The sequence below is a fragment of the Arvicanthis niloticus genome, chromosome 2 (genome assembly GCF_011762505.2).
Source record: "Arvicanthis niloticus isolate mArvNil1 chromosome 2, mArvNil1.pat.X, whole genome shotgun sequence".
Taxonomy (NCBI): domain Eukaryota; kingdom Metazoa; phylum Chordata; class Mammalia; order Rodentia; family Muridae; genus Arvicanthis; species Arvicanthis niloticus.
Genome location: NC_047659.1, coordinates 45,183,870 through 45,327,050, shown reverse-complemented (window position 1 = coordinate 45,327,050; position 143,181 = coordinate 45,183,870). Strand labels below are relative to the sequence as shown.

Sequence of the window (143,181 nt, the reverse complement as noted above, 5' to 3'; positions counted from 1 at the left end):
CCAAATCACATGGCTGCTGGCATCAATGGTCATTGAAGTTACAGATATAACCATTAGGCAGCACAGTTTAAAATGGGCCACACATAGAGAGACAGCTCCCTGCCACATGTCTGCATTTCCTTAGAAATGCCTCCTTACCATCAGTTCTCTGAGGTAATTAGGCAGGGATCTTACCATCTTGTTCAGCTTCAGCTTGTCCAGACATTTTCAGGAAGTCATACATATGGTCTAAACTACTTGGTCAGTTTATTGCAAATTAAACTATTATATTTTAATTTTAGTTGTAGTTTGTTATTGGCCTTGATATAGACAAATAATTTATAAGTAATGTGTTTCAGTATAATCTGATCTATTAAAGATTTACTTTGAATCTGAAAAACACCTAGAGTATAATTTTTTTCCTCATTACATTATACTGAATATTTGTATTTAGGAGATTAAGAAAACTGTACTTTATCAGTGTGGTGATGTATGCCAATAATCCCAGCAGCTGGAGGCAGAAGTAGGCAGACTGTTGTGGGCTCCAGGCCAGCCAGGGCTACACAGATCATTCGTCAAAAAAAAAACAGATCAAAAAAACAACAAAAAAGCCAGAAAAAAAAAAAAAAAAAAAAAAAAAAAAAAAAAAAAAAAAAAAAAAAAAAAACCCAAACAACCAAACCAAGCCCAAACCGAAATACAGAAAGAAAACTCTATTTTATGTATTAAATATTTATGACCAATTACAAAGCTATGGATTAGCATGAATTTATAAAAATGCCTAGATCAGCTGATAATTTGCTAATATTCCTAACATCAGTCTCTTAACTGTTGAGCATTCATACAAGTTCATATTTCTCACAACTGATTTGCCAAATATAAGTAACAGTTTAAACTGGCATGCTGAAGCCAGGCATGGTGGTACATAACTGTAATCCCAACACTCTGGAGGCAAACAGGCAGGATTGAGAAACTGAGATCTGTCTGGGTTATAGAGTTAGCCCATCTTGAAACAAAACAGCATATGATTTATAGTAATTATTTATGGTGCTATGATATAAACATGAAACATGTGAGGAAGAATAATATATATTTTATTTCAAAAGGAAATCCCTACTGATGAAAACTTCCAACAAGAAATACTGCCTCATGGGCTGACTAGATGGCTTAGCAGTTAAGGGCACTTGTCACTAAGGCTGATGACCTGAGTTTGATCCCTGGGACCCACACAGTGGAATGAGAATCAACTTCCAATCAGCTGTCTTCTGACCTTCACCACAGCATGCCTCAACCCCACACACCCACACAAACTGTAAAATACTGCACTCTTGGGTTTTTTTGTTTGTTTGTTTTTTGAGACAGGGTTTCTCTGTGTAGCCTGGGCTGTCCTGGAACTCACTCTGTAGACCAGGCTGGCCTGGAACTCAGAAATCTGCCTGCCTCTGCCTCCCAAAGGCTGGGATTAAAGGCGTGCACCACCACTGCCCAGCCTGCACTCTTGTTTTAAAAACAGATTTCAGAAGACATATACATTTGAGAGCTTTTATTCTTATGTGAATCAAGTATCGGGCTTTTGTTGTTGTGGAGAAAATAAAGCCAGTTTTATTTCTTGCACTTGAAGTAGTCTTCAATTAGCACCCTTAACACACCACAACCACTTTTATAGGGTTCCCGCTCATGTTTTCCCAGAAGCCTAATTAGGTTGATCCTCACGCTCAGCACAAAGCTCCTCCACCAACCTGACACACACAGGCTCATCACAATTGGGTTCAGTCACGCCCATGCCTAAGGCTTTGGCAGCTTTGCATGATGCTCATGCTGGGCCCTCTGGGATGAAGGCAGTCCTCAGTGCTCCTGTTAGGCAGTATTAGCATCCATCACACCTCCAGCAATAATGCCTTCCTTGGCCATAGTAGCAGGCTGTGGGAGAAGCTGAGTCTTGAACACACTTGACTGTCTGTATGACTTGCTGACAGCAGGGGAAGAGAGCCCATCAGCTACTTTCAACATTTGTAACTATTGCATATATTTTAAAAATAAGAGTAAAATAAAGCTACTTTCTTCAGAAATTAAAAAAAAAAAAACCAGAATCTATTAACCATCCTTAGTATAGACTATGAGTTCCACATACCTCAATTATGTATTGTTTTTCCACTTTTTCCCAGACACGTGACCACCTAGAATGAAAGCTATATTTCCCATCTTTGCAGTTGGGGAAGGCTCTGACCAGGTTTTGGATAGTGGTATTCAAAAAGAACTGTTTGATACAATTGGAAAATATTCTTGAACAAAGGGTAAACTCCTACTGCCCTGGTTCTTGCTGGTCACACTGTTTGTTGTGAGGACTGAAGCTTCGATATCAATCTCAAACCATGGGTTAGAACCAAAAGCTGAGGTTGGCTGAGCAATGAGGTGGCCTTGACATCCCACCAGAATTCTTTTAAAGGAAAACCTCTCACATCCTTAAAGGTACTAATATTGGGAACTGAGTTTTATGTTGCTGAGCCCGACCTTAACATACACATTTCGATGGTTGGCACATCACATCTTCATTAGACATTGTAAATGAGAAATTATTTCAACACCTGAAGACCAAACTACAAGAGATGACTCCACAGGCTCAAGGTTTTGAGACATTTTGGCAAGAGTTCTATGTAAAGTATATCCTTCCCGTGGCATGGCAACATCATTTTTCTTTAAAAAAGTTACTGGACAGACATCATTTCCACCATCGCCTATATAAACAATCCGTGTATATCTTGCTCCCCTTTTTAACTGTTTATCTATAAATTCTCCCAAAACTGTATTTTTGCAAAGATTCTTTGGGCACCTAGTGCAAGAATGACTATGGCAATTTTTCACTGTGAGACGACCATTGCTATCAAAAGATGCTGGATTGGTAAACACGTTATCAAAGACATCACGAAAAGCAGCAGCTTCTAAAACCCAATCTATGAAGATGGAATTTGAATCAGAAATGATGATACAGTCAAATCTGTCCTTATTCATCCTCAGAAAGCTGAGAAGTTCTATCATCCCTGAGGTGAAGGGCAGTGACGTCACTGCCCTCTTCAGTTCATCTTCTTTTACCCCCTCATCTCTCAAATACTTAAAGACTCTGCCCATAAATTCTGTCCAAAGCCCCTTTTGATAAGAATCTTGTAGCTCAATGGGAAGCTTTTTGTCTGGAGCGCACTGTACAATCCAGGTGTCACTGTTGTCATCTATGATTGTATTGTCAAAGTCAAACACCAACAGAACTTTCATGGTTCCACTAACAGACTTGGGTTACCCTGAAAGAGAAGAAATATTATTCCCTAAACACACTGTGTTTACATATCTGTTATACTGATTTAAGAGAAGCTAATGTTAACCCAATAAGAGCTGGGTGTGGTAGCACCTGTCTGTCATCTTGGCACTTAAGAGGTTAGGACAGAAGGAACAAGAGGTTCATGCTGACCTGGCTCTATAATGAGAACTTACCATATATATATATATATGTTAACATGCTAAAACAAGGAGTAGAAATTAGTAACTTAACATGTTTTCTGTTTTTTTTCCTGAAATGGGAGTCTCACTATATAGCCCTGGCTAGTCTGAAACATTCTATGTAGAACAGGCTGGCCTGGGAACTGAAGAGTAATCCATTTGCTTGTGCTTCCCAAATGCCTGAATTAAAAGTACATGTCACCACACTCAGCTTTTATTATGCATTAAAAAAATTAATTTTTTTCTGCTTACATATGCTGTATGTACCAAATTTGTGTTTGGTCCCCAAGGAGGCCAGAAGAGGTCTTCAGATCCCTCTGAGCTGGGGTTACTGATTGTGAATTGCCACGTGGGTGCTAGCAATGAACCTAGGTCCTCTGAAAAAGCAGTTAAGTATTCCTTACCCAGTGAGCCATCTCTCCAACTTCCAATTAAGTATTTTTTTTTTAGAATCATCACTTATTTTTCCTAAGAGAGCTACTACAGTTATTTAATTAGCTTATAACATCTGTAATCATCATCATTATTAAAGTAAGAGGCCATAATATATATATACTATGGCTATTCTATATATTAACAAAAGTTCTGAATGAATTTAAGTTATGTAACTCTATAAAATGTAAAATAATTTTTAATTGGCTTTCAGATTAAACTCAATGTCTAAATGTCAATGTTATGACCAAATGATTATTATTTCTTGTTTTTTGTTTGTTGTTTGTTTGTTTTTTGAAATAGGGTTTCTCTCTGTAGACCAGGCTGGCCTTGAACTTAGAAACCCACCTGACTCTGCCTCCTGAGTGCTGGGATTAAAGGTGTGTGCCACCAAGCCCAGCTTCAAGTAGGTTAATTTTAACAAAAAGATGTTAAGTAAAAATACCTAGGGCTGGAGAGATGGCTCAGTGGTTAAGAGCACTAGCTGCTCTTCCAGAGGTCCTGAGTTCAATTCCCAGCAAGCACAATCCTAGCTCACAACCATCTGTAATGGGATCTGATGCCCTCTTCTGGCATGCAGGTGGCATGCAGACCGAACACTCATATACATAAATAAATAAATCTTTAAAAAAAAAAAACAAAACCCTCATTAACCTTAAAGTACATACTAAAAAACTATAATTATGTTATAATTGTAGAAATTCTAAAAAGTAAAACATCCAAAATAGGAAAAAGATACAGAAATCAATTAAAAATAGAAAACATGGTATGTAGCTAAAGTATTTTCTGGCTTATAAAAAAGTAAAGATAGAGCCAGGCAGTAGTAGTGCACGCCTTGGATCCCAGCACTTGGGAGGCAGAGGCAGGTGGATTTCTGAGTTCAAGGCCAGCCTGGTCTACAGAGTGAGTTCCAGGACAGCCAGGGCTACAGAGAGAAACCCTGTCTCAAAGAAACAAATAAACGTAGTAAAGCTAGCGCGCGCGCGCACGCACGCACACGCACACACACACACACACACAGGTACTTTATCTATCACTTTATGGTATGGAGGGAATGTATAACCTAGAGAGGAATCTCCTCTTATGTGAACTTACTGATTTTGATGTTATTGGTGAGGGAAGATTTTTGAGACAGAGCTCAGTCTGGAGCCCAGGCTGTCCTTGAACTTGTGATCCTCCTGTTTAGCCTCCACTGTGCTGGGATTACAGGCATGAGCCAACATACCCCAGCTGTTGTATGAATTTAGAGGCAAAATTGATGATTACTGATCACCTAAAAACACTTCAGTTAGCTGAGCAGTGGTGGCACACCCTTTTAATTCAGCAGAGGCAGAGGCAGGTAGATCTCTGAGTTCAAGACCAGCCTGGTCTACAGGGTGAGTTCCAGAACAGGCAGGATTACTTGAAAAATCCATGTCTTAAAAAAAAATCCCACCCCTCCAAAAAAAGAACATTTAAATTAAATATACTGCCATAGGGTTTCCATTGCTATGAGGAGACACCATGACCAAGGCAACTCTTATAAAGCACAACAATTAACTGGGGCTAGCTTACAGGTTCTGAGGTTCAGTCCATTATCACCATTGTGTGAATGGCAGTGTCCAGGCTGGCATGATGCTGGAAGAGCTGAGTACTGTATCTCATTCCAAAAGCAAACAGAAGACTGTCTCCTAGGCAGTTAGGAGGACGTCACTTCACTAGGCAGAGCTTCAAAGCCCACCCCAACAGTGATGAACTTCTTCCAAAAAGGCCACACCTCCTAATAGCGTCACTTCCCAAGGGCCAAGCATATTTAAACCACCACATATACCTCATGGAGATTGACAGTGGATGATTTTTAAAAAATCTTCTAGGGATGTATATATGCTTCAGAAGGAGAGACCTGCCTAGCATGTGTGACACCTCAGTTTGATCTCCAACACCATATTAAAAGAAAATTTTCTCTAATGTAACTCATTGTTAGTTGAATAATGCCTCAAGCATAGGTTTAATTCACTACAAATTACTGAATTATTTTTGTTAGTTTTTTTGAGACAGGGTTTCTCTGTGTAGTCCTGGCTGTCCTGGAACTCACTCTGTAGACCAGGCTGAGAAGAACACAATTGAAGTACAATCACATTTAAGGTTGATCTAAGAGTATTTTTTTTTCTTAATTTTAGATTTTTTCCTGTCTTGTAAAAATATTTTTTATTAAAACCACTTACCCAAAATGGTACTTGCAGTCCAATTAATGTTACTTCAACACAGAGCTTAGACCACTGCAATCTTCAATTTGCCAGTTGTTTGTAAGCATTACTCCAGTTCTCTATGCAGGGAAACTGCTCTGATATGCAGGAAAGGAATGAAGACTTCTTAACTCCTAGAATTAATACAAGTATTTTAAAGACTTAAAATTTATTTTTTTCTAATTAGATCCCTTTTCCTCATATCAAAAAACAAACAAACAAAAACTGTGTACTGGCAATGAAGAAACAATTTGATTATACATACATACTTGAAATAAATGCAAAAAGTATGTCATATAAAAATATTTATCTGATTAATAAAATCACAAGTGTGAAGCCAACTGAATATCATTTCAGTTTTTCTCATTAAAAGGGAAACACTATATTTTATTTATATTCAACTATGAGTGATGTACTTAAAAAAAATCTACAAAAAATTAAGGAAGTACACAGACTGACTTTTAACAATGTGAATTTACCAAGGAATTGTTTTACTAAAATTTGGAAATTTGAAAAACAGACCAGTAATCCCAGCACTCAGGAGGCTGAGGCAGACATAAGATGCAATCTTGGACCCAGCTTAGGTTACACATGCAATGTGAAGAGGGTGAGCAGAGAGGATGGGGAAAACACTTGCTGAACAAGTCTAACAAGCCAAGTGTGAGCCCTGCAAGACTCTCTTGGGGAGAAACCCACAGTGGAGACCATTCCTAAAAGTTGTCTTCTGACTAGTATACCATTACACTCATTCAATACACACACAATAACACATTTTATTAACAAAACAAAACTCATATTCTCAGGGCTGGAGAGATGGCTCACTGGTTAAGAGTGCATGCTGCTCGAGCAGAGCACCCAAGTATTTAGTTCTCAGAGCCCATGTCTGCTGGTACAATTCTAGCTCCAGGGGGCTTAATGTCTCTAGACTCCATGGCTCCTACATGCACGTACACACGTACGCACACGTACGCGCGCGCACACACACACACATCCTAAGTAAGTAAATAAACAAGGGGCCGTAGAGGTGGCTCAGCAGTTACGAGCACATACTGCTTTTGTAGAAGACCCCAGCTTGAGTGGCTTATCACCACCTGTAACTCAAGCTCCACGGGAATCTGACAGCTCTAGCCTCTTCTGGCACCTTCAATCATGGGCACTTACCCTCATACAAACACATATACAAACATACACATAACTAAGTATAATACACATAAAATGGTTTATGGACAGTGGCCAGGTCTTGAGTGGTTTAATTGTCATTTGTAGTTTTTCTTCTGATTTTTGTTTTAAAAATAGCTCGATAATAATTTAAATTGTTTCAAATTAGGTTGCAAACACTTCATTTTACAACAGAAATAAGGGCTTCAAGGCGAAACAAAACAAAACAAAACAAAAAAACAACTAGTTCTAGACCAACTTGTATGGAAAGGCTGTAGGTTGCAGTTGTAATCAGAAGTTTCAAGTCAAATGAGACCCAATTTGAAATATAAGAATGTATATTAGAAAGTTGCTGACATATTTTATGAGGTTCAATACTTGTAACTAATTTGGTAAAACTCCTGAGGATTTTCACTGAGAGACATGCTCTACACAGCTTCTGTCTCATAAGCTATATACTCAATGCCCCAGTTGCTTCACGGATGTCTCTCCAGTGAACAGGTTAAAAGGCACCCATGTTGTCCTTTGTGATTTGAATTCACTCAGCTCAGAGTTTCTGTCCTATGATGGGGACACACATCAATCCACATAATTTCTTGCTCACTCCGAAACATCTTGGGGGAAGAGGGGCTTAGGAAAAGAGGCAAAATTTGCTGGTGATGCAGCTAGCACTGTGTAATTCACTGATCCCTCACTAGGCGGCGTGTTCTCTCACAAACTATGAAAGTGGCTGTTTGCCTGGAAATACAGTACAATCCCTGACCTTTTCAGTCCCTGTGAGCTTCCAACTTACTAGGACATGTCCACAAAGTTCTGTCTCCAGAAATTTTTATTAATCCTTCCATACTTACCAGCATTATTACAGTGGAACATCTCTGATAGAAAACCTGAAGAGAGATAGCACACCTATGTGTTAGAATGTTCATTATTGAAAATCGCACTTACTTTCATGTTGAGGAACGACAAATGTTGCTTAATTAGTCGACAGTACCAACAATTTAGTGATGAAACCAGTTGTACATCGATATTACAGGAGAGCCTCTTTTGAGATCAAGTGCCAGTCCACTTTTTGTGTCATTAGAGACTCACTGGTCCCCAACCACACTAATTACAATTTATTTACCAAGCAGTTTAATTATGTCAAAGATATTAACCTGAATGTTCTGGGGACAACATTCAAGTTTTAATAGTCCTATGTAACAACTGACGGGGTCTCATCTGGTCCTGACTATGCCTCACAAATCAAATCATTTAAAAACACCTTTTATATCCCTTAATCCTTGGGGTTCTGTGGTCAAAGCGGGCTGTCCTTCACCTCAGCCAGCGAGGCGCAGTGTAGGAGCTCACACCCAGCCTGGGCCTCGACTCGCACACCGGCCGGTTCCAAACTAGCGCAGCGTCTGAGAAAAGCGGAACCGGCCGAGTGGGACGGAGCGCTCCTCACTGACCCAGGCCTGGGTCGCAGCCGACGGCCTGCATCCGTCCCAGCGTCGGCCAGTTGGTTCTCGTGCCTTACGTCGACGCTGAACTGCTAGCGCCGCGGCTCGCCCACCACTCTGCACCGCGCACGCGCACACCCGTGCTTCGTTCCTCGGTTCAGCCGCAGACAGGGCTCCTTCCTGGTTCCTGGCTGGCGATCAACGTCACTTCCGGCGCGGTTGCTAAACAACCAAATGGTTTAGCGACCATTCGGTGGCAACCTCAGTTTGGAAATAGTCTCACCGGCTCAGGACTCGCGGGGCTCAGCTTGTTAAAGATGCAGGTGCGCTTTGGACGGCGCTCCGGACAGGCGAAGGAAAACCCAGGTGAGCTGCCTTGGCCCGCGCCGGAGTTGGGATTGTGTCTAGAATCCCGACATTGGGTGACAAAGTGAGGGCTTCCTTTTGAAATTCGGCTGCCTTTTGAAATGGGCTTTATCAAGTCGAAAGCATTCCCAGAAAAGCATCCTTGAAGTGTAGCAGGCTTGCCTTCAGGTGAAGGAGTGGAAAAAGGAAGGAAGACTTAGGGGCGTATAGTAGAAAGTTTACAGGAATCGGGGTAGAAAAAGCAGAAAGTTAGACATCTCACCACAGCTCTAGCTGGTCAGATACTCAGGGGACTCTTAAGCTTTGTTATTCGTTGAATACATTTTGGAATGCTGTATGGAAATGTCATTGACCTATCAAAGTCTTCATTCTGTTGCAGACCTGCTGAGTAGTCTTTTCTAAAGCTCAAGAAAATACCTAAGTTCTTTCCACGCTAAAATTAAAACTCTATTAGTCAAATGCTTTGATACTGTAAAAAAAAATACGGTAATTAAGGTGACCTAAGATTTGATTTTTTTTCAAAGATGTGAGCAAGTAGAAGAACTTCTAAAAACAAAATCTTTATTTAAGTTCAACCACAACAAGTTTAATTGTTGTCATGGTAACTCATAGATTCTTGGAAATTTGAACTATCTTCATGTTTTGCTTGAGTTCCGTAGCAGTAGCACCCCCACCCCCACCCCACACCCCAGGATAGACACAGTTTGGTCAGTGGGAACATTAGGAAATTTTACTCATACACAAGGACACTGTAAAAGTAATTTTTATTCACCCAATGTAATTGTTGTCTTGGAGGCTTACTGCTAAATAAGCTCACCCTTTCTAGTTCTTGAAGAACTGTGGCCTCGCTGGTTCTAGCAGGTGTTCTGGCCCAAACTCCTCTTCAAGCTGACTGATTCAAACTGGCTTCTCTCAGCCTCTTACTGAATTGCTCTTCTTGGGAAAACTGCCTCTGAATTCTGTGAATTGAACTGCGCTGACTGCACGAATTGAACAAACCTGAATAGAACTGCATGAACTCAACTGAGCTCCATTGCATTGCCTGAACTCAACCGAACTGTCCTCACTGAACTGCCCTCCACTCTTACCCACGCTGCAATGCGGCTGTATCCTGTCCCTGTGAGAGTTAGGCATATCTTATTCTGTCAAATCTTTCTCTGACTCCTCACTTTATCTGTCTCTCAATTAGACATCACTTTCAAACACGGCTGCTTTCTTCTTCAAACTAACTTTACCTTAGCTGTTAGGGATTAAAGTTGTGTACTAAGGACATGTCTGTATTCCAGTCAGAGGTGTGTGTTATTCCAGCTGGATCACACAGACCTAGAAGGTTTTTGTATGTGATCCCTTGCTAGAGCAGCCACATATCTGGATTAGAATTCCTCTACATCTTTCCCCTTTCTGTTTTGTTTTTAAATATTTATTTTATGCATATGAATACACTGTAGCTGTCTTCAGACACACCAGAAGAGGGCATCAGTTCCCATTTCCGATGGTTGTGAGCTACCACATGGTTGCTGGGAACTGAACTCAGGACCTCTGGCAGAGCAGTCAGTGCTCTTAATCTCTGAGCCATCTCTCCAGTCCTCCTTTCTGTTTAAGTCAAAAACCATACATCATTTTAACTATTACAACAGATGTTTCAGAAATAATTGTTATGATTCATCATGTCTAGTAGTTATTTGGTGTTGTGATTTAAATACCATGGTATCCCCCATAAGTTCATGTTGCCAGGCTGGGAGCATTGAGAGGTGTTGAGATCTAAGCTAGGTACAGTAGTAAACATATAGAATCCTAACTCCTTAGGAAGCTGAGGCAGGAGGATCCTGAGTTGAGCATGTTTCTGAAGAGGGTTGTTAATGAACTCCACTGTATTACTTAGGATATTTTGAGTTTATGTAACAGAATACTCAACTTAATCATATTAAAAAATAAGGAAATGTACTTACTTATTTAGTTATGGAGCCTTCAGAGTGGGTTAATTAGCACCACAATATGATGACCATTGCTCTAGCTTCTTCCTTTGCTTCTTGTTTGCATTTCATACTAACAGTTTCATCCCAAGCTGGTTCCTCTCAAGATCATGGAATGGCCCCCTTATACATCTCTCTTACTTTCTTGCTTGTGCACAGCTTTAAAGTCTCTTGAGTGTCTGTCCCAAAACAAAGAAGAGCTTTTTCTTCTGTTTCTTTGATTAACATTAGAGAAATAATTGTTGGTAAGGGAGGTATCTGTATAGTCAAACTATCTAGACCTGGCCCAAGACTGTAGTTGATTCTTCACATTGCCTTCTCAATGGGGAAGATGTTGTATAGTGTCCATCACTGTGTCTGCAAGTGCAACAGATGGATGTTTCTAAAACTATCCACCTTTGAAATGACACACTTAACTCTGAAAATGCTTTTATTACAACTTATTGGTATAATCATTGTTAATCACAGTCTGAAAGAAGAAAATACCAATGATACAGGGTAAATCAAGGTCCCTTTTGGGGATTCTCAGTCCTAATAAAAGAATTTAAGAATGGACTCAAATAGAAGAAGCTTAAGAACAATTTTATTAAAAAGGAAACCTGCAGGACAGGTAAGCTGCAAAAGCTCAATTGCTGCCCAAAGGAGGAAAGAAAGAGCTGTGTTAGTTAAACTGGCATGAAAGTTGGACATGGCAGGCAGGCGGCTGTGTATTGAGGAGAGACTTTAGAACAATGGTTCCCAACCTTCCTAATGCTGGGACCCTTTCTTACAGTTCCTCATGTTGTGGTGACCTGCATCATGCAATTATTTTCTGTGCTATTTCATGATTATAACTTTATGAATTATATTGTAAATATCTGTGTTTTCCAATGGTCTTAGACCCTCATTCAACCCCCAAAGGGGTGGTGAAGCAAAGGTTGAGAACCACTGCTTTAGAGAAAGCATGCAGTCTGAAATGCTGGGGGAAAGCTCAAAGCATTAAGGAAAGCATGCTAAAGGGAGATAGAAGAAAAGGAGAATACACCTCTCTGATCAGTTCAGAAGAGTGAAGAAACTTAACAAATTACATGGCTATACCCCTTAAGGTTCTGAATTGGGGCAGGGATTCTAAGAAAGAACATAAAGCAATAAAATCATGTATGTAACAACATGAATGAATCTCAAAGTAATTCTTTTGAATAAAATATATAATAAAAATAGTAGATGAATGATGAGCCTAAGGAGGGATGATAAGCAGTAAATCAAGGCATGGGAACTGTTGGTGCCCTGTGGCCATTATCTGAACTATGGCTTTGGAGGCATATTTGTCAAATTTAATAAAATGGATCTTATGAGAGAGCTAATTCTACCTATCTCATTAGCATGGCCGAAGTGGAGTTCAAGGACAGACCCCTTAGCAAATGTGATTGAATCCCAATTCCAACTAGCATGTTTGGTCTCCACCCAGGCTATAGACCTCACTCTCTTGATCAGGAGTTTTTCCACCAGATTCTACAAAGTTAAATGTCTTGCCCAAGTTTACACACAAAGGAAATCGCCAAAGATTTGATCACTTTATTCTGACTTCATAAAGCCTAGTATTATTTCCCTCAGCCAATCGTAAGTTACACATTTGAGGCAATTTTCAGATAACCACTCCACTCTAGACATTTATGAAAAAAATCATGTGAACTCTTCCTGGAAAAGTATTAATAATTATGTTTTTGAATGCATTAGGAATGGATTCAAACTATGAAAAAGACGAGATTCCCTATCCACCTCTCCTACCTAGCAAGGTAGATCTCCAGCAGATCACCATAATCCCACATGCTGAGTGGGAAAGGATCCGGGATAGCCTCAACAGGTTGACAAGAGAAGCAGCAGTCCTTCGTGCAGAAAGAACAGCAAAGAAAAATATGCATATGCGATCTCAAGAGATGGTAAAACACTGGACTAACACATACGCAGTAAGTCTCAGCCTTCCAGAACTCACATGCTTTGGACAGTAACTGTTGCTTCTGAATAGTGCCTCATACCTTGTATAGATAACTTTATGTTCAAACTGTCATAAGTACAATAACACACATTTTAAAGATCTTTAAGTAACATGCCATAAATGACTCAATTAAGGTAAACATCTTGTTAAACTTTTGGCATGTACATGCCTTCAAAACTGTCATTATAGTTAAGCTAACGAACATACTCATCACCTAAAAGTTTAGCTCCTTGTCACTCTTCCTTAGAAATGAGTGAGACACCACTGCCACTTATCATTATAGGTTTTATTCTCCCCTCTGAGAGTTACATACACTCTTTGTATTGCTGGGTAATAGTCCAGTGTTTGATACACTACAGTTTATTTAACTGCTCACTTGATGATAAGACATCAACCAAATGTTGACATCTGGGTTGTTTCCATCTTTTGACTACTATAAATATAGTTGCTGTGAACATTCATACAAGTCTTTCTCTGGACATATATCCCCATTTATCTTGAGCAGATATTTTGATATGAATATATATAGTAAAATCATAATCACTGTATATATGACTTTGTAAGTGGGTTAAAAAGTGGCTGGAGAGATGGCTCAACAGTGATCATAGCTCTTTCAGAGGGTTTGCATTCAGTTTTCAGGACTCACATTGAGCAGCTCACAATTCCTGTAACACCAGCTCCAGAAGATCTGACACTCTTCTGGCAGCTTGAGATAGCTGTACACATGTACACACACACACACACACACACACACACACACACACACACACACTATATCTATCTATCTATCTATCTATCTATCTATCTATCTATCTATCTATCTTTAAAAAATTAACTTTGTAAGAAGTTCCCAAACTGTTTTCACAAAGCAATTATGATTTTATATCCCCCCCTCCCACCAGCAAGATGAGAGCTCTGTTGCTTCTATATTCTCATCAATAGTTAGGATGGTTAGTCTTTCTCATTACAGACATTCTAATGGGTGTAAATTTTTCGATATGGCTTGAATTTGAGTTTTCCTAATCACAAATGTTAAATATTTTTAAAATAATGTTTACTGTATACCCATGGATCATGCACATATGGAGGTCAGAGGACAGCTTGTGGGAGTCCTTTCTCTTCACCATGTGGGTTCTTGGAATCTAACTCCTGATGGCTGCCTTGGTGGCAGTGCTTTCTTACCAGCTGTTTTAGTTAATGTTAACTCTCAATTCCAATTAGCTTGGGATCACCTGAAAAAAGTGTCAACTGAGTAATTGTTTCCATCAGGTTGATCTGTGAGCATGTCTGTGAGGGATCGCATTGCCTGAAAGTTGATGTAGGAGGGCCCAGCCTACTGTATGTGGCGCCATCCCTAGGCAGGTGGTCCTGGACTATAGAAGGAAGCATGATCCCTGAACTTGAGCCTGAATAAGCCAGGGGGTGATCCAGCAAATGGGGTTCCTCTATAACATCTGCATCAGGTTCCTACTTTGAGTTTCTGTCATAACTTCCCTCAGTGATAGATTGTGACCTTAAAGTATAAACCTAATAAATCCTTTCCTCACCCACATTGCTTTTGGCCAACGTGGTTTTTTGTTTTATTTTTTATTTTGGGGGGTTTTGTTTGTTTGTTTGTTTTTTTCGAGACAGGGTTTTTCTGTGTAGCCCTGGCTGTCCTGGAACTCACTCTGTAGACCAGGCTGGCCTTGAACTCAGAAATCCAACTGCCTCTGCCTCCCAAGTGCTGGGATTAAAGGCGTGTGCCACCACTGCCTGTCTGGCCAACGTGTTTTTATCACAGCAATGGAAAGGAGACTAGACTGTTGGCTAAACATCTTTTGATGAACTTGCTTTCCACCTCTTCAAATTTTCATGATTAGACTTTTTTGTATTGATTTTAGAGAACTTTAAAAACATATTCTTTTTTTTTAATTTATTTTTTATTGGATATTTTATTTACATTTCAGATGCCACCTCCTTTCCCCATTTCCCCTCCCTAGAAAACCCCTATCCCATGCCCCCTTCTCCTTTTTGCTTTTATACAATTTTTTTTAATGTTAACCAAAGGCTTTATAAGTTTGGTAATGCTCAATATCAATCAGAAGTGTAACCTAATACCCAACCTAGATATATCAACTATCTTTGACTGGTGGAGACATGTGAACATCTGCCTCCATGTCTGGTCCCCCTCTCTCTTTCTCTCTCATCACCTAGCTCCTATCCTTCTCTTTCTCCTCTCCTTCTCCTCCCCTTCTCCTCCTCCTTTCCTTGCTCCTCCTCTTCCTCTCTGTACTCCTCCCACCTTAGCTCCTCCTACATATCACCCTTCCTGTTAAAATAAAACTTTTCTCTCAAAATACAGTTAGAGAATAACTATACCAATTTATGTCAGTAAGGTGTAAGATAGACCTAATACTCAATCCATCATTTTGTTGACTAAGCAGAACCTCTGTCACCTCTCCTAAATAAAAGACTTAGTTCTGAACCTGGCTTTTTTTTCTTGGCTTTAGAATGAATGTCAGCTGAAAACCATCCTCTCAAATCTTTTCTCTCAAAGTAAATAGCAAGGATTGGCTATGAGACTATAAGTTTTCAGCCCCGACAGAAATCCAGAATGATTGAGTTAACTGAAATTATGGGAAGCACAAAGCATAGCTTCTAAAATTTAGCCAATTTATAGAGACCACTGAACACCTGGACAGTCCCTATACTACAGAACGTTGGAGCATCCAATCTTCAGCCTTCTGGCCCAGGATCATCTGACAGACCTAGTGATGCAGAATTATTAAGGGCTGATTACTCTGTCTTGGCAGATATAATCAGTCAACTATTCTGCAAGTGTGTCCTTTTCTGGACAGTATTTTGTCTGTAGATGGAAAGAGGCAATTCTTATCTAGTGGGTGTCTCACCACAGTTGGAATAACTCCAAAGATGCTCAATTTCTTCTTAGAATCCAAGACAGCAAGCTGTCAGGAGCAGACAGGTCTCTAATCAAAATGAACATTAATACAGAAATTTTTTTAATGTCAATTCTTTGGATTTCTGATGTTTTGAAAACCGACTATCCATGTAAGGCAATCTGGACTGTTGTCTGTTAACTCCTCTCAGCTATTTCTAAAGAAAATGTAGAAAATACCCTAACAATAAACTCTAAGCCATGAATTTGCTATAGGCTCTTAACTCACAGTCTAACCATCTCAAATAAGTTTAAAAAATTAAAGAAGGACTGGGTCTAAGCCTTGTATTCCTAAATGTGTTATACAGGCACAATGCCCATGAGAGTAAAAATATCCATCTCACTTTTATATTAATAAGAAGCTCGTACCAATGAAAACCTTAAATTTGAAATCAAAGTAAATTTTGTACCATTTAAGAAATTTTAACTTCATCTTAATAACAATTATACATATTTCTACCAGTAGGTTACGGCTATGCAATAAATCCTAGCTAATCCTCCCTGTTCCACCAAAACCACTACTTTTCCCTCGAAAGACAGCCCAATATTAACCACCTCAGTCCCCAAGCCCAGGGAATAGGGGCACCAATTCTTCAGTAACTTCTTCAAGCTGATTATGGGTGTTGAGATATTAGAAGAGGGGTTGGGGGAAGAGTAAATTGATGAGCCTCTGACACTGTCTTCACTGCATCCAGCTGGAACTCCAGGACATCAGATGTTCGAGCAGGTCTGCTCAGCTTGCTTGATGAGTAGATACACCAAGGCTATGTATTCTGCAATATACAATTCTCAAAACAAATTTTAGTATCAAGATAATTGTTTGAATTCTGGAATCTAGTCTTCTGGCAGCCTGCCTCTATCATGTCTAATCCATATAATTCTGGGAGTTTCTATGAGGGTGTGCTCCCACCATCCTCCCATTTTCACCTTCCTGCTCTCAAATTTCCCAGCATTAGGGAATCCAAACTTTCAGGTACCAAGGCCCTCCACTTCCACTGATGCCTAACCCCTTACCCCATCCCCCCTCCTCCAATTACTATGAGGGTATGCTCCCACCATCCTCTCATTCCCACCTCCCTGCTCTTGCAATTCCCCAACACTAGGGAATCTAAACTTTCATGTACCAAGGCTGTCCACTTCCACTGATGCCTGGCAAGGCCACTCTCAACTACCTATACAGGTGGACCCATGAGTCCCTCCCTTTGTGTTCTCAGGCTGGAGATTTTAGAATGGCTACTCCAGCTTGTTTCTTAGGACCATTTGCTTGAAAAATTGTTTTCCAGCTTTTTACTCTAAGGTAGAGTCTGTCTTTGCACTGAGGTGGATTTCCTGTATGCAGCAAAAATGCTGGGTCCTGTTTATGTATCCAGTCCATTAGCCTATGTCTTTTAATTGGGAAATTGAGTCCATTGATGTTAAGAGATATTAAGGAACAGTGATTGTTGCTTCCTGTTATTTTTGTTATTAGAGGTGAAGTTATCTTTGTGTGGCTATCTTCTTTTGGATTTGTTGGAAGAGGGTTACTTTCTTGCTTTTTCTAGGGTATAATTTCCCTCCTTGTATTGGAGCTTTCCCGCTATTATCCTTTGTAATGCTGGGTTTGTGGAAAGATATTGTGTAAATTTGGTTTCGTCGTGGAATATCTTGGTTTCTCCATCTATGGTAATTGAGAGATTTGCTGGGTATAGTAGTCTGGGCTGGCATTTGTGTTCTCTTAGGGTCTGTATGACATCTGTCCAGTATCTTCTAGCTTTTATAGTATCTGGTAAGAAGTCTGGTGTAATTCTGATAGGTCTGCCTTTATATGTTACTTGGCCTTTCTCCCTTACTGCATTTAATATTCTTTCTTTGTTTGTGCACTTGGTGTTTTGATTATTATGTGACGGGAGGTATTTCTTTTCTGGTCTAGTCTATTTGGCGTTCTATAGGCTTCTTGTATGTTTATGGGCATCTCTTTCTTTAGATTAGGGAAGTTTTCTTCTATAATTTTGTTGAAGATATTTATTGGCCCTTTAAGTTGGGAATCTTCACTCTCATCTATACCTATTATCCTTAGGTTTGGTCTCCTCATTGTGTCCTGGATTTCCTGGATATTTTGTGTTAAGAACTTCTTGCATTTTGCATTTTCTTTGACAGTTGTGTTGATATTTTCTATGGTATCTTCTGCACCTGAGATTCTCTCTTTTACCTCTTGTATTCTGTTGGTGATGCTTGTGTCTATGACTCCTGATTTCTTTCCTAGGTTTTCTATCTCCAGCATAGTCTCCCTTTGTGATTTCTTGATTGTTTCTACTTCCATTTTTATGTCCTGGATGGTTTTGTTCAATTCCTTCACCTGTTTGGTTGTGTTCTCTTGTAATTCTTTAAGGGATTTTTGTGTTTCCTCTTTAAGGGCTTCTACCTTTTTACCTGTGTTCTCAAATTCTTTGAGAGTGTTATTTATGTCCTTCTTAAAGTCCTCTATCATCATCATTAGAAGGGATTTTAAATCTGAATCTTGCTTTCCTGGTGATATGAGGAATTGAGGACTTTCTAGTGTGGGAAAACTAGGTTCTAATGATGCCAAGTACCCTGGGTTGCTGATGCTTATGTTCTTGCGCTTGCCTTTTGCCATCTGTATCTTCTTATTGCTACCTGCCCTGTCTCTGACTAGAGCCTGTCTTTCCTATTATCTTGGTTGTATCAGAATTGTGTGGGGTGGGTGTAACTACTGGGGTAAGAGCTGGGGCCCAAAATCTGCTCAGTGCTCAGGCGCAGACAGGATACTGCCCAGGTTAGAGCTCTGGAAGCCCCACTTCCTCTGGGTTCTTAGAGATTGGGGGCAGAGCCGCCACCCAAGATGTGCTCAGTGCTCTGGCCCAGACCAGAAGGAACCAGTGCTCCGGGCTGGGAGTGACTTCCTGGGTCCTTGTGGGTCCCAGTTACTCCCTGTTTGGGGCAGACATTGTTGTCTGCTTACCTAAGATACTGCCTAGGTTAGAGTTCCTGGGAGCCCCACTTCTTCTGGGTTCTGTATGATTGGGGGCAGAGCTGCCATCCAGGATCTGCTCAGTTCCTGGGCCCAGACTGGAAGCTAAAAACATATTCTAAAGATAAGTGTGGTGGCACATTCTTGTAGTCCAAATACTCAGGAAGCCCAGAGAGACCTTGCGTTCAAGGCCAACCTGGACTACATAGTAAGTTCAAGGCCAACCTGGTCAAGGTATCAAGACCTTGCCTCAATAAACAAAACAACAAAAGAACTGTAACAAAAGCAGGGCTAGGAATGTTAGAGCACCTGGTAGAGTGTCTGTTTAGCATGCATGGAACCCTGAACTCAGAATGTAATGCCACTTAAAGCCCAGCATGGTGGTCCATGCCTATAATCCCAACATTTGGAGATGGCAAAAGGAGAATGAAAAGTTCAAGGTCATCTTTGACTATGCAGTGATTTCAGGCTAGCCCAAAGTCTATGATACCCTGTCTCAAGAAGACATTATTTGAAAATATTTCTTCTCAGTATATATCTTGAATTATTATTTACTTACCTTGTCTTTTAAAAAAAAACAAGGGTTTTGGTTTTTTGTTTTGTTTTGGTTTTTTGCTTTTTGAGATTTCTTTATACTATCCATGGTGACCTCTGTCTTAGCATTTCTATTGCGTGAAGAGACTCCATGACCCTAGGAACCCTTATAAAGGTAAATATTTAATTGGGCCTGGCTTACAGTTTCAGAGGTTTAGTCCATTATCAAACATGGCACCTTGCAGGCGGATGTTGTGCTGGAGAAGGACCTAAGAGTTCTGTGTCTGGATCCACAGCCAGCAGGAGACTGTGTGTCACATTAGGTGTAACTTGAGCATATGAGACCTCAAAACTTGCCCCCACAGTGACACACTTCCTCCAACAAGGCCACACCTCCTAATAGTGTCACTCCCTATGGACCAAGCATTTAAGCACATGGCCCTTTGGGGGCCATTCCTGTTCAAACCACCTCAACCTCAAACTCAGTCTCAAGTGATCCTCTTGCCTCTGCTTCTGTTTTCAGAGTAGCTGGACGTATATACCTCAATGATGGATCAACAGAAAAGTTTTTAATCTTAGTGAAGTCTTAATATTGGAGAGAAAAATGTATTACATACCCTATAAATAGTTTTGAATTTCAAATCATGTAAATGCACTACCCATCTAAAAAATTAAATTAAAAAATAGTTCAGTGTTGGAGAGATGGCTAAGTGATTAAGAGCACTGACTGCTCTTCCTAAAGATCTGGGTTTGATTTCCAGCACACACATGGCAGTTAACAATGTTCTGTAACTACAGTCCCAGGGCCTCCAACAACCTCTTCTGGCCTCCTCAGGCACCAGGCAAGCACGTGATGCACAGACATGCATACAGGCAAAACAGTCATACACATAAACTAACTAAACACCATTTAAAAATTGAAAGTGTATGTTCATGTTTACTAATGAATTATGCAAACAATAAAAATTCATAATGAAATTTAAGTGACTATGCACTGATATTAACTTATGGGTCAATTAAATTGAAAAATAAAAACAAAAGATTGCTTTTGTGCTGTGGTTTGTCCATAGGATCCTGGGTTTGATCCCCAACACTGAAAAAGAGAAAGATTATTTTGTCTTTTCACAGGGAATGAAAGAACAGAAACTTAAAGCCAAGCAAAAACGTGATGAAGAGATTGAGGCTGAAAGACAAATTCTTGATCTGGAGGAAGAAATATACAAACAAGGAGAAAGAAAGAAGGCCATTGAAAATGCAAAGCAGTATCAGTTTTACCAGACAGAGAGAGTGAAACACTTTCATGTACTATCTGGCTTCTCTTCTATTTATATATATGTATATTTATTTAACATGCATAGTTAACAGTTCTCTATGTAATTATACATAGTTTTCTTAAAATAGTATGATTTTTTTGTAGTCAGGACTTCTTCTCAGTAGAGTTATGAAAGAGCGTGATGTCCAGATTCAGTACAAAAAGAATGCAGTTAAATCAGATAAAAAATGGGAGGAACAAGAGAAACTCGACAATGAAAAAGCTTTTAAAGAAGAACAAGAGAAAATGGAAAAACGGCGCAGGGAAAGAGTAGCTCTTGCCAACGACCATCTGAAACAGTATGTATACATCAGTGAGCTTTCATGTGTCTTTCTCATGGATATAGCTTTTCCTCTGATTTTCAAATTAATATTTGTTAAAAACATGGTAGAAAAATTTTAAAAAGATCAAAACTCACTATTAGAAACAGCTGTGGTGATGCATTTGTAGCCACTGATATGCATTCATAGCACTGGGGAGGCTACAGCAGGGAAATCAAGAATTGAAGGTTAGTCTGGTCTACATAATAAGACCCTATCTCAAAAAAAAACCAAAACAAAGGCCATTGAAACGGCTCAGTGGGTAAAGGCATCTGTCACACAAGCCTGACATGAGTTCAGTCCCTCGTAGGAAAGAGCTAACGCCGCAAAATTACCCTCTGACCTTCACAAGTATACAAGTCCACATTCATCACACAGGTACATACACATATATACACATATCCACTAAGGGGTTAAGATCTAGCTGGGTTTGATTCCCAGTGCCCACATGGTTGCTCAAAATCATCTGAAGCTTCAGTTCCAGAGAAGTCAACACCTTCTGCCTTCCATGGGCATGTGGTACACATATATACATGTAGGCAGAACATTAGAACATACATAACAAAATAAGTACACATTTTAAAAATATATTACCAGGTACTACCCGGGAAGTGCGTTGTGATGGTGTAAAATATGTCTACATGTTCTTTAGCTTTTCTTCAAAGGATAGAGCCTAATTTGTTTCTACTGTCTGGAGGACAGGCTACACATATTATCTCATGGCCATTGACCAGAATGTGACAGAGTGATTGTGACATATCAGATTAGGATATTAAAGATATCTGGCTTCTTTCTTGCTTACCCCTCAGAGAGTTTACTGGGGAACATGATTTCCATCTTGCAAGATACTAAATCAGGTCTATGCGAAGGAACAGGTAGCAGAAAACTTCAAGTGGTGACAGTGGGTCTTCTAGCCTTAGTGATGCCAAGACCCCACTACAGCCCCAGCCGACAGCTTGATTGCAGTCTCTTCAGAGCCACCCGTCTAAGCCCCTCCTCATCTTGCTGGTCAGGAATGCACAAGACAGAGTGTTTATTGTTTAAAATCACTGTATTTTGAGGTACTTAACAACAGTTATTAAAACTTCTGGCCCCACGCCTGGAAAAGTATGACATATATCAGATACATTGTAAACAGTGCCCCGGCACCAGACTCAGGCAGGCTAATCTCTTTTGGAGCTGTGTCTGGTACAAGAGTCTGCCTCAAACTCACATCCTGAAGATAAGGCAAATAAAGAACAATTGGACACAATTCCCCAAGTAGAGTGATTTTAACCAAGAAATTAAAAATACTTATTCAAAGACAGCCAAGTATCTATCGACAATACGTGTTTCTCATTCCTTCTGCAGGTAGTTAATTCCTGTAGGAAGAGCCTCATAGACCCCGTTTAAGGAAATTTTATTGCTGGGCTTGGTGGCACACACCTTTGATTCCCAGTACTTGGGAGGTAGAAGCAGTAAGATCTCTGAGCTTGAGTCCAGCCTGGTCTACATAGAGTTTCAGAGCAGCCAAGGCTACATAGTAAGACCCTGTCTTAATTTTTTTGACTGATTACTTTTGCATTCCTATTGGGTCTGCAACACTCTCCCCTGGTTACGTTCCTTTATGAGAAGGGTAGAAAGAAAGAGGAGGGCCAAAGTGGCTTTATCCATCTTAGAGAGCTCAACCACTCCTTTGAGCTCTAGCTTTATACATCCTGCTGCCTCCAAGAGACCTCCCTTACAGTCTCACAGGTACCTCAAAGGTGATTATGGATTCCCTACCGCTGTGGTGAACTGCACAGTGGCACTCATATCTGCCCACTTCAAACCAGAAATCCCACTGTTGACCTTGACCTCTCATTTTCTTTATGTCCCACAACAAATCTATAAGCAATTCGTGATAATTTATTTTACTCCAAAAGAAGTCTTGAATTGATAGCCATCGTCTGAGGCCCAGACCTTCCCATCTATTGCAGGGATTGTTGCACCGGCTCTTGATCGCCCTATCCTCTCGCACTCCCTATTCCCTTTGCTCTCATCATCTCTGATACCCCATTAAAATGAAAACCAGTTCAATTCTAGTTTTGGTGCTGCAGTAGCTTTCCATTCATTTAAAGTAAAATGAGGACCTGGGCCTGTGGAGTCTAACCTCATCTTATCTCAAGCTTCTCTCCTACCACTTGCCCATCTCCTCATCACCCTGACCCATGCCCTTACCTTCCAGGGCCTTGAGTGCCTGCTAAGAACTTTCTGGCTTCAATACTTCTCACATGCTGTTTTTTTCACTCTGGAATTTACTTCCCTGTTCTTTATCTGTGGTCTTCTTACCATCTCAGAGAGGCCTTGCGTCTCTTGGTGTATAACTCAGTCTAGAGAGGTCTGTATGACTCCATTGTTACTCTTTTTCTTGGTCTCTTTTCTTTCTCTTGTTTTCTTTCTTTTTTTCTCTCTCTCTTTCCTCCTTTTTTTGTTTTGCTTTTGTTTTTTTCCAAGACAGGTTTTGTGTGTGTGTGTGTGTGTGTGTGTGTGTGTGTGTGTGTGTGTGTGTGTGTATGTGTGTGTGTAACCTGAGCTCACTTTGTAGACCAGGCTGGCCTCAAACTCAGAGATCCACCTGCTTCTACCTCTCCGAGTGCTGGGATTAAAGGTATGTGCACCACTACCACCACTGCCTGGCTCTCTTGCTTTCTTTAACATATCACAGTGTTTAGATGCAGTCCCTGACTCTAATGTAAGTTCCATGATGACTGTTTTATCATTGAGGTAGGACTTCAATAAACAGCTATTAGAAAATTGAATAAGGAGCTGAGGATTACAGAGGGACTCAGGCCTCCAGCATAGACAGCTGCAAAGATGGTGCTATTCACCAGGATGAGACCACAAGGATCCACCTAGAAGAGGAAGGTGATGGGTTTGGATTTGCACATACTGAGTGTAAGATGGCTGTGTGATTAGTCTAGCACTGATGCTTCCTGGATTGACTATAAGGACCAAACTTCCCTGCTGTGATAAAAACCTATCTATCTTCTCTCTACTATCTATCTATCTATCTATCTATCTATCTATCTATCTATCTATCTATCTATCTATCTTTGAGACAAGGTAACCCTGGCTGACCTGGAATGAACTCCATAGACCGGGCTGACCTTGAGTCTCGGAGATCCTCCGGCCTCTGCCTTTCTACCTCTGTCTTTTCCTCTGTCTCTGCGTGCTGAATTAAAGGCATGTATTACCACACCCAGCATCTCCATTGCTTTTATGGAACTATTGAGAGTACGGGTGAACTTGAGAGAGGTTAGATCTGGATCTGCACAGCGTGGGACAGTGAGAGTGTGAATCTTCTTTAACACGGTTGGGCTGTCTGCCGTCATGGTGCTGTGCACAGAGCACAGCACAGCCGCTTTAGAATGAGATGCACAGAGCACAGCACAGCCGCTTTACAATGAGCCGGCCAATCTGGAAGACAAACATGTCTGTGCATCCACTGCCTGGTTCAGTTTTTGGGCAGAAAGCAGTTATACAGTCTGAGCATGAGCGTTGAGGGAAGAAGCATCCGCTGTACCAGTGGAGAGGAACGATGTTGTCGTTGACAGGTGGGTTTTACAACAATTACATTTTTAATTACCTGTCAATAAAGATTTTTACCTTATTTGGATAATTTGACTTAAAGCAAATTTAGGATGTTCATGGAAAGTTCAGGTCCTCTGGTTCAACAAATAGAAACAATTGTATCTTATTTTCAACTCCCAGGTTTCAAGCAGACATCAGTCATCCATACACACACACCCCCTCCCCCCAGTCTTGGTCCTTTTCAACCCAATACACTGGGCAGCTTTTAACTAATCAACTAGATCTGACTACATCAGGAGAATGTTTTGGTATTGGTAATGGTAAATCTTGACTGTCAAGAAAGAAAACAAAACAAAACCCTGTATTTGTTTGTGTGTATGTGTTAGTGTCTGTGTGAATAAGACACTCGGTATATTCTCATAAAGGTCAGAAGAGGGCATCAGAAGCTATAGTTACCTGAAGTTACCGGGAGTTCTGACACAGAAGTGCTCGTAACTACTGAGCTCATCTCCAGCCCTAAAGCTGCAACATTTTGTATTTTGTTGTTCTGTCCTAAACTTAAAAGGACCAGCACAATCCATGGTTTCTTTAGTACCTCCTAAAGAACTTCTAAGCTTCTTTACTTTGTGTCTGTGCCAAATGTCTTGGCCTACTTCCCTGTGTGGTCCTCTGTGGCCTAGCAAAAGGGAGTTTTTCCTCTCCCTGATGCAAAAAGGCATGCGTATGAGAAGGCAGCTCATTCTTTAGCTGTCTCTTTAGATTGTTGACTTCTGAGTCACCTGTTCAGAAGGAAAAACAATTAGAGTAGGTCATAGACCCGTGGGACACAAGGAATCTTGCTGTGTGCTCAGGGGTGCCTGCCAGGTGAGGGGCCCCAGAGATCCAGAGTCTGCTAGGAACTGCTACTGCTGGGAGTTCCTAGGGTGTGGGAAGTGAGTAGAAGAGGTGATGCTGGAGAGAAAGCTTCCTGGTCAGGGCTGTGCTGTGAGGCCAGCCTCCAGAGACTCTTAGGAACCCATCCAGGAGCCTTGAGAGTTGACAAGCCTTTGGAGCTTACGACTCAGAAGGCATTAGTCAACTAGCAGGGAGCTACAGGAGGAATAACAAGCAGAGTGGCCCATTGGGTATGGAGCCCTCCTCCAGGGCTCTTTCTATCAAAACCAGCCTCTCAGGACCTCAGCTGTGCCTTCTGCACCATCAGCCTCTGTGCTGGGGCCCATGAACGTCTCCATTCCTCTTATTCAGCTCACTGTCCTTTCTAAGGAAAGGGAGCCCTTGAGCCTGCTGTCAGGTTCTTTTTTGTCAAGGAACAAAGTGGGCTTGAAGCCCAGCAAATGAGGGCAGCCTGCGTCATTGAGATTGTTTCCGCCACTGTCATTTTCTTTCCCTACGTCCTTCCATAAGCTTCCCAGCACCTGGTTCTTCTCCCGAAGATATAACATTTTTTCTTTTTTGCCTTTCTCTCAGTTACACTTACCTTTTTACTTTAGAATAAAGGAGCATGAGGAGGAAGAAGAAACAAGGAAGAAAAGTGAAGAGAAAGATGCCGAGGAGATAAAGCGGCAGAACTTGCTGTATGAAATAGAGATGAAGAAAAACGTGAGCAAGAAACAGGAAGAGATAGATGCAAGCAGGAAGCGGTTCTTTGTAAGTCGCAGATGCCACAGTCAGGCAGTTACACAGTCAGATGCCTGCCTTGACACGCTGGGGTAGAAACAGGCATCCAGAAAGCTGTGTCCCGAGAGAATCCTCTCTCTGGCTGATTCTAGTCAGTATGGCTTTGTGTGGGTGTGATCTCACATAGGAAAGAAAATAATAAGTTTTCTATGTGAAATGAATTTCTTTAAAACAAAAGTTGTTAGGAATGAATGGAGTTATTTATATATAATTTCTGCTATGATAGCTTAGGGATGACATAATTTATTTGATTTCATGATTTTATTTGTCTCTAACACTTAAAATTGTATTTTTATTTTATGTGTTTTGCCTGCATGTATATTTGTGCACCACATGTGTGCTGTGCTTGCAGAGGCCAGAAAGAGGGTGCTGAGTCCATTGGAACTGGAGTTACAGAAGGTTATGAACCTCCATGTGGGTGCTGAGAACTGAACCTGGATCCTCTGCTTTTAACCTCTGAGTCATCTCTCTAGCCCCAGCATTTTTAAAAACTAATATTTGTGCTGCAAAGTTAAAACATCAAGCACTGAAAGCTTGGAAAAGGAGAGGTGCTTCATTGCTTGGCCCCTTTGCTTCCCAGAGTCTCCTTCTACCACAAGAGGTCTGAGGCCTCAGGACCGGAAGGCTCAGCTACCCTGCCTCATTGAGCCATCTTCCCAGTCCCTGTATGTAGTTTTCATAATTAGACTCCAATCAGTGTGATTGTTAATTAGTTTCAGGCATTATCTGCCCCATTGTCCAGGCTGTGGAGGGCTGGCCCTCTCCCTTTGTAGTACACTTCTCAGCTCCTTACTCTTTCCACACATCACACTGACGGCGGCACCAGGACTGTGTAACTATTTGCCTCTGCAGATCCAAGCTCTGTACCACCACTCTTGCATTACACGAGCGTTCAGTTTTCATTTTGTTTTAAGACAGGGACTCCTTATACAACCCTGAATGACCTCAAATTTGTGATTCTCCTGCTGTAGTCCTTCCCTGCCCCAGCCACACAGATCACAGCTATGCATCACTATGTCCACTATTGGTTATTTTTCTACCTTGATTTTCATTTGTTTAGTGACTTTATTTTGACCTTTTAAATTTTTTATTTTGATCACTTGATTTTTCCATATATTCAATAAATTCTGCCAAATGTATATTGACGCTAATTTTCAATATTTGACTGAATAATAAGCAATTACCTATGTTGGTTTTCTTAGAACTTATCTATGGAGCCCCCTCCATGCCCTCCCCTTTGGGACTGCTTGTTTGCTAGGCCTGCCGGCTGCCCAGCTGTCAGCCTGAGGCTTGCCTGGTCACTCTCTAGGACCACACCTCTTACTCCTGACTCTGATGTCTTCTGTTCCTTATTTACTCTCCCTCTTGCTGAAGTATATCCTTGAGCGTCTTTGCAGTGAATGATGTTTAAGAAGTCAGTAATTTCTATTTTTTAAAAAAAGATACGTTCTAAAATCTCACATCACTGAGATTATAGTTTACTTAACCATTTCTGTATTATTGAATACTTGTAGATTATTTTCAGTATTTTTGTTAATGTAAATAAATCTTAACATGAACATTTATTAAAACTTCTGATTATTACTTTGTGATAAATTTTTAGAAGAGAAATAAGTGGGTGAGCCATGACCATTTGACAGACTCTTGGTAGACTATTGAAAGGCATTTCAGTGACAATGCATAATTATCTCCTTAAGGACAATATTCATGATAAAAACATCATCCGAGCTGTAGAACAGCAGCAGCAAGAGGAGGAAGATGAAAAGATTAGAAAGTTTATCAAAGCCAAAAAACGTCTTATACAAATGAGAAATGACAAAGAAGCGGAAACAAACAGGTAGGATTTTAAAATACTTCCAGATGAATTGACTTTATGAGTATGAATATTTTGCCTGCATGCATATAAGTGTACCACATCCGTGTGTGCCTGCTGCATTCCTTGGGTTGTTGTCAGCCATAATAAGGGTACTGAAATATAACCTGGGTCCTCTGCAAGAGCAATGAGTGTTTTTATCTAGCCCCATAGGTAGGACTTTAACATAGTATAATCACCCAAGTGCTATCTGAGATTGCTTTTCAGTGACTCAGAAATTACATTATGATATTTGTCTTTGAGAATTGAAGTCTCATAGATGACATTTAGTGATCTGATAGTTTCCATTTGGGGCATGAGAGTTGAGGTGTACCATGGAACATTCCAGAACTCTCTGGTAGATGGTCAGTAGGTGCTCACTGGTATGCTGTAGAAGAGAGAGCACTGATCTGGAGGCGGCTCTGTGAATCATGGTCTATACATTTCCTTTTCTCTTTGCTGTAGCTGAGTACCTGACAAGAAACAGCTTGATAGAGGCAGAGTTTAGCTAGGCTCATAGTTTAAGGCTGTACACAGCCCTATGTGGTGGAAAGGCATGGTGCTCATGCTGTGGAGGCAGAAGCATGAGACTGTTCAGATCAACATGGACCAGAAAGCAGAGCGAGATGAATGCTGGTGCACGGGCTCACTTCGTTTTCTCGTTTCCTCTCCTTATTCAGTCCAAGACCCCAGCCCGTATTCAGGATGGGCCTTTCCCTCTCAAATAACCCTCTCTGGAAATGCCATGCAGATGGTCCCCAATGTGTGCCCCACCACTGTCTTAGGCTTTTATTTTTTGAGGCAAGGTCTTTCTCTATAACCCTGGCTATTCTGGAGCTCAGTATGTAGACCAGGTTGTCCTCAAACACACAGAGATCCACCTGCCTCTGCCTACCAAGTACTGGGACTAAAGACCTGGACACCTAGATCTTTAGTAAATATCCCCTTCCCATGGAAGATTTTCAAGATTATCTCAATTAAAAGTTGCATCTTCTAGAGTAAAATCCAAAAATGAAAACTAAAAAAATAAAGAAAAATCACACTTTAGTAGTCAGCTTTCCAATATTGCAGGAAACACTTCATTCTTCAGCCTAAAATGAGAGAAGTTTTATTTTTGGCTCACAAATTTGGAGGCTTCATAGTCAGTTGTTATTGTTGCTTTTGGAACTACAGCAAAGCAATACAGCGGGGTGGGAGTGCACACTGGAGAGAGCCGATCACCTCATCTGGCAGGAAACAATGGTTCTTGAGAGGGGTGAACAGGTGGAATCTAATTGGAAGGACTGTGTTAGTGGACTACATCCCTGGGGCCACAGCCTTCACCGGCCCTTTCTTTTCTTTTTTTTTAAATTTTTTAAAATTAGATTTATTAATTTTATATATGAGTGTTTTGCTTCCATGTAAGTCTGTGCACCATGTATGTACTTGGTGCCAGCAGAGGTCAGAAGAGGGGATGGGCTAGCCCCCTGGGACTAGAGTTAGGGATGGTCTCATGGGGGTTGGGAATCCAGCTTGGATCCTCTGAAGGAGCAACAAGTGCTCTCAACTGGTGAGCCGTGTCTCTCCACACACCCCTGCACTTTCTTTATCCAGGACACCTGAAAACGTGAGCTGAGATAAATAATACCTCCAAGTTTCTTAAATGAGGCATTTGTTAAAGCACAGAGAAGACTTGCACGAGGGTGGAAGTCTTTAACACATTTTTACTGTTAAGCTCTCTGTACCGAAAATAATATATTCAAATAGTTAAGTGGGTCCTACCTGTAAATGGGTTTAGAACAGTGTTTTGAAATGTTAAGTGACACATCACCTTTTCTACAAAGTGTTCTGTATGGCTCTGTAGCATTTTCATGGCCTGTGCCGCCATCTATACATATGCATATATACATGTACACATATATACACATACATACCATCTCTTTTCCACTTCAGAGTCTACTTTCTTTTCACCCATGAATGGTATCTTTTCATGATTTCTCATGCAGGACTTCACAAACTCAATAAATTAGTGAACCTGTCATAACTAATTAAACTACTTCTGTTTAGTTTTCTTCTCTCGTTGCTTCAATAAAACGTGCTCACTGCGTATGATGTTCCAGACACATGCTTGGCCCTGGACTAGAGAGATAATTCATACAGTCCTGACCTCACAAACTTCATGATGTGAGGGACAGGGACATATAAACAGATGAAATCAACACATCTATGATTTGGTTCCAGAGGGGATGTAGTGAGAAGATGAATTATTTAGTATTTTGTAACTTAGTTATTTCCAAGGTTTTATTTAAAGAAAGGATTTTTATAGTGTAAGTCTCAGTGCTAGAGCAAGCAGAACAGCCCAACAACATATTCCAAAATATACTCTGGACTGCACAAGCAGACCCTTGATTTACACAATGCTGTGTGTGGTGGTGTAACTAATCCCAGTCTGGGCAGGGGCTGGGTGTAAGGGGATCCTGACGGATCACCAGCAGCCACTGGTGAGATTCAAAAAAAAGAAAAGAAAAACTAGCCTGGTGGTACATGCCCTTAATCCCAGCACTTGGGAAACAGAGATGAGAGAATCTCTGTAACTTTGAGGATAGCCTGGCCTATACAGCAGTTCCAGGGTAGCCAAGGCTACATAGTGAAATCCTGTCTCAAAAAGTAAAAACGCTGAGAGCTATAGAGGAAGAATTGCAACATCTGCTTCTGGTCTTCACTTGCACCCACCATACACTCATGAGCACATGCCAGCGTACGCTGCACACGTGAACAGTATCTTCCGGTGTTACTCATGAGCACATGCCAGCGTACACCGCACACATGAACGGTATCTTCCGGTGTTACTCATGAGCACATGCCAGCGTACACCGCACACGTGAACAGTATCTTCCGGTGTTGTGCAGTTTGAACGCCTTTTCTTCCATAAGTGTACATGTGATTACACTGCACATGTTGCTCCCTTGGAGATTTTTAGTATACATGCTACTTTGTATGTATGTATGAAATTAATTTCCTTATTTATCTCAAGAATTATTTTTTCAAGTGTATGGCAAATTAATTTCTATTTGATATAACCGTATATATAAAGGAAACCACAGATCTCTTTTTAGATGATTTTAAATTATTTCAGATTCCCTAATGAAAGTATTATAACTCTATTACAGAGCTGTTCAGGGTGATTTGGCAAATGTGGTTGTTCTGTTACAGGCTAATGGAAGAACGGAGAGAAAGAATAAATAATTTTCTAAGTGAACTAATAAAAGAGAAACTTGATACTGAAGATTTGATTATTGCTAGAGACATTGCTGAAGCTGACACTGAACTGGAGAAAAGAGAAAAAGAAAAACATGAAAAAAATCAAGCGGACTTGAAAGCAATTGCAGATTATAGAACCTCTGTGGTAAACAATTCCGTTACAGTGCATACATTTGAGGCTTTGCTGCCATGGCTATTACTTCTCCTCTCTCATAAAACTAACAGAGATTTGAAAAATAGTATGTAAATTATCTTCTTATATTTTTGAAGCAAATACTTACTTTTAAATTTTTTTGTTTATAAACTTTATGATTAAAAAGAAAATCCTTGCCAAAAAAAATAATAATCATCTAACACCAGCTAGGTGTGGAAGTGCACGCCTTTAATCCCAGCACTGGGGAGGCAGAGGCAGGCCGAACTCTGTGTTCAAGGCCAGCCTGGTCTACAGAGTGAGTTCCAGGACAGCCAAGACTACATAGAGAAATCCTGTGTCAAAAACCAAATCAATAAATCAATTAGTCAGTCAGTCAGTCAGTCAGTCAGTCAGTCAGTCAGTCAGTCAATCGGTCCTCCACTGAAAAGGACTAGACCCCAAATCTATACACCTGGATGAACTTCTATACAATTGGAAAGGTCATTAGAAGAGAAGCTGTGGAGCTTCACACTGGGCTCTACACTTTGACGATTGAGTGTATTGCATGCTCTGGTCCTCCACCAAAACGACGACTCCACCAGAGTTAGACCTAGACACACACTTGGCTCTCTGTCATTTCACACTCAGCTTCATTACCTGCATGCAGCCCATCCTCCTTCCTAATGTTTACTTCCCCTGTCTTCTCTCCTGCGTGATACAGTGTATCCACAAGTACACTTGTTACTGTAGCCACACACACATGTATTATTGGCTAGGTTCTGCATGAGGAGAACCATCTTTTTTCCTTTCTGAGATTGTGTGACCTCACTTAAAGTTATACATTTTACGTCTATCCAATTTTTTGCACATATTTTACAGTTTTCTTTAGAATATATAACATATTTTCATTATCCATTCATCTGTTGAAATATGAAAAACTAGGGTTGATTTCAATTTTTTGTTATAGTGAATAAAGCATCCATAAGCATGGAGATGTAAATATTTCTATGGAGTTTTCTGAATATTTGCTCTGGGATGAAATAGCTGGGTCATACAGTTATTTTTTTAACTTCTTGAGAACTCTCCAAGCAGGTTCCCACAGTGACTGTTCCCCCACCACCAGTGAATAAGGCTTCCTTTCTCTCCAACATTTGTTGTCAGATTTATTGATGATGGCCGTTCTGACTGGGGTGAGGTGGTATTTCAAAGTCATTTTAATTTGTATTTCCCTGATAGCTAGGGATATTATACACTTTTAAAAACAGTAATGTACACTTATATTTCTTTTTCTTTTTAAAAAAAGTATTCATTTGCTTTTGTTGATTGGCAATTTGGTTTCCTTGTTTAATCTGCGATTTGTAAATTCTGTATAATAGTCCTTCATCTGAAGTATGCTAATGAACAGTTTCTCCCATTTGGAGGTCTGTCTGTTCATTCTGCTGATTGTCTACATTTTCAGGAAGTCCCACCTATTGATTCTGGGGTTAGTTCCTGTGTTCTTGGTATTCTATTAAAAAAAAATCTCTTGCCTACCCAGTAGGGAGTATTGAAGAGTATTCCCTATGTTTCCTTCAGTGGCTTGGGTTTTCAATTAAGGTCTTTGATTAAGGTAATCAATTTTTGTGCAAGGTGAAAAATATGAATGTAATTTCTTTTTCTGTAGGTAGAGACATGTGCTGGCACCATCTGTTGAAAAGACTGTTTTTCCAACTGTATGTTTTTGCCTCTTTTGTCAAAAACTAGGTTGACACAGCTTTGTCATTTATCTCTAGGTCCTCTATTCCGTCAATCTATCTGTCCAGTTTTATGCCTGCACCAGGCTCTGCCAACATAACTCTGAGTGTAATTAGAGGCTGGGTGTTGTACTGTCCTCAGTGTTCTTGTTCCTTAGGATTGTACTATCAATTCTTGGTCATTTGTGGTCCATAGAAAAAAAATACTTGGTTTTTTAAAAAAGATTTATTTATTTATTTAATGTATATAAGTACACTATAGCTGTCTTCAGACAGACCAGAAGAGAGCATCAGATCCCGTTACAGATGGTTGTGAGCCACCATGTGGTTGTTGGGAATTGAACTCAGGACCTCTGGAAAAGTAGTCAATGCTCTTAACTGCTGAGCCAACTCTCCAGCCCTGTTTTGTTTTTCTTAAACCTATGAAATATGACATTGGAATTTTGATAGATATTAGATGAAACCTGCTAGTTTATTTTTGCAGTATAGCCATTTTCACAGTATTAATTCTACCAATCCCAGAGCACAGAATGTCTTCCCGTTGTCTAGTATCTTCTGTGATTTCCTTTTTCAATGTCACAAAGCTTTGTTGTAGATGTCTATCACTTCTTTAGTTAGATATATTCCTAAATACTTGTTTTTGGAGTTATTTTGAATGGGACATTTTTCCCAGTTTCTTTCTCTGAGAGCTGTGTAGTATAAGTGAAGGCTATTGTTTTCTTTGTGTTGACTTTGTATTCTGCAACTTTTGCTGTGTTTACTAGGTCCAAACATTTTCTAGTAGATTCAACAGGATCTTTTAAATAATCATGTCACTTACTAATAGGGATAGTTTCATGTCTTCTTTTCCTACTTTTATTCCTTTTGTACCTTTGTCTTGTCTAATCGCTGCAGCTAAGATCCCATGCACTCTATCAGATAAGAGGAGGAAGAATGGGCGTCCTTGTATCATTCCAGACGTTAAGAGGAAGTGCTCTCAGTTTGTCTCTGCTTAATACGTTGGCTATAGGTTTGTTTTGTATACCCTTCAGTATATTGAGGTATGTTCCTGCTATTCCTAAAGTCTCCAGACTTTTATCATGAAGGCATGATGGAATTTGTTAAATGCCCTTTCAGCATCAATTAAAATTACTATTTAGCTTCTATTCTTAAATTTATTTTTATGGTATATTACATTTATTGATTTATATATGTTAAACCAACTTGCTTTTTCTGGGATGAAGCCCATTTGATCATAATGTATAATTTTCTTAATGTGTGGCTGGGTTTGGTTTGAATTTTACTGAGAAGTTTTTCATCTCTGCTCATCAAAGAAATCAGTCTTCAGTTTTGTTCCTTCTTCCTTCCCTCCCTCCCTCCCTCCCTCCCTCCCTCCTTCCCTCTCTCTCTCTCTCCCTCCCTATCTTCCTTCCTTCCTTTCTTTTCTTTTCTTTTCTTTTCTTTTCTTTCTTTCTTTCTTTCTTTCTTTCTTTCTTTCTTTCTTTCTTTCTTTCTTTCTTCCTTTTATAGTGTCTTTACTTTGTTTTGGTAATAGGGTAATATTGGCTTCACAGAATGTATTTGGTAATATTCCTTCACTTTGTATTTTATGAAATAATTAAGACGAATTGGTGTGGGGTCATCATTGAAGGGTTGATAGAATGCAGCAGTGAATCCAGCTAGTTGTAAATTTTGTTTGAGGGAAGGCTTTTAATAACAGCTTTAATCTCATTGCTTGTAATCCGTCTATTTAAGGCATATCTTCAGGGTTTTATTTTGGTATATGATATTCATTAGAATTTCCTCTGGCTTATCCAGCTTTCTAGAATATAAGTTTTTATACTAATTTCTAATGCTGTTATGTGGTTCTTTGAAATCAGGTGTAATGACACCTTTCTCTCTAGTTTTATTGAAATCAGGTGTAATGACACCTTTATGTCTAGTTTTATTAATTTGATTTCTCCCTTCTAAGGTCTGTCAGTTTGCTTAAGATTTTCAAGGAACCAACTGTTTGATTGACCTTGTGTATTAATTAGTTTTTAATCTGTATTTCATTAATTTATTTGCTAATCTTTATTAATTCTTGCTATCTACTGTGTTTGGGACTGGACACTTGTTTTTTAAGAACTTGAGGTGCATCATTAGGGTATTTATTTGATAGCTCTCAGATGTTTTTAGCACATGAGCGAGCACTTGTTGCTATAAACTTTCTCCTTGTGACTCTCTTTGATGCCTCCTCCCAAAGGTTCTGATAAGGGTGTGTTATCACTTATCTCTAGAAATTTTTAAATTTCCTCTCAGATTTCTTGGATGACCTACTATTCATTCAAAAATGTGTTTAGTTTCCAAGTACTTTTGTAGTTTCTATAGTTTATTGTTTATTTCTATTTTTAACATCTTAGGATCTGATAAGATACAACGAATTGTCTCGATTTTTTTTTTTATTTGTTGAAACTTAGTTTGTGTTCTCTGATAGATTTTGGAGAAGATCAAGTGTGCACTCCTTCCTGTTGGGTGGAATAGTCTGCATATATCTATTAATCTGGTTTACTCATAATATGTTTTAGCTCTGAAGCTTCTTTACTTGAAAGTTTATAAGAACTATCTAAGTATGAGAGTGAAGTATTGAAGTCCCCATTATTATTGTGTCAAGACCTATGTGGTTTTTTTTTTTTTTTTAATGTTCTAATGCTTGTTTTATGAAGTTAGGGGTTCTAATATTTGGTGCACAAAAATTTATAATTGTTATATCTTCTTTTTAAAAAAGATAGTATCTTTTTAAAAAATGTATTTACCTTTATTTTATGTGCATTGGTGTTTTGCCTCCATGTATATCTATGTAAGAGTGTCAGATCTTAGAGTTACAGACAGTTGTTATCTGCCACATGGGTGCTGAGATCTGTCCTCTGGAAGTACAGTCAGTGCCTTACCTGCTGAGCCATCTCTCCAACCCCTGTTATATCTTCTTGATGAATTATTTCTTTTATTAATATTAGTGTCCCCTGTTATCTCTTCCAATTATTTTTTAAACAATATTTTAAAAGATTAATTTATTATGTATAAAATGTTCTGTCTGCATGTATGCCTGCATAGCCAGAAGAGGGTCCCAGATCTCATTGTAGATGGCTGTGAGCAACCATGTGGTTGCTGGGAATTGAACTCAGGACCTCTGGAAAGGCAGCCAGTGCTCTTAACCTCTGAGCCACCTCTCCAGCCCCTTCTAATTAGTTTTGGTGTAAAGCTTTCCCAGTCTGATAGAATGATGAATATGCCTGTTTGTTAACATTTTACTTGTTTAGTAATTTGTTTTCCATCCTTTAGTATTAAGTTTTGTGATTTTTTTTATTCTAGCTAAGTGTGTTTCTTGGAGACCATATATAGTTCTCGCTTTTGGTTTTTGGGTATTTTGTTTTGTTTTTTGAGACAGGGTTTTGTTTTTGTTTTTATTTTTTATTTATTTATTTTTGAGTTGCCTTGGCTGTCCTAGAACTGGCTCTATAGACCAGACTGGCTTCAAACTCACAGAGATCCAACTGCCTCTCCCTCCTGAGTGGATTAAAGGCATGCACCACCACCACCCAGTGATTCTTGTTTGTTTGCTTGTTTGTTTGTAATCCAGTTCACTAGTCTGGATATTTTTAGTGATGAATTGAGGCTGTTTGCACTTAAGTATATATTTTGCATGAACTTGTTAAGTGATGTTCTGCTTTGCTGGATTATTGGTGTTTTCCTTTCTCCCACACTAGTTATAAGGGTTTGCTGAGCTGCTGTGTTGGGTGTGGGTATTTCTTCCCCATGCCTAGTTTATCTGTAGTCAGGCTGCCTTTCATCTTTCTCCTGTGAAGTATTCCACTGAAAGCTTTCTGTGGTGCCGGCTTGTCATCATGGATCACCTCAATTTGTCTTTGTCTAAAGCCTTTGTCTGGCTCTTGTCGCTGCTGACAAAGAGTCTGAGTAATCACGGTGTTTGTGCCTCTGTGTGTGAGTTGGTGTCTCCTCATGCTGGCTTTAGGTGTATTTCTTTACTCTGTATTTTTGACATACTGACTATAGTATGTCATGGAGACTTTCTTCTCTGTTCATGTCTTTGTGGAGTTATATATGCCTTCTGTTTGGATGCTTACTTCTTTCTGTAAGTTTGATTTTATGTTTTCTGCTATGATTTTACAAAACAGTCTGTCTATTCCATTTTTAACTCTGTTCCTTCTTTTATACCATGAATTCTCAAGTGTGGCCTCTTGAATATATACCAGACATCTGGGAAATATTGTCTGTGCTCATTAATTCTTTTTCTGAATATATTTTTGTTGGATTATTGTCTCACCTTTGTCCTCCAACCCTGAAATTAGTTTCTCTGCATATGTATGTACTTGTCTGTTAGTGATGGTGCCTGTTGTGGTTTTCATTTAATTGACCATTCTTCATCTTAAGTATTTCTGTTTGATTGCTTTTTTCAATGTTTCAATCTCCTTGCCAAATTTTTCTTCTAAATTTTAAATTTTTGCCACTAATTTACTGTTATATTGACTTTGGGGACTGTCTTGTCAAGGTCTTAGATAGATTTCCAAAATTCTTACATCTTTTTGACTCTTCTCTAGGATCATTAATTTTTTTTAATATAAGACTAAATTATTTCTCAGACATTTCACCTCTCATTAAGTTTTGACTCCCTTGTAGGTAGTTTGTAGGGGGTGGTTCTGATGCTAAGAACCAATTCCCCAATTGATTCTTGATTCATCAATAAAGATGCTAGTGGTCAATGAGCTGTGAGGAATAGGTGGGACTTCTGGGTCCCTGAGGCAAGCTAGCTGATGCAGGGGAGGAGTTTCACTTTGCTTTGGAGGGAGAAAAGGTGACCAGCCATGTGAGATCTCAGGTAGAGTGGCATAGGCTGTTCCCCTAGGTGGGAGATTAGAAGCACAACTAAAGCTGAGGGCAGTTTGGGGTTGCTAACAAGGAGAAGGTAACTGAGCAACTGAAGTTGAAGGCAGATTTAGGGTACTGAGCTGAGAGTATTAGGAAGGACATGCTAGCCACTGGAGGCTAAAAGCACCCAGCAATTGAGCCATAAGTCAGGTTGAAAATTAAGTGTGTGTGTGTGTGTGTGTGTGTGTGTGTGTGTGTGTGTGTGTGTGTTATCCGAAGATCTAAGGGAACCTGGGTGGGGCTGGAATTGCAGTCTGCCTGGGCCTTAAAGCAAGGTAGCAAAAACTACATGCTCTAGGCAGTTAAGTTGGTTAGTTGGTAGATGGTGGGGCATGCATAATACCTGTGTCAAATTTGTGTGTGTGTTGCTTTGTAATGTTTTATACATCTGTTGAAGTGGATTTTTTTTTAACTTCCTTCTATTCTGAGCCTATTAGGATATTCTGCTTTTTGTGACTCATATCTCAAAGTTCAGCTAGTGGAACAGGTGAAAGCTGATGTTGAATATTGAATGAGTTGCTGAAGTGAGCCTGTCTTGGCTATGTGACCACAGGAGCAAGGATAGTGCTGCACACTCAGCACCAAGGTGACCAGTTGGCATCAAATCTTGATCATACCATGGATTCTATGCACTTGCTGGAGGCAGGATACCAAACTTCAAACCCAATGAAGCTTGTCTACTACGTTGGCATGTAGTTATGGTTACAGGACCAAATAACCTCTGGGACCATGGCAACAGGGACATCAGGTCCTGCAGTGACTGCTGGAACCTCAGAAATCAGATTTCTGCAATCTTTTTTTTTTTTTTAGATATTTTATTTACACTTCAGATACTATCCCCATTCCCCCCCCCCCAGAAAACCCCTATCCTATGCCCCCTTTTCCTTTTTGCATTTATACATTTTTTAAAAAAAATGTTAATCATAGGCTTTATAAGTTTGGTATTGTTCAATCAGAGGTGTAACCCACTACCCAACCTAGATATAACAACTATCTTTGACTGGTGGAGATACATGAACATCTGCCTCCCTGTCTCCCCCCTCTTTCTCTCTTTCATCATCTAGCTTCTCTCCTTCTCCTCCTCTTCTTACTCCTTCTCTTCCTCTCCTTACTCCTCCCACCTTAGCTCCTCCTACACATCACCCTTCCTGTTAAAATGAAACTTTTCTCTCAAGATACAGTTAGAGCATAATTATGTCAATTTATACCAGTGAGGTACAAGATAGTCCTAATACCCAGTCCATCCTTTTGTTGACTAACCAGCACCTCTGTCATGTATCCTAACTAAAACATTTAGTTCTGAACCTGGCTTTAGGATGAATGTCAGCTGCCGACCATCCACTCAAATCTTTTCTCTCAAGGTAAATAGCTATAAGTTTTCAACCCTGTCAGAAATCCAGAATGAGGCAGAGGCAGGCGGATTTCTGAGTTAGAGGCCAACCTGCTCTACAGAGTGAGTTCCAGGTCAGCCAAGGCTATACAAAGAAACCCTGTCTCGAAAAACCAAAAAAAAAAAAAAAAAAAAAAAGATTTCTGCAATCTTAATTACCTCAGAGACCATAAAACCAAGGGTCTAATCCCTCAGGGGACTCTGGCCATATTGGAGCTGAAGCTTGGCCCCTGTGCTGACCACTGAGACCATTGTTGACAGGGTGCTCTTTGTAGAAGCTACGGGCCTAGTTGCCCAGTATTCGCTGGTTGCCAAAAACCCATGTTTACTTTTATACTGAAGATAGTATGGCCATTAGTTAGTTACACACAAGATATTTTTTAACGTATTTGTTTACATTTATTTATTTTATTAGTTTATATGTATATTTTGCCTTCATGTATATCTGTACATCATGTGTGTGCCTGATGCCCATGAAATCCAGAAGAGGGTAGTATCATCCAGAACTGGAGTTACAGATGGTTATGAGCTGTTATGTGGGTGCTGGGAACCAAACCTGGAACCTTTGGAAGAGCAGCAACTGCTCTTAACTGCTGAGTCATTTTTCCAGCACATTCTTCCTCACTTGTCTTAGTGAGGGTTTTACTGCTGGGAACAGACACCATGACTCTTATAAGGACATTTCATTGGGGCTGGCTTACAGGTTCAGAGGTTCAGTCCATTGTCATCAAGGTGCGAGCATGGCAGCATCTAGGCAGCCATGGAGCCAGAAGAACTGAGAGTTCCACCTCTTGTTCCAAAGGGAGCTGGGAGAAGACTGGCTTCTAGGAAACTAGGAGGAGGGTCTTAAAGCCCACGCCCACAGTGACACACCTACTCTAACAAGGCCACACCTCCTAATAGCTCCACTTCCTGGGCCAAGCATAAACAAATCATCACATCTCCCTTCTGCCAAGCTATTTTTTTTTTTTAAAGAAGGTTTTTTTTATTTATTTCATGTATGTGAGTACACTGTCTTCAGACCAGAATAGGGCATCGGATTACAGATGGTTGTGAGCCACCCACCATGTAGTTGCTGGGAATTGAACTCAGAATCTCTGGAAGAATAGTCAGTGCTCTTAACCACTGAGCCATCTCTCCAGCCCTCTGCCAAGCTATTTATGAATGCAAAGCAAGAAGTTCTTCTTCAGAACCATCTTAAGTGACAGGATTGTTTCTTTAAATGTCTTAAGAAAAGCCACATAAGTTACCTGATTACCTTTCTGTATTTCTTAATCTTAGAAAACGGATCCCCTACTCTATTCCTTTCATGTTTGTCTGAACATTCAAATTGCATGGCTCCTAAATATTCTAGTAATTAATTGTTAACATGCCAGTAGTTCTGTACCTTTGCACCTGGCTTTCTGCTTCCTATGTTTTCTTCTTCCTGCTCCTGTGCTTCCTGTCCTTCTTCCACAGTCTCACGGTGAAGCCCAGGCTCCATGTGTCGAACTCATGGTCTTCCTGCCTCGGTTTCCTTATCTCCACTGCTGAGATTACAGGCACACATTACCCCCCACAACTGTGTGTGCTGTTGGTTTTAATCACAGTTTCATTAAGTATGTCTCTGCTATTCAAGAGAATAAAACAAACTAACCCAGCCACGTGTAATGTTTTTAACACTGCTCCTGTCTCTGTGCTTGAAACATTCTGACTCCTTTTTAATGAGAACTGGTTGCTGAAACTTATTTTAGTTTTTTTTTTTTTTCGGCTATTAAACATCTAGATGAAAAATAAAGAGGAAGAAGAAAGACAGAGGAAACTAGAGGCTAAGGAACAATTGCAGGCTGTCTTGAAGGCAGATAAGCTCTTCCAGGAGCTCGAAAAGGAGAAAAACCTCAAAGCTGCCAAAGAGAGACTGGAAATTCAAGATGCTCACATTCAGCGAATAGTAAGTGTTCTCACTTTCCTGGGATTTTTTTGGTTTTCTTTCTCTTAAGTGGTTTCCTTCATCAGACAGGGATAAATGATTGTTACAGTGTCACAATGAAAACATAGTAAACTGTGAAATTAGCTTTAGGATTTCTGCTCTGGGATTCTCTGCTGTGATGGCTTAAGGACTGATCTAACTGGAGCATCAGGAAAGAAGAAGCGTGAGACATATATACAGAATAGCAAGGATCCCGCGGGCCGTGTGCTCTGATGAAGACACACCAACAACCGCCTGGAAACTCAGCCCCTTTATTTCATCCATCTGAAGTGAAGAGGCAGGTTTATTATATACAGCTCAAACAGGAGGGGTATTACATACAGCTGGATAAGGAGTCAGGCTTAGTTCATCTCGGTAGGGAGTCTCTGTAGGGAAGCATTCTCAGGCTGTAAGCATCCAGGAGGAGGAAGCTGCTATGGGCATTTTCTGCACACACTGTCAACATCCACACTTGGATTTGGGAAGGCTTTGCCATTCCATGAGGCATTGAGTCTGTGCTCATGGCAACAGTATGCATTCACTCAGGACTGCATCTGCTCCCAACAGTTCTCATTCTAGGGTTTTGCTCACAACTTTTTATCTTTTTTTAGAGCCTGTTATGCTTAGTAAATACTAAGGATGATACATACACATGGCATGGGCTCTGATGTGCATCCTTTGATTCATAGGATCCATAGGCTCTGATGCAAAACTTTTGTGTCATTTTTCTCCCCCTTTACTTTTTTATGGCACATCCTAATGCAGTCTATCTCTAGCTAGAGTTCCAAACATTATTTTCCCCAACTTTACAACAATATCCCAACAACCATGTTGATTGGAATCTTGTGGGATTTGATTGTGAGACAAAGGAATATCAGAGATTTAAATGATGGACAGAGAATCTGGTGTCCAGCAGAATCTTTTCCAAATACATGCTCCTCTTCCATTCCTGTCAGCAACACGAATGAACACAAGTCAGACCTTCTACATCCTTCCCAAGCCTTGTATTGGCATCTTGGAATGTTAACTGTTCTGATGGAGTGGCTTAACCTGTCTTCAGTGAACTGCTTTGCATATCCTTGTTGGACGTTTACTGACTTCTTTTGCAAAGTATCTATTCAAACCTGTTGACAGTTATTTTGATTTGTTCTCTTTTTTTCATCTTATTTTTATTTTATGTGCATTGGTGTTTTGCTTGCATACATATCTGTGTGAGGGTGTCTGATCCCCTGAAACTCTGTGTGTGTGTGTGTGTGTGTGTGTGTGTGTGTGTGTGTGTGTGTGTGTGTGTTTAGGCCCAGAGTTGATGTTGGCTATCTCAATTGTTCTCCCATTTTTGGAGGCAGGTTCTTTATCTGAACCTACTGTTTACAGATTCCAGCTACCTTAGCTAGACAATTTGCCCCAGAGAATCCTATCTCTGCTTCCTGAGTGTGGATATTACAGGTAGCCTCCCTACCTTGCCCTGCTTTTCTTTGGGTTCTGGGGATCCAGACTCTGGTCATTATGCTTGCAGGGCAAGTATTTAATCCATTAAAACACCACCTCCCAGCACTTGAACAAGTTTAAACATGGAAACAGAGTATTCCTGTGATTAGCCCTATTTGATTATGATGCATTTTTAAAAATGTGTGTGTGTGTGTATTTGTACTATATTCAGTTGCTTATATGTGTGAGGGCCTGCACACACACACACACACACACACACACATGCCCGCATGCACTGGTGCCTATGGAGGCCAGAAGAGGGAGTTGAAAACCCTGTAACTGGAGTTACAGACAGTTGTGAACTACCATGTGGGTGCTGGGAGCTGAACCTTGGTCCTCTGGAAGAGCAGCCAGTGCACTTAACTCCTGAGCCACATCTTTAGCCCCCACAATGTATTTATAACTCAGTGTCTACTATGTGCCATGCACTATTTTTTAAAATTACTTTTTTCTTCTTCTTCTGATATGCAAACAAGGACATCTCATTTTACCTTATTATCCCTTGGTGAGATTGTTTAAATTCTTCTGTCTTCTGTTCTTATTGTATACTAATTTTTTTTTTTAAGACTCTGGATATTTTATTGCCAATTCAGCAAAGAGAACATAAGCCTTACTTTTTGAACTTGGTGATAAAAAGTTTGGTATTTCAAACTGATATACTTGTGCCTTTCCCTTAGAAATTTCAATTAGTAGGAATGATCAGATCTTATGTTAAAGCTTTAGATTATTAAAATTTTTTCATAGATGGTAAATATATCCATATACAGGAAAAACAATGTATATTTAGAAATTATGTACTTCTTAAAATGTTACAAATATAAAATTGAAATCTGCCAATCAAAATTTCACAAAAAAAGCCATTAAAACATCTTTTCCAAAATAAATTAATGTAACATTATACGACAAAGTCTTTCTAAAATAATGTATTTGGGAGATTGCCTATAGTACTTATTCCTCTGTTCTGAATACATTTTCATAGATTAATGTCACTCATTGTTCTAGTTTTACATTCCTGGGAAACAGAATGTTACTGGTTGCATATAACTTAGGTATTCCCTGTTGTCTTAGTTTTATGTTGATGGACAGGAACAATAGTTATGTATATGCCTTTTAACTTACCAAAGATCAGATATGTAAATGATTGAAAGAGAATTGTATTTATAGCTGCCCGATTTTTAACCTAAATTTTATTTATAGTTTTAATTTTGTTACATTGTTTAACTATGTATCACATGAAGCTATGAATTTAAATATTTAATCTATATTTTGAGTATATTCTTAGACGCATAAAAGAATTGATGAGTTATAACATATTTATAAAATACCGAGTTTATAAAATTTCATCTACATCTTAAAATTACATAGATATTTGGAAAACATGTTTTGACCAATATTAAAATTTATTTTTCTTCCAAATAGGCCGTAAATAAATTTAATGCCAAACAACTGAAGGAAGAAGAATTAGATTATTGGAGACTTACTGAAGCCCTTACAGTTGAGAAGGAGAAAGAATTTGAGAAGTATGCCAGAGAAGTAATTAACTCTGAATCTGAATCAACAAAGAAATACACCTACCCTATGGTAAAAGCTGTGCAGGAAGGAGTGGGAGGTGGACGTGGACCACCCTTTGTAGGCAGAGGTGGGATAAGACCAAGCTATCAGGCAAATGATGCCACTGGGGTTCAGCTCCCTTTTTATAAAAGTCAAGGATCAAAGTATAATGATTTTCAGAAGTCGAAGAGAAGGCTAGGTTTTACTTGGTAAAAAGGGTCATATTTTGATTGATAAAATTTATTATAATGAGCTACAAATATAATGGAATTTCTGATAATAAAGCCACTACTTATCTATCTCTCTAAAATATGTTGCCTGGTTTGATTCTTTGCAATATTTACAGTAAGTACACATAAAACCTTGGGTACCTGTGCATGTGTGTGTAGATTCCAGAGAACAGCCTTGTTTCTTACACTTGCATCCATCTTTTTTTTTTTTTTGAAAACTGGATGTCTCAGTGGCCTGGAACTCAACAAGCAGGCTGGCCAGTGAGTCTTAGGGATCTGCCTATGTCTACCTCCTTAGCACTGGGGTTACAAGGCTGTACCACCACATGTGGCTCTGAGGGTCAAAGTCAGCTCCTCACTTTATTGACTGGGCTATATACTCAGTCACACAATGTCCATTTCATTTAAAGTGGTTTCAGTAGGATAAAGTGCTCCCACAGGATTGTGTAGTGATGACTTTGAACCTATTGAGCAGTACCTCCCCATTTTCCCTCCACACAGCCTCTGCTTTGTCCCAGTCCTGTCCTAATTATTCTGTAAGAGTGTAGCCATGCTGTGGACTTCAGTGTGTTTCTGTGTTGTGTACCATGTTGCCAGTATTTTGTTGTTCTTTTGGCTGAATCAGAGATAGTACTTTCCTCATCAGAAATCCATGTGTATATTCAATTTCTCATTCAGTTGTTTCAATTGTTCAAAACTTCATTATTACTAATATGCTTTATATAATTTCAACTTCTCTGTGGGCTATTGTGTAGTGTGTAAAGTGTATCTCCTAGATATGAAATTACTTAAAATATTTCTATATATGTAGTTATGTCTACTTGATATACAAGTTCATTGAGTTTTTATGAACTGCACCTCCCTTAGTTTTTTAAATTGTGGTTTAAAAAAAACCAAAGAACATGTGCTACATGAGCTAAACATACACTTCCAAGTATGACTTAATAGTGCTAAGTATATTTATATTTGTTTTAGTTAGGGTTTTATTGCTGTGAAGAGACAGGATGACCAAAGTAACTTTTATTTAAAAAAAAAAAAAAACATTTATTTGAGCCTGGCTTACAGGTTCAGAGGTTTAGTCCATTATCATCATGGCAAGGAGCATGGCAGTGTGCAGACAGTCGTGGTGCTGGAGGAGCCAAGAGTTCTACATCTTGATTGGAAGGCAGCCAGGAGACTATCTTCCTCAGTCAGCTAGGAGGGTCTCTCCCCCACTGGGCGGAGCTTGAGCATATAGGACTTCAAAGCCCACTTTCACAGTGATGCACTTCCTCCAATAAGGCCACACATTGTTGGCTATAGTAGCACCTCCCATGGGCCAAGTTTATTCCAAGCACCACAATATTTTTCTGTAATTTCTGGACTTTTGTCATTCTGCAACTGAAACTCTATACTCAAATTATCCTGTTCCCTTATTCCCTCCTTCCCTCCACTTTTGTAAACACTGTCTGCACCATCTAATCTGGCTAAATAACTCATATAGGTAGAATCCTACAGCACATCCTAAAAAAATGATTTTCATGTGTATGTTTTGCCTGCAAGTATGTATATGCACCATATGCATGACTTGTGTCCACAAAGGTCAGAAAGTGTGCTGGATTCCCTGGTACTGGAATTACCAATAGTTATAAACTACCATGTGGGTACTGGGAACAAAACCTTGATCCTTTGCAAGAGCAGCAAGTCACTGAACCATCTCCACAGTCCCAGTATGTCTTTAAATTTTTCTTTCTTACTCTTAAGACATGTCTTGTAGCCCAGACGGTTCTCATGCTCTTGACTTTCTACCACCCATCTGTCTTCATGGCTTACAAGGGTGGGCTAGCACTCCTGCTGCTTTACTTTCTAAAGCTTAGCACTATTTTGCATCCCCATTAAAGATCCATACTCTTACTAACAATAAAAACAAACCCGCATTCTAAGTGACTGTGAGGTTGTGTGTCTGATTAGTTTGTGCTGGAATTTGACCTTGGTGATTGTTTTTGCATGTGTGTGTGGGGGGGGGGGTTGGTTTTTTTTTTTTTTGAGTCAAGACCTTATGTAGCTCAGGCTGGTCTCAAACCTAATCTCATTTCCTCAACCACTCAGATTATATTCAGGCATCACCACACTGTGGACCCTTTCTGTGTGTGTGCTGAAGATGAACCTTGGGTGTTCCTCAAAAGCCTTTTTTTTTTTTAAAGCAGGGGCTCATCCTTCTGTCTTTATTCTCCCTCCCCCTGGTGCTTGAATCAATACATATCACCATGGCCAGCTTTTAAATGGGTGGTGGGAATCCAATACAGGTCCTCATGCTTGCATGACAAAGCACTTTACAGATTGAGCTCTCTCCAGTGCCTACTGTTTATTTTTAAAATCAAAAGTGTATTGCTTTTCCTTTCCTCCCTGGCAGATTTAGCTGCATGAGTGTGCTAGTTCATTCAACAGCTGGCAAAGGCATATTTGGGTAGTTTCTTGTCCTTTACTATTACAAATCTGTAATAGCTTTGTGAATGTTTCATACTTTTGACAGTGTACTGGAGACTGATTCCTACAAAGGAGAATATCAAAGGTATAAGTCATATGTCAGAGATAAAAATTTATAGCAAAAAATTTTCAATTTATTTATATGGCAGTTTTGTCTGTATATGTCTGTGTACCACCTGTGTGCCCAATGCCCTTGGATGCCAGAAGAGAGTTGTTGTAACCCCTGGGATTGGAAGTTACAGATGGCTATGAGCTGCCATCCAGGTGCTGGGAACTATGCTCAAGTCCTCTAGAATAGCAGTCAGATATTGCTCTTAACTGCTTAGCTATCTTTCCAAACCCTACAGCAAAACTTGGTGTCACAATCCACTGAGGAAAAAAATTTACATGTCTCTTTCACCAGTAAAATACAAAGAGGAAAATTTGTATATATCAGGACCTCATAACACCCAGACTGCACAGTGCAGTGACTCCCACACTCAAGACTATATAGTTCTGTTACTTAATAGCCATCTATACTTTGAAAGATGTGATTTACCCCAAATCACTGTGAAGTTTAATGTATCCCAAAACTCAGCTGGGTGTGCTGGCATACAGCATTAATCCTAGCACTTGGGAGGCAGAGGGAATTTCTGTGAGTCTAAAGTCTGTCTGGTCTACATAGTGAGTTCCAGGACAGCCAGAGCTGCATAGGAGACACCAAATAAAATAAAAATTAAGCTCTTCCTTAAAAAAACAAAGCATCAGCCATTTAAAAAGAACACGGTAACAGATCCCTAAATTGTGTGCAAAGATGTCCTGAGACCATAATAAACTCAAAGGGACAGATCTTTTAAAGCTTGAAGGAAATAAACAGTATGTCACTTGTTAGATTAATACTAGCTTAGGGCAATTTATGTTGAGTGAAGCACTCCTTTGATGAGATTCTCTCTGTAAGGCCACATTTACTAGAATAAAATTCAAATCGCGCTTGCACGCCCGAGCACACACACACAAATGTAATAACGGCAAAGAGTTGGGTGTTCAATCTGATTCCGAGGCTTGAGAAATTGTTCTATAACCAACACTCGCACAAAACATATCTCAGCAGTGACTTGTAGTGAATAATGAAATAAAAGGCCAGCTGTGACAGCTTATACCTGATGCTCAGCTGGTAAAAGTGCTTTTCAACCTGAGTTTGACCCTGAGATCCACATGGCGGAGGAAGAGAACCAATTCCTATTCTCTGACTTCAGGTGTACCACCACTCCCCACTCCCCTCCAGAAGAGGCCAGCCTGGGCTACAGAACAAAAAACCAATTATCAAAACCTCAAAACATTCTTAGGATACTTTAGCTCTATGAATTACTGTATGAGCACAGCTGCTAGGTCTTTTTTTTTTTTTTTTTTTTTTTTTTTGCTAGGTATTCTTAAGGATAATGATACAATTATTGAAATGCAAAGGCAAGGTAATATATACTCATTAACATAATACAAACCATAGAACACTCAAGATGTTTTTACCTATACAATAGAAAATAAACACATTTTCAATGATTTAACTCTCAACTGTGGGCATTTTCCCTAAACATTATCTAAATTATACTAAACCCAAAATACTATGTCTTATACATCTTAAAAATATAGCTTTATGCTAAGTAAGCACTTGAAAGGCAGAGGCAGGTGGATTTCTTGTGGGTTCAAGGCCAGCCTGGTCGATGAAGTAGGATACTGTCTCAAAAAAAAAAAAAAAAAAAAAGTGACAATAGCTTTACAACTAGTATTAAAACTCATAGGTAGGTAGAGACATAGCTGTTGAAATATTTGCCTAACATGTATGAAATCCTGGGTTCAATTGTCTGCATCATATAAGTTGGGTGTGATAGCTCATCTTTGACTATATTTAATTTGACCTATTGACTCTGAAGCCAGCCTGAAACAAAGCCAAAACCCAAAAACAATTGCAGCGAAAAACAAAAAAGCCCCAAAATCCCACAAAACCAAAACACCCCCCCCCCAAAAAAAAAAAACAAATCAGAAAAATTGCAGTTTCTAGTACTAGGAAATTCAGAGTAATTAAAAAGCAGAGAATTTTAATGTGGTAACATAAATCCCAAATTTGGTCTAAAATTTTCTGAGATTAAAAAAAACCCTACCAAGCTTTAAGTATCATGCTAAAACATTTGAACAAGAATTTACTTCTAAACTTAGAAATCATCACTGCTGGTTAAATTCATTTTTTTTTTTTTTTTTTTTTTTTTTGTCTACCTTTTGTCAAAGCACACATGCTCAAGGGACAACTTGCTGGAGTCAGTTCTCTCTGCATCATGTGGGTCCCACCCAGGGATTCAGCTGCAGTCAGCAGGCTTGGCAGCAATCTCCTTTACTCACTGCTGTATTTTTACCAACCCTGTAATTCTTAGGGTCTCACTACTGAGTTCTGGCTGGTTTTCAATTCAGAAATCCACTTGCTTTTGCCCCAAAGTACTGGATTTAAAGGTGTAAGCCACCACAGCCATTTTTGTCAACTACCTGTTTTTTCTCAAAATACAAATGAATTTACATTTCTATTATATAACAAAATATTTTATTGGTTACCTAATTTTTAATCAGACAAATAAAAAGTACAATCCCACATTGTTTATTATAGTATACTTTATTTAATACAATGTTTAACTATAAAAGTTAATACAGTTTTGAAGTTTAAATTTTGTAAAATGCAATCTGCATAAAACAGTTCAACATTTACTAGACTAATGATAAGAGAAGCAGCATTTTTAAACTAATTTTACAATTGAGAAAACAAGTTTTCTAAATTCCATTAAAAAAATATACATCACAGTGACTTTACTTTGGAGCTAGGAAAAGAAGTGCATTAACTTAATTATGCTTTCCCCTCTACAGAGAGCAGCCACGCCTTAAGATCCCATAGAAATACCCAATTTATGTATCAATCTTTCAAAAATGCTATAAACACACAAAGAGGGTGGGGCAGAAAATACAGAGCATGTGCTTTTAGTAACATGGAACTGTCTATAAAAGAAAACTAAAACCAGAAACACAAATCAATGAATGCCCTTACATCCTCCGGCACGAGGGGTGAGACAGCGAGAGCAATGAGCCAAACCATTAACACTGCCTTCTCTGGCCTGGGTGGCCTGTTGTTTATTTATTTTTTTAAAAAAAATAAGAAGAAAATAAAAGAAAAGAAAGAAAAAAATGTAATTTGTTGATTATTTGTCACACAGCAAGTGAATCCCTTCAAGACCAAAGAGAAGCCCACGGCAAGCAGTAATGGCAATCAGCACTGCATTTCCTTGGGATATACTTTATTTTTTTAAAACAATTAGTTTAAAAAAATATTCTTATAATTAAAGTTTATCAAACTACACAGCTTGTCAACTGTAAATGCATAAACCCTACAAGGAATAATTACAGTAAACAGAAACAAAAGAATGAAAAACGCTCATTTAGTTTCTTTATACCAATCAGTTAAGTCCAAGTTCCTTCTGGGAAATTTCAGAAATTTTCTGTAAAAGGTTCCATGATAAAAGCTATTACCATGTGGAACAAAGTATCAACTATACTAACTGCTCTAAATAGTCTCTTGAAACTAAAATAGGAGGAGCAGTTAATACTATTACCCAAAATACCAGAAACCCAGCATGTACATATCCAGAACATGATGGTCCTTAGTTTAACACCTACCACTAAATACAAGCAAAGCCTGTGAACAGCTGGATCACACTGGGGCAAAGAAAGAGCTAGCAGATTAATTCTTGACAAATTCTAAGGGATCCAATAAAGTAATTTAATAAAACTAGTTATATGATAGCATAACTGTAAGTCAAAGAGTGCTTTAAACAAGCAGTGGCTTCCTTATTGCCAAAATTCACTGTGGATATCTGATCCAAGACATGTCTTGTCTTTACTGTATCGGCTACAATGCCAACAGTAGCTTTACTTTCTCTAAGGATCTCTTTGTGGTGTCAAATTTCTGTGGTAGACAACTTACCCAGAAAAATAATTCATACAATAATCATTAAAGTCTTACATATTGAAAGAACTTCCTCAGCTTTGGAATCAAGCAATAAAAACAAGTGAAAATACTTTCAAAGGGTATTAAGACAAATTATAAATTAACTGTAAATTTCGATATTCCTATAAAGCCAATGTGATGGTTAAGTGAAATGAGAAATAGTTTTGGGAATATGACATGCAAATAACTAAAAATCTACTAGTATAATTACTAAAACAAGAACTTGAGCTTTGCTTAACAATTAACTGTGAATCTTGGGGTACAATTAATGCTGTTAGTTTTTTTGAGATACACTTTTTATTCTGAAAAAAAAAAAAAAACTAAATGATTGTCTCAACTCTTTACCCCATTATCTGTTATATTGAAGAAAACAAAACAATAACAACAAAAAACCTAACAAAGCAGGAGTTGGGGGAGCCTATAAATGCTCAGCACTGAGCTGCTCTCTTGGAGGATATTACAGACATTACCAATTTTCTCCCATGTTTACTTTCCTAAAGAACTGTAAAGTCCTTGTTTATAATGTATGTAATAACAGGTAAAAGTTCTAGATCAGAAAAAAAAGTAATTTTACTTAGTGTGGATTTTAAAATGTTCGTTGAAATTCCTTTCTTAAAGATCAGGTAGTTTTGGAATATGTTTTAAAACACAACTGAATTTAAGACATAATCAACTTTTTAAAACATGTAAAGATCATGTATATATTAATTTTTCCCATCAAGAAAAACAATTTGTAAAGAATTCATTGTAGGTATTTGCTTTAGGATGTTCCAAATAGTTTTATAATCACTGCACTCTTCATTCTGTATCAGCTACAATGCCCAATATACCTTACCATAATAATAAATAATGGAAGTATATTAAGCATCACTTTATTCAGTACAAATATCATTGAAAAGGTACTGGGTTTACCGAGAAGCTACCTTGGTAAGATTAGACACTATACTGACAAATATTAGAGTACAAAACTTTCTAAAGGCTACTATTAATTGGATTTTTGAAATATTTCTCAAATGAGGCAGGTTTTGTGTTTGCTGGATGTTCAATGTTTTATTTAGAAGGATATTACAGAATAAAAGGCCACACATCACAAAAATAGCAAAATACAACACACAAAATTCTGAATGGACTTTGGATATGTTTAGTGTTTAACTCTGTACGGCATCATATTTTGCAACTTTCTATCCTACTCTATATGGCAATGTTATACATGCCAAGTTAAAATAATGTTAACAGCATTAATGTTAACTGGTCTAAAGCCATCTGAACAGAAAGAAACCAGAGTCACAAACATGCTACAGCCTATTATGGTGTATATATATAGAAAGATGCATCTTCTTGACATTTCATATTCACAGCTATGAGAATTAGAGAAGTTAGTCCAAGTTTAAAAAAAAAAAAAAATCATGCAGAATTTACACTCAATGTGATATAGGCTAATAGCCAAAATAGGAAAATCTTATTTCCAATACTAACGCTTTTTAGAATCTGTCTAGCTTAAGAACCTACACAAGTAGTATGTTTTAATGAGAAATGCATTTTTCAAATTGTAGAAAAAGGTAATAACATGTTTTTAAAAAGCAACAACTTCAGCTCTTCACACCAAAAGCAACAAAGGATTGAAAATTACAGGCTGGTCTTCCAAGGTCTAATTCCTGTCAAATGCTGTATGACAGCAACTCAAGCTCAATCAGCACATGAACTGAAAACAGCACTCATCTCATTTTTACAGCTCAAAGAGCAACGTGGACAGTAGAAACAAGCTACAGCTGGAATTGTAAAGTATAAGGTATAAAGCACAAAAAAAGTAAAGTACAAACAACTGTAAAATCAAGTGAAGGTTTAAGATCACACAAGGATCCTGCTTCTGCTAATTAAGGAAACTGCTATAAGCCCATGAATTATAAATGAAAAACCAAAATCCAAAAAGCTATACAAAACTTCATGTGGTTTCTAAAGGGATTTGTATCAAAAGAAACACAAGCTTGTAAAACAATGTACTGCAACCAACGGTTAAGCTTGTTTCCGAGTGCCGACTAAGTAAAGTAGGCTGCTATCGACTGCTGCAACACCAAAATGAATACATAAGAGTTTAACATAGCACACAGTATTACACCAAAGTGTTGTTTTTCTTTTCATTTCAAGTTTATTAAAACTTTAGCAGTACAAATTATCCAGGTAGCAGATTATCAAAAGATCAACTCAATGAAGTCCACATTTAAAAAAAAAAAAGGGGGGGGGGAAGGACACAAACAAAACAACTCCAAAACAATGAAAACAACAAAAAAAACAAAGGAAGGTTCAACAATAAGTCTTGAAAACTTAAAATTTGAGACAGGGAGGAAATAAGTGTACACAACTCACTCATCCACTTTTGTCTTCATCTGTTCCAGGGCTTGATTCATGATCACATTTTTTATTTTTGTCATGTACATGGTCATTTTCTTGACCCTTTGATTTTTGGTTTTCTTTTTCCACTGGGGATCTGGTCTTCTCATCCTCTTGATTTTTTAACGTGGAGGACTTCACTTCATTGTCCTGACCGCTTTGCTTTGTTTTTGACACTGGACTTTGATCTCTATCAGCTTTCTTTTCCCTGTTATTATTCGAGCTATTTTGATCACGACTTTTAGAGTACAATCTTTTCTCACCCTCAGAATTCTCTTTTCTGTGTGAACTCTTACTTTCTTGGCTTCTATATTTTTCTTTGTTTCTACTTTGACTTTCTTCTCTCTCTGAGCTCCGGGAATCCCTCCTTCTTCTCCTCCTATCTTTACTTCTCGATCGTCCTGGTGTTCTTCTATCCCGGCTTCGTGACCTTCCTCTTCTCCTATACTCCTGCTCTCTGTATCTGTGGTACTCTTTGCTTCTGCTGCGATCTCTGTCATGGCTTCTGGACCGCGCTCTTCTGCTCCTGTCCCTACTTCTGCTCCGCTCCCTTGTTCTACTGTTGTAACTGTGTTTACTTTTAGTCAGATCCCGCTCTCTACTCCTGGACTGTGCACGTCTATCCTTTTCTTTACTTTTGCTGTGATCATGTTCGTTACTTTTTGATTCTACCTGTTTGGAGTTCTCTTTGCTTCTACTCCTTTCCTGATCTTTCCCTTTAGAATCCAACTGTTTTTCTTTTTCCTTAGTAGTCTCATGATCCCTTTCTTTACTTCTTGACCTCACCCTCTTGTCTTCGTGTCTACTGTGCCTCGAGTCTCGCTCCTTACTCTTGGATCTCTCCTTGCTCTTGCTCCTACTCTTGGATTTGCCCCTTTTCTTCACTTTGTTTTTGTTGTATTTATCATCTTTTTCTGAATTTCTTCTGATGTCTCTCTCTTTGCTTTCAGATTTATGGTCTTTAACTTTCTTTTCTTTTTCTAATTTTCTATTTGGACTCTCAGACATGTGTCTGTGATCTGTAATTTTTTTCTCTTTTACTCTAACTGGGCTCCTTTGATTTTCTTTTATTTCATTTAACTCACTCCTAAAAAGTAAAGGAAGAAAAGATATTTGGAAATATTATTAGGAAAAGAACAGCATGTAAATTATAGTGCTACTGTGTTTTCTATAAGGTATACAGAAATAAACTGGCTCCTAATAAAATCATTGTGCTCAACAGTAAAAAATATCACTAATTTTAAATAACAATTAAATCTTACTTATCCCCTTTGATCCATCTTTCACCGCTTGACACCCTCATTCTCTGAGCTCTCTGCATCTCTTGTCTCCAATGTGGAGGAGTCTCACTTCGTCTGAATCGATCCCTTGATCTAGATCTGGAAGGAGTTCGATAACGCTTAAGAAAATAAAAAGGGGAAAAAAGACCATATAAAAATTTAAAAGCAACACCATACCTAAGATACATACTTAATATTCTGTATATTACAAATTCCCAAGTTCTTATTTGAATGTTACATATCATCACTTTTCAAGGCAAACATCATGAGAAACAGAATAAAATCACAGAAATCTTTTGTTCAACCAAAATTTACTCAGTTTTCAGATGGATGGCTAACCACTTTACTAAAGAAATACCAGTAAGTCAAGATTTAGAACTTTACATTCTACAAAGTTAAAAGAAAAAAATTAGTAGATATATAATCACATAATTAAACCACAATAGAATGATTACAGAAGGAGAAATGGTGGTAAAACAATCAAAGCACGATCTCAGTATAGGAGAGTGATCACGTAAAATAATAAAAGCTAAAAATAAAAGAATGTCTATAAGTTACCTAAGCAAAGATGAAGCAAAACATGGAAGATATAAGAAAGCTCTGTATTGAAAATTCTGGGACAGAAACAGCATTATTTTAGAAATGATCACAAGACAGGTCAAGTATGGCTAAAGCTAAAAATCCCAACAGAAAGCAAAACTTGACCATACTGATGAAATAAACAGAACCGATTTTTTTTGTGAGGGCTCAGTCTATGCTATTTTTTAGTTTATCCTAAAATCAATACTATAGGACTAACATAATCAGATTTGCCCAATGCCCAAAAGTGCTAAGATATTCAATGTAAGGATGTCTGCATGCTAGGCAAATACTCCATCAGTGGAGCTTCATCTCCAGCCCAGATTTGCATTTTTTATTGACTATGACAATTGTTAAATACAGCATATGCCCTTTCCACCTGTCAATCATGATCACTCAGATTACAAAACATGTAACTACTTTTATAGCTACTTCTACTTGTGATGAACATTTCTTTGCTCTAATTTCTAAAAGAATCAATATTGATAAATATAACTCACATGAACAAAAGCTCTTTGGGGTCTGTAATCATTTAAAGTTTAAGTTTAAATCTGTACTGACAGATTAAACAACAACAAAAACAAAAGCCTTCTACCAAATACAAGTTTGGAAGCCATTCTAACTTGAGTCAGCATTGAGTAAAGATTTATAGATGCAGATACAGGTCAAAGTAGTGGGGAGACAAAAATGACAAAAGTTGACATAAATAAGTTGCGTAGAATTGAAAAGAAAGAGAATAAAAATGATTCTTGGCTCTAGAGAAAGAAGTACACAGGTGGTCACATGAAACACTGTAAGCAGCAGCCTAAACAGCTATGAGCTCGCAGAGTAAGTGGTTATGCTGCACTCTCTTGATGGTAAGTTTGAGGTGCTCATTAGTCAAACTTTTAGTGCCAAGAGCAGATGGAGCTGTGAATTATCAGCCATCCATAGGAATAAAAGAGCCTGTCTATGTGCAATTTTAAATGAACTAGAGTCCTGACATAGAGGTCATATACAGGATGCAAAATAGTAGTCTACGTTTAAGATAGACTGGCTTAAGAGACAGGAAAAGATAAGATGAAACAATAAGGAGATTTTTTTTTTTTTTTTTTTTTTTTTTTTGGTTTTTCGAGACAGGGTTTCTCTGTGTAGCCTTGGCTGTCCTGGAACTCACTCTGTAGACCAGGCTGGCCTCGAACTCAGAAATCTGCCTGCCTCTGCCTCCCAAGTGCTGGGATTAAAGGAATGCGCCACCACTGCCCGGCTAAAGAGAATACTTTAAGGAGAGATACTAAGTAATGACTGAGAGGATTCAATAGACTTTGTAATTTAGAATCAACCAGACTGGAAATGCTGTTTTCAACAGACTGTAGAAAGTAGAACAACTGGGTAAGAAGCCAAAATCTAAGATATAAAGTATAGCTAAGTTTCTTAAAAAAAAAAAAAAAAAAAAAAAAAAAAAAAAAAAAAAAAAAAAAAGCTTTGTAAAAAGTTATTTAAATTCTGATGGGAAAACTTTGGGGAGGAAGGAAGGAGGGAGGGAGAAAGGAAAGGAGAGAGAGAGAAAGAGAGAATATATCATTAATTTTTATTTAGTTCTATTAAGAATAGAGCTATAATGAGTAGAAAACTACCAAAAGTCAAAAGGCTTCAATACCCTTTATATTCTGATTTTATTTTAATGCTACTTATTTTTGAGACAGGATCTCAAGCTAAGTCCAAGTTGGCCTGAAACTCATTATGTAGATTAGGCTGGCTTCAAACTCACAGCAATCTTCCTGCCTTAGTCTCCTAAGGTATGAACCACCACACCCATCTCAATCCCATTTTAAACCATGTACATATATAATCTAAGGGATGCATAATTTAAAACATGAATATCCCCTGAGTTTTTAGTAACTTTAATACTAAAATGACATGTAAAAATATTGTTTAAAGCATTAAATTTCTTTTTCCTTGTAGTGCTGGGGAATCATAAATTCAGAGCCAGCACTCTGAACTCTTAAGAAAGACAAATGAAGTATTATTAACATTTCTGACAAAGAATCACCTACCCTTGGTCCTCTTCCTTTAATTTTCCTGCCAGACCTAGTAACTAAGAATCGTCGCTGGTATGAAGCAGGCTGGGAGTTAGGTGGATTACTAGAAGCAAGCAAAGGGAAAGTTTAAACATATTACTTCTATAAAAAGAAATCTTGAAACTATAGCTTTACTGATCTATAAATTAATACATTTAAATTCCTTTACATGATTAGGAGTTTTTAGCACAAAATGCTATTATCAGATCCCAGCTGGCATTACTACTACCACCTTGAATGTGACTGATCTTGGAAAGAAATACTTATTGGTAAGGTAAAGCTGATTTGATAATGCTCAGGAAACCAAAATATTATATAGTCCAGAGGGCTTCCAAACGAGAAAGAAAAATTACAAAATGCTTTATTTACCATGAATAGTTGTGCATTAGAAGAAAATTATGGACAAATTAAGCAATATATATTAGGCAGAGACAAGTTGGTATGAATTAGCCAAATACTACTCATATTATGATATATCTCAAACACGAAACTTTAAATTATACATAAAATCAGCTCATTAGTAACATTAATATAAGTGATATTTGAAAAGTTTAACTTTAGTAGTCAAATCAATTCTTTTACTTTTTGTTTTACACTCAATAAATCAAAATCATTCCAATTTTAAAGATCTTTTGTTTTTATGTATTATGCAAAGCATGGCATATTTTGTTGTACTATGATTATAAATTTTTCCATTTTATAACTATATTTCTCATCACGACTACAAAAGATTTGAAAAATTTAAAACTTTTCCCATACCATTTTTTAAAAGATTTATTATGTATAGTGTTCTGCCTGCATGTATGCCTGCAGGCCAGAAGAGGGCACCAGATCTTATTATAGATGGTTATGAGTCACCATGTGGTTGCTGGGAATTGAACTCAGGACTTCTGAGACATCTCTCCAGCCTGCCATCTCATTATTAAAATGACTCATAAAAAATAAAATTGGTGGGCTAGAGAGATGGCTCAGCGGTTAAGAGCACTGACTGCTCTTAAAGAGGTCCTGAGTTCAAATCCCAGCAACCACATGGTGGCTCACAGACATCCATAATGAGATTGGATGCCTTCTTCTGGTGTGTCTGAAGACAGCTACAGTGTACTCATAAATAAACTAAATAAATAAATCCTTTAAAACAAAATAAAGTTGGTAACATTAATAAATTTATTCATTTATTTAAAGTAACTGAGCATCTCAAATTTCATTACAGTATAAAGTCAGGTTTGAAGGGCAAGACTTTTATACAAATTTATAAAACAAACTTCATTTTTCCTTTTGGGGTGTCTGTTTGTGAATGCATGTGTATGTAAATTCAGGTGCACCTATTTGTGAGGGCAGATCTGAGGTCAACCTTGGATATCATTCTTTAGGAGCCATTCAACTTGTTTTTTGAAACAGGTTCTCTAACTGGCCTGGAGTTTACTGGGTAGGCTAAACTCATTGATCAGAAAACCCCAAGGGTTCACCCATCTTAACCTCCCCAGAACTGGGATCACAAGCATGCCACTGCGCCCAACTTTTTATTTTTTTAACAGAGATTCCAGCAATGAAACTACGGCTCTCATGCTCGGACAACTTGTAGGATCTGAGCATCTCCTTAAGCCACAGGGTCCAGGGGGAAATCCACACATTTTCCTATCCCTCTGTTGTTCTTGTTTGGTTACGAGCTTCAGAGGACCTGTAATCATTAGGAATCTGTTTCTAGTTCAGGAGGGATCTTGCAATATATATATATATTTTCATATGAACACATGTATATACTGATGTGTGCACACATACACAGAATTAACCAAACAGCAAAATGAGTCTTTTTAAAAATTGTATGAGCAACATAGCAAAATACCATCTTGTTTTATTGGCCCAACATTACCTTGTTACTAATCCCATGTGGAATGGCACCTGACACATACTACACTTACACTGCAGAATTATTTCCTCAAAATCTGCTGATAAGTGAAGTTATTTTTAGTAATTTATGTTATGTATTTAGCAAAACAGGAGCTTTGCTAGCACCTTTGTTTTCCTTCCTAAAAGAGGGTTTGATAAGATCAGCAGTTTAATACTGTCAAAAACAAATACAGTTCAAAAAGAAAAAAAGAAAACGTGTATGCTAATTCATAACAGAACTATAAAATACACACATTCACATACCACTCTCTTTCTCTCTCTCTCTCTCTGTTTTTCCTCTCCTTGTCATCAGCTTTAGGCGGACTTTTTCTCATTAGAAATCTATTTTCTGGTATAGGAGGGATCTCTTCTGGACGGACAGTAGACTGGGGCTGTGCATCAACATTTCCCGCTTCACTTTCACTGGATGGGCTTAACAGGTAAAATCAAAGTAAGTTACATTTGGCTTTTATGTACCTACCTAAAATTTCCAATTGTTAGCATTTTTCTTTTTAAAATTACATTTAAAAAGAATGTGTGCATAAGCATCCATGCCATGGTACACATGAGAGGTCAGAGAACCGCCTGCAGGAATCACCTTTCCCCTTTCACTATCTTAGTCCAGTGTAAATTCAGGTTAGTAGGTCTGATGGCTAGTGCCTTTACGTGCTGACTCATCTCATCAACCCAGCATTTCTTTAGTATCAAAATAATATATATCAACCTGTCCCTTTCAAAGATGTGATCATGTAAAAATCTCCCTCCATTCCCCAGAACTAACCAACCAACTCAACCAAATAAAAAAACCATTTGCTACCAAACTCAAAAATACTTTTCTATAATATAGATCTTAAATATGAAACTCTGGCCGGGCGGTGGTAGTGGCACATGCCTTTAATTCCAGCCCTTGGGAGGCAGAGGCAGGCGGATTTCTGAGTTCAAGGCCAGCCTGGTCTACAGAGTGAGTTCCAGGACAGCCAGGGCTACACAGAGAAACCCTGTCTCGAAAAAACAAAAACAAAAACAAAAAAAAAGAAACTCTGTAGGTAATATATTCTGACAAATTTAAAATACAGGCTAGGGCTGGAGAGATGGCACAGTAGTGAAAAGCCCTGGCTACTCTTCCAGAGGACACAGGTTCAATAGCAGCATACACATGGCAGCTCACAGTCATCTCTAATTCTAGTTCCAGGGGATCTGATGCTCTCTTCTGACCTCTGTGGGCAGAGTATGCTAGCACCTATGCACATACAAACAAAATTTTATACAAATATAAACTAAAGAAATTAGTTGCTTTTGAGGTAATAGTAATACTTAGTAATACTTAAGTTTAAGGTAATACTTAAGTTTTAATATAAACACATTTCAAACAAAAGCAGAAAATAGTGACAGAATCATGTGCTCTCAATTCATATAATTCTATCAAAGCAAAAGAGAAAAAGGGATCTACATGTACTGCTATAAAGCAAGGGACATAACTGTTGGTTTGCTGTAATTCAAATCTATCTTACACATCTCTAAAATAAAAGATCCAAACCTAGAATGATGTTATGCACCTGCAATCATTGCTACTTGGATGTGGTGTAACAGTTTCCTCTGAGATAAAAACATTCTGCCGGGCAGTGGTGGCGCATGCCTTTAATCCCAGCACTTGGGAGGCAGAGGCAGGCAGATTTCTGAGTTCAAGGCCAGCCTGGTCTACAGAGTGAGTTCCAGGATGGCCAGGGCTATACAGAGAAACCCTGTCTCGGAAAACAAAAACAAAAACAAAAAAAACAAAAAAAACAAAAAAAAAAAAAACAAAAACCCAAAAAAGAAAGAGAGATAAAAACATTCTTTTCTGCAGGAAGCTAATGAAGTCCCTGAAACTGACAAGACTAAGTCTCTAGCTGCAAAAGCAGAGTCAAACTACAAAGACTCTCGGACAAGACAAACTGCAAATGACTCTTAGACCAGACCAGCTGCCTAGAAGCAGAAACTGACCAAGCTGCCTGGAAGAGGTTTAGATCAATTCTGGCACCTGGAAAGGACGTGAGTCAACCTGTTGGGAGTCCCTGTAGGATGTGCAATATGCTTCAGGTTTCTGGCTTTATAAGTTGTCACCTATGCTGGGGTGGGCTTTTGGTTATACGACTGTCTGAGTAATTTCTGCTCTTACGAGTAACCCCAATAAAACTCACTGGTTTACCAAGTTGGACTTTGAGTATCTATACTTTATTCTGTCATGGATTCCTATCTGGGGCAAGTAGACATGTTTGTTGAAAAGTTCTATCACACAACAGAGAATGAGGCAGAAAAAATATGAATTTGAGGCAGCCTGAAGAACTGGGAATGCCTCTATGAAACCAAACTAAAAGTCCTGTAACATAAAATCAAAAGCATCACTTCACTGGGAGAACATAAACTTAACTAAGAGCAACTTCTGTTGCATGATCTCATTCATGCCATTGCCATAAAACCTTTCTATTTTAATGCTCTTACATAACTGATTAAAAAAAACTTAATAGACAACACTAGTATTAAATACCTTTTCTTGCTTTTCTTTCGCTTCTTCTTCTCCTTCTTATGCTTTCGGGAATTTTTCCTATGTTTCTTTTTCCTTTTTCTGGATTTTTCTTCAGAAGCACTTTCAGAATCAGAAGAATCAGAGGAGGACTGAGAATCACTTGAGCTGTCTGAGTCACTGGATGATGATGATGATGATGACTTATGCCTTTTCTTTTCTTCTTTCTTAACTTTAAAAACAAAAGGTTCTACTCAGTAATTTCAGGCAAACTTATGAGGTTAAAACTTAACTTTTTCTATAAATTTTTGTTAAGTCCAGTATTAGATATTTTGTTCATTTAGTCATCTCAACTAAAGAGAGGGCAAAACATTTAGGACTTGGGGTTAGAACCCATATTTCCAGACTCATGAACCAGAATTCTATTAAGCCAAAGTATTTCTAAAAATAAGCAAGCTCTGCTGGGCAGTGGTGGCGCACGCCTTTAATCCCAGCACTTGGGAGGCAGAGGCAGGTGGATTTCTGAGTTCAAGGCCAGCCTGGTCTACAGAGTGAGTTCCAGGACAGCCAGGACTACACAGAGAAACCCTGTCTCAAAAAAAAAAAAAAAAGAAAGAAAGAAAAAAAAATCAAAATAAATAAATAAATAAATAAGCAAGTTCCAAATTCTTAACAACATTAATGTTAAGAAACATTTGAACTGAAAATTTTTTTAAAGATTTATTTATTTTATATGAGTACACTGTAGCTGTCTTCAGACACACCAGAAGAGGGCATCAGATCCCATTATAGATGGTTGTGAGCCACCCTGTGGTTGCTGAGAATTGAACTCAGGACCTCTGGAAGAGGAGCCAATGCTCTTAACCACTGAGCCATCTCTCCAGCCCTGAACAGAAAAATTTTAAGCAAAGAGTAACATCTTAGATTCCCCAGCTTCTAGTATTATAGTTTTCCATTTCTTCTCCTATATCAAAGCTGAAGGTAAAAACAAACAAAAAAAAACACAAAAAAAACTAAAGAAACAAACAACAAAACACATTACTCTGTTAACACAGGAAGGAATATTTCATTGGCACCAAGCTCCAACTTCCATGACTGAGTACACATTCCTCTAATGATCAGAAACACAGCTTAAAGCACAATCTCATAATCAGAATTAATTTGTCAATAATAACTATGTTTAAAAGTCTCTACAAAAGACTGAAGAGTTGGCTTGGTGGTTAAAAGCACTGGCTGCTCTTCCAGAGGCCATGAGTCAATTCCCAGCAAACCACACAGTGGCTCGCAAACCATCCATAACAGGATCTGATGTCCTCTTCTGGCATGCAGGCATACATGCAGATAAAGTACTCATACATAAATAAATAAATCTTTTTTAACAAATGTTTCTACAAAAAAGTCTCAAGTTGAAATCTTATTTTGAGTTAAGGAATCAATTTTTTTCTTTTGGTTTCACTCTGTAGACCAGGCAGGCCTTAAATTTGGATATCCGCCTGCCTCTGCTTCCTGAGTACTCGGATTAAAGGTGTGAGCCACTAAACCTAGCTTGGCAATCAATTTCTTAAATATTATTTCGTTATTACTATCATGTGCTATGATGTGTGTGCCATGGTTAGAGGATAATTTTGTAGAGTACCACTTTTAGGTAGGTTCAGAGACTAAACTAAGGTCATCAAACTTACATGGCAAGCGTATTTACCCACTCAGCCATCTTCTCAGCTTAGGAAATAATTTTTTAAAGTGTCTTGAAACTTGGATGCTTTTAGGAACATATTAACATAAGTAAAATTATCACACATAGGACATATGAATTTTTCAAAAGATAGAACCTGACCCACTTAAAGCTGTTCTAACTCAAACCAGAATGGATTTGAGAATACTTATTCGGGCCAAAAATGGGTCAACATGGATATACAGAAAGAATAATTTCAATAAATTAGCAAACAATAAATAAATAAGACTTAAATCCATCAGGTCATTATGGTATTAATAAATTAAAATATAAATAAACCATTCCGATTTTCCTACATATTATTTTTATCAATAAACAAAGGGATGCTGCTTCTTTTTTTTTTGTTGTTGTTTTTGTTTTTCGAGACAGGGTTTCTCTGTGTAGTCCTGGCTGTCCTGGAACTCACTCTGTAGACCAGGCTGGCCTTGAACTCAGAAATCCTTACTCTGCCTCCCAAGTGCTGGGATCAAAGGCGTGCGCCACCACCGCCTGGCGGGATGCTGCTTCTTATCAGAAGAGTTCCAGCAATAAGGAACAAAGGCACTACTATTGGAGTGTCTTTTGGAAACTCCTGAGGCACTGAATGAACACCAATTGCAGAGCAGAGAAAAACCAGACAGCCCTGTGTGATTCCTAGTCTCAAAAGGGGATGGGAGGAGGGCAGGAACTGGGGGAATAAAACAAAACAAAGCTGATTCTCTTCAGTTTTCTAAATGGATCTACTAAGTTATTTGAAACAGAAGCATAATACTATGAAAAGTAGAATTATGGAAAATGCTACATCACAAATAACCTAGCTATATGGCAAGCTCCAACCTCAAATGATTCTACATCTCAACTTCCCAAGTAGCTGGGACTATAGTTACACCTGGCACAAACTAACAAAAACAACTTCAGTACCAATTTCAATGTTCAACCCTTAAGTCCAGACTAGCAACAAAATGACTAACGTTAATAAAAACAATTAGAAATCAGAACACTGCTAAGTTTTTGATCAATCAACAGGAGTATGTAAGATTATGGCACCAGCTATCTTTTAAAAGTCATATCTTAAGGGAAAAAGTAAAATATCTATAGATAAAATGTGTATCTGGAGTGCTTGAGAGATGGCTCAGTGGTTAAGAGCATTGGCTGCTCTTCCACGGGTCCCAGGTTCAATCCCTGGCATCGACATGGCTGCTCACAACTTTCTGAATCTCCAGTTCCAGGGGATCTGACACCATCACACCAATACATATGAAATAAAAATTAAAAAACTGTATGGAGATAGGTAAAACAAAACTGTCCATGTGTGAACTGTTGAAGCTGGATGATGAATAATATGCCTATTATACTTATATGTATTAAGATTCTCTATAATATTCAACAAGGGTTAAGTAAAAAAAAAACATCTGCATCTTTGGACACCACTGGCTTCCTTGTTACAAGCCTGGTATTTTTAAAATCAGTATCTATTGGAGCATATTAAATCCAAAATAAAAAAAGCATCTCTCTGAAGTTACTATGTCCTTGACTAAGAACCTTGACCACTGACCATGATTCATGGTCTTTATGCAGCAGCACTACACCAGCTTGTGGAAACAAGTGTAAAAGCTGAACAGACCGCTACAGCAAAGGTTTCAACAAACTAAGGCAGCCCGTGCCTACACAGTCACGTTCCTCTAGATCACTAACATATCAAATATAAAGGTCTTGGGGCATAATCAAGCTGTGTACAGAAATCATGAAATCTCCAAAAGGCTGTTACACTAGCCATGCTATTTCCTGTCCTGTATCTTCTTTCTTAGTCAACTTTGAGTGGAATGAAACCTGTATTGTCTCATGAATCCAATTATTAATCTGAATCTAAGAACATCACAGCTGTTAAAACATTAAAACAGAGTGGGTATGCAGACACAAAAACTGAAAAATCTACTTATATATACTTTTAATAACCAAAGGGTAGGAGATAGTAAACTTTTAAAGATGTTTTTAAAAGAAAATTAATTCACAATGAGTAAGTCAAAGAAATACCAGATCTATATTTTCTAAGCAAAATGAAAATAATATATCCATCAAAGTAATTTGACTTTATCAAATAACTTATTCCATAATTAAGAAATTTTGATTCACCAACTCCTACTTTTATTCTGCACTGGAATTCTTTCTCAAAAAAAAAAAAAAAAAGGGCACACAGCAGTTGATTTTATTACAGTGTGTGTATGAACACTTATCACAGTGCACATGTTAATTAAAAGCTCATTTTTCCTACCAAGTGTATGAAATATATCTTAAATGACCTTATACATTACTTTTGAAAAAAACCAGAAAGAGATTGAGATTTGTTTTTTATAGTAATGGAATTTGTTCAATTTTCAGACATTAACTATAAAAAGTATAATTTTCTTTTTTTTAAAGATTTATTTATTTTATGCATATGCATACACCCCCATTGCTCTCTTCAGACACACCAGAAGAGGGAATCAGATCCCATTACAGATGGTTGTGAGCCACCATATGATTGCTGGGAATTGAACTCAGGACCTCTGGAAGAGCAGTCAGTGCTCTTAACTGCTGAGTCACCTCTCCAGCCCTAATTTTCTTATTGTATATTGTACTTATGATACATTGTCTATGACTTCTGAAGAACCATCAATGAGGCTGTGCTGTGACACAGACACATACATGCAGGAGCACACACAATGTAGAAAAAAACTGACAGCAGAGAATATATCTAAACCCACAAAACCTCATGCTTACAATCTTGCCATCTGAGCAAGAGTTCCCTTAACTGTGCACCCGTTCTTACCCTTAGACTTCGGAATCAGCTCTCCACAACTGAGTATCCGAACCTCAGCAAACGGTTTGCTAGCAGCATCTGTCTTCTGGTTTTCAATCTCTCTCACAACTTCCTGACCAGAGATCACTTGCCCAAAAACAACATGATGCCTAAAATGTCAAGTAAAGATCACTATATAAAAGATTCTTACTTTAATACAACAAAGTAAAGTATGCTGTAAGATAGTAAAATAATCTTTACCCGTCTAAATGAGGAGTTGGTTTCGTTGTTCTTTTGGAAGTCATCAGATAAAAGAATAAAAACAGAAAAACAAAGTTAGGTTCTCTAAAATAAAAAAAAATCACATGCTATCCTTACATAGCAGAACCTCATGAGTGCAAAGGGTTTCCCATACAAGTTTTTAAAAAGTTTGTTCCAAATATAAAAGCCATACCTATTTACTGTACAGTAACTGCATGTAGTTGACATTTAGAGTTATTTCTATCCACTTGTACCTAGGTTTTTATTAAATATTACTGGTTATATGATGTTGTTGTATTGACACTGCCAAATTTACCAAATCATTCTACTAACTTATGGGTTTAACAATGGTGCTTTTCACCCTAACTTTTTAAACAGTTGAAGTGGAGGGTTTTTCAAAAATTGAGAGAGGTGGGAACAGTCAGTCTGATGGCTCTTGAGATATATTTGTTGAACCTGAATAGCAACAGTCCATTTAGTTTCATATATTTTAAAAATTAACTGCCAACATTTAATTGTAGGTACTTCTGCATGAAAATCCAAGTTCTAGACCTCTCTGGAATATCTGAAAATATGTGGAATATGTGACCAGTACTTAGTGCTCCTGTTTCCTTCAACACAGGTTTTAATAGCTGAGATTCCATGTTCTAACAGGCTTATTTATGTTATTCAACTTCTCTAGGCTTTTGAGCTTGGTATCTGTGATATTGAATAAAATTTTATGTTGAAGAAAAGTTGAATTAAATTGGGTCAACTCCAAAGAAGAGCATAATGGTACATGTACTGGGGAAGCTAAGATGGGGTTCAAGGAGCCTGGTCAAGAGACTCTTTCAAAACAAACTCAACTGAATCTAAAGAAAGCACTTATTGTTCAATGCATTTTTTTTGCAAGCACCCCTTGCCCCTTTTATTCAAGGTCAACCTTGAGAAGTAGTTAGAAACCTGGTATTTGGTTACGTAGAGACATACTGGTACATAAAATCTCTCACAGCTAGATGGAGTACTTGGTGTACAAGTTTGAGTTTGATCCTTAGAATTCATATAGAAAGCTGGGTACAGTAAAGGATAGTACCCAATGTGGTGGATGGATTCCCGAGTTTGTTCTTTGACAGTGGAAATGCCTTAGGCTACCTATTACTTTTTCAGCAAGCTCTATCACCTGAGACTTTTAGTAACCATTCTACTAAACCCTCAGTAATTGTTTCACTTCTCCTATAATTTTACAATCTCTCTCTTATAAAGGCAATGGGGAAGGTTAGCAGGGATATTTGAGACCTTAAATACATACATAAAGAACTGAGAGCCATTTGTATCCTTCCCTCTGTTGGCCATTGATAAAAGAAACTCTTTGTTGTGTTTAACAGCAAAACTTTCATCTGTATATAAAGAGAAGACATTTTTCAGTTATATTAGAAGTGTAAGTTCCAAGACACTTATTTTCCAAGGCTGGAGAGCTGGCTCAGTGGTTAAGAGGCTTGCTGTACAAACATGAAGACCCATGTAGAAAACCATGTTGATCACTGCACACGTGTAACCTCAGTGCTGTGGGAGGTAGTAATAGAAAAACTGCTAGGACTTGGTGGCTGATAGCTTGGTTTGGGGTTCAGTGTCTGTCTCAAAAAAATAAGGCAGAATGGTAGCGCACCTGATATCTTCCTCTAGTCTGTACACATGAAGAAATGTTCACATTTGCTTACACATGTGCGTATACATCACACTCACAAAAATTCATTTTCCATTCTTGTTCACAATGGATATTTTCCTGTCTGTTTTGAGACAGGGTCTTGCCATTAAACTAAGTTGGCCTCCAAATTCCTCCTGAACCTCCCCAGTGCTGGCATTACAGAACATTGCTACCATGCCTGGCTGCATGTATTCTTTACTGTCAAACACAGCATAAACAACAAAGCCAGGTTATGAAGGAAGGAAGAATCTATGATGAGCCAACTTTTACTGCTGTAATTTTAGATTTATCTCTAGTTTTTCCTCCCTGGTGTGAGAGACTGAACTCAGAGCCCCATGCATGCTATCAAGCACTCTATCTTTGAGTCTAAAATACTTAAAAATTCTTGCCTACCATGAACAATGCCCTGGATTTGATCCCAGCACTGTACTGAAAATAAATAGCAATACTGTAAAAGTCCAGAAGTATTTCCTTGCATTTTATCCCTGTCATTCATGAGCATGGAGAGATAAACATCATTGTCTAGACTCATTAACTTAACCTCCATCAGAACATTATTTACTTCAGCAATAAGGTTTTCTTCTAATCTTTGATTAGAGTGAGAAAAAAGTATGAGAAATTTGAAACAATATTCTCTTGAATACCAAAAGTAAAATATAAAAACCATTAAGTTATTTCTATATTCATATGCGTATAGTTGTATGAAAACTCAAATTCCAGACTTAATGTAATTTATAACGAAATGAGTAAAAAATACTAAAAAACAATTAAATGTAAAAACTTTACCTTCAAAGAATCCTCCATAAATAGATTCTCCTCCTCTTCCATTCCCTAGTTATGAAAAATACTCTTAGAATTCAAGATAGTAAACTCAGTCAAATACTCCTCATCAAGTATGTATACAAATGATTCTGCATCAATAACACTCAAAGGAACATAACAAATTATAAAAAGGTAATTGGTTTAAATTTCTTCAATAACAAGAGGATTGACTCTTGTAAATTGTCCTCTGATCTTTACTTCCATGTTCAACACACACTACCCAAAACCTTTATGTTTAACAAAAAATACAAATGTTTTGTCTTTTATGGGACTCAGTCTCACCTTCACTGAAGTCACCACCCTGAACCATGAAATCCTTAACAACTCTATGAAAGAGACAGCTCTTATAATGTAATGGCTTCTGAGTTGATTTTCCTGTCCCTTTTTCACCTGGAGAAAGAAACAGTCATAGATCAATGAAAAGAAAAGACTGAAGCATTAGTAAAGCCCATATTTTTCTAGAGAATACAGAAATCAATTTCATATAAAATTGTATTACAATAGTATTTATTTTTAATTGACTAATTAACTTGGATTTTTTTTGAACCCAAGTCTATCTATGTAACTCAAGCTGCCATTACACTCATAATCCTCATCTCGGCTTCCTAAGGGTTGGGATTACAGGCAAGTCACACTTTGCATGTGGCTCAGAATGGTCTTGAATGCATGTTCTTGCCTCAGCCTAAGTTTTGACATTATATGTCTTCACCCCAATGCAGGGCTCACAGCTAGTATTTCTAGGAATTACAATTGAAAACGCAAACAAACCTGTACAAAGGCAACGAAAGTTCTCACACGTTTTGGGACATACATCGGAAAATAATTCAAAGACAACTCTTCCAGCTGAAAAAGAAGGTAATTGCTTTAAATTTCTTGACTACAATTTTATATTCTAGTATAAAAATGTTAATTAGAAACAATAATATTCTTACCAGGTTGATTATTAATGGCAATGTCAAAAAAACATCGAGGACGCTGGACCTTTATTCCCATGGTTCCAACACTTCAATCTGTGAGTGTAATATGGTAGTTTTAGGCTAGCCAACTAAAATGGCAAAGATTTTCTATTAATGTCTAAAAGCAAAATCTATTGCACATAAACTACAACGGTTAAATTTCTTTTAAATTTGTTTCTTTGGGGATCAGACTATTCTTTGAGGAAAACAAAAAAGACTTTAAAGATTACGGCATAGTAATTACTTGACAGGAGTTATGCTAATCTTCTTTACTGTTCCAATTTTAGTAAATGCGCCCCTAAAAAGAGCAGTCATTATCATATAATAAATTTCTATTTTATCAACCAAAACCAGATTGCTACCCCATACAGAATACTGTATTAAGTCTATAAAACTAGAGAACAAAACATGTACATTACCTTTAAGTTGGAGGAAACAATAAAAAACAAAAAACCCACCAAGGATAACTGAGCCAATCGTTTTGCTCCTAAGAAAGAAAAATGAGAGCTCTGATTAAAATGTAAGATATTAAAGAAAAATACTCAAGTTTCCAAACAAAACCAAAAATAAATCATCTATGAAGAAAAGGAAGAGGTTTTGTTTCTGAGGCAAAATCTCACTATGTATCTCTGGCTAACTTTGTACTCACTACGTAGCCTAGGATGGCCTACAATTTGTGGCAATCCTCCTGCCTCAGACTCCTGAATGCTGGGATGACATGTGTATATTACTACACCTGACATGTAAGGTGAGTATTTTAATGATACTACTATAAGGTAGATAGAATTCTGATCAAAAGCATATTCAATTTTACATGAGGTTACTTCTGGTCATGAGCAACTAGCAGTTTATGACTATGACAGGCACACAGTAATGTGTGAAATACATGTAGGTAGCTTTATTTACATAGCAGGTACCTTTTATTTGACATTCTTTTTGTAAATCACTTATTTTAAGGATTTATAATGTCTAATTATCACACTTGATAGAATACTGATACAGTAAGGTAAAGAGCTGATAAAGCAAAACCGGCCAGTATTAAATAACAGCCAACCGGACTACAACAATAACCATTTCATCTGCTCAGAAGAGACTGAAATACACGTGCTTTTACTTAAACTATCACACCTAAATTACAAAGGTGCCTTAGCAAACAGCCTGTAATATATTACACAGGTAAGAAACACCCTGAAAGGTCTATATTCTTCACTCCGAGTCTTCCTTTTGTTTTGTCTTTTTTTTCTCTCTGTTTTTTTTTTTTTTTGGGGGGGGGGGGTGCTGGCCTCACATATGGTACTTGTGTTCTACCCTTGCATAGCTTAGCTGAAAATCTGAGACAATTATAGATTTACATCGTTAACAGAAAATAACTGAAGGATAGACATGGTGGTGCACATCTTTAGCCCAAACACTGGGGAACTAAAGTCAGGGTAACAGTGATATTCTATCTTAAAACAAAACAAAAACTACCATGCCCATACCTTTAATTCCCACACTTAAGAAACAAAACCATGTGGATTTAGAGGCTACCCTAGTCTATCTACAGAGAGTTGCAGGAGGCAGAGCTACATTAACAGAGACCCTGTCTCAAAACAAACAAACAAACAAAAACTAATGAACAATGGTGACACAAAAGATGACTTATATACTACATCTCTAAAGTTACTAAATGGGACCAGCAAGGTGGTACAGCAGTTAAGAACAATTAGCTGCTCTTCAAGAAAACCAAAGTCTGAGTCCCAGGACCCAATGATCTCTCACAGCTACCTGTAACTCCAGTTCCAGGGTATCTAATGTCCTTTTGTAACCTTTATAGACACTGCATACACATGAACACACATACATGCAGGCAAAACACCCCCACACGAAAAATAATTTTTTAAATAAGTAAAATTGCTAAGATACTATTACAAATTATTACTAGAGACTTAATAATTGCTAGTTATAAACAGAACACATTTTCTCTTCATTTATGACTCTTAAATATTACTGAATAATATCTAAAATCCGAAACCATAAGATAAACATCTAATCAATTTCTCATCTTTTCCAAGAAAAACAGGATTACCAAGACTACATTACTAAGATATAGAAAATTTAATTCAAAGAAAAATTAAGTCCATAAATTTTTCAAGAAAAAGGCCATACAAACCTGTATTCCCAGAATTCCAGAGAGTCATCTTCTAAAACAAACCTGGGCTATGTAGCAAGACTCATTTCAGGAGGGAAAAAAGTTAGTCACCAGTTGTCTCAGAATATAATCAAATCTTTTGGGATTAATTATCTGTGGATATTTGTTTGCCACAAATTCATTTAGCCTGAATGAGTTAATAGCTAATATCATAAAACCCAGATTTGAATTTTTTGAGAAATAATTATATCTGGCGCAGTGCCCCATTTTGTACAGTGACCAGCATATGCTGCTCCCATTATCATGATGGAATGCACACTCTAGTTTGACCTTGTTTCCATTATTGCTTATAAACTGTAACCATTATCATCTACTTGATGTTATAAACTCAATTTACCCATTTGACTTCCTCAGAAATGAGTGATACTGAATTGTTTTCTTCACATTAGAACTACTTTTTTTGAGACAGGGTCCCTCAATGTAGCTTGGGCTAAACTTCAACTTTCCATCCTCCTGCTTCCAGCTCCTAAGTACTATGATTACAAGAGTACATCATGATGTTTGGCATGAAAATACTTTTAAAATAAGAAATAAAGCTAATAAGCCCCCCCAACACACAAAAAGCCCTAACAACTAAATCTTAACTATAACTTTTACTATTTGTATTTCATTCTACTTTCTATGAATGATTAGAATCTTGTTTAAAATGTTTACTAATCACTTTACATGTTAACAATAAACAGCAATAATATTTATAAACATAAAATGCTAAACTTCTTCAAATGTTTCAGAAACATCAGTGAGAGATCACAAATTTATTTTGCAGTTTCATATGTAAAATGATTTCCATATTCACCCTAATGGATCTTTAAGATGACAGGAGGAAAGGGTAAATATACAGGCAGCTAATTAGTATATGGAATATTTGTAATTAGGTAGTAATATAGTGTCTTTATCACACTAAAGAGTAGAGTCAGCAATACACTGAGTCTCAACACTTAAAGGAATAGAAAGTAGATCTTTAAAATGACTAGGATGGGGGCTGGAGAGATTGCTCAGTGCTTAAGAGCACTGATTGCTCTTCCAGAGGTCCTGAGTTCAATTCCCAGCAATCACATGGTGGCTCACAATGTGATTACACATTACAACAATCTGTAATGGGGATCTGATGCCCTCTTCTGGTGTGTCTGAAAACAGCAAGAGTGTGCTCACATAACATGAAAAAAAAAAAAAAAGTGCCTCCTTAGCGAAGTAGGTAGCTCGTCAGTCTCATAAAATGATTTAGGATGACAGCCAACACTTTCCTTCTTTGCTCTTTCCAATTCCTGTGGCTATGTGTCCAGTAAGAGTCAGTTCAGCCATAGTACTCTAGAAACTTGTCTCTCCAGGCTGAATTTATATTCTCCAGGTGAATTTATTCACCTCTGTGGGTGAAAATTATAAACTCCCAATCCTCTCGCATCCACCTCCTAACTGCTGGGGTGACAAGTGTGTACCAAAATACCCAGATAGAACTTGTGTTTCCTATTACAACCTGTGCTGTTTTCTCCCTTCTACTGTATTTTTCACGTGAGGTACTGTTAATATTGACTCTCCTGAAAGTAAGTTAACATGTTCTTATCAGATAGGCTTATTTTTAAAAATTTAGTATTTGTTGTTGCTGTTTTGAGACAGGGCTTTTTATGTAGTCCTGGCTATCCTGGAAATTGGGCTGGCCTAGAACAAAGAGATTCACAAACCTCTGCTAGATTAAAGGAGTATAATAGCATATCCAGCATCTGATCTGATAGGTTTATTGACAAATAACAGTTTTTGTATAGGACTCAAGTAAGTTAAATTAACTAAAGCTATATTGGATCTTTAAATCACCTTTTTTATATGTACTTTGCCTTTTTGAATTATGGCACTTCATAAACAAAAAATATATTTCTTTTTTTAAAAAGGATTTATTTTATGTATATGAGTGCTCTATCTGTATATACACTTACATACCAAAAGAGGGCATCAAATCCCATTACAGATGGTTGTGAAACAACATGTGGTTGCTGGGAATTGTACTCAGGACCTCTGGAAGAGTCAGTGCTCTTAACCTCTAAGCCATCTCTCCAGCCCCTATTATCTCTTTTTAGTTATTTTACTTTCAAAAATAATATAATTGATTGAGGAAGTACAAATATTCCTTATTACCAATAAAGGAATTCCAACATGTTCTATAAGCCCTTAATTGCATAAAACATTACATTTTAAATGGTATACTCAAACGACTATCTTCATTCTTTGACAATCTAAAAAGAGAAATGTTAAATATGGTATGATACATAAAAACAAAATGTCATTCCTGGAAAAAAAAAAAAAAACTCTGGATATCAACATATCCATGTTTCATGTTTTTAAAGTCAAATTTAAAATTTGTTTACTAAATGTTTCACTAAAAACTTGAACAATTTTTTAACTGTAGTATCTTTAGAAAAGATTGTTTTACTCATCTACAGTATATATAGATTAAGGTATTTGTGAAAATATATACACGGACTGGTGAGTTGACTCAGCCATTAAGGTCACTTGTACCTCTTGCTGAGGTTCAATTCCCAGAACCCACACAGTGGTTCACAATCATCCGTAACTCCAGTCCCAGGGAATCTGACATACTTACTCTTCTGACCTCCCAGGACACCAGGTACACATGAGCTATACATATATACATGTAGGTAAAACACTCAATGCACACATAAAATTCTAAAAAAGAAAAATATGTGCATATAAGCATAAAACCAATATTCTGTTGATTAATGCTACACTGTTAAGCAGATTTCAGAAACATTAATATCTAATAATACAAGTATCATTATTTTGTATTTTCCACATTACCTTGAAATTTTTTTACATTTATTTTTTTTAGTGGAGGGGCATATGTAATGCACATGTGTGTAGGTCAGAGAACAACTTAGAAGAATTGATTTTCTCATTCTACTATGTGGCTTCCAGGGAGAGAATTCAGATTCTCAGACTTAATGGTAAGTGTTTTTACCTGCTGAGTCACTTTTCAACCTTCTATATTACTTCTACTATTACTCCCAAAGGAGACTAAGTTTTAAATACAAAGAGAAGGGAACCTCTGCTACATTTGGATCTTTAAAAAATTAATTTAAAAAATTTGAGAATTCCATATGAGTATTATTATATTTAAATTGCTTCTAACACCCCCTCTCCTGTATCCTCCCAAAAGTCCTCTTAAATTCATGACCTCTGTTTTACACACACACACACACACACACACACACACACACACACACACCCTACTGGGCCCATTTAATGTTATACATATGTGCATGTGTTTTAGGATTACTTAGGATTGGATAACCTACCAGGGTCTCATCTCTAAAGAGAACTTAAAAATCTTCCCATTCTCAGCAGTCATCAACTGACAATAACTCTTCATCTAGGGTTAGGGTCTTCTGAAATTTTTCCAGTCCATACTGGCATGTCAATTGATGTTTGTCATTTTAAGCAAGTCTTGAGATTTGTTTTGTATTCATCTTCCCTGTCAGGTCTAGAAGATACTTTCTTGAAGTTTAGATATTAATTGTCCCCCAAAGGCAGTATGGTAAAGGTTTGGTTGCCAATCTTTGGCACTACTGGGAGATGGTGGATCTTTTAGGAGATGGGGACTAATGGAATGAAGTTGACTCACTGGAGTCCTTGAAGGTAGTATTGGGACAGCCCCCTCCCTCCGTCCTCTGCTTCCTGGACTCCACAAGAAGATATTTTGCTCTATTGTGTGCTCCCCACCATGTAATGCCTTGTCACAGGATCCAAAGGAACAGTCCAACCACGGAGTGAGACCTCCAAAACTGGGCAAAAATGTATCCCTCCTTAAAAAAAATTACCTGCTAGGGAAGCATTTTAACATTCAAACTCGAGCCGGGCGGTGGTGGTGTATGCCTTTAATCCCAGCACTTAGGAGGCTGAGGCAGGCAGATTTCTGAGTTTGAGGCCAGCCTGGTCTACAGAGTGAGTTCCAGGACAGCCAGGGCTATACAGAGAAACCCTGTCTCGAAAACGAAAAAAATTCAAACTCTGCTTCATCAGCTCACTCTTTAAGTATGCACATGGATCAAGTAAGAAATAAAAATTAACTAATTAGAAACATTTGCATACATTTACAAATGTATACACTGCTGATGAATTAAGTAAAATAAGCCAACATTTTGAGTTGTCAGGAAGACACCTATGCTCTTCCAAATAGAACCTCTTTCTTTAATGTTTTTGATATACACAAACTACTGGTGGTATACACAAACTGAGCTGGTGGAAACACAACACTTAACAGGTATTCTGAGAATTTAGGGATTAGTTTGTGGTCCAGTGATCTAGCCTTGCCTCACATTGTGAGGTCTTGAATCCACACACAAACACAAGTGGAGAACAAGGGGTAGGAATACAGCTCAGTGGTAGAGTACTTGCCCTGACAACACCAACTACTAAAACAAAGCAGAAAATTTTCCCTATCAGTAAAACACAAAGGTCCAATTATAGCAGTCTTCTCTGAATATTTTAAGTACTGCCTGCAAATCTCAAGGTCCAAATTCTGGCCTATAGAAATTCAAATATAATTTTTGTGAAAAATACACACATACCCCAACCTACTTAGGGAGCAAGTAGGACAATCCAATCAATTCAATGAAGCTTAAAGAAACTGTTAAGCAATTAGCTTCTTTTAAACAGAGAATGTAAACTCTTACATGACTAATTACACTCCACATTATTAAAATTAAAGAGTGGGGTTCCTAAGAAGGTGTTTTTGTTTGTCTCATCACGTTGTTCAGGCTGGCCTTGATTGGTGACCCTTTCTCTTCAGCCTGGGAGTATAGACATTCTAACACCAGATCAGGAGTTTCACTTTTAGGTTTGTTAAAAATAATAAAAATAAAGAAGCAGCCATTCTAAGTATCTGTGCAGTTCCTGGACTTTATGACAATCTTTAAAAACTTATAGAAAACGTTTACTCGAACTGCCCAGTATCTGTTACAAAATAGCAATTACTAGTCATCATATTCTTTATACAACAGGAGTGACGCGAACATAAATATGTACCTTATCCTTTCTGGATTTAGCTTCTGAAAGTTAATACGGAACCTCCAAATTTTCAAAACATTCTATTACTTCTTAAGTGTACTGGTGACCAAAAACAAACAAACAAACAAACAAACAAAAAAGAGTCTTGTGGTGCAAGGAATGTACCCATGCTAAGAAATCAAACTGAGTGCACAAGGTGGTGCTTTCATAAGGCTTCCCAAAACAATTAGACATCGTTGCCGGCTAAGGCTGACTTTGTTCGACATCAGAGTAAATACGGAACAAATCAGTACTGTTCTGCTAAAAGCGAACGGGGTTCAGAAACCATCTTCTCCTAAACAGAGCCCTCCTCCTCAAAGGCCAGGCCGCTTCGAGTTGCTCAGGAACATGGGAAAACTTCTAGAGACCTAAGGCTAACACTTCGCGCTTGAGTTTTAGGAGTAGCCTTATTACCAAGGGCCTGTGTCACTTAGGCATGCACGACAGCCGCTGTCCTACCACAGGGAAAGGTCGGAGGAGAGCTCCGTGTCGATTTTATTCCCGGTGGTTCTGGCTCTGCGCCCGTCCCTCCCTAACCCTAACCTGACAGGCCCTCACGCTGCGCCTCCCCCTTCCCCAACCAAACGTCCCACCTACCACGCAGCAGCGCTCCGTCCCACGGTTTGGAAGCATCCAAAACGAACCTAGCTCCCTGGAGCCGAGGCCGCCGTCGCTGCCGCCATATTACAGCTTGTGCGGCAAAATGCGTCAGGGAGGAGGTGTGCGCCGAGCGGGGAGGGCGGGGGCTGGAGAGGAAGAGCGGCTTCCTGCGCCCCGGGGCTCGGCTGCAAGCCGCCCGACCACCACGGTGCCACAGGCCGCGCCGCGGGCCCCGGGCCCACCCCTCCGAGCCCGAGCAGCCTAGAGACCTCGACGAAAAGACGGTTACCTCGGCCCCGCCGGTCGCCGCGGCTCCGCCCCTCGCCCTGGGCCCTTCCCGCTCTTGTACCCAAGGTCCGCAGAAAATGACACCACGCCGACAGACGCCTTCGCGTCCCTCACCTGCACCGCCACGGGCTTCTCTTCTCCGGGCCCGGTCCTGTAAAGCGCTTCAAATCTACCGCCGGCAGGAAAGGCGCTAAAGCCCACTAACCGCCTCCCTCCCCCACAGCCCAGTCCAGGCGTGGAGGGAAACGTGTCGCGCCGGAAGTACGTCAGGATGGGTGACGGCGTCTCCCGGCGTTCCCCGACTGACGTCAACACCTTCTCCTTGAGCCTGTAGGGTCTTTCTGCCTTTTAAATACATCCCTGACAGGTCGCTTAATGTTTTCTGAGAGTTGATTGGATCGGTGTGTATCCGTCAGACTAGCCCAGCGCTCTCGAAATGAAGCGCATCACTGTATAAACATTGACATGCTCTGTCAAGGTATTTAGAGAGAGAGTCTGCCTCCAAGGGATTTCCAATATTCACCTTCACCAAACGCTCAAAGATTTGTAACAAAGATGAGCTACTTTCGGGGCGTGGTAGCGCATGCCTTTAATCCCAGTACTCGAGGATTTATATTTTATTGAGTCAGAGTCTTTACTGTGTACCGTGACTGGCTTGGAGCTCTTTGCGTAGATCAGGCTGATTTCAAACTCTTAGAGGTTGCCCTGCCTCAGCCTTTTATCCCAAATGCTGGGATTAAAGTTGTGCACCACCACGCCTGGTCCTATTTTTATATGGCTGTGTTTTTGCCTGTGTATATATGCACTATATGTGTATAGCTGCTTGCAGAGGTCAAGACAGGATGTCAGATCCCCCCAGCCCCCAGAACTGGAATTAAAGCAGTTATAAGACACCCAATATGGGTCATCCTTCAGGAGCCACAAGTGCTCTTAATAGCTAAGCCATCTTGCCAGCCCTTGGCCATGTGATTTAACTTTCGAGGAAATTTGAGACAAAGTGGCATGCTGCTTTAGGCTTTAAGACATTGCCTCTTATTTTCTTTTCTGCCATCTATTACCCAATGAAATATATTCTAATCATCCACCAACAAGGAACTGGCAGACATTAGAATAACGTGATGGAAGGCATTCAGAACCCAGAATAACTACATGGAAGAGAGATGCCTCTTATCTGGCTCATTCAAGTGTTAAGATCTTATTTTGTGAGAGATCTTTTAAAGCCATAATACCACAAACAAACAAACAAACAAACAAACAAGGAATTCTGGTGTAAAAAATTAAACCTAGGATGCTGCACAGTAGCGGCACACACCTTTGATCCCAGCACTTGGGAGGCAGAGGCAGTCGGATCTCTAAGACTGAGGCTACAGAGATCTATATAGAATTTAGAAGACTGAAGTAAGGGAGAGTGTTGTATAGTTATTTCATCTGGACAGAAACATTTCCTCCGGGAGGGAAACCAGGATGAGACTCCCAAAACTCAGAAGCAAGTTTCAAGAACTCAGGGGCTAGAGAGATAGCATATTAGAGCTCTTGTCTTGCAATGTTGAGGTCCGGAGTTCGGATTCCTGCACCCACATAACAAGAGAGGATTTTTGTACAAGCCTGTAATCCCAGCTCCGAGAAGTGGGTAGGGATAGGAAAGTCCTGGGTCTCATTGGCTTCCAGCCTAGCTGAGAAAATCCCAGACTCAGGGAGAAAACTTGACTCAAAATGATTAGATAGAGAGCAATAAACAAGGGCACTCAGTGTCCTCTTCTCGCTGCAGTGCGCACACATGTGAAAACAGATGTTCAAACTCACACGCATGGACATAGATGTACACAAATAAAGGAACAGATATGTCTTTTAAAATTCCAAAATTTGCCAGATATATGATTGTGTACACCTTTAATCCCAACAGAGACAAGCAGATCTCTGTGAAACTGAGGCCAGTCTGGTCCACCCAGTTGAGTTCCAGGACAGCCAAGGCTACACAGAGACCACCACAGGGAGTGGGGGGGGGGGTCATGGATTGGTAAGAAAGTTATGGAACTCTCAGGACCCCTCTCTGATGTTAGATGAGCTCACAGTTGGTGGAGAGAGGACACTGTTTGCTGGGTGCCTGGAAGCAGCTTTTGTACTTTGTCACCTAGGCTGAGGGAGTCGTTTGTTGATGTAAGCTGCTTTGCAGCCACTTGTTATCCTTTAAGTAAACCATCACCTGTGTTTATAGAAGAAACCCCAGTACATTTATGGATTCACTAAGATAGACTTGAGTGAAATTGTTCCTTTGGTCTGTCATCAGTGTCCTCACTAAACATGAATTGACTTTTGCTCATGTCTTCCCAGGAAAGGAACACAACACTCCAGGAGCCCAAACAGGGTTTGAAAGAACCAAAGATGCATTTGAGAGGAGCAGCTGCATGGTCCCTGCTCTGGATGATTAGACAAGCAACTGAGGCCAAGACATCTGAGGGCGGTGCGTCCATGCAGGGACTTCCATAATGGCTCTTGTGTGGTATAGGGTGACATGCCTCCCTGATAAACAGTGTTTACCATAGACTATGTGATTTTTGCTGGTTGGGGTTTTTGTTGTTGTTGTTACTGTTAATTTGACACAAAACTAGAGTTGTCAGATTTCCTATAGGTCAGAGATTTCTTATACTTTTTGTTTTTGTTTGACACTCTCGGAAAGGTGGTCCTGGGTTGTATGAGAGCTATATGATACTCAGCATATATCCATGGCCTCTGCTTCAGCTCCTGCCCCCAGGTTCCTGCCCTGCCTCACCTTCCTGACAGAGTATGACTTGAGAGTTGTAAGATAAAACAAATCCCTTCCCTCTGCGTTGCTTTTGGTAATGGTGTCTGTCACATCAGTAGAAACCGTGACTAGCACAGGGATGCCTCCAAACAGCTGATAGATTTAAAACTACATTGCAGTCTTAGATATTAACATATACAGAGCCTGATAATAAAGCTATGGAGCCATGGGATAGCTTCTGCTGTGGGTGATATGACAGGCAGCTGAGGGTGAGGGGGTTGCCCAGAAAGAAGTGGCACATTTAAAGGAGGAATGACCACAGGAAAAGACCTGATTTGGCAAGAAAAGGGAAAAATGAGACAGAGAAGCAGCTTGCAGAACAGGGGAAAAGACATTATAACCATATCTCTTCTCAAGAGCCCTCTCTAGGACCCAACTTGGAATCCATGGGTGAATCAGACAGAAAGGAGGTAGACAAGATAATAAATACTTGAAGTCTGACCTTCAATACAGAGGGAGGGGAAATACATGATTCAACATGTAGCCTGAAGCCTTAATAATAGCCGAGTAGAGGAAACTATGAGAATCAGAGCACACTGCCTCTGAACTTCCTGAATTGAGAAAGACCTTCAAAGAAGAAGCGAAAGAGCCTTTTACAACCTGGCTGAGCAGGGGAATGAGACATCAGGATGGGTCGAATCGGTCTGAGTCCTGAGAAAGAGGAAAGACTGAGAAACATAACTACTCATTCCTCCTTGAGGCAAAAGCTGTATATCCTGAAGCCACGTGAGGGAAATCAGTTTTTGATCGGCTGGCTCATATGAATCAGTGGAGACAGTTGTCCTTGGCAGTGGTTACCATGAATACCAGGGACTGAGAGGCAATAGAGGAAGGACAGGCATTGCTAAGGAAATTGAGCTAGAGAGAGAGAGAGAGAGAGAGAGAGAGAGAGAGAGAGAGAGAGAGAGAGAGAGAAAGTATGTGTGTGTTTGCTATGCAGTTCACCAGGCCAGATTGGTCTACATTCACAATTGGGTATTCTATAGTCATGGCTGAAAAATAATTCAACAAGAACCTTGGAGCTAATGAGATTTGTTTGTTTGTTTGTTTGTTTTTGCCAAGCCCATAGTGGGACATGGTCTGTTGGGGTAGAAGAACCTGTGTCAGATCGGAATGGTTTAGACCAGTGATTATTTTGAGCTCCTGAAGTGCTAAAGAATCCAGGAGAGAATGAGGGAAGGGAGGGGGTGGAAAACAGTTAATAGAGCCTGTCTGAGTCACTCAAAAGCAAATGTGGCAAGATTTGGTGTTAACTGTAGTTCCTAGGGAAAAGCGTGACAAGAAGCCAAATTCAGTGATTAAAGTAATGGAGGGTTCAAAATACAAACACAGTCTACCAAAAGGATGTAAGACGGAGTGGGAGACAGGGGTAAGGTGATTAGAGTCAAGCTTTTAGAGGTGACTAAGAATCCCCCACCCACCAGAATATGCTGTTTGTATTGATCTCCTGAAAGAGTGCACACAGGGAATGGATATTGTTTGCCTGGATGAGAGCCTTTACAGCAACCAAATATAACCGATGGAGAGACAGCAGACACCTATAGAGCCAACATGGAGCCTATCAGAAGTGGCGGTATAGGGTTAGAGAGATAGCTCAGGTGTTAAGAGCACATGCTGCTTTTCTAGAGGACCTGGGTTTTATTTCTAACACCCACACGGCAGTTCACAACCAGCTCTAACTCCAGTCCCAGGAGATCTACCACACTCTTCTGGCTCCTGCAAGTACTAGGCATGCACATGGTGCACAGATGGACATTCAGGCAAAGCATCCATACTCATTGTAGGAGTTTGAATGAAAAGGGGCCCCACCGGTTTATATATTTGCACACTTAAGTCCCTAGTTGAGGTGTAGCTTTGTTGGAGGAAGTGTGTCACTGCAGATGGACTTTGAGGTTTCAGAAGCACAAACCAGGCCCAGGCTCTGTCTCTGTCTGTCTGTCTGTCTGTCTGTCTCTGTCTTCGTCTCCCTGTTCCTTCTCCCCCTTCTCTCCTCCCCCCTACCTCGTTCCCTCCCTCCCTACCTCCCCACCCCAACTCCTTGGGGATTAGGATGTAAAGCTTTCAGCTACTGTTCCAGCACCATGCTTTCCTGCCAGCTGTCATACTCTCTACCACGATGATAATGGACTAACCCTCTGAATCTGTAAGCGAACCACCAATTAAATGCTTTCTTTTATAAGAGTTGCCTTAGTCATGGTGTGACTTCAGATCAGTAGAACAGTAACTAAAACACACGTAAAATAAAGATTTTTAATTTTTTTTTAAAGTGGTGGTGTGGCTACAGTGGCAGCTGATGTACAGACGCACTCCTGATGATGTCAGAAGAGGGCATCAGATCACCTGGAGCCAGAGTTATGCGTAGTTATGAGCTGCCTGACTTGGGTGCTGGGAACTGAACTTGGGTCCTCTGCAAGAGTGGTATGTGCTCTTAACTGCTGAGCCATCTCTCCAGCCCCATAAGCACTTGCACTTATTCCTACAGCTTCTTGTTCTCATTTACTTTGGTTAAGGGGGTGATTTTTTGCAGTGGGTGGTGATTACTGGTCAAGTGCTGAGAATAAGTGACTGTCACTGAGGCATAGTAGCTGAATCCTCAGTCATTAATGGAAGAAAATAACTACCTTACACAAAGCTCAGAAAATATTTCAAAAGACAGATGGAAAGGATGTAGGTAAGGGTGGAAAGGGTGATAATATGTCAGTTCCTCTGGACTGACATATTATCTTGAGCAGGGTAGAGAGTTCACAAAATTACAACAAAGGCACAAGAGCTCCCAAGAATGTTGCAAAACTTACAAAGCCTCTCCCTGGAGTAGTTACATAAACAACAGATAGCTGTTGGCCGGTGTTTGGGGATTAGGGTGGGTGGGATTCTTGGTGGAGCTGCCTACAGGTTGTGAAGAACTCCTGTGATGTGTCATCCACACTGGGGTGAACAGTTTGGTGATGAAGCTACCTTTGAATCATTCCTGCTCCTGTAAGAGCACAAACAGACTCCATTGGTTCACCAGGGTAGACTTGGATGGAGCAGGATGACCTGTTGGTAGCCTGTCTGCTGTTGGTGACCTGTCTGGATAGAACATGTCTTTCTTCACATCTGGCCAGGAAACGTGACATAATAGACACTTCTATGGCTGAGAATTTAGCCCAGCAATAGAACAAATGATTAGTGTGTGAGAATGATTAATTTCCAATAGAGTTTTACAATGTTTTTATTGATTCCTTGGGAATTTTACATCAAGTGCCCCAATCCCACTCATTTCCCAGTCCTTCCATGTCTACTGTCACCCATGTGACCTAACCTCCAAAAAATTTTAAAAATTAAAAGAAGAAAATGTTTTTGAAAGGTCCAATTTGTGTTATTTATATACACACTGGAGGATGATCAAACTCTCAGTAGCCTGCTCCTTCAATAGAACTGAACTGTTCCCCTCAGACTCTCCCTGACAGAAGCCAACACACACACACACACACACACACACACACACACACACACACACACACCACTTTCTTTCCTATTTCCTACATACCAAAGGCCATTCTCCTACAAATATCTTTCCTACTATACATTTTTGTTTCATCTTTATTTCCTGACCTCCAGAGTTTATGTAAAGGTTGGATGTTATCTGCTCTAAACTCTCCATGTGCATCTAACCATCTGCCAAAATGTTCTGGATTCATGAATAAAAGAAACACACGTGCATCCTTATATTTAAAATACCTTAAACAGCTCAATGGTTGGGCACTTCCAAACCTCCCCTTGGCTAACACACATTCCCCTCTAATATTCCTGAGTTAATACTTATTAAATCTATATTTTATCTTTGTGGCCCTGGACCTTGCTGTGCAGCCCTCCTGGGGGCATTTTTTCCCTGCACCTACTTGTCAGCTGTCTCTCCTGCATCTTTCCAGTGGTCCATCTCCTACACCCTCATCATAGCAGAATCCCCTCTTCTTCCTCCCTAAATCCCTTGGGGGGCGGAAATACTAAAAGTCCCATCTCTGTTTCCCTGCCCAGAGTTACCTACAGGGAACCCGTGTGGGGTGTGGAGTTACCCAGAGCTATTTACCTAAAAATACCTTTAATACACACAGTCAGTGTATAAATATACATACATAATTTAAAGAAAACTTTCTTATCTGGACCAACAATGATCCCTCCAAAAGCCAAAAAACATCTAACAAAATCCCCAACACTAGACATAAGAAGACCTATTTTGAGATGTAGACCAGGGTGGTAATTAGAATAAGAATAGCCCCCAGAGGCAAGTATATTTGAATACCTGCTCCCCTTTTGGTAGAACTATGTAGAAGGAGGTGTGGCCTTGTTGGAAGAGGAATAGCACTGGGGTTGGGCTTTGAGGTTTCAAAAGCTCCTGTAATTCCCACTCATGTAATTCTCTCTCTGCTTCATGTCTGTATATCAAGATGTAAGCTTCAGGTACTGTTCCAGCGACATGACTGTCTGTCTGCTGCCAATGATGGTCATGGTCTCTAACCCTCTGGAACTGTAAGATCCCAATAAACTCTTTCTTCTATAAGTTGCCTTGGTCATGGTGTCTCTTCACAGAGGTAGGAAAACAACTAAGACAGTAAGCGTTGTCCAAGAGATCCAAAACATTACAGGCTGTTCCAAACATTATTGCTATTTTACTTGGTTGCCCCCTGAGGTGAAAGGTAAGTCCCTATTATTGAGGATATCATGTACTTCTGACAAAGGCCTCAGAGGCCCCTGAGCTGGAAGTGACCTGAAAACCTGCTCTGTGAGGACTAGCTTTCATGGTACCAGAAGGCCCCATGCCAGATTCCAAAGGCAAAGGAAGGTAACAACCAAGTCCTACACGACAAGGATAGCTCTGAGTCACAACGACAACCAGCATGGCATGCCAACAGCTCTCTCATTGCACTTAAACCTTGCCTGGTGCCTGTACAGGCCAGAAGAGGGCATCAGACCCCCTGGAACCATATTGACAAGTGGTTGTAAGGGGCCATGTAAATGTTGGGAATTGAGTTCTGATTCTTTGGAAGAACAACAGTGCTCTTAATTGCTGAGACACCTCTAAAGTCCTTGCAATAGATTTTTTTTGTTGTTGTTTAAACATAGATTTACACAGTGTTACATGGTATGTAATTCTGTTTTATTCTTTCAAAAATATGTACACCTATTGGACAAAGAATACTTTTTGTGAAATCACCAATATTACATGCGCTTAATCACCAGGTACATATAATAAAATAATTATTAATTCTAAGTATTTAAAGAGATAAAACATACACTTTGCACATAAAGAAATCTTTGATAGAAACCCTGGGTTCGGTCCTCAGCTCTGAAAAAAATTTAAAAATTTAAAATTATGTTTGTACATCTATACGTATATGCGTGTGCGTGTGGTCAGAGAACAGGAAAAAGTTGGCTATCTTCTTCCTCTTTGTGGGGTCCTGGGATAGAACTCACATTCTCAGGCTTGGCGGCAAGCGCCTTTGCTACCTCTTAGGCCTTCTAGAATCATCAAAAAGAAAATTTTGTAGGTCAATGCTTCAGGAACTGTGAAACATCTTCATAGTAAGAGATGCACTTAAAAGGACCTGAGTCTCTCTTCCAATCACTAAGAACGCGCCAGTCTACGAGGAAAAAGCTACCAAGCCCAGAATTCCCTGCGCGCGTATAACCCATCAAGCCTCTTGCGGTGCCTTCTGGGACCTGTAGTGCGAGCTTCCGTGATGCACGCCGCCTTGGGACCGCTTTTCTTCCGCTCTGGGACACGTTCTATTTACCGGGAGAAGTTTCTCCAGGAAAGGCTAAATACCCTTGGACGCTACTGGTGAGCGAGAGACGCCAGCTTCCCTTCCAAGACGGCCTTGGATGATCCCTGCCTTCTGAGCCGTCCAGAGCAGCCCTGTAGGGCCGTAGCGGGTGTGGGAAGGACTCGCCGCTTGGTCCGTGGCTCTGCCTTCCGTACTTTGCAGGGTTCCGCCCGGAACGCCCGGTTTAGTTTAGCAGCAGCGGTCTACTTACCTGTTTGGGTACTCTGCGGTGCAGAGCACCGTTGCCATCTGGGCAAGTGGAGGCTAGTTCTCCCGCGGGCCAGGTGCTCGGGGTACCTGTCATGTGTGAACTGTGGGGCTCTGCGACACTCGAAGCCAGCTCACTGCACTTCCAATTGTGTCACACTTTCCCAAGGCGTCTCCTTTAGTTAAATGGTTTCCCCAAGGTCACCTTTTTGCAATCGTCGTAGATTGGACTACAGGATGAGACACTATCTCCACAAACATGCAAGCAAATACTCTTACAAACAAACTAACTAACCAGTTTTAATTTTGTTTTCTAATGCTGCTTTGTGGTCAGAATTGAAAAGAAACGTTTTAAAATTAGGTGCAGGGAGAGACCTCACCCCTCTCTCCCCCCGTTTCATTTGGATGAAATCTAGCTGGTTCAGACCAAGAATAAAGTCTGTAGTTCAAACAAAAAGAAAAATCCTCGTTACTTGAAATTTGAATTTGGGGGATCAATTTGATAATAATGAGATAAGAGTAACCAAGGTTAACCAGTTGTTTTACAGATTCTATTGGAATGGATTTAGAACTGCCAGGATGAAAATAAAACACATGAATGAAAGCCAGTTTTTATACTGTCGCATTATACCTGACTTCTAGCGCGGATTCTTTGTTTTAAACAAACAAACAAACAAACAAACAAAATTGTGCTACGAAAGGAAAAGAAACCTCTATTTTGGAGACCCGTCCGTTATAAATATGTTCCGTCTACGAGGCACCTCTCTACTCTCTTGGAGAGCGTTTCCATTCCGCCCCTTCAGTTGTGAGTCATTAACTACTCAGATGCAGAACTGTACAGATGAAGAACAAGTGTTTGGTCTTATTGAGAAAAATACGGCAACGCTCTCAGAACAGCAAGTGGGCTGTGCATTTAATGTACTTTGGCAGTTTCAGAAGCAGAAGACCATGTTGGAAAAAAATATTGAACATGTTAGAAACCATCCTCAGTTTCTTACTCTTTGCAGTGTTACGACAAATCACATTTCAGCAATGAGTGATGACACCCTGGTGGATGTGTTATACAGCATAAAGCAGTAAGTTGCTTCTCAATTTTATGGAAAGAATTATAGTTTATATTTTAATTTTCTAAGAATCCTTTAAAAACGGAAAAGCCTTTTTTTCCAGGAGATAGTTTTTCTGATAATGTTATATTTTAAGAATTTTTTGAAAGATATTCTTTGATACTAGTTAGTGGTACAGTTTTGAAAATTAGGAAGGTAGAAATGGCTAGCTTTTGGTATATTAGGCTGGTTGATTACAGAATGTTGGAGATATGTTGGTTGGCTAAAGGCAATGAGAATATAATAGGTAAGTAGTTAGTCTTCAGATGAATGCTTGGTAGCACGCCAAAGTTCTCTCTTTGTTGATCTATTTGTAGTTTCTTGGCTTTGATGATTAAGAGGTTCTTTCCCTTGTTTTTATTGAGGTTTGCAGTTGAATCCCATCATCCACTAATTGAAGCACTGGTTACAGAAGCATGGAGAAGACTGGAAAGGCAAGTGCTCAGAGCTTGTCATAGAAGATCAGGAGATTGTCAAAATGGAATATAGGAAAAGAATGAAATTTTACAAGAAAAAAAAATGTACTGGGCCTGGGGATGTAGCTTCATTGTTAGAATGTGTGCTTGCATGCATGAGGCCCAGGATTCCATCCCTGGCACTACATTAAGCCAGCTGTGATAATACGCACGCAGGGAATTCTGGGCTTGGTAGTTTCTTTTTCGTAGACTGGAGCGTTCCTAGTGATTGGTGGAGACTCAGGTCCCTTAAGTTCATCATGAAGATGTTTCCCAGTTCCTGAAGCTCTGATCTATTTGTAACACACACTACAAAATGTTCTTTTTGATAATTCTAGAAGGCCTAAGAGGTGGCAAAGGCGCTTGTTTGTTTTGTTTACCTTAAGGCAGGCCTACCTGGAACTCTCCTGTAGACCAGGCTGGCTTCAAAACCAGAGATCTGCCTGCCTCCAATGCTGGGTTCAAATGCCACGCCTGGCCTGTTTGAGGAGGGTTTTTAATTGTGTCAAGAGTTGTGTTTACTTAGTAAAGAAAGGCAAGTATTTCAGGTGTCCCCCTGTCACTCAGCAGGCTTCAGTATACTTTTCCACATGCATATTAATAAAATGTAACCGTGGTGGTGTCACAGGCATTCATGAACTAGTTGCTTTGATTCTTGAAGAGTTCTGCTTCAGAAACAGAAGATTCTGATTGACTGTACATAAAACAAACAAGCAAACAAACAAACAAACAAACTTAAATATCAGGTTAAAAAGGTGGCCTGGCAGATGATTCCTAGCACCCATATGGTAGGTCACAGATTGTTATCTGTTACTTAAGTTCCTGAGAGGCTTCCTCCGGGCTTCCTCCGGGCTTCCATGGCTACACAGCTACCACAGTCAGTACACAGACATACTGCAGACAAAACACCCAAACACAGGGAATAAATGTCATCAACAACAGAATATCCTTAGATTGCAGGGCTATGGAAGAAGCAAAAAGAAAGGCAGTAGTTTGGTGGAATGGGAGAGCATGTGACAATGTTAAACATGCCTGGTTTTCTGCCACCCCATTTCTGTGAGTGGGTAGTGACCACAGACTATAGTCCGCTTCAAGGCTTCCTAAAGAAAGTAAGCATCTACACCAATATCTATTCCTGCTAAATGGTACCTTCTGTCTTAGCTTGTTTTATATTGCTGTCAATAAGCTTTGACTTCACTCAAAAAGGGAAAGAAAAGAAAGTAAGCTTCAGGTCCAACACTGTTAGAGCATTTCCATTGTATTGGTAATAAAGACAGGGATTCTCTGCACTTTGGTTATCATGTGTTGTGCTGCTATGAACTTCCTCATGCTTAAAAGTAGAGGGATTATGTGCACATGTGTGCAGGTGCTGCAGAGGCCAGAGGAGGGTGTTAGATCCCCTGGAGTTGGAGTTAACAGCTAGTTGTGAGCCACCTGATATGAGCGCTAGACAGCCAAATTGGATTCCCTGGAAGAGAAGTATATACCACTGAGCCATCTCTCTAGCCCCGACACGGGTGCTCTTAATAAACAAAACAAAGTAGCAACACATTAAAACCTAGTCACTGAGAATGTAGCTTAATGTTAGCACACGCTTGCCAAAGTGTGTATAAGCCCTGGGGTTTGCTCTCCAGAACTCGCAGAACAGAAAAGAAAGGGAAAGGAAACCATTGAAATGTATAACACTTCACTTTTTTGTCTTGCCATTCACTGGAAGAGATTGGATCCTTTTCCCATGCTTAAATTCTAAAAATTTTCATAGAGCTTTTATTTGCTAATATGTAAATGAGTCAGCATTCTGTGTCTCCTAAAAAAAGTTTATAAGTAAAACTAAAATAGTTTTGGGTGATTCTCTTTTAACTCTTTCTAAAAGTATCATCATTTGGTACTTTTATAATAATAAATAAATCAACTCCTCTTGGAAAATTTGATTTTTTTAATACAATGTTTATATTCTTCAAGAATTTCGTACAATGTGTTTTAAGCATATTCAAAATATACCCCTTGAAACATACCTCTCACTCTTCCCAGATGTACACCACATCTCTTTTTTTTGTTATGTTGAGGCTCAAACCCAAACCTAGGGCCTTGCTTACACATGCTGGACACACATGTTCATCTCGTACGAGCAGCATTAAGATGACCAGCGTTAGCATTTTTGTTGCTTTTTATTTCACAACTGCATCATGTGTTCTTACTGATACTAATGATCTCACTTGCATTTCTTTTAATAGGTTTGATACTAATGTGCTGTCAATATTTTCTACTTGCCTGGCTGATCAGCATCTGTATCTTAGTCCATTAATGGGAGAAATAGCTGACATTGTAAATAGGAAACTGGAAACCATCCAGGACTTAAGGTACCTCTATCTGGGAGCATCGTGTGAGTGTGCAGGTGCAGACTTTGGGTGCAGATAGAGATCTGTCAGTCATCATAACTTCATCTCTTGTGTTCTCATCATCTTCATCTATAAAACATCGATGGCAAAAGCTACTTGCTATTGTTGAACTCTCTGGAGCATCTAAGATTTTTAAGTCACCAAGTTTGCCTGTCATGTCCCCGCTACCTGTCACATCTTCTCATGTAGCAGCAGAAAACATGATATTCCCGGGTCAGAGCCAGACATCTGTTTCTCATGGTGCTAGAAAAAAAAATGAATAAAATGAATGAGACAGTTCATGGCATAAAACAATATGCTTGCCAGTTTCTTGCTACATCTAGTCATTTAATTTAGAATTGGTCATTTTTGTTACTGATATCAAAATGTGTATCTTTTTTCTCCTTCAGGGCCTTGTCTGTCTTGATGGTCAGCATTTCTTCTTTAATATCACCGTGTTTGCAGGAGCGACTGGTGACCAGAACAGAACTTCTTTTTGACACTGTAGATTCTTCCAAGGTCAACATTTCAAGAAGGATACTACTGTTTCTTCGAAATGTCAAATACAGTTATTACCCACTGTTAGAGAGGTGTAATCAAGTGTTCATAACAAATGAGAGCCATCTTGACTTGGAGTCCATCAGTAAAATCCTTAGTCTGTATCAGTCTCTACAGTTCCACAGCTTTGAATTTGTTGAAGTGGCTCGAAGGAGGCTGTCTGAGATGACCCTCCCTTCTGACCATCTGGAAAGCTTCATTAGATTGTTTGCGGCGCTGGGGCCGGTGGCCACACCTGAGATAAAGACACAGTAAGCTCACTTTAAAATGCTTTACTTCTCATGCTGGATTCTTCAGCTCACCCTGTTCTGCTATGGAAGGGGAAACAACCTGTGACTCTCTGTTCTCTGATTCTTCTGACTTTCATTTGCATTTCCAACTTTTAGACTACTGGTGTATTCTAAACCGTGGGCCAAGATAAAAGATGGAGGCTCCACCTCAGTATTTTGATTAGCCCTTCCTGGGTTTGCACAGAAGCATAAGACTCGTGACCTAGCAGAAGAGAGTGGGCTATTTAGGCCATAGTAGTCTAAACAGTGCATCATGGTACAGCATTACTTCATCATATGCACCATCAAAGTCCCCAAGTTTCTTTTGGTCATGGTGTTTTATCACCAAAATAGAAACCCTAACTAAGGCAATGTTAATGTAACATATGTTACAAATATTTATTCCAATTCCAGAACAAATAGTTCTGTTATTAGAAATGATTTTACAAAAAAATATATCTAACCTAGGTATATTGAAACAAAACTATTAGCAGTAATTAAAAAAAAATAAGGAAGCACATCTTCTTTGGATAAAGTGGTGCCTGGCTGTGATCCCAGTCTTTGGGAGGAGGCTACCCTGGGTTACAGAGGAAGATCCAGGCCAGCCAAGGGCTGCAAAGCAGGATCCCATTTCTCTCTCTCTCTCTCTCTCTCTCTCTCTCTCTCTCTCTCTCCCATTTCTCTCTCTCTCTCTCTCTCTCTCTCTCTCTCTCTCTCTCACACACACACACACACACACACACACCGGCAAACAAAACAAAAGCACTTAGGTGCACAGTAACAGGTACCCTACAGCACCATGCTTGAGAATTTCTGTTTTCATAGGACATTGGTATAGATAGAAATGTTTGGAATATTTAGTTGAATGTTTTTGTTGTTCTATGAGTTGAACCCAGGATCTTCCACATACTAGACCAGCACTCTTACCTATTTACTTTTTATTTGGAGACAGTTTCACTAAGTTGGCCAGGCAAGTGTTGAACACTTGTGGTTCTGTTTCAGCCTCCCAAATATCTGGCGTATAGATCTATGCATGACATTTGGTTGGATGTGATATACCTAGGAGTATTTCTGGTACTTTGGTCAGATCTTATTCCATTTAAAATATTGAGCTATTGGTAGAAGATGAGTAGATGTTAAATTAAAACGCAAATATCATTAGATTCTCCCTTCCTAGACTATGAGGCCAGAGTTATGCGGTGCATAAGATTCCCCTACGCAGCATAAGTGTATGGAATGTTTAGAATTATAGCAGTCTTTGAAAGTATTTTTAATTATGTATACGTGTGTGTCTTTGGGTATCAACAAGTGTGAATGCAGAAGCCCTCAGTGTCCTGTAGTATTGTAATTCCCTGGAGCTGGAGTTACAGGTGAATGGATGCTGGGAACCAAACGTGAGTCTTCTGCAAGAGTAGCACGCACACTCACCTGCTAAGCCATTTCCCCAGCCCAGGAATGGTAGCAATCTGTAGGTAAGTGTGATGAGCTCTTTCCCTTAAGCAGGGCTTCCAAGACTTCCACAGGAGAGAGATTTGTAGTTTTCTATTTGCTACACTAAAGCTATTCATTAACACAAACTGAAAGCTAGCTTTCTAACATTAAAAAATCTTTATTTTTGCTTCTAGGCTCAAATCAACTCTCCTACTGCTATCAGAGGAGCTGAGCAGCCAGCAAGCGCTGATCGTGTTGGGAGCGATGGAAAATATGGAAAGCAGAAATTCACACTTGATTAAAAAGTAGTCTTTCCTGAAGTTCATAGTGCCAAGTTTAGTTGTCACTCATAAGTATCTTTTTTTTTTCCTGACAGAAATACTTGTGTTTGATTGTTTTGAAATAATAAGGAGTGACTGCTTAAGGCATTGCTTATGTTCCCGTTTGGGATTTCAGAACAGAGACAGAGTTGTTTACAGCGGTTTTTATTTCCTTGGCTACTGCTGTTAGACTGGAGCAGAGTGTCACAGTGCATAGTGCAAGGGCTCTGTGCCTCCCGAAGCTTCCATGTGGACTTGTCTCACTGTTGCCTGTAATGCCGAACAGTAGCTTATTAGTAATGTGAGAGATTTAAGAAGGAAAAAAAAATTCAAATTGCATATGCTTAATTTTCCCTTATCATATGTCTCTTTAGTGACGGCTCCTCTGTCTCATTTCTCATCACTTTTTCCTCCTCCCCCTCTTCCTTCTCCTCTTCTTCTTCCTCCTCTCCCTTCTCTATCAATCAAGGTTAGCATGTCCACGTGAGGGCCAGAAGATTATAGGAGAAAATGAGATTAGTGTTGCTAAATGTTAGCAACTTATGATAAAACTGTTCTTGGCAGCAGGGGATGGAATTTGATGTCTGCTCTGTGGGATTCCCCAACCCCTCTCTTTTAAAGCTATGCTCTTCTTTAAAAACTACTATGTAAAAAAATTATGTGTATGACTGGCTTACACATATGTATTTGTATTATGTGCACGCCTGGTGCTGGCAGAGACCAGAAACTGGAGTTACAGATCATTGTAAAGCACCATGTGGGTGCTGGGAACTAAACCCAGGTCTTATCGAACAGCCAGTGCTTTTAGCTATTAAGTGATCTTTCTACTCCCACTGCTGTGCTTTTCTACTCCTTTTCAAATTTACATTTCATGATTGTTCTGTATTTTAGTTATTTTTGTTTCTATCAATGTCTTGAGAGAGTTCTGTACAAACAGAAAATGAGATAATTTTACTGATCCTCAACATAGAGTGTGTACCATGAAGTCTGTCTAGCAAGTGTTTAATAAATATGTGTGTAGCTTGTTTATAATATGTGTTCTTTTTAGGATTGCTTCTGTTCTGCACAAACACTTGGATAGCTATAAGTCTATAGAGCTATTGAAGATAATACAAGCACTGACTTTTCTACAATTTCAAAGTAAGGAGCTTTTTATGAAACTCAGAGAATTACTTCTTAGGTAAGATTTAAGTATTTAAAAAAATAAAGTATTAAGTTAGTATTTCATTTCAAAATCTCTCCATGTAGCTGAAGTTTTCTGGATAAGACTGAATGGCTTATTACTGAATTTCTAAGGTCTGGGTTATACCTAGCATGCTGTACTAGCATATATGAACCCTGAGTGTGATCCCCACTGAACAACTAAACAAACATATAATGGTAATGCTAATAAAACAGCATTGTTTCATACAGTTTTCCACTTACATTAATAACTGAAAATTACCTTATTTTCTCTGGATATGTAACACTGTACTCTAATTTGGAAGTCACACAGTTATTCATTAATTTGATTGGGCTAAAATGAAGTATTACTAACTTTAATCTCTAAGCTTACTAATAATGAATGGCACTGCCTTTGCCAATGCACTGTGACTAGCATGGAATATCATGATTATTTTATATGCCAGGCAATCAGTGGTGTGTGCATGTTTCCAAAACCAACACATAATAAAATCATAGCAACTCAGTTTTTAAATTATTATGATTGAATTATTTCTTCTACCCTTCTAAACATACAGTTACCTTAAAGTGGCCAGTTCTTAATTTGCTGTTTAACAGTTACTGTTCTCAAAATGGGAGCACACACCTTTAATCCCAGCACTCAGGAGGAAGAGGCAGGTGGAGCTCTGTAAATTCGAGGCCAGCCTGGTCTACAGAGCAAGTTCTAGAACAGCCAGGACTACACAAAGAAACCCTGTCTCAAAAATAACAAAAAACAAAAAAGAACCACTGTTCTCATGGTGAGATAGTTACTGTGTAGATTTAGAGAAGGAAAATTAGAGAATGAGGTCGGATGTGTGTGTGTCTGTCTGTCTGTCTGCCAGTGACTTAAGGCTGTATGTCCTGTACATATAAACAAGAAGGGAATTGAATTGGCATTGAGGATCCTCCATACCAGGGACTACTCAAGGTCACAGCAGCTCCTGATGGTTACACAGACACAGAGCTCAGACCTCTCCCCAGCATCAGCACTGGGCGCTGTTCTGATGCCGACCCCTTCTTCCCAGTGATGGTGGGTTTGTTTGTTTGTTTGTTTGTTTTTGTTTTTTTGCATAAAAAAGTTTGGAGCATAGTTATGTCACCTTAGCCTTTCCTTAGTGACCTCGTGAGACCTGTCCCCAGTGAATAAATCTTAAATGAAGTGGCTTTCTAAACTTACCTCACCAGTTAAGAACAGTTGTGTAACACTATTTTAATTCATGTATTTTGGGTGTTTTTTGTTGTTGTTGCTGGTGTGTTGATTATGTTCTTTTGTTTGTTTGTTTGTTTTTTCCCCTCCCTTTTCCTTTACATGGTAGTCGTTTGGAAGTTAGTGTCATACCCAGTGAGATTTCTGTCCTGGTCTCTGCTCTTTCCATGCTGCCATATCCTCACCTCAACGAAACGGTGGTCTCCCGCATTGAAGCAGTTTTACCACAGTGTGACTTCAGAGAACTGAGTGATTTGGCAGTCTGTCTCATGCGCTGGATTCAGAATGATCACGTATGCTTGGCTAGTACTACTGGAAAGCAACTGGACCTCCTTCAAAAACTAGATCACTGGGGCCATCACCGGCTACAAGAGAGCACCAACTTGGATCTTCTGTGGGAGGGGCTAAAGGCTTTGAAGGGAGAATGGCTTCACGAATCCTTAATTGAAGAGTCAGTCGCTGCCCTGCAGCGTTTCGTGGATGAAATCGATTACAGCAATGTTGCCAAGATCGCATCTTTCCTTTCCAAAACTAACTACCTCAGCACTCTGCTGCTCGATAGGATAGCTTCAGTGGTTGTTCAGCAGATTGAAAAGGTGAGACTTAAATGTTAGTCATTACTTATAGGTCCTTAAGTACTTTCTGAACTTAGATTACAGCGTGACACTTAAAAACTCACCTCTGGCTTCTAGCTCACCAGTTTGTTATTTTTCTCTTTAAAACCGCTTCAGATCAGGGTGTGATGTCCCACTTACAACCTCGGCATTTAGAAGGCTGAAGCAGGAGGAGTGCCAGGAGTTTAAGGTCAAAGTGAACAGAGGCCTTGTCTCAAACAAAACAAACCAGAGCGTCTGCTTTGCCCCTCTGGCCATAGATCTGGAGAGTTTCGTGGTGTTCTTTAGTCCTTCAGCCCTTACGATCAGAAGTCGGGGGAGGCGGGCGTTCCGAGAATCTCATTATGTAGCTCTGGCTGACCTGGAACCCACTGCATAGTCCAAGCTCACCTAGAACTCACAGAGATCTTTCTGCCTCTGCCTCCTAGTGCTGGGATTAAAGGTGTATGCTACTATGCCCAACTAAGGTCAGAGGTCAGATCTATCTATCTATCTATCTATCTATCTATCTATCTATCTATCTATCTATCTATTTATTTATTATTTTTGTTTAAGACAGCGTTTCTTTGTGTAACAGCCCTGGATATCCTAGAACCCACTCCATAGACCAGGCTGGCCATGAACTCAAAATGATCCTACCTGCCTCTGTCACCCAAATTCTAGGATTAAAAGTGTATGCCACTACTTCCTGTCTTTAAAATTTGTAGCCCAGGCTGGCCTCAAACTCGTGGTCTTCCTGCCTCCACTTCCTTCAAGAAATCCTACCAGTATGTGCTATCTCAACTTGTAAAAATTGTTTAATTAGAAAGCAATATTTTAAATATTAGGTATATTTGCATGGTACACAACAATTGACTTTTAATTTTCTTTTTTTCTATAATCCTGGGTATCACTGTTACAGGCCTGACAAGATGGATTAGTGAGTAAGTGAACTTGCCTCTCTCCAATGAAGCAAGTCTGATGGACCTGAGTTGGTTCTTCAGAATCCTTATAAACATGGAAGGAGAGAACCAACTGCACAAAGTTATTCTCTGACTTACACATTCAGATGTGACACACACACTCACATGCACATCACACACACACACACACACACACACACACACGAAATAAGAGATAAGTGTGAAGACTGAGAAGGTATCCACTGAAATCAGTGTTCCTGAGTTGTCAGTGTATATGTTTCTGAAATTACATTGGAAAAGCTTCTTTATGGATCATGTGAGATTATGCTTACAAAATGACTATGGTATATATCTTAGGATAAGGTCTTCATTTAGAAGCTAGTATTTTTCACAACTGAACAAGATGTCTTACTTGCTTAGCTTTGTGCCCAGCAGGTGCTTAGGTGAGTGAGTGAATAAGCAGCTGAGACAATGAAGCGGACGTGGCCCAGTGGAGGAGTGCTTGTATAGATATGCATGTCTCAGGTCCAACCCCAGTGCTGGGCATCAGAGCTCACACCCACCATCCGAGCAACCGACCTTGAGTTTGAGGTCAGCTTGGGCTGTAGAGTGAGATCCTGACTCCAGGTACTGGTGGCATGGAAATAACAGGGGCTGCTTCCTGTTTATTTTCAGTGAGTGATGGAGCCTAGAACAGGCCATTACACCTGGCAGAATTAAGTCATAGATTGGCTGGCTTTTTTTTTTTTTTAATACTAGCATTTTTATGGTTACTAATAGTCACAACTTTAAATCATCGCAGGGTGCAAGAGTTAGTAAGTGGTACATCTGTACTTTCATTTCAGGCATGTTAGACTTTATCTGAAACGATAAGTTAAAATTAATTTTGCTGAAGCCTATATTAAATTTTGTTTCATTTATACAGATCCATCCCTTTTCAGTTCTTGCTATTATCCTCCCATTCAGCATTTTGAACTATGATCCACCTCAAAAGGATGAATTTTTTGGAGCGTGTGTCCGATGCTGTAATTCTTACTCAGGTAGGTAAAGTGTTTGACAATATAATGAATGAGTGGACGAGTAGATTCTTATTGTAAATATGAACCAAGAGCTGTTACAATGGCCTTCAATATGGGGTACTCAAAAGAGCTGGAAATTCTGAACTACTGGGTGTGATGGTGTGTTTTTGAAATTCCAGCACGTCGAGGCAGAAAGATTGATTGCCTGATACCTGCTTGGGTTATGGGGGAGTTCAAGTCTTCTGGATGGACATCTGTCTGTCTATCATCTATCTCTCTATCCAACTACTTTCCTACCTATTGTGTCTTGAAAGAACCTGTCTCAAAAGAAAAGTATCCATTTCTCTGAGGCTTTTTAAAATATGAACATGTCAGATTTATGTAAGAACTGAACAATGAACATGGATATATTCACAGGGTGGCCTTGATAATGTTAATATTTTATCATGCTTACCTTATCTCTCTTGCTTACCCACCACCCCCATCCCATTTCAAAGGCTACTGTACTGTGGTACTGAAGCATACACCTGCCCAGGATGATGAAACTGCCTTGTATCAGCACCACTGTTGGTACACTAAGAAACTCCAGTAGTCCCTGAACACTAGTAGTCCCTAATAGAGTCCACTGTTTAAAGTCTCCTGAGTTGTACCCCAAATAACCACTGTAATACTTACTTGTTGCTTTTGGTGGTTACGTGTTTCATCTCTTGTAATCTAGAATATCACACTCCTGGGGAATAGACTGTGTTTTTTTGTTTTTTTTTTTTTTTCTTTCTGTTATTATGGTTTTCAAAAGTCTATTAAAATTGAAGGGACAAACATCTGTACAGTATCTCCCCAGTCTAGCTTGATTCCTGTCATTCGTTGCATATGATGAGTCTTTGAATTATCCATTCTGTATGCGTCAGGGAAAGGGGACATCCTCCTTTGTAACCATTATGCCAGCACTATAACCAAGATAATGAACAGTGCTATCTACTGCTTAGACCATTACCAAATTTTCTCATCTCTTACCAATTTTTCATTTCCCATACTGGGAGGTTCTCAATCTGTAACTTAGGCTAGACTTATTATGGGCTTGTGCAGTGTGTGTGTGTGTACCGTGTGTACATTTTCTAGTGCGAGTTGTAGAAGATAATCTCAAGTGTTGGTCCTTGATTTTGCTCTTGTTGGGGGTCTTTTGTTTGTCCCTGAGTAGTCCTAGTTGGTTGACGCAGGAGCTTCCCAGTATGCTCTTGTTCTGCCTCCCGTTTCCCCAGGCTTTATGTGGCTCTGAGGATCTGAACTCAGGTTCTCAGACCTGCTTAGGAAGCTCTGTCTTGACCCACTGAGACACCTCAGCCCCTCTACCTCATTTTTTTTGTGGCATGGTCATCACTGATCCTAGAGCTCACTGATGGGGCTAGATTGTCTGGTTGGGTGAGATGCTGGGATCCTTCTGTCTCCATCCCTGGCACTGGGTTACAGGTGTGTGCGGCCATGCCAACTTTTTATATGGATTCTGGCGCATTGGACTCAGGTCTTCATGCTTTGTATAGCAAGCAAGCACTTTACCCACTGAGCCATCTCCCTACCCTGGCCTTGAAGTCTTGACCCTTGTGTACAGCTTCCTTCGTGCTTGAGTGATGAGCCTCTGATTTGTCTTTTCTTTGAAAATGAGCTTTGTTTAATTTTATTACCTCCTTCCTGTTTTTTCTTTTGTTTTTAAATAATAAAGATCGGCTGTTTTATTGAAGATGTGTCATATTACAGATTGTATGATTACTAGTGGTGACTGTATTATACATTGTCTGCAAAAGTACCTTGTTGTGGTACATATAATATATTATGGTTTAGGCCCATTTAAAATATTCTTTGAAATTTTATGTGTATGAATGTTTTGCCTACATATATGTCTGTATACCACTTACATGCCCGGTCCCCACGGAGGCCAGAAGAGAGCATTAAGTCCTCTGGAACTGGTGTTAACAGATGGTTATGAGCTGCCAAGTAGGTGTTGGGAATCAAACTAGGATCCGTTAGAGCAGTGGTTCTCAACCTTCCTAAGGCTGCAATGCTTTAATACATTTCTTCATGTTGTGCTGACCCCAGCCATAACATTATTTTAATTGCTACTTCATAACTGTAATTTTGCTATGATTGTGAATCATAATATAAATATCTGTGTTTTTCTATGGTTTTAGGAGACCCCCGTGAAAAGATCATTTAACCCCCAAAGGGGTTCAGACCCACAGGTTGAGAGCTGTGTGTGTGTTTTATAGTCGGTCTCATGTACTACAGGGTAGCCTCAAACTTGGTATGTAGCATGTATGTGAGGTTAGCCTTAAACTCCTGACCCTCCTGTTTTCTCCTTTTAAGCACTGAGGTTGCAGCTAGTGTACCTAGCTATTTGCCTCATTCGTTGATTTGGTCTTTTACAAAATAAATATAGCAAATAAATCCAAACAGAACGATTTTTGTTTGTCTGATTTTGAAGACAAGGTCTCACATTAGCCCAGACTGACCTGCAACTGTAATGTAGCCGGGCTGGTCTCACACTTGTACAGTTAACCTGCCTCAGCCTCCCAAGTGCTGGGATCCTAGCTGTATGCCACCACACCTGTAAAGGTTTGAGTTTGTCTTTTCTGTCCTTTGTAAGTATTCTCATGCCAGTGGATTATGTTAGTTTGTCCCTTCTATGTAAGAGCTAGCTAGCTCTCTCTCTCTCTCTCTCTCTCTCTCTCTCTCTCTCTCTCTCTCTCTCTTTTTCTCTCTCTCTCTCTGGCTTTCTGAGACAGGGTTTCTCTGTGTATCCATGGCTGTCCTAGAACTTGCTCTGTAGATCACAGTGGTTGTTAGAGAACTCACAGAGATCTACCTGCCTCTGCCTCTCATGTGCTGGGATCAAAGGTATTTGCCACTATGCTGGGTCAGCAGTACTTTCTTTTGTCTTTGTTTCTTTTTTTTTTTTTTTCTTTTTCTTTCTTTCTTTCTTTCTTTTTTTTTTTTTTTTTTTTGGTTTTTCGAGACAGGGTTTCTCTGTGTAGCCCGGGCTGTCCTGGAACTCACTCTGTAGACCAGGCTGGCCTCGAACTCAGAAATTCGCCTGCCTCTGCCTCCCAAGTGCTGGGATTAAAGGCGTGCGCCACCACCGCCCGGCTTTGTCTTTGTTTCTTTCTCTGCCCCTAAATTTTTTTTTTATTTATTATTATTATTATTATTTTTTTTTATTAGATATTTTATTTACACTTCAGATGCCATCCCCTTTCCCCATTCCCCCCCTTAGAAACCCCCTATCCCATGCCCCCTTTTCCTTTTTGCATTTATACATTTTTTTTAAAATAATGTTAATCATAAGCGTTATAAGTTTGGAATTGTTCAATCAGAGGTGTAACCCACTGACCAACCTAGATATAACAACTATCTTTGACTGGTGGAGATACATGAATATCTGCCTCCCTGTCTCCCCCCTCTTTCTTTCTTTCATCACCTACCTTCTCCTATCCTTCTTCTCCTCCTCTTCTTACTCCTTTTCTTCCTCTCAGTACTCCTCCTACCTTAGCTCCTCCTACACATCACCTTTCCTGTTAAAATGAAACTTTTCTCTCAAAATACAATTAGAGCATAATTATGCCAATTTGTACCAGTGAGGTACAAGATAGTCCTAATACCCAGTCCATCATTTTGTTGACTAACCAGCACCTCTGTCATCTATCCTAACTAAAACATTTAGTTCTGAACCTGGCTTTAGGATGAATGTCAGCTGACGACTATCCACTCAAATCTTTTCTCTTACGGTAAATAGCTATAAGTTTTCAACCCCGTCAGAAATCCAGAATGACTGAGTTAACTATAATTGTGGGAAGCACAAAGCATAGCTTCTAAAACTTAGCCAATTTATAGAGACCTCTGAACACCTGAAAAGCCCCTATACTACCGAACGTTGGAGCATCAAATCTTCAGCCTTCTGGCCCAGAATCATCTGACAGACCTTGGTGATGCAGGATTATTAAGGACTGATTACTCTGTCTAGGCAGATATAATCAGTCGACTATTCTGCATGTGTGTCCTTTTCTGGACAGTAATTTGTCTGTAGATGGAGAGAGGCAATTCTTGCCTAGTGGCTGTTACCACACAACTGGAGTAACTCCAAGGATGCTCAATTTCTTCTTAGAATCCACGAGAGGAAGCTGTCAGGAGCAGAAAGGTCTCTAATCAATATGAACATTAATATATAAATATTTGTAGCATTAGTTCTATGGACTTCTGATGTTTTGAAAACCAACTATCCATGTAAGGTAACCTGGACTGTTTTCCGTTAACTCCTCTCAGCTATTTCTAAGTAAAATATGGAAAACACCCTAACAATAAACTCAAAAATATGAATTTGCTATAGTCCCTTAACTCATAGGTTAACCATCCCAAATCAGTTAAAAAAGGGCTAGGTCTAGGCATTGTATTCCTAAATGTGTTATACAGGCACAATGCCCATGAGTGTATCAATATTCATCTCATTTTTATATTAATAAGAGGCTCGTACCAATGAAAACCTTAAATTTGAGATCAAAGTAAATTTTGTACCATTTAAGAAATTATAACTTCATCTTGATTATAATTATACAGATTTCTACCAGTAGGTTATGGCTATGCAGTAAGTCCTAGCTAATCCCCCCTGTTCCAACAAAACCACTACTTGTCCCTAGAAAGACAGACCATTATTAATCACATTAGTCCCCAAGCTCAGGGAATAGGGGCGCTGACTCTTCTTTAACTTCTTCAAGCTGATTAAGGGCTTGAAGATTAAGGGCGTTGAGATTTTAGAAGAGGGGTTGGGGGGAGAGTAAGTTGATAAGCCTCTGATGCTGTATCTTCACTGAATCCAGATGGAATTCCAGGACATCAGAGGTTTGGGCAGGTCTGCTCAGTATGCTTGATGAGTAGATACACCAAGGCTGTGTATTCTGCAATATACAATTCTCAGAACAAGTTTTAGTATCAAGAAAAAAAAATTTCCTACCCCCAGGGGGCTGACATTTTTTTTTAAAGATGATGGTTCTGAAGACGTTTTTTTCCCCGCTTGTTAAAATTGGTTGTAGTATTTACATTTCAGATTTTATCCCCTTAGCCTACTTCCTCCCACCACCCAGAAACCTATCCCATCCCCCTCCTCATGCTTCTATGAGGCAGTGACCACACCTACCCCCCTCACTATCCCCTCCCCGCCCTCACATCCCCCCCCCCACTGTGTGTTCATTCATTCATTTTTCATTCATTTTTTTTATGGGACAGGGCCATCCTCCCCTACATATACCTCTGGAGTCTTGGGTCCCTCCCTATGTGTTCCCAGGCTGGTGGTTTAGACCCTGGGGGGCTCTGGTTGTTTGGTATTGTTGCTTTCCACCTGGGGTCAATAACAGATTAGGTGGCTGTACATGGGGTGAATACCCAGGTGGAAAGGTCTCCTGATGGCCCCTCCTTCAGTTTCTGTTCCATGTTTTGTTTCCCTATTTGCTCCCTTGAGCATTTTTATTTCTCATTCTAAGTAGAACTGAGGCATCCCCTCTTGGTCGTCCTTCTTCATGAGCTTCATGTGGTCTGTGGGTTGAGTCTTCGCTAATCCAAGCTTTTGGGCTAACATCCGTGGAGATATGTTTGTGTAACTATCTTCTTTTGGGGTTTTTGGAAGATTACTTTCTTGCTTTTTCTAGGTTGTAGTTTCCCTCCTTGTGTTGGAGTTTTCCACCAATTATTCTTTGAAGTGCTGGATTTGTGTTGAGATACTGTGTAAATTTGGATTTGTCATGGAATATTTTGGTTTCTCCATCAATAATGATTGACAGTTTTGCTGGGTATAGTAGTCTGGGCTGGCATTTGTGTTCTCTTAGGGTCTGTATGATATCGGTCCAGGATCTTCTGGCTTTTTTGGTCTCTGGTGAGAAGTCTGGTGTAATTCTTATAGGTCTGCCTTTATATGTTACTTTGCCTTTTTCCCTTACTGCTTTTAGTATTTTTTCTTTGTTTTGTACATTTGATGTTTTGACTATTATATGGTGGGAAGTATTTCTTTTCTGGTCTAAACTATTTGGAGTTCTGTAAGCTTCTTGTATATTTATGGACATCTCTTTCTTTAGGTTAGGGAAGTTTTCCTCTATAATTTTGTTGAGGATATTTACTGGTCCTTTTAGTTGGGAGTCTTCCCCCTCATCTATACCTATTATCCTTAGGTTTGGCCTTCTCATTGTGTCTTGGATTTCTTGTATATTTTGGGTTAGTAGCTTTTTGTATTTTGCATTTTCTTTGACAGTTGTGTCAATGTTTTCCATGGTATCTTCTGCACATGAGATTCTCTCTTCCATCTCTTGTATTCTGTTGGTGATACTTGTGTCTATGACTCCTGATCTTTTTTTTAGGTTTTCTATCTCCAGGGTATTGTCCCTTTGTGATTTCTTTATTGTTTCTACTTCCATTTTTAGATCCTGCATGGTTCTGTGTAATTCCTTTTCCCGTTTGGTTGCATTTTCTTGAAATTCCTTAAGGGATTTTTGTGTTTCCTCTTTAAGGGTTTCTATCTGTCTACCAGTGCTCTCCTTAAGTTCTTTGAGAGTGTTATTTATGTCTTTCTTAAAGCCCTCTATCATCATCATGAGAAGTGATTTTAATTCTGATTCCTGCTTTTCTGGTGTGATGGGGTGTTCAGGGCTTGCTCTGATGGGGGAGCTGGGTTCTGATGATGCCATGTAACTTTGGTTTCTGTTGCTTACATTCTTGCTCTTGCCTTTTGCCATCTGGTTAACTCTAGTGCTGCCTGTACTTGCTGTCTCTGACTGAAGCCTGTCTTTCTAATTATCTAGCTTGTGTCTGATCTCCTAGGGGTCCAGATGTCTCTGTGATCTTTTCCAGCTGCACTGATTACAGTGGTACCTCTAGGATGCCTCAGGATATGGTGCCTCCAAGGTAGTAGTCCAGCTAGGTGTCTGCTGTTCTGGGTGCAGTGTCTCCTCTAGAATATCTCAGGATATGTTGTCTGAAGCTCTGAGTTCATTTGTTCCTCTGTGGATCTGGATTGAGTGGACCTTCCAGTATGTCTCAGGTGGAATCCGGGGTCCACACAACAGCAGATCTGGCAGAGGTCTGATCTAGGCCTCAGATCTGAGAACTAGTTTCTAAGACACTGTCCAAGTTAGAGCGCCTGAAATCCCTGCCTCCTCTGGGTTCTTGGAGGTTGGGGGCAGAGCTGCCACCCAAGATCTGCTCAGTGCTCTGGCCTAGACCGGAAGGAACCAGTGTTCCAGGCCGGGAGTGACTTCCTGGGTCCTTTTGGTTCCCAGTTACTCCCTGTTTAGGGCGGGCCCTGCTGTCTGCTTACCTAAGATACTGCCTGAGTTCGAGTGCCTGGGATCCCTGCTTCCTCTGGGTTCTTGGATGTTGGGGGCAGAGCTGCCACCCAAAATCTGTCTCTGCCCCTAAATTACTGTTGACTTGTAATGATATAGATTAATTTTGTGTTGATATGATTTGTTTTCTTTTATGTCATTTAAAAAAACCGACTATATCTAAACAGCTTACCTGTTTATGTGTATTTATGAAACATCTGTATGTTACAATTTTAAACTTATTTTTTAGGTACATTGGATCCTGGTACATTAGTGTTTCTTGGTTTTTCTTTGGCCACACGTGAATATTTTCCAGAAGATCTGCTAAAGAAACTGTTTAACATTGAGTTCCTAGCCAGATTAGATTCCCAACTTGAAAGTATGTATCTATATTTTATTTTTAGAATTTAATATATGCACTTTATATGCAAGTATCAGTTGTGCCCATAATGAAGCATTTAAAGGTTAATAACATTATTTCCTGTTAATAAAAGCATTTTTTTTATTGACTAGGGGATAGATTAATAGTAGAATGCTTGCTTAGCATTTGTTAAACTCTGAATTTCATCTCCAGGACTTGGAGGGTAGGGATATACGTGTGTGAAATATATGTGGCTATAATTATAAATATGTAAAACACATAATAGGTATAGAACACACACACACACACACACACACACACACACACACATATATTATAATTTTAGCATTTGGGAGGCTGAGGTAAGAGGTTGGCTAAGACTTTTTTATTTATTTTTATTTTTTTATTTTTTCATTTTTTTGGTTTTTTGAGATAGGGTTTCTCTGTGTAGCCCTGGCTGTCCTGGAACTCATTTTGTAGACCAGGCTGGCCTCGAACTCAGAAATCCGCCTGCCTCTGCCTCCCAAGTGCTGGGATTAAAGGCGGGCGCCACCACCGCCCGGCTGGCTAAGACTTTAAACTAACCAGGCCAGCCAGGGCCTTGTATTGAGATCCTGTACTTTAAAAAATTATGAATATTATAGAAACTTTGGACAACACATTAAACAACATCAAAGTTTGATAATATCCCTAATTCTACCTCCAAGTGAAACTGCTACCATTGGGCTGGTGCCTGCCTTTCCTTCTTTTCATTTTGTGTGGAGAGGATTGAGCCCAGGGTGTTCTGCATGCTGAACAAACCGCCACTGAGCTAACCCCACACACTTGGAGTATTTCCTTTGGTCTCATATAAATACTCATATATCAAAGTGTTTTTAAATGGTTGGAGATCTTAAATTGCTTTTTAAAAAAAAAAAAAGAATTATTTATTTTATGTATATATGAGTACACTGTAGCTGTCTTCAGACATACCAGAGGAGGGCATTAGATCTTATAATAGATGGGTTATGAACCACCATGTGGTTGCTAGGAATTGAACTCACGACCTCTGGAAGAGCAGTCAGTGCTCTTAACCACTGAAGCACCTCTCCAGCCTTTAAATTGCTTTTAAATGTTGCTGATTTCATTAAACTATATTATGAACAACTTTTCTTGTCATAAAATATTTTTGATGTCATATTTTTACTAGATTCATATCATACCATTATATTGCTCTAGAAGAACTTTATTATCTGAAACTAGGACCCCCTTTTGTAAAAAGGCAGTGCTGTGGATTGAACCCAGGGCCTATGTGTGCACTGCAGGCATGTCACTTTAGTTACATCCTGGGACCCTTATTTCTTGTTTTATAGGTTGTTTCTCATTCATTACAAATAATGAATGCTACACAAGAACCATGGATTGTTTCCTTAGGATACATTCCAAAATATGGAATATCATAAAGGAAAGCAATGAAAATTCATGGCAGCAGTTTTTAAAATGTAGCTTTAAAATTTACAAAGTATAGAAATTGGTCTTAAGCATGTTACCAAACATATGAACTTAAAAACATGAAGCATTTGTGTACTAGTGGAGTGACTTTCTCATGTAAGAAAGTGTCAACCGAGAGTAGGGATCCTGATATGAAGAAGTGACTTGTTTCTGCTGGGTCTGGACTCTCTGAATCCTTTAGTAATGTCTTCTTAATTTCAGTTTTACCTTCTAGTCTGAGTACAAGGATCCAGTTTCGCCTTATGGAGTTAAATAGATCAGTCTGCTTGGAGTGCCCCGAGCTGCAGGTTCCCTGGTTTCATGACCGCTTTTGCCAGCGACAGTTTAACAGAGGTTTGAGTTTTCTTTTGATAAGAGAGTACAGTTAATTCCAGAACATATTATTAGGTAATATTATTATCACTGTAAAGTCTAAATATGTCTAGAGTTTCCAAGAGGGCCTATGGCTTGTAAAATACTTTTGTAAGTGGAATTCATTTTGCAGGAGTTTAGCTGGGACACTGGAGTGAGCCCTTGAATAAGCACTTGTCTCCTGTTGAATTTGGTGTTCCTCCACATGGCTTGCACTGTGTTTATGTACTTCTTGTGTGTGCCTGTGGTTGCCCACACGGGCGTGTGTGTGGCAACCTTCTAAGGCAGAGGGCAACCTTCTAAGGTTGGTTCTCTCCTTCACCTTTATCCAGACTCTGGGGATCAAACTCAGGTCTCCAGGACTGGGAGGCAAGCACTCAGATGAACTTGCTGAGCTACTTGCCAGCCCTGGGGCTCTGTGTAAAAATGTCCGTTTCTCACTTTGTCACATTAGGATGCCTTTTAATTTTTTTTCAATTTTCCTAAGATACCGGTGTTATGAACAGAGCGCAACAACAGATCTGTAAGATGTTAGCAGAGGTCCTGGGAGGACACCAATGTGTGAAGCCTTCGGTTCTTTCATCGTATTACCACACAGTGGGTGAGTCACCTGCAGACATCGGGTCCTTTCCTAGCAAACTCACTTTAATGGAGTCCTTAATTAGCAGGAACTTTAGAAAGGCTTACACTTGCTTGTAAAGATTTACATGTGTAATAAGCATTTTACCTGCATGGAAGTGCACTAAGTGTAGCCGTAATACTCACATAGGCCAGAAGAGGGAGCCATATCCTGTGGAACTGGAGTTACTGATGGTGATGAGCCACATTGGGTGCTGGAGACCCAACCCAGGTCCTCTGCAGTGGCCCTAAGTGTTCTTCATCACGGAGCCATCTCTCAAGCCCCAGGTTTATCATTTCTTTTCAAATTTTTAATCATGAAAAAATTTCAAAGACAAAAAAAAAAAATTACCAGGTTCACGCCTATGGCCCAGCTTTGATAACCATCAATATTTCTGTTTTTCAGGAAAAAAAAAAAAAAAGTTAGTCTTCACTAGAGCTAAGTAAAGCCCAGATGCAGATTCACTAGGCATTTCTGAATCTTCAGAAGATTCTGTCCTACCTGGACATGGCACATGCCTGTAATCCCAACTGCTCAGGAGGTTTATATGAACCTGGGTAAGAGAGCAAGACCCTGTCTCAAAAACAAAGAAAGAAAGAAAACTAAACCACACAGAAGGACTCTGGGAAGCGTATAGGACTTTGCTGCTTTTCTCCAGCTATTCCCATAACCCTGGTTTTCCTGTTTGGAGGGGTTGCTGTGTCTTATAAGGTATACCCATGGGAGTCTATCACTTCCTAAAGGATCCCCTCTTAGCACTGTCATACTAGTGATTAACTTCCACTGTGTACATTTTGTATAAGACCATCTTTCCTAGTTTGTTTTGTTGTTGCTGGTGGTTTTGTTTTTTTTGGAGACAGGGTTTCTCTGTGTAGCCCTGGCCATCCTAGAACTCACAATGTAGACTCTCTATTGCTGTAATAAACACCGTGACTGAAAGCAACTTGAGAAGGTTTATTTCATCTTATAGTTTGTATTCTATCATCCAGGAAAGGTAGGGCAGGAGCTCAAGGCAGGAACATGGAGGCAGGAACTGATGCAGAGTCCATGGAGGATAGGAGGAGGCTTTGAAACCTCAAAGGCTGCCCTCAGTGATGCACTTCTTCCAACAAGGCATCCTCAACCTCAAACAGTGCACCTGGGAGCCTGAGAATATGGGAGCATCTCATTCAAACCACTACATTGCACTGAATATATAAGTGTATGAGTATGTGAGTATGTATGTGAATATATGAGTATGTGAGTATATGAGTATGTGAGTGAGTATATGAATTAGTATGTATGTGAATATATGAGTATGTGAGTATATGAGTATGTGAGTATATGAGTATGTATGTGAGTATGTGAGTATATGAGTATGTATGTGAGTATATGAGTATGTGAGTATGTATGTGAATATATGAGTATGTGAGTATATGAGTATGTGAGTATATGAGTATGTGAGTATGTATGTGAATATATGAGTATGTGAGTATATGAGTATGTGAGTATATGAGTGAGTATATGAGTATGTGAATATATGAGTATATATGTGAGTATATGAGTATATGAGTATGTGAGTATATGAGTATGTGAGTATATGAGTATGTGAGTATGTATGTGAGTATATGAGTATGTGAGAATATGAGTATGTATGTGAGTATATGAGTATATGAGTAGTGCTGAAATATGGCATAGGTTATAGTCCAGTTGCAAGTGAGGCAGGAAGATGACTTGAGCCCTGGGATTCTTGACCAGCTAAGCAACATAGCAGGCCCCCATTCTCAAAAACAAAAAGGTAGAATAATTTTAATTTCATAATACTATATAGCATTAATGGTTGTTTCTTATATATGTTATGATTTATTTGTTCAAGTTGGGATTCAAACATTGTATTTGGTTAATTTACCTTTTTTTCCCCCTTTAGTTCTATTTTTCTTTTTTCTCCCTCTTAAAATTTATTGAAACATATTTTCCTCATCTAGACTCTTCTGACTGTACATTGTGGTATTAACATTCTCATGTTATATTTACCTTCCTAGCAAACCAGCAATTAGAGGTGGATGCCTAATGAGTTCTAGCTTTGATTTGTCTTCGCCACACTGTCTCACAGATGGCTATTTCTTACTGCTCTGTACTGAAAGTCACCACGCCTCAGGAGGTTTATAATGTTCTTCAGACTGATTCATCTGTTAGTTCCCCTGTGAACGTTTGCCCTGCTAGCGTTAGTGGCTATTACCTGTAGCGCCTTGCCTAATCTGGGCTTCACAAGGGATGCCAGCATAGCATGTTTCTACATGTACCACTCCTTCCGCATCCATTGTTCCATATTGTCTAAGAAAAACATTTCTGGGTCAGCGTACCTCCTGTATACACGCAGTTCATTTAGGAAGGCTTGTTCTTGCTTTTACTGGTTTTCAGATGGGCTGTCTTAGCATCCTCTGAACATGACCAAGAAACTTAAAAGATCTTAAAGTAAAACTTGTTGTTGTTGTTGAGACAGTCTGGCTGTCTGCAGCCCAGCTACTCCTGATTCACCATTCTTCTCCCTTAGCGTCCTAGGTTGGTGAGACGACAGGCATGTGTCACATGCCTGGCTTAAAGCAAAACTCTTTGATAGGATTTGAATTGGGTCAGTTCTAAGGGTAGCCAGCTGTGTGCCATAGTTTAATACTTGCTTAATATTTATTGATATTCTAAGAAAAGTACCACTGGATAATACCTTATAAAATACGTTGGATAATCAGGGAGCTATATTGCTCTTTGAAATACATGTGTGTATATACATATTCACGTAAATATTAAACTTTTGGCTGTTAGAATTTGTCTAATTTATACCATTGATTCTTCTTTCTTTTTTAAATAAGATTTTGAATGCATTTTGGATAAACGAAAAAAGCCTCTGCCTTATGAAAGCCATAGCATAACTCCCAGAAAATCCCTGGGAATACGGTGGGATTCAAGGGCTGAGCTGAGGCTTCCGCCAGAAGCTGAGAGGTAATTTAGTTTATGATCATTTTGAACCACTATATTTGGCATTATACTATAGCCTCTTTTGTTAAGGGTTGGTGATAGCACCTGCTATTCAGACATCCCGTACCATCTGCCTCTACACTTTTGCTGTCTACCTTTGTAACTTTCCTTCAGCTGTCACTGGCCAGCAGTCTGTTAACTAAGTGATGGCCTGGTTGCCCTTATCCAGGACGACAGGGTTTTCTTCTTTGTATCCATCCCCTTCTCTTCTGTGAGAGCGCTCAGCCACTTCTGCATTGCCGCTCTATCCGCACACCCTGTTAGATCATGGCTATGCTGCTTTGACTTCATGGGTAAATTTTTATTTATTTATTTATTTATTTATTTATTTATTTTAATTTATCATTCCATTCATTTATATCTCAAATGATATTCCCCTTTCCAGTTTCCCCTCCACAGCCCCTTTCCATCTGCCCTCCCCCTCCTTTGCCTCTGTGAGGGTACTTACCCACCCACCCACCCTCTCCTGCTCCACTGCTCCAGCACCCCCCTATGCTAGGACATCAAACCTCCACAGGACCATTGATGTCAGATAAGGCCATCCTCGGCTACATATGTATCAGGAGCCAGGGATCCCTCCGTGTACATTCCTTGGTTGGTGGTCTAGTCCCTGAAGTTCTGAGTGGTTCAGTCAGCCAGCCAACATTGTTCTTCCCATGGGGTTGCAATCCCCCTCTGCTTCTCTAGTCTTTCCCCCCAGCTCCACCACTGGGGTTCCCGAGTTCAGTCTGCTGGTTGGCTGCTAGCATCCACATCTGCATTGCTCAGTTGCTGCCAGAACCTCCCAGGGAACCGCCACACCAGGTTCCTGTCGTCAGGTGCCTCTTGGCAACGGCAACAGAGTTGCTGTTCAGTGTCTGTACATGGGATGGATCCCTGGGTGGAGCAGTCCTATGGGTAAGTTCTTTATGGAAGAAGCTATTTCATAGTTGTGTGTTGGGCAGAGAAACCCATGAGAGTTAGATGTTTTACTATAATTTCTATAAATAAAAAGGTTTGGTAGTTAGTTACTAATTTCTTCAGTAGAAGAAGTAATCTGGAGCTGGGTGTAGTAGATGCCTGCCATCCCAGCACTTGGGGACTAGAAGCAAGTAGTTCAAGATCAGTAGTTCAAGACTAGCTTGTATTAATCGCTTTTCTGTTGCTGTGACAAGACATCACGGGCAAGGCTACTTAGGGAAGGCTTATTGTTCCAGAGGGGTTGGAGTCCATTGGTGTCAAGACAGGGGAGCATGGCAGCAGGCGGGCATGGTGACTGGAGCAGCTGAGAGCTCACATCTTGAACCACAGGCAAGACGCAGAGTGAGCAAACTGGGAATAGCACGCTGCGGCATTTGAAACCTCAAAGCCCAGCCTTAGTGACATACCTCCTTTGCAACATCATGCCTCTCCAAGCCTCTCCAAATAGAGCCACCAAACAGGGACCAAGTATTCAAATTGGAGAAATGGGAGGGGGTTGTAGTAATTCAAACCACTTTGCTGGGCTACTTGATGCTGTGTCACGGAGAACAAGCAAAATAAAAACCTTGGTATTGTATTGATTTATAGTCATTTACCTGTTGTTAGTTTATACAGATATATTCTTTTTTTTCCTGAAAGGCTTATGGCTGCTGGTTACTTAAATTCTCATTTTGATTTTGGAAGTAAATATTTTTTTATTTTTTGTAGGATTGCTATAGAATTTTTGGATGTAAGAGCCTTTTGTTCAAACATTCCTCACTTAAAAGGGAAATCTGCTGTGAAAAAGCGGCATTTGGAAATCTTGGGCTATCGTGTTATTCAGGTATGAAACAGTCACATAATTTAGCCAATAAAAAGGCGTGTTGGGGCGGTATGGCCTGGCGCATCTGTAATCCCAGATGTGTGGGCAGAGATAGGTGGATCACTGGGACTTGCTCCACCAGCCTAGCTCTGGGCTCAGTGAGAGACAGTGTCTCAAGGGAATAAGGCAGGGGATGATGGTTGCCCTGCACACATGGGCACATGCATCTGCTCCCATGTACATAACACACCCACCGTTTGTAAAGACATGGTGCACAGGTCTATAATCCCAGCACTTGGAAATCTGAGGCAGAAGGATCTCAAGTTTGAGGCTAGCCTGTGTCACATAGGGAGTTCAAGGCTAGGATTGATTACCTAGTGAGACCTTGTCTCAAACAATGAAGAGCTGGTGACAGTGGCTCATATTTGAGAGGCAGAGGCAGGTGGATCTCTGAGTTTGAGGCTAGCTTTTTCTATATATTGTGTTCCAGGCCAGCCAGGGATACACAATGAGACCTTGTCTCAAAAAAAAAAAAAAAAAAAAAATTACGTAAAATAATTTTACTGGTTTGCATATTTATTTTTTGCATGTTAGGCATTATGGACAGGGTTTAAAAGGAAAAGGCTAGAGCAGCATACATAGGATGTGTAGTGGGAGATGCCTTCTGCTGATGTTATGGAATGGGGGAGACGGGAGCTGTGCAGCAGAACACGTTTTCTAGGCAGCAGGACCGCCCCACTTGGCTTCTGAGAACTGAGAGGCTGTGCTTCTCTCCAGCCTTGCTGGTAATTTGTGTAGCTGCTCTATTTATTTTTAGAGATTTATTTTAAAATTCATTTTGTGTGTGGGTATCTGAGTGTGAGTGTGTGCATGTGAGTGCCAGCCTGTGGGGGTGGAGGAGTTGAGTCCCTCAGAAGCTGGAGTTACAGGTGGTTGTGAGCCTTCTGACATGGGTGCTGGGGACCTAACTCAGATCCTCTGCAAGGGCAGTGTGTGATCTTAACTGCCGAGCTATCTCTCCAGCCTACATCTATATTATTGAACTTTATGTATAAAATCACTTGATTTTAAAGAAACATTCAATATAAAAAATGTTTTAAAAGCTATTTCTACATTATTGTATCATTTAAATCCTTTATCATCTTATGTGATTTCTTCAAAATCTGCTACCAAGGGTATAGAGAAGCGTTTTTTAAGTGAGTTGAAGTGGCAACATTTCAGCTTTTGTTACAAGAAGGCATAAAGTTAACAGAAGTAATTCCATTACTGTTTGGGGAGCGACTCACTGACTGTGTAAACAGGCTAGCCTCTTAAGCATTAAAGCATGACAGCCTAAGAAATGACATAGCACATTTTTTTTCCATGCTTACATAGCGCCTACCTTCCCAGGCATGCGCACACAGTATGCACAGCTTCCACAAATCAGAGCCCAATAGAAATACTCAAAACGCCATGCCAGCCAAGGGTCTGTGATGAAAGCTGTGGTTTTCTTCTTTCCCTTTTAAAAGTTTTAATTATTTTATTTTTATTTTTTATGAGTGAGTGTTCTGCCTATTTATAGGTCTGTGCATCATATGTGTGCCTGGGGGCCAGGGAGGTCAGATCAAGTACTGCTTATAATTAGCTGGGAGGTTAAGGAAATACTGAGGCTGGTTTCTTGGGTGGTTGGTTTGTTTGTTGTTTTGCTTTAAATGCTATTTTATATATATGGTTATCTGCCTGTGTGTGTCTGTATACCACATGCCTGTCTGGTGCCTTAAGAGGCCAGAAGACAGCACTGGATCCCCTGGAGCTGGAGTTATAGACAGCTATGAGCCACCATGTGGGTGCAGGGAATCAAACCCAGGTACGCTGGAAGAGCAGCAGTGATTTTTAACCTCTAAGTCATCTCTCTATTCCCATCTGTCTCTCCCATTTTTTTTTTTTAAGTGGGAGTTGAGACATGGTAGCATGCTATAGCCATGCTGGTCTGGAACTCACTGTGGTTCAGCCCAGTCTGGCCTTCAACTTTTGGCACTTTTCCTGGCTCAGTTTCTGGTAATACAACTGAGTGCTGGCAATACAGCTGTGGACCACGCCTGCTTTCTTGCCTATCTGGGGGTGGTGAGTCAGAACGCTAATCAGTAACGTGGTTTTATTTATAACATTTTTGGAGACTGAGAAGCTCCAGATCTAGGGCCTAGCAGACGTGGTGTCTTTGGTGTCGTGTTCCCAGACCTAGACGGTGCCTTCTTCCTGTGTCCAACTTTCTTTAATGTTTTAGCACACACATAAAAAAGTCAACAACCATAAATACTCCTAAGAAACAAATCCTGTACACACTCTTAGCTCAGATCCTCAGAGACTAATCAGATTATTTTATGTTACAGCTGTGTTTCCATTTATAAATCTCTGAAACTGTGTTGGAAAATCTTATATATCCCTTCACTAACTCAGTAGGGAGCTCCATCTGATGGTGGGAAATCAAATTAAAAGCACCTTTAGAAGCAACCTTTAGTTGTTTTAAAACTTCATTCAAATGAATTACTTACTTTGCAGGTCCCTTACTTTGAATGGAACTCTATGGCAATGTCAACAAAGGATGCACGGATGGACTACCTGAGAGAACATATATTTGGAGCAGGCAAATCATGACTGTAGTTTTCATTTAAAATGACTGTGGTGGGCTGGAGAGGAGGCTCAGAGGGAAAAAGCACTGGCTGCTTTGCAGAGATCCTAAGTTCAATTCCCAGCACCCACATGGTAGCTCAGAACCATCTATAATGTGATCTGGGACCCTCTTCTGGCCTGCAGTTATACATGCAGGCAGAACACTGAATATATAATAAATAAGTCTTTTTTAAAAATAAAATGACTATGGCACACCACATATGTATTTACTTATGATGCTTAACTCAATTAAAAACTGCTAAGGGCATATATTCTGAGTTGGAAAAGCCTGATATATTTGGGAATATCAAGAGATCTATTGCTGGGCGGTGGTGGCGCACACCTTTATTCCCAGCACTTGGGAGGCAGAGGCAGGCGGATTTCTGAGTTCGAGGCCAGCCTGGTCTACAGAGTGAGTTCCAGGACAGCCAGGGCTACACAGAGAAACCCTGTCTTGAAAAACCAAAAAAAAAAAAAAAAAAAAGAAAAAAGAAAAAAAGAGATCTATTGTGGTTAAAGAAAATCAAGTAGGAAGTGGAGTAAAATATCACAGATAACAAGTCAACAGCATATGACCTCATGGCTCCTCCCAATGAGACAAGAAGCCATAGTAGAGTTTTAGCAAGGAATACTAAGAATACCTATATTTTATATATTTTAATTTTAATTTTTTTATTTTTTAAATCCTAAGTAGATGTGACTGGTCTCAACCTGTGGCATTCCTCCAGTTTCTGCCTCCTAAATGCTGGGTCTGTGTAGCGTTGCTTCATACACATGGGTGGAGGGCTGTCTACCGTAAACATGGCCTGGGCCTGAAGAAAGCTCACTTGCTACCCCTGCAACTGCTGTGGTTTCTTAAGTAGGACTGGGCCTTGTGGGCCCCATTATCAATGCTTGAGTGTCGACTGGCTTGATCTTGTGTGGGCAACTGTAGCTGTTGAGAGTTCATGAGTGTAAGTGGCTGTTGCTCCAGAAGACACTGTCTGGCTCTTACAGTCTGTCCCCTCATCTGGGATGTTCTCTGAATCTTGGATGAGAGGGTGTGACACAAATCCATTCCTTTCACCAAGATTGGGGTCTATGGGAAGAGCAAGATAGGAGGTGGCCTGGTGTTGGAACAATCCTGAATTTGTTCAAATGTTTCGGAACACTTTATCAGCACCTAGGAAGTCCACTCAATGAGTTTGCAGATCACGGGGAAGTCCCAGCTCCAGAAAGAAGTGTGGAACTTGTCATTGGTATTTACTATCATGTGACTACATGACGTCACTTAAGGGGCAATTGGAGAAGAGTGTGAATGGAGGGGAGATGTGGGACTGTCCCCTCAGGCCCCCTGGCATTAAGAAGAAGAAGGAAGAGCCAGCAAAGGAGGCCCATGACGATCAGTCCATACCCAGATGTCTGGCAGGATCCAAGTAATTCTTAGGTCATTGACTTACAATGGTTGAATCTGATGATCATGGTAGACTGAAGAGTCTATACACCGAGAAAAACTGGGTGTAGAGCCTTACATCCTTCCAATTGGTGTCTTACTGTGTTTCCCAAGCTGGGCTCTAACTTGTGTGTTCCAGCAGTCTTCTTGGGGAAGCCCCTCAATAGTGGTGGCTTCAGACCTTGCCACCACACCTGGTTCAGTCACCTCTCTTGCTGTTGGAAATTTAGTAAATAAGTGGCCCTTTTAAGGAATTAAAACTAAAAATTGAACCAGTGACTATCTACCCTCCTGCATGTCACCGTCTGCCTTGGAAATTTAGAGATCACTCCCTGTTATAGCTGCTGTGTGCTTAATGTTGTGAAGACTATAATTCATTGGGTCTTAAATGTAAGCCTTTTATATTTGTGGCCAGAGAGATGGATGAGGCACATGGTTGCCTCAGAGGCTATCAACGCAAGTTGAAATCTCTAGAACCCACAAACAAACAAACAAACAAAGCATGAGTGTTCCTACAAAAAGATGGGCGGCAGACAGGAATCCACAGAGAAGCTTGCAGGCAAGCTATCTTGAACAGTGGAGAAGCAGCAAAAAGACCCTGTCTCCAATAAGGTGGACCATGAAAGCAGATGCCAGATGTTGCCTTCTGACCGCTACACATACACAGTGGCACATGCAAGCACTGTATACATTTTGTATTAGAAATAACTCATAGCTAATATGCAATGGTCACAAGAAGAATGGGAGAAAGGACTGGAGACTCGTTTATTATACTTCTTAAACAGCACTTCCAGTCATCTTCATTATACTGCACAAGTCATAGCTCAAAACGGGGAAAGGTTTCCGTTATTCAGACATTTCTTAAGAATGTAGACATATGCATTTCATTCATAATAGAAAACAAGTGTAAATGAACCTTAAGAATACAAAGGATTAGTCAACAGCTCAGATGTAGAAAGCTCGCTTCTCTGAGGTTTAACAAAATACACTGTTCAACTGAATACTAAACTTCCTAGCAAATGGTTTTATACTTGGCACACTGAAAAACTGTGGGATTCAGTTACACTGTTTTACCTCATAGAAACTGCATGAACCCCTGTAACCCTACATGAATCAATGTATAGGCTTAAAGAATGACAGTAAGTTAAAGCCCTCTTGTCCCAACAAGCCACCTCTCAAACTGTGTCTGTCACCTCCTTTATAGTTTAGACAGCTTAAACAGATTTAAGCGTGTTGCTAGGCAACTAGCTCCGGAAGCATAACGGATTTCCTTCAGCATCCCGGCCCATTCTTTTTTATCGTCTTCATACCTGATGGAAGAAAAGACAATAAGCAGTCTTTAATGGGAGAGTTTTGTAAGGTGTGTGTGTGTGTTCAGTATAAAAATGGGATGATCTGGGGGAAAAAAAAGTCCCACTGCCTTCTACCCAGACAAAGTACCTGCCTGGTAAATAACTCTTGAATTCCTTTCAGAGCATGCACACTGAAGGAGCATAGACCTGGACTGTGGCTATTGTATTGGAATTGGGCTGTCTGGAAATGGACAGCTGAGCAGTTCATCACCCCCGCCCCCTGGGACTGGTGAAGATTGCTGGTGAAGTCACGGGAAGCAGACTCAAGAGAATTCAGAAAAGCAGGACTCAGCCTAAATTGCAGTTCCAATAGTTCCCATTTATTAGTGCCTCGTGTGGCATCTAATGCAGCATTGACTCTAAAATGCGCTTTCTCTCTGTTCTTTGAGGACTGCTCTTAGACTATGCCCTTGCTGCTCATTAGGAACTGGCTTTCTTGTCTGAATACTCAAGGTTACAAAGATAAAATTTGCATTGGCTTAAAATGTATGCTTGAGGGCTGGAGAGGTGGCTCAGCAGTTAAGAACACTGATGGCACTTCCAGAGGTCCTGAGTTCAATTCCCAGCAACCACATGGTGGCTAAAAACCCATCTGTAATGGGATCCCATGCTCTCTTCTGGTGTGTCTGAAAACAATACTACAGTATACTCATATACATAAAATAAAATAAATAAATTTTTAAAAATTGTGCCCCCAAGTCAAAAAACCTCAGAAAGTACTGCAATACAACTTGAGGATAGTCACTTTAGATGTTACCCCAAGTCAGAAAACAACAAGATCATAAAAATTAGCATTTCCATCGCTAAGCAAGGCGGGGACGGTTGCCCTACCCCAAACCCTAATCTAGTGGTTTTCAAGCTCTTTTGCACATGTAAAATCATTTGGGGGAATCTGTCAAGTTTCCAAAGGCCAGCCCATACCCCACCCCAGCTAAACCCATCAGCAGGGATGCAAGAGGGGCCCTGGTGGCTCAGAAAGCTCTGCAGTGATGCCACTGTGCTGGCAAGTTTGAGAACACAAAGATGAGTCCTAGGCAGGGGATTCAGCAGGAGACCCTGCACTTTTCACTTCTCCTTTCTGCCTACGGCTTCCTCCTGCTGGGGCAGGCAGCATAGACTACGTCAGAACCTCGTGGCTCATGCGAAGTTCAGTTAGTTGTTGGCATGGTTTCTTCCCATCAGTGTTTCTCAAACTTGTCTGCACATCCAATCGCCTGGAGTTTTAGGAAATAATGATACTTGGGTCCCATCTCCAGAATCGGGGCATAATCAGTCTGTGTGTGAAGGCCTGGCTCTGGTGTATCTGAGAAGTGTCACAGAGGATTGCTGTGCAGTCAGGGTTGGGCTTCACTACTTATTCACCCTTGCACCTGTTCTCCAAACCTCTCATGGTTCCATTACTCATTCTGCTTCTGTTAAGTCCAGTGTTTCTGTATTTCACCCTCTTGCCGATTCTAGCCTCCCTGGTCCTTGTAAATCTTCAGGGGTTTTTGTTTTGTTTTGTTTGTTTTTGTTTTTTGAGGGAAAGAGAGATTGTAATGAACTATGTTTTATAGCCACTTTTTCCTCAACACAACTAGTTACTACAACATAAGGATTTTTTTAAAGCTTTTATGTGCATATGTATTTGTGTGTGTGTGTGTGTTCATATACATGGGATTGAATTATAGAGCTCCAGGTGCCTGTGCCCTGCCATGAACTGTCTGCCTATCAAGAAGTATCCAAGGCATGGAAGAGTGGTTTGGTGAAACTGGTCTTTCATCCCTGTGGCTAGTTTGAGTCCAGAAGGAATAACATCCATTCTTTGGTCTCAGGTGTAGTGCCCTGCCATCACTGATTGGACATCCAAATGAAGTGAGCTAACGAATCAAGTAGGAATCTTGTTAAAAATGCCACCTCTGGTTCAGGAGCTCTGAGGAGGGAGGGGTCTGGGATTCTGAGTCTCCAAGCAGCTCCAAGGGATACTAACGCTACAGACAGTCACAAGCCATGCTCTGGGGAGCAGAGCATCAGCCCATCTGAGAACAGGCCACTCGAAGGCCTCTAACCATTCCAGTGGGGCTGGGCTTGAAGCTGGTGGGGGAGCATGAGGGTGGCTGTTTCTAGGACAGTATGCAGCAGGGTCTCACTTAGGTTCTCCTTAGGCATCCAAGAGTCCCGTCCTGTAAGTCAGATGTCAAGCACAGTGCCTGGGCTAGCATCCTGTCGGGACCTATCCATCACCACATGCCCTGCATAAGACTGTGGTCTCCAAATAGAACTTATGCTCCTGTGACCTCCAGTATATTTCTTAGTTTCCATTTGATATTTACTGTATCTGACACTATGGTAAAAGTGTTCCCTGCCCTTTAAAAAACATTCTTTGATTAAAATAGTTCAGTTGAGTAATCACTGCGTACTTGGGAGAATTGCCCCACAGCTGTCAGGGTGGTAAAATGGATGGCTCCTTGCCCTTCTTTTTAAAAAGCCTTCGCTGCCAAGCCTGGTGGGGTACACCTTTGATCCCAGCACTCCACTCAGGAGGCAGAGGCTGGCAGGTCTCTTGAGTTTGAGACCAAGCTGCTGGTCTAAATTAAAAAAAAAAGAAAGAAGGAAAGAAAGGAAGAAAGAAGAAAGAAAGAAAGAAAGAAGAAAACTAAAAAAAAAAAAGCATCTACTAATCAAACCATCAAACAATTGGAAGAATAAATTATACTTAATGAACTCACTTAAAACTCAAAAGACTAAACACGTGTTCAGCGCTGTGGGTTTTTTTAAATGTAATTTTTAAATGATGTTTTTTTTTTTTTCTTTTTTAAATGTGCATTGGTGTTTGCCTGCATGTATGTCTGTGTAAGGCTGTTAGATCCCCTGGAGCTGGAGTTGCGGACAGTTGTGAGTTGCCAGGTAGGTGCTCCAGGACCTCTTGAAGAACAGCCAGTGCTCTTAACCACTGAGCCATCTCTTCAGCTCCCAAGTGCTGTGTTTTCTTAGAAAAGGAACTACTCTGAAGGAAAATAAAGCCCTACTGGGTGGCTAGAGCATCACACACTTAAGGCTAGAACCAGGCAGAACAGCTCAACTGTCCTAACTCATTTTACAATGAAAGGAACCTGTTTAGGGCCGTAAGCTGTGGCTTAGCAGTCAAGACCACTGGCTGGTCTTTCAGAGGACCCAGGTTTGATTCTCAGCATCCACATGGTGACTCATGTCTGTAACTTCTAGGGATCCAGTGCCCTCTTCTGGCCTCCAAATGCATCAAATAGGCATGTGGTATACGGACATACGCATAAAATAACAACAACAAAAAAAGCAACCAATCTGGGCGACTTCTTTCTGTAGTCTCACAGCTAATCACGAATACTTGGTCAGTAAGTCACATATTCCAAAGTTCAGTTAGACTTGAAGTTTATAGCCTACCACTGAGTCGTATTGTGTGTGTGATGGGAAAATCTGGCTTACTTACTACAATATTGCTCATCAATTTAATTCTGGTTCAAAGAATTAGACAGAGGACAACTTACTTCCATATATCATTGACTTCAGTGGGAGCAAACTCTTTAGATTCCAGCTGAATCATTGCAAAGCCACCGATGGCGTACAGGGATCCTGCCAGGCTGACCAGGCTGATGGAACTTCTTTCTTGGGGAAATTCCGTCATCACTTCCCACCTAGGTATTTTATTGAAAATGCAGTCAACATAAAATGTACAGAAACACACCATTTTGGTGTAATTTTGTTATTTTTAAAGGATGTGTGTATCTGTGTGTTTAAGAGTAGAAACAGAGGGTTTATAGTTTTGTGTGTAGGTTTATACTTTTTTATTTTAGAGTTTCACTACGTGGCTCTGGCTGGCCTGGAACTCAGAGGTCTGTCTGCCTCTGCCTGCCTGCCTACTGCTGCCAAAGTCATACCCCCATCTACCGAGTCCAGCAGATTTAAGCTTTTTTTTGCACTGGAGCATTTACCCTTACTCTCTGTCCAGTCTTCAAGAACATCATTGTTAATGATCATTTAAATCTAGTCTCATAAAAATGCTTTGTGATTTGCAGACATCAAGATTATTTTGTGATCATAGACATTTGGTTTCTTTAAAAAGTAATAATACGACTCTAATTTTTCGTTGCTAATACAATGAATATGCTATTGTATATATGCTACATGTATAATGTATAAAATACAAGACATATATGATTGTATAAAACATGTACTCACCTAGGTATGTAAGCTCAAAAATATAGAAAGATTAATTTCACATAAAAATATTAGTCAAGTATATTTTCATATTAATCCAATAAAAAACAAAAGTAAAAAAAATAAGAAACATATAAAGCATTTGTAGTTTATGAGTGCTAGTTGTTAACAGGTGAAAATCTTTTAAAATATTTTTGTTAGTTTTTTTGTTTTTCAAGGCAGTATTTCTCTATGTGGACCAGGCTGGGCTCGAACTCAGATATCCACATGCCTCTGCCTCTCAGGTGCTGGGATTAAAGGTGTATACCACCATGCCTGGCCAAAAAAAAAATCACCTTTTAATTCGTAAACTACCTGTTCCTAAGACATGCATATCTATCTTAAATTTATACAGTGCTTCAGAGGTAATAACGCCTTTGCTAAATGACTGGCTGTATACAGTTAGTGCAGAGTCAGGCAAACAATGTGTCAATGTTAACTCATGAGTTGCACATTCCTAATGACAAACCCATGGTATGGGGAGTGGGAAATACTTCCCCTTTAACACCAGGTTCTCTGGCTTCCTCTCCCCGAGCCTGAGAAAGCCTAGTTGCTACCAAGAAGCAACAACTAAATGTATATGACTCATGTGCTGTGGCAAAGCAACTCACTTGTTGGTTTTGAGGTCAAAGGCTTCAACTGAAGCTGAAAGACCATCTTCAGTGACACCTCCTGCGATCACAATTTTGCCTTTATGGACTGCCACACCAAACATGGAACGAGGGGTTTTCATCGGAGCCAGATCTTTCCAGTCTCCTTTCTTGGGGTTGTAGATAAACACCCTATTTGTACACTTTCTGTGAACATAAAAAGAAAATAAATCTTCCTTTTAGACCCTTCTTTTTGTGAAAGCCGCTTTACTAATTTAGTTCTGTTTGTGATGGAGTACATTACATAGTACTTTATTTAAAGTAATCTGGAACTGTTTGGGGTGAGAGATGTAGGTTAGTGAGAGAATGCTACCAAAGCATGTGTGAGCCTCTGTGTTCAAACCCCCAAAAAATGTTTCTCCCCAGGGAGCCTAGCCCTGTCTACATAAGATCCTATATTAAAAACCCTTATGACTGTAGATTGTGTTAAGTAATCATGTAGGCCGATTAATGATGAAAACACTTTTATGTGCTAAATGCCAGCAGGAACACTTAGACTCATTGAATTATTCTCAGGATGGACCTTAGGTTTTCTTAAAGTTTTCCATAACCAATCAATAGTCCTGAATCCCAATAGTAACCAGTTTGGTAATGCCAACAAGCAAAATTTCTTCTGTGAGAATAGTTTTTTTCTTAATATGATAAAAGACCATATATAGACATTTCCTTTAAGATTTGACTATGTCAAGGAAGGTCTTGGTGAGAGCAGAATAGAAAATCATATTCACTAGGGCACTTTATGTCCCCTCTGCCCCTCCCTCCATATTTGGGATTGGACTCAGGCCTCCATATTCTAATAGTGTGCTACCGAGTCCCAGCCCCAGCCTCTGCCCCCTACTTTTAGCTAATGATTTATTTCAAAGTTCTTGACTTGGACATTTGCAATGCTGTCTAGGACTAAGATTCTCAAGATTAACATATTACTTCTGGCAGATATGAAAGCTTCTTATTGATGTATCGATTTTCTGGTTACTAATGTTATCTGAAGGAAACAATTTAAATCATTTTGGCAGAATTCCAATGTTTTCAAAGTCATAACACACTTAACAGAGATTGTTTATTCCATTTACTCAGAGAAAAAGTCCAAATTAAGAGTGCATTTACCACCAGGTGCTGGTGGCACACGCCTTTAATCCCAGCGCTTGGGAGGCAGAGGCAGGCGGATTTCTGAGTTCGAGGCCAGCCTGGTCTACAGGGTGAGTTCCAGGACAGCCAGAAACCTTGTCTCGGAAAACATACACACACACACACACACACACACACACACACACACACACACACAAAGAGTGCATTTACCATGTCCATCTTAAGTATTCATTGGATGGAAAAAGCAAAGACTAAGAAAGGGATTTCCTTTCAGGATATACCATCTTTGAGTATGGAGAGAGAGAAGAAAAAACTCATTGCTTGTTTAGGAACAGTTTCTGTGGGTTTTTTTTTTTTTTTAAATCATTTTCATTGAATACAATTAATAAGCTCCAGAATATAGAGTTCTTTACTTGACATAGAAGTTCATATTTGACTTTCTCCTTGCTACACTTGTATACTTTTGTTGTTTGTTGTTTGTTTTGAGATGATGTCTTGGCTATGTTGTCTAGGTGGTCTGGGAATCCTGGGATCAGCTGGCCTCAGCCTGGGACTGTGGGTGCATGTTACTGCGCTCAACTGGACCCTTAAAATTCATAATTTCCTTTCCTTTCCATGGTTAGACAGCTCTATTAATAATTAGTCTGGGAAAATGATGAACCAAGTGAGGCATCTTTCTTTAGGATGGGAGACTTCACACTATAAACAAAAGTGATCATTTGACCAGATGGGATGCTGGCTTAACTGACCTCAGGAGCACCCTCTGAGAAATAAGATCTCTGTCCTAACTACAGATGTTCTAGAACAGTGGATCTCAGTCTTCCTAATGCCGTGACCCTTTAATACAGTTCCTCGTGTTGTGGTAGACGCCCAGCCAAAAAACTACTTTTATTGCTAATTCATAACTGTAATTTTACTGCTGTTATGGATCATGATGAAATGTCTGTGTTTTCCAATGATTTTAGGTAACCCCTGGGAAAGGTTGATTGTGGTGATCTACAGACTGAGAACCACTGGCCTAGAAGCCAAGATGGGTTCCTACCTGAGATATACCCTGGCTTTCCTGCAAGAGACTAGCTAGAAGTCGTGAAATGGAGACCTGAGAGGGAGTAAGTCACCAACATGTCGCTGGAGAAATGACTGCACTCCTCCAGTGACTGTGCTTTTAGTCTCCAACCGCTATAAATTCCCGCTAATGTACACAAAGTACAAATCCACATAGTTTTCTGTGTACTGTTTTGCTAATGGATATAATGCCATGTTAAAGAGTACAACGGAAATTATCCCCTGGTACCTGCCCCTTCAGCCTAGTGACCTGAGTTCAGTCCCTAGATCCCACATGGTGGACAGAGCTCATTGGTGTTGTCTTCTGACATCCGTGTGTGTCCTTCCAGAAATGCTCCCTCTCCACATTATATAATAACAAAGTAAAAAAATGTAAATGTCAATCTGCTTATGGTTCATTGAATACGGAAGCCTACCTGTCTTTTTAGTAAAATAAAAGGCAGTTAAATAAAAGGCTGACTGTGCTCCTAGATGCTGCTCTTCCACTCTCGGGATGTGTATCGTTGAGGTATTGTGCTCATACGGCAGCGTTTTCTATTCCTCTCTATCTGGTCTAGTGACTTTAAAGCCTTATCATTACAATTTCCTCTCATAACTTTTCAAAATTTTATTCGCAGTTTTTATCTGCAAAATATGGTGTTAGAGACCCAAGTCCCATTTCAGTATGTAGTCTAAAATAAATAAATAAAAATAAATAAATAAATAAATAAATAAATAAATAAATAAATAAATAAAGGAAATCTTTGCAATACCTCACTTGGATATAAATCAAAAGGAAACTTTAGGGCACTTACTTGTCATCTGTCTTTCCGCCTAGACAGTATATCATCCCATTATGTGAAATCACGTTATGGCCATAAACTTTAATAGGAAGATTTTTCACTTCACTCCACTTTGCAGCCCTAAAATTAAATAATAGAATTCATGTTCCAGCTAGTGAAAGTACGGATTTGTTATAGGCATGCTTATGGAACAGAAATATTATGGGACTGTTATGTTAACTTACACAGGATCGTAGCATAATACAGAATCTAGTGAAGCCTCTGTTTGAAGGTCTTTGCCGGCGACCACATAGATTTTGTCATCTACCTCTCCCAGACCAAAGAGACACCTGGCTGATGGGAGAGGCGGAAGTCCGACCCACTCAGATGTTACGTTATCAAGCTGGAAAAAAATGAGTTATGGTGATAGGTAGAAAAATATTACCAGGTATAACTAAGAAGTTCTCAATATTTCAGGTATTGCTTAAAATCTAGAGAGATGAACTTAAGATCTTGTATAATCCTTATAATCCTAAAGTATTATATTTGAGCTTAGAATTACTAAAAAAGAACGTAATCCTAAAGTACGATATTTATAGTTTAGCTCAGAATTAGTAAAGAGAATGAGACAATCTACTTGGCCTATGAAAACACAATACTAAAATAAAAGCAAAAACAAGACCCCAAAAACGACATCAAGAGAGAGCAGAGAATAAAATAGAATTGTTAGGACTGGGCAGTTTCTCATCAAATTCTTCTCTGAAGTTACCTCATTCAGTTTTGAAACAAAGAATCTTAATACTTTTGGGACACTGGGGAAAGACAGGGTGTCTACGGCAGGGGTCACAGTATGTGAGTGACCCCCGCATGCTATATTTAACACACTCCCAAAGCCAGCACCCGGGACAGCTGGACTTGTCGCTCAGTCCACAGACAACTGAGAGGGAGGGCAGTATCGCTTCTCCATTTTTGAGACATGTCTAGGTTCCCTGTGTTTTATTGTTTGGGGTACAGGAAAATACTCATGTCAATACTTGTGTTTTGGGTGGAGTCATCTAAAATATCATCTTTCTGGTTTGTGCTAAACAGCAGTCTGGCTTGAAGCCAGCTTTACAAGGGACCTGTCACTGTCACGCTCTGACTAGGGATTCATTCTGGCACCTACTTCTTTAATCTTAACATACTTCTTTCACATTTTAGGGCAAAACTGCCAAGGAAACGCTAAAGGTATAGCCGCTTTGTTGCATGCCACTTCCAGTAAAGAGAAATGCATTCACCTCAACACCAGTGTGGTCAGGAATAGGAGAGACTGGTAGTGACGTGGAGGGGCTTCTCTGGAAGCCTTTCTGTTTCTGGTCTAGTAGTGTCAGTTAAAGTTCTGAGACTAAAGGACACACCATGACATGGGGTTAATCCCCTTGTGCACAGGATTAGCTTTGCAGATATTTTGTTTCAGCATCTAGATTGTGACTGTAATGTTTTCACTCTTGAAAAAGAATCTGAGGTCAAGAAAGTGTCTAGGGCCGAGAGTATGTAGTCTACTGGAGCTGAGATTACACAGGCAGACCCCTGGGTTTGACTCCTAGCTGTGGAGTGGGGGAGCCCTAAGTAATAAAGTAGAATCAACAATAAACATTTATAGAAGTCTGACTCTGAAGAGTTCTGTGCAAAATACTCAGATAAGTAACCTCATTTGGCTTCCCAGGTAGGGACACTTGCCCAACTTCACATGGCTTTCTAGGTGGTTTTTCAATACCATGCCATCTAGTAAATCTATAGGCATCTGTTGCCTGAGATAAGGTGTCATTATGCAGCTTTGGTACTTTTATTTTTAGCAGATCAACAGCTATCTTAATCCCAAACCTGAGGACCCAGTTCCCATACAGACTATGTAGCATCACCTTCATACCTTGTCCTGGAGCGTTGTCTATACCAGATTACAGTAGGTTGCCAGCCAGCACCTTTAGTGGATGAGCTCTCAAGCCATTTAACTCTTCAAGATCCCACTCTGTTAAAATTAGGGTTTATACCTAAAATACTCAAAGTGTGGTCTGCTTACTGCAGTCTAAAACTTGATGAATCTATGACTTCCATGAAGGAGGGGGAATTAATCTTAAAAAGGCCTCAAATTCCCACAGTCTATTTGCAGCATACGCCAAATGTCAGTTCACTCTGAAGTTACTGCATCTCATGCACATGCAGCCAAGCAGAAAAAGACAAAGCCTGAAATTCTCGTAGGAAGCTCTCTTTTACTATTTCAATTCAGGAATCTTAGATCTACATCTGTGCCTTTTGGAAGTAGTGAGGGAAAGGCCCTTCCTCTGCATAACTGTTTCAGTGGCTCATGCTTCATCAGGTAATCTCACTTGGAAATCGAGACACAATAAAGAGAAAGGGAAGCAACAGAGTGGAGAGAGTAAATGTTAAAACAAGGACTTGAAAATAGAGAGTGTGGGCTCGGGGTATATTTTTAAAGTAAGTGTGTGTGTGTGTGTGTGTGTAGAATTACTCTATGCTGTAACTGTTCCTTGGGTCTATGATTATATTATCTGTCTGACCTGTCTGTCTGTGCCTGTCTACCTATCCATTTGATTTGATAGTTTTTACTTCCCAGCTATATTTACAATCTTTTTCATTGGATTTGCCCTTTCTAAAGTTAATCTGAATTTGAAATCAGGGCTTGGGGAAATTCAGGGCTGGGTCACATTCAAATACTTTTGCTAGTGTCTTTCACTGGAACTTAGAATATTAAGAAACATGACTAGTATATATTATTCTGACTTATTCTAACTATACTTCCCTAACAGAGCAACTTGGTGAAAGGTAGTATTTTGTGAATGCATGGTATGATGTGTATTTTGAGAGCATCTAGTGACTGTGGCATGACATTCTACACTTGCTTATCTCTGGCCTTTCCAATTTAAGTGCCTGAAAACCCCAGGCCACGATTAGCTATGATCTAATCAAATTCTTGCTGATCAAATCACAAGCTGCAAAGCATCGATTGGCAATACTGAAAATGCAGGTTAAGTCAGAAGGTGACATTTGGGGATGCTATTTTTTTTAATGATCCAAAGTGTACAGGATATACACAGGAGTCCTTTCTTTTTTAATATCTTTTATATAGTAACAAGAAATAAGAAATGAAATGCTTCTTCCCCCAACCTCCAAGGAGAAAAGCAGACTAAGTCCCACTCCCTTGCAGCATGTAAGGCATTCATGGTGTAGACAAATAACTTTGCTTAGGAAAATATCCTAACCTATTTATCAGGTAATAGTGTTAAAGGTTATAAAGTCAGTCTTTACCAAAATCCTGAGCTGTGAGGGATTATAACTACCATCAGCTACTATACACTATTAGGGAGAAAGGATGGGAAGAAAATCTTGAGTAATGAGTTAGGTATAAGGACTTGCGGCACCACACCTTTTTACTAAACATGAAGTCTAATTATTTCTGCCAGCACTCTTAAGTATCACAGTGTAAGAGGGCATGGGGGATATCCATATGAACAGTATGTAAGCACCTCCCCCTCCCCCCAGATAATTCACAAATTGGCTAATTAATGGTGGTCAACCCCAGCCTGTGCTTCCTTACCTGGAAAAAGTACGATTGCAGGGGTTGATCCTTATTCTCTTCGTCCACATACAGTCCTCCGACCACGTAGACCTGATTCTGTTGGGTAACAATACTGGAATGGTTTCTGGGGATCTGCTCAGCTAGGGCAGTAAGGTAACACTCGTTTTCCATGGGGTCATATGCCACTGCAGCTGTGTCATTGACCAAGAGGATGAGATCTTTAACGAACATTCCATGCCTGGGGATGTCATTCAGGTAACCAGGAAGTAAGTCTTCATCACCAACATCACCATTCACCTCGCCTGCACCCCCCTTATCTGCATTTTTGCTGGGTTCCGGAAGTTTGCCTGCAAAAGCGTCTTTTAGAACTTTGATTTTTTTCTGGACTTCTGGGTTGCTTTTAATTATGTCATCTTTCTCAACGTGGTCTTTGAAATATTTCTCTGCCATAAGGCGAAAACGAATACAGTCAAACACTTCGCTAAGATTTTTCGCCCTGTTTTCTTTGTCTGTCCGCACCCATTTCATCACGGCCTCAAATACTACTTCCTCCTTTTCCACGTTGAGGCTGTCATTTGAAATGACAGAGATCAGTTCCTGTGGAGACAGCTGCATGAAGTCTTCTTCCTTACAAATCTGTACAAAGCGGTCTGACACAAACTCCCGGGCAGAAATGGCAAGTCTTGGGCAGTCGAGAAGAAGCCCCAATCTTAGGATGGCCAGACAGTTACCGGGAGCCAGCCTTTTCTGAAGGTAAGACACACAGACTGTGAACACCGAGGGAATCTGGAAGCGGCTGGACAGGGCGAAGATGTCTTGCACGTTCCCATCATTGAGATCAATACTGGCAGAGTACAGGTATTTGATGATCAAATCAAGTATAGCAGGATCCACGTTGTCTAGCGCTACCTCTTTTTTTTTCTCCTCCTCAATTTCAGATAAAAAATACTCACGGAAGTAAGGGCTACAAGCCGATAATATCAGTCTGTGGCAAGGAAAACTTTTGTCACCTGCTTTTAGGGTGCAATCGATGAACTTTTTCTCTTCCAGGAGATCTTTTAGACCATCCTGAAGGAGGGTGGACTGGTAAAGCCGGAGTTCCTCTGCAAGCTCCCGCTGGGAATCCATTCTGTGAGGAACCTGGGTAAGGAAGGGAACACTGAGGGTCTTCGCTCCTGGTTGCACACAGGGCTCGCTGTAAAAAGGCAGATCAGTGTGCCCTGCGCAGCCTGAAGCCTTTGCAATTTAATCCCACCGGCTAAATATAGACACCAGCTCTAACAACGGGAATTTAGGAGAGCTGTTTGGAAAAGGAGTGTTGTTCAGCTGTCTGAGATTGAAAATAACAACTGGGACTTCTGGTCACTAAGGAAACTGCTAAGAAACAAGGCATTCAGGTGAAGCGGGAAGCAATGAAGAGAGCCTTGAAACATACGTTAATAAAGGGCGGCCACAAGAAAATGCTTACTGACCTAAGAGAAAAAAATGAATCATAAAAATGAGTCACTCCTCTAAAAATGGCCTAGTGGCAAGCTACTTGGCTATCTGAATTAATGATGCCAAGGTCAAGAACACGAGGTGAGTTCACTTCAATTCTCATAAGTTATGAGTCCAATGGTTTAAAATAAAAAAAAATGTTGCTTCCTACTAAAAGTAGATAGAATTTTCTTTTTCAAGTAGGAAATGTTTATATACTTCTTAGTCTTATATATAACCTTTTAAGTGCTATCTCCATAACTGAAGTAGCAAATGCAGAGAAATTTAATTTTCTAAAATATTCTAAATTATCTTTATTTTTAGGTGAGAAAACTATAATTACTACTAAGCTATCAAATTCATTTACAGTCTGTCTTGCTATACAAGGGATATGAAGTGACAAAAAAAGGAAAATAAAGACAAAAGTTTAAAAGGAATCAAGATCAGAGAAAAACAGTTAAGTCTTTGGGGGAAAGAAAAGACCTGCATACAAACTAGGACTATTTTGTGCTGAAACATACCTTTCACAAAATAAAAGTTAAAAAATAGAACAGATACAACCCTATGAGAAAAATGCTGTCCCCTGAGACAGTAAAATCAGGATGAACAGCTCTGTCACCTGTACTATTTAGAGAGCAGGCCTTGTTTAATATAATTCTGGAGACATATTTATGTTGCTGCTGCTGGAACACCCTGTGGAATGAGGTGATTTCAAAGGACTCAGCCAGGCATAGTGGCACACACCTTTACTCCCAGGACCTGTGAGGCAGAGGGAGGAAGTTTATTCTCCACAACGCAGTGAGTTTAAAGCCAGCCTGGTCTATGTGAATAGACCCTGTCACGTCTCCGACTGTCCCTTCGTTTACATTTAGATGGCATTATACATTTCTTCATGAAGTACTTTGTGACAGGACCATGATCACATCCTCAACTCGGTAGAGCTACAAAGATGCTAAAGCTTCAATGGCTGCTGTTCTTAATGTCCTGCCCCCCCCACACACACACACACAACAGAAGCTCAGTGAAGATATGACTTCTGTGTTCTGTCTATATAGTCCTTACACCTCATGGGTGTTCCACAAGTTTTTGTTGAGTGCGCAAACAGCCCAAATTCAGGAAATTATGTATCTCTAAGCTTTCAGTTCTCTCTCCATAAAGGGTGCTTTGCTTTTCTGTCACAGCAAGTTGATGGCCCTGCCGGCTGCTGCGAGGACAGCTGAAGGGAGGGCTCAACGGTTCTGTTCCATTTATAGATGTCATTAAAGGCTTTAACACACTGGATGAAGCTAGCAGCTGCTCCCTGTTTAAACAATACATGATTCATTTCTCTCCAAACGTAACACCTAACATTTGAAAAGATTAGTGGGTCAGATGCAGACAGCAGGGGATGTCATTTGACGATTCCTTGTTGGTGGGCCATGGTATCATCCCGTATCAGTGAGCAGTGTTGATGGTAGGCATTTTATTTGTAATCTCTAAATATTGGAAATCCTTTCTCATTTCGATGAAGAAACCCACGTATAGTTTTCTCATTGATTTCTAGTGAATCCGGACAGCACTTGGTTGTACTGTATGCTGTGGTTGTACGTAGTATTAGATCTTAGACTGTCACTGTAGCCAAAACAACTGAATGATGTTGAAAAGGTCTGCAAGTGTTATCTGAGAACTCTTCAAAGGACTCTCAGAGAATGCAAACAAGAAGATGATCAATGAATGGACAGAACAATTTCCTTATAAAGCAGATGCATTTTTGCCCAAACCATCATGGCAGTATTTATAGATCAACATTCTGTAGTGATATACACCATAGTTAAAACTTTTAGTTTTTATAAAAAGAAACCCCTAAAAATGATGTATTTAAGAACTGTAATTTGGGAAGCCTCAGAGGCAGAGATATGTCTTTGTGAGTTCAAGGCCTGTCTGGTCTACATAGTGAGTTCCAGGACAGCCTGAGCTGCACAGTAAGACCCTGTCTTAAATACAGACAAACAAACAAATAGAATTATAATTTGAATTACAATTTAACATTTCAAGTTTTGTGATAACATATTTAAACTAGATGTCTAGTTAAGAAGTATTTGATTATTTTTAAGAAGAATCTTATTTTTTTAAAATAATACTTTCAAAACATTAAGTGGTGCTGCATAAAAATCTTTATTAAATACAACATGATACAATCACTTAATATCTGAAAATCAATATTTTTACAAGTATTAGTTACAATATTAACATTTATAAACTAGGTACATTTCAGTTATGATATTTAATATAATTTTTAGAAAACTGACAGTTTTCTTTATTTATTTTTATTTTTTGACAGTTTTCTAAAACTAAAGAGTTTTTCCTTATTAAAAACTTCATAAACTATAAAAATACATACACACACATACACACACACACACACACACACACACACACATATATATATATATATATATATATATTCCCATGCCTATAGCAGGCAAGCAGTATCTTTTAATCTTGAGATATCTTTATATAGAGATCCAGCTCAACTCAAGATCAACTCATTACTTCCCAAAGTCCCTGCAGTGTGAATCCGTCCTTCAGTTTCTCTATTGCAAGCCCCAGTTCTTCTGAAAATACAGGTTCACGATCTTGTTGCTTTGGGGAAGGGAAGAAGATGAAATGGGAATAGAAGATGGGCAAGGAAGAGGAAAAAACAAAAAGTGTTTCACTAAGTTAGTGACTGCTAAGTGCTGTAACATTGAAGCGCAACAAAAACAACTGTAGGTAAAATGTCCTTACCTTATTTCCATCAGCAAAATAAGCCTATAAGATAAACAAAAGGATATTTTACATGTTCTAAGGAACAGGTATTAATTTTCAGAAAGACTTACTAAGTATATTTCAATTTGGCTGCTGTGTGTTTAATAGTTTCTCTACGTATTATGCTGCCATCGACACATTTCTTGTGGTAGCATGGGCCCTTAATCCCAGCACTTGGGAGGGAGAGGCAGGTTAGAACCTTCCAAGTGTAGGGCCAGACTAGTTTATGTACTGGGTTCCCCAGCTAGGGCTGAACTGTGAGGCCCTATCTTAAACAAAACAAAGCAACACAATAACAACAATTTTAAGAGATTTCTTATGACAGTATTAATGTTAGTTGTGCTTTTTGCTCTAAGCCAGTGGCTCTCAACCTTCCTAATGCTGCAACCCTTAAATACAGTTCCTTGCGATGTGGTGACCCCAACCATGACATTATTTTGTTGCTACTTCAGAACTGTAATTTTACTATTGTTATGAATCATAATATAAATATCTGATATGCAACCCCATGGGGCTGCCACCCACAGGTTGAGAACCACTGCTCTAAGCAGTGCATCTAGCTGACGTACAGCACTACTGGCCTGAAAGGAGACAGTGAGCTTTTGAAGCTGTGAGATGACTCCTCTGTTTCTGCTTTAGAAGATGATGGTAGGGCAGGATGAAGGGCTGCCATGGTGGCTGCAACCCCAGCACATGGACTTGGAGGCAGGAGGGTCAAGAGTTCAAGACCAGGGGCTAGAGAGGTGGCTCAGTACCCAAGAACATGTACTGCTCTTCCAGAGGCCTTGGGGTCAGTTCCCAAACACCTATCAGGCAGTTCACAACCACCCCTAACTCCAGATCCAGGGATCTGAGGCCCCGGGCCTCCAAGAGCACCAACACTTGTGTGCCTATGCTCTTACACAAACATACACACAAACAGTTAAAAAATAACAAATCTTAAAAAACAAAACAAGGCAGTGAATAAAAAGGCCATTGCCACCAAGTGGGACAACCTGAATGTGACCCCTGGTGGCCCTGGGACCACATGGTGGAAGGAGAGGACAGATGCCTGAAAGTTGTCCTCGGACCTCCACAGGTCTTCTCCCTTCCAACCTCCACAAAACAGACAGATAAGTGTAAAACAAGTCATAACAACAAAAACACAATAAAACAAACAGAGGCCACAAAACTAACCAGCCACAAACCAAACCTAAGTAATCAGCACATCAATGTGTCCGTACACAGCTGGAGGGTAGTAGTTCATAATTAGCTGTTTTATGCCAATTACACATCTTTATTTGAAACGACTTGTTACTGGAGGGAAGGTGTGTGTTATGGTCAGATTCATGAGAATGTAGGACAGGGAAACATTAGAAAGTATTAGGTGTTTGTTTGTTTTGTTTTGTTTTCTTTTGTTTTGAGATGGGGTCTCACTATGTAGCCCTGTCTGCTTGGCTGGCCTTGAATTCACAGAGATCCTCCTGCCTTTATATCTTGAATGCTGAGATTAAAGGCTTGTGCTACCACACCCAGCCCCAAATTATTAGTATGTTGGCTAGTTAAATAATATCTATTTGGATATATTACCTATTTGAGTATATTACTCAAACATATATCCTTCTAAAATAATGTAAATTAAAGAAAGATCATTTCATAAAGATGAATTCTGTAAAGACTTTTAGGTTAATTATGATATTTAACATGCCACAAATCAAATCCTCTAAATAAACTGTTCTCAAACTATTTCCTGGGTTGGGAATTTAAAAGTATTCTCACAAAAGAAATTCTTTCACTTAAACAATTTCCTTCAAGCTCATGTCAAAAATATCAGGTTTTACTATGTTTTGCACACAGTCATAGCATTATTAACTAAACATGACTCAGATACACACGTAAGAAATGTACTAAATTCTTTTGGCACTCACCACAAAAGCATCTGTGTGGTCATCAGAGTCTATTTCCACATCATCTTGAATTTGTTCAACAGTCAGAGCTTCAAGTGGCTGTGGCTACAAATAAGAAGATGTCAGAGTCAATATTAAACAAGCTTTATCTTAGAAAAAATGTACCGTGAGAACTACATTGCTTGTTAAGGGTAACAAAATGCAAACTACTCAAATAATTCTATAATCTATATTCTCGTAGTAAAATCAGCCTGAGGTGTAAAAGTTAAGTGTCAATCTGAAAAAGTTAAGTTTTAAATCTAAAGTCAACGACATCAAAATACTTAAAACAGGAAATGTGTATATATATTTAATGTATTTAGAGATGTTCTTAAAAGAAAAAGCTTGGTGCAATTGCTGTTCTTTCAGACAGAAAGAGGCTAGTCAGAAAAGCACCCTGAAGAACTTAGAGGGTGCCCAAGAAGTGAGAGAGTGGGTGACCGTTGCTAGTTATGTGTAGGAGCTGGGGAGAGGAAGGAGAGGAAGAGGAGAAATGAGATTCAGAGAAGACAGGAACACGCCACAGGAGACTCCTGTATGCCCTGCATTTATGCACACATCGCTGAGTTGTGTCCATGTAGGAGTGAGGTTATGTACATGTAGCTGTGAGAAGGCCATCTGGATCTAATAATGAGAATCGTGAAGCTAATAGTGCCTAGGATACAGGAAATCTGGGACTGAAAGTCAGGTTCCAAGACTCCTGATTTTATACTATTCTTCAAGCAGCAATCACAGGATGAATGGAAAGGAAGGAATTGGCACATGGGAGACTGGCAAAATCAAATTAATATGCATGATAACACAACTGAGAAATGAGGGGGAAACCTCAAGATTTTGAGTGTAGCTACCTTTGGCAATGCTAGAAATAAATAGTAATTCCCAAGTCAGCAGAGAACTGCATCTGAGAAGGACATGACGAAGCTGCTCTTAGCAACGCCGTGCTTGAGCTCCAACATTTCTTACTGACTTGGATAATGAAATTATGGAGATAAATTATGAAATAAGGAATACAGTTCTAGGGGACATAGTGGTTAAGAACAGTTGTTGCTCTTTTAGAAGCCCGAGTTTACTTCTCATGTCAGTTGGCTCACAACTGCCTATAACTCCAGCTCCAGGGGATCCAGTACTCTCTTCTGGGCTCTGAGGGCACCTGCATTTACAAGCACATACCCACACATAAATAGTAAATGATTTATCTGGAGGCAAGGTGGATCAGCCTGCCCTGGAAGTTACTGTGTAACCCAGGCTGGCCTCAGATACAGAGACCCACCTGTTCCATCCTCTCTTGAGTGCTATGACTAAAGGTATGAACCCTGTATATAATAAAGTAATTGGAAAAAATGAAAAGCAATTCAATTCCAGGCCAGCCGTCTCACTCTCTGGCTTGTTGCCACGCTTGATGACCTGAGTTTGACCCCCAGTCTCTAGATCCTTTATGGGAGATCCAATTCCCAGAAACTATTCCACACAGACACATACATGCACACATACAAATAATGCATTTTCACATACTAAAAATGTATATTTCTACGGCTAAGATGCTTATCAGTGTGACAGTATTCAAGAGTGGAACTAAGATAAGTTGAGTGTAGGGATCAGAAAAGCAGATGTACAAGACATCTAGAAATATCCAAGTTAAAGAAGCTTGGAGGAGCTAGAAAGATGGCTCCACGGGGAAAGGTGTCTGCTGGCAAGCACGATGAGGGTCCCTGGACTGCCATGACAGGAGAGAACTGACTCGTGAATGTTGTCCTTTGACCTCCACATGTGCCATAGCACACATGCACAACGTGAATCAATAAAAAGTACAGGTGATGCCATAGCAGCCAGTGGTATTACTGAGGGATATGCAGAGAAGTGGAGAAAGGGCCTCTCTGAAGTCAGAGTTCATGAGCTTCCCTGTGCCCTGCCTGCTTCCTGGTTCTCTCAGGTCACAGGCTGAAGTGTGAGAGCAGAGATGGAGGACACGATGGCTGTGAAATGGCTCAGCAGTCTGAGTACCGGCAGGGTACTGATGAAAGCGTATGGTGAGGACACTGACATTAGGGTATACATTGGGGGCCCAGCAATGGAGCAGGGAGGGGACCTGTGATAGTGTGGTCAGTGATGGGACTGAAATAGGGCAGCACCAGAGGTAGAGTCTGGGCGAGGTTACCAGTGCGGACAGTGGGGATGCTAGTGACAGATCAGATGATGGCTGCAGAGCCAAAGAAAGCCGGTATACCTGGGGAGTAGGGATTGGCACCATAACCAGAGCAGATGGGAAGACATGATAGTCGAAACATTTCAAAGCTAGCTGGACACAGTCTATGTGTCTGAGGCCCCAGCACTATAGCTGCCGACTCTAAGGAGGCAGGAGCCTGAAGAGCAGTCTGGCCGAACAAATAAACAAACAAACAAACAACAAAAAAACAAAATTAAAACCAAAACAACAACAAATCCTAATTCAAAACCAAGTAAATAGCCAGACAACAAACAAACAAACAAACAAACAGAAACCCATAAATACCTCTACACTAGTATGTCAGAGGCACTAATTAAGAGAATGGAGATGGGCCATATTGATGGGACTAGGAGAATAGGATGGTACCCACGAGGCCTTTAAGGTTTGTCCAAACTAATGGGGCTGTAGTGGCAGAAGAGCCCCGCCTGCACACGGACACCTGAAAAGGCAGTTTACCAGCTTAGGCACAGACGAGTGAAAGATGAAGCAACCAATTAGAAGATAGTAATGGCCACTGATTAGAAGATAGCCAGTTTGGGGCCATGCTCACTTGACCAAGCTCTACAGATATGTTTAAAGTTTGTGTATAGTGAGTTTATTTTTGAATTTCACAGGTAATGTGAAAGCAATTGAACAAATTACCTTTTCTTCCATTTCATAATTCACTCCAAATATCGGACTGGCAGAATAGACTTTGTGAAGGGAGTTGATCTCCTTAACTGATTCCTGTAGTTTTTCCACTGGGTCTATTTTAAAGCCAAGAACGTATCCTCCACTCTGTAAGAAAAAAAATAAGAAAGCCGGGCAGTGGTGGCGCACGCCTTTAATCCCAGCACTTGGGAGGCAGAGGCAGGTGGATTTCTGAGTTCGAGGCCAGCCTGGTCTACAGAGTGAGTTCCAGGTCAGCCAAGGCTATACAGAGAAACCCTGTCTCAAAAAACAAAAACAAACAAACAAACAAAACAACAACAACAACAACAACAAAAAACAAAACAAAACAAAACCAAAGCCAACCCAAGCCTGAGGAACAATACATTCAGGATATGATGGAATCACTCTAACTGTCCTTGGAACATCAGCCTAAGGTGCTCTACAGAAATAAACTCTCTGCTCTGAAAATTCCAAACACAAGAGCCAGCCGAGGAATGCAGTGCACCTCCAGGGAGCCATGGAAGAGCTGCCAGCTGTGGGACCACAGGAGCAGCTTGCCTCTAGCTTGGCTCCCCGAGCCCTGCCTCCCTCATAGGTGTCCAGATTGCACACAACTTCATATTCAAACACAAGCTGATCTTCTCAGGTGAGAACAACACAGTGGAGAGTGATGACCAAAGGAACTAAGGTTTTCTTGGACTAGGTCTTGAGAAGGAATAAACCATCCATTAAAAAATGGTCTCTTTGAAGCTATCTCCTTAAAGGGTTTGGAAAGACTCTTGACTATGATTGACCACAGGCTGGCAGAAAGAAGTGTTTAAAAAAAGTAGCATAGTGTAAGAGGTAAAAGGGCCAGATGGTGATGATACATACCTTTAAGCCCAACAGAGGCAGGTGGATCTCTGTGAGTTTGAAGCCAGCCTGCTCTACAGATTGAGTTCCAGGACAGCCAGGGCGACACAGAAAAACCCTGACACAAGAAACCAACCAAACAAACAAACAAAACCAAAACAAAACAAACAAAACAAAAAACAAAACAAAAAAACCCCACCTTTCCTTACTCTTTCTAAACCTCATTTAAAAACCATGAAATGGTTATTAAGTGCTTTTATTAAACAAGAAAAAGTATGTCCTGTTGGTACAGTTCCTGGGACATAGTGGGTACTTAGTAAATGGGAGAGAGTAGATACTCATTTTTAAATTTAGAAGTGATTTTTATAATTTTCTCCCTTCTTTTGAGTACACCAGAAGGGAGCAGGGGGCTGAAGAGTAACTAGAATAGTGCCTCTGAAAACTCACTTTAAAAAACTTGCATTTGGGGTATGGTTGTCCATGCCTGTTGTCTTGGCACTCAGGAAGGAGAGGCAGGAGAACCAAGAGCTCAAGACCAGCCTGGTCTCCACTGAGTTCAAGTCCATAAGTAAAGTATCTTAAATGTTTCAGATGTACTTCTGCAAAACTATGGCATACTGGGTATGCAGCAGCTTATAATCAGATACTGTTCAGTCTGAGAATCCCTGTTGCTCAAAGCAAGTGTGAATCAGACAAACAGGTGAAAATTGTCTCATTCCCAGCAGCTTCGAGATTCCAGGGGAGGTTCCTAACTCCTCCAGGCCTCAGCACCCAGGACTGTAAGGGGAGGGAGAAAACAGCCACCATTTCATGGAGTTATTCGATTGAGATAATGTATGAAGTGTGATGACCTAGCACAGTGATTTCCCTCATAATTACAGTAATATCAAAACAATAATGGTTGTATTCATCGAACGAGCAAACTGCAGAGCATGAGGTGGTGACTCACATCTGTGACCCTAGCACTTGGGAGGCTGAGGCAGGAGGCTCCTGAGTTTGTGGTGGCAAACACACACAGGCAGGTAGGACTCTTCCTATGGAGACAGTTGCTATGAGACTTCATAGATCTGCATGTTATAGCCGATATTCTTGCATGTAAACTGGCCACTATAGAACAACTAAAAACCTAGCCACACAGTTAAAAGTTTATCAGTTTAGTAAAAATGTTGAATATCTTACCTGCTGAGAGCTTTCTATGACAAGAGCCAAACCAAATTTCGAATCTCTGATCTTTATTGAACGCTGTATCAAATGAAAAAGGAAAAAATGCACATTTTTATTATCGGACAGTGGCAACTCTTTAAAGCATGCTTTAATTATGTATTGTGCTATAGTCCTAGCTTTTGAAGCAGGGTCTGTGTCTCAGGCTGGCCTGGAACTCTGAGCAATCCTCCTGCTTTAGCCTCTGAGTGTAAGAACTCAGAGGTGAGTTATCACACCCACTTTTGCAGAACTACTCCTCATAGTCTAAAGATTAGGAGCCCCTCATCTACCCTCTCCCTGCAGGGATTAGGAGCCCCTCATCAACCCTCTCCCTGCAGGAATCAGTAAATGACAATATGAAGACAGGTGGCAAACTGAAAAAGCCATATATTGATATTCAGATATTCCCAACTCTATAGCATCAACAGGTTTCTGAATATTTCACACAAAAAGCTGATGATCTTCCAGTTCTGAGGCACCAGTGTCCTTTGTGGCTCTTAAAGCATGATAAAGTTATACATAACCTTGTCCTGGTTATGTTTTATGTCAGATAGACACAGTTAGGGTCAGCTGGAAAGAGGGTATTTCAACTGAGAAAATGTCCCCGCCCATGGCCTGTAGGCAAGCCTGTTTGGCATTTCCTTAATCCGAGAGATGAGATATGTTCTGTGGTTGGTGCTATCCAGGGCTGGTGGTCCTGGGTTCTATAAGAGAGTAGGCTGAGCAAGCCATGAGGAGCAAGCCAGCAATGTCCCTCCATGGCCTCTGCATCAGCTCCTGCCTCCAGGTCCCTGTCTTGTTTGAGTTCCTATACTGACTTCCCTCAGTGATGGACTGTTCTCTAGAAAGGAAACCCTTTCCTCCCCAAATTCATTTTGGTCAGGATGTTTATCAAAACAACAGACACCCTAACTAAGAGAGACATTTGTACCTGCTCATGGGGTACTGCTGTGACAGATATGACCATGTATTTTTAGGAGGAATGTAGTGGCTTTTGAACTTTGGGTTAGAAAAGCATTAAGTGTTCAAAGCTTAATGGTCTTTTCTTTGGGAGCAAGCCAGTAAACATTACTTCTCCATGGCTTCTGCATCTATTCTCACCTCCAGCTTCCGGTCCCTTCAGTGACGAACTGTGGGATGGAAGTGTAACGGAGATAAACCCTTTTCTCCCTAAGTTACTTTTGATCGTGGTGTTTCATCACAGCTATAGAAAGTTAAGACAAATGTCAACCTCTACCTATCTAAGTGACACAAGCTAGTAAGACAGGACATATACAAACACACGCACATGGCTTGTGCCCGTTCAGACATAAATACACAGACACACACACTGCTTGGGCCTGTGGATACATGCGCACATGGCATGGGCCTGTGGAGTAGAGTCAGACACACACACACACACACACACACAGAGAGAGAGAGAGAGAGAGAGAGAGAGAGAGAGAGAGAGAGAGAGAGAGAGAGAGAGAGAGAACGAGCTTGGGTCTCTGGAGGAGTCAGGGCAGTGGCTGAGGCTAGAGCTGAAGTTGGAACATGACTACTGCAGCGACAAGCCGTGATGTATCACATTGCAAGCTGTTTGGGTCAGGCTGAATTCATTCCAGAAGCCACATTTGGCAACCCTATTCTTAAATAACAAAAAAATATTCTATTTGAAGACCAGAAAGCACAGGTTGTTCACTGCTCAGTAATTATTCAGCATAACAAGGGTCAGGCTAGGTGA

The 143,181-nt window shown here is 39.8% G+C and overlaps 7 protein-coding genes across 30 annotated transcripts in view; 3 read left to right on the top strand and 4 right to left on the bottom strand.

Annotated features, from left to right (window-relative positions):
* Window positions 1–1,507: 1,507 nt before the first annotated feature.
* Window positions 1,508–8,904, bottom strand: Phospho2 (phosphatase, orphan 2). Of its 7 annotated transcripts, none has more exons than XR_013108623.1 (4): window positions 8,545–8,904; window positions 8,135–8,170; window positions 6,105–6,259; window positions 1,508–3,272 (listed from the first exon to the last, which is right to left on the bottom strand). XR_013108623.1 is itself a non-coding variant. In XM_076928883.1 (4 exons), exon 4 carries the CDS (start codon window positions 3,244–3,246, stop codon window positions 2,521–2,523), a length of 726 nt encoding a protein of 241 aa, XP_076784998.1. In that variant the 5' UTR covers window positions 3,247–3,272; window positions 6,105–6,223; window positions 8,135–8,170; window positions 8,599–8,740; the 3' UTR covers window positions 1,508–2,520. The 7 variants fall into 7 exon arrangements, 2 of the variants coding, with proteins under 2 accessions (XP_076784998.1, XP_076784997.1); XM_076928883.1 differs by having other exon boundaries at window positions 6,105–6,223; window positions 8,599–8,740; XM_076928882.1 differs by having other exon boundaries at window positions 6,105–6,223; window positions 8,545–8,686.
* A 38-nt stretch (window positions 8,905–8,942) lies between these two features.
* Cfap210 (cilia and flagella associated protein 210) lies at window positions 8,943–44,887 on the top strand. 3 transcript variants are annotated; one of them, XM_034493723.2, is made up of 9 exons: window positions 8,943–9,088; window positions 12,778–13,007; window positions 20,605–20,778; window positions 20,894–21,087; window positions 26,151–26,307; window positions 28,035–28,174; window positions 31,382–31,574; window positions 41,356–41,520; window positions 44,446–44,887. In XM_034493723.2, the coding sequence occupies exons 1-9, from the start codon at window positions 9,040–9,042 to the stop codon at window positions 44,788–44,790; spliced, it is 1,647 nt and encodes a 548-aa protein (XP_034349614.1). In that variant the 5' UTR covers window positions 8,943–9,039; the 3' UTR covers window positions 44,791–44,887. The 3 variants fall into 3 exon arrangements, with proteins under 3 accessions (XP_034349614.1, XP_076784996.1, XP_076784995.1); XM_076928881.1 differs by lacking the exon at window positions 44,446–44,887 and having other exon boundaries at window positions 31,382–31,668; window positions 41,356–41,493; XM_076928880.1 differs by lacking the exons at window positions 41,356–41,520; window positions 44,446–44,887 and adding an exon at window positions 34,190–38,790 and having other exon boundaries at window positions 31,382–31,668.
* An 8,525-nt stretch (window positions 44,888–53,412) lies between these two features.
* Ppig (peptidylprolyl isomerase G) lies at window positions 53,413–78,589 on the bottom strand. Of its 6 annotated transcripts, none has more exons than XM_034494896.2 (14): window positions 78,450–78,589; window positions 70,621–70,688; window positions 70,178–70,290; window positions 70,014–70,088; window positions 69,528–69,635; window positions 69,210–69,254; window positions 68,028–68,115; window positions 66,740–66,769; window positions 66,509–66,648; window positions 62,013–62,220; window positions 59,750–59,917; window positions 57,575–57,662; window positions 54,942–55,078; window positions 53,413–54,766 (listed from the first exon to the last, which is right to left on the bottom strand). In XM_034494896.2, the coding sequence occupies exons 3-14, from the start codon at window positions 70,236–70,238 to the stop codon at window positions 53,656–53,658; spliced, it is 2,259 nt and encodes a 752-aa protein (XP_034350787.1). In that variant the 5' UTR covers window positions 70,239–70,290; window positions 70,621–70,688; window positions 78,450–78,589; the 3' UTR covers window positions 53,413–53,655. The 6 variants fall into 6 exon arrangements, with proteins under 6 accessions (XP_034350787.1, XP_076784994.1, XP_034350785.1 ...); XM_076928879.1 differs by having other exon boundaries at window positions 68,024–68,115; window positions 70,178–70,255; XM_034494894.2 differs by having other exon boundaries at window positions 70,178–70,255.
* LOC143441225 (uncharacterized) lies at window positions 71,585–85,678 on the top strand. The gene is made up of 3 exons (XM_076928309.1): window positions 71,585–71,631; window positions 77,998–78,665; window positions 80,667–85,678. Exons 1-2 carry the CDS (start codon window positions 71,585–71,587, stop codon window positions 78,527–78,529), a joined length of 579 nt encoding a protein of 192 aa, XP_076784424.1. The 3' UTR covers window positions 78,530–78,665; window positions 80,667–85,678.
* A 1,144-nt stretch (window positions 85,679–86,822) lies between these two features.
* Fastkd1 (FAST kinase domains 1) lies at window positions 86,823–116,423 on the top strand. 11 transcript variants are annotated; one of them, XM_076928866.1, is made up of 17 exons: window positions 86,825–86,959; window positions 87,687–88,225; window positions 88,618–88,686; window positions 90,942–91,067; window positions 91,496–91,894; window positions 93,538–93,648; window positions 94,712–94,843; window positions 96,183–96,669; window positions 98,515–98,629; window positions 106,211–106,339; window positions 108,014–108,145; window positions 108,651–108,764; window positions 111,629–111,758; window positions 112,482–112,691; window positions 112,949–113,096; window positions 113,463–113,577; window positions 116,095–116,423. In XM_076928866.1, exons 2-17 carry the CDS (start codon window positions 87,891–87,893, stop codon window positions 116,106–116,108), a joined length of 2,766 nt encoding a protein of 921 aa, XP_076784981.1. In that variant the 5' UTR covers window positions 86,825–86,959; window positions 87,687–87,890; the 3' UTR covers window positions 116,109–116,423. The 11 variants fall into 11 exon arrangements, with proteins under 11 accessions (XP_076784984.1, XP_076784983.1, XP_076784982.1 ...); XM_076928869.1 differs by having other exon boundaries at window positions 86,823–88,225; window positions 112,991–113,084; XM_076928868.1 differs by having other exon boundaries at window positions 86,823–88,225; window positions 112,991–113,096.
* Window positions 116,424–118,388: 1,965 nt separating this feature from the next.
* Window positions 118,389–131,871, bottom strand: Klhl41 (kelch like family member 41). The gene is made up of 6 exons (XM_034494996.2): window positions 130,359–131,871; window positions 127,009–127,166; window positions 126,797–126,904; window positions 123,813–123,998; window positions 122,493–122,639; window positions 118,389–118,947 (listed from the first exon to the last, which is right to left on the bottom strand). The coding sequence occupies exons 1-6, from the start codon at window positions 131,466–131,468 to the stop codon at window positions 118,836–118,838; spliced, it is 1,821 nt and encodes a 606-aa protein (XP_034350887.1). The 5' UTR covers window positions 131,469–131,871; the 3' UTR covers window positions 118,389–118,835.
* Window positions 131,872–133,946: 2,075 nt separating this feature from the next.
* Window positions 133,947–143,181, bottom strand: part of Bbs5 (Bardet-Biedl syndrome 5) — a 22,316-nt gene continuing 13,081 nt past the window's right edge. Inside the window, exons 8-12 of the mRNA XM_034494997.2 lie at window positions 141,435–141,497; window positions 139,395–139,529; window positions 136,511–136,594; window positions 134,583–134,606; window positions 133,947–134,438 (exon numbers count right to left, since the gene is read on the bottom strand). Coding sequence (XP_034350888.1) covers window positions 134,337–134,438; window positions 134,583–134,606; window positions 136,511–136,594; window positions 139,395–139,529; window positions 141,435–141,497 — 408 coding nt within the window. The 3' untranslated portion in view covers window positions 133,947–134,336. The remainder of the gene's footprint in view (window positions 134,439–134,582; window positions 134,607–136,510; window positions 136,595–139,394; window positions 139,530–141,434; window positions 141,498–143,181) is intronic.

Bases quoted from the DNA above. Each gene is read 5' to 3' on its own strand.
- Phospho2 (XM_076928883.1), bottom strand. From the start codon at position 3,246: ATGAAAGTTCTGTTGGTGTTTGACTTTGACAATACAATCATAGATGAC.
- Cfap210 (XM_034493723.2), top strand. From the start codon at position 9,040: ATGCAGGTGCGCTTTGGACGGCGCTCCGGACAGGCGAAGGAAAACCCA. The intron at 9,089-12,777 runs GTGAGCTGCCTT...TGAATGCATTAG, and splicing joins ACAGGCGAAGGAAAACCCAG to GAATGGATTCAAACTATGAA. The intron at 13,008-20,604 runs GTAAGTCTCAGC...GTCTTTTCACAG, and splicing joins ACTGGACTAACACATACGCA to GGAATGAAAGAACAGAAACT.
- Ppig (XM_034494896.2), bottom strand. From the start codon at position 70,238: ATGGGAATAAAGGTCCAGCGTCCTCGATGTTTTTTTGACATTGCCATT. The intron at 70,089-70,177 runs GTAAGAATATTA...CTTCTTTTTCAG, and splicing joins TGCCATTAATAATCAACCTG to CTGGAAGAGTTGTCTTTGAA. The intron at 69,636-70,013 runs GTTTGTTTGCGT...TTCTTTCTCCAG, and splicing joins CTTTCGTTGCCTTTGTACAG to GTGAAAAAGGGACAGGAAAA.
- LOC143441225 (XM_076928309.1), top strand. From the start codon at position 71,585: ATGGTGGTGCACATCTTTAGCCCAAACACTGGGGAACTAAAGTCAGG. The intron at 71,632-77,997 runs GTAACAGTGATA...CTAACCTGACAG, and splicing joins ACTGGGGAACTAAAGTCAGG to GCCCTCACGCTGCGCCTCCC.
- Fastkd1 (XM_076928866.1), top strand. From the start codon at position 87,891: ATGTTCCGTCTACGAGGCACCTCTCTACTCTCTTGGAGAGCGTTTCCA. The intron at 93,649-94,711 runs GTAGTCTTTCCT...TGTTCTTTTTAG, and splicing joins AATTCACACTTGATTAAAAA to GATTGCTTCTGTTCTGCACA. The intron at 98,630-106,210 runs GTAGGTAAAGTG...CTTATTTTTTAG, and splicing joins ATGCTGTAATTCTTACTCAG to GTACATTGGATCCTGGTACA.
- Klhl41 (XM_034494996.2), bottom strand. From the start codon at position 131,468: ATGGATTCCCAGCGGGAGCTTGCAGAGGAACTCCGGCTTTACCAGTCC. The intron at 123,999-126,796 runs GTAAGTGCCCTA...TTATGTTCACAG, and splicing joins GGCGGAAAGACAGATGACAA to AAAGTGTACAAATAGGGTGT. The intron at 118,948-122,492 runs GTAAGTTGTCCT...TTCTTCCATCAG, and splicing joins GAAGTCAATGATATATGGAA to GTATGAAGACGATAAAAAAG.